The sequence below is a fragment of the Oncorhynchus keta genome, chromosome 23, assembly GCF_023373465.1.
Source record: "Oncorhynchus keta strain PuntledgeMale-10-30-2019 chromosome 23, Oket_V2, whole genome shotgun sequence".
Classification (NCBI taxonomy): Eukaryota; Metazoa; Chordata; class Actinopteri; order Salmoniformes; family Salmonidae; genus Oncorhynchus; species Oncorhynchus keta.
Window position 1 is genome coordinate 12,152,974 of NC_068443.1, and position 116,065 is coordinate 12,269,038.

The window sequence follows — 116,065 nt, forward strand, 5'->3', positions numbered from 1 at the left end:
CTTCACGTATTTCAGAACTTCCTGCCCATCTCTCCCTCTGGTTTCATATACCCTCCGCCTCCCACACTATAGCAGGCTGATAAACATGTCTGCGTTGGTGTTTTGTCTTAGCCTCCAAAGGGTGTAGCATGACTGAGAAGGCTACAAAGAGGGCACAGCTTCAGCGACAGCTGGCCAACCCACTCAAAACAGGGCTGCCAGATTAGCTATTCATTGCGCTATCTATATGAATGTCAACCGTATGCATCATCTCTCATGGCTTTGCGTTTAAAGCAAATTAGCAGTGGCAGAAAAAGTACACAATTGTCATACTTGAGTTAAAGTATAAATACCTTAATAGAAAGTAACAAGTAAAAGTGGAAGTCACCAAGTTAAAGTCAAACTATTTGGTTCTAAATATACTTCTTTATCAAAAGTAGAAATATTTTCAAATGCCTTATATTAAGCAAAGCAGACCGCACAATCTTCCTTGGTTTCACGGATAGCCTGGGGCACACTCCAAAACTCAGACACCGTTTATCAAAAATGCATGTGTTTAGTAAGTCTGGCAGGCCAGAGGCAGTAGGGTGACCAGGGATGTTCTCTTGATTAGTGTGTGAATGGACCATTTTCCTGTCCTGTTAAGCATTACTCATGTAACAAGTACTTCCGCATGTCATGGAAAATGTAGGGAGTTAAAAAGAACATTATTTTCTTTAGGAATCTAGTGAAGTAAGAGTTTCCCCAAAATATAAAATAGTGAAGATTAACTACTTACATACTTTAAAAGTATTTCACACCACTGCAAATTAGTATCCAGTCTTGCTTTTCTGTAATAATTTAAGAAACCAAGTATTTTTCAGACCAATTAGAGTTTAATAGCAAAATAACTTAACCAGACAGGCAAGTTCAGGTCATCGGTTACCTCCCAGACCAAAGACAAAACTACAATAACCAGCGCCATCAGAGGAATTATTTAGCCAATCACGTGTCAGGCAAAAAGTAAATCCATCACTAATGGATCTAATGCAATCAACCATGACTAGACCTCTACTAATTCCACTGAAATGTTAAACATTACCTGTCAGGCATTCATTGTCTACTTTGCTTGTTAAATGTTTGCATTGTCTTAATGTAATATCTTTACTTCTGTGTTAAGGCTGCAACTAGCTTCTACCCCAAGCCATAAGACTGAACAGTTAATGAAATGGCTACACTATTTACATGGACTCCTGCACATTCCCTATCATATGCTGCTGCGTAGGTAATCAAGATACATTAACTTTTACCCCTACACCTTGTACCTGTATATAGTAATTTTATTGGGTTAACATTTCCTTCAACTCCGCATTGTTGGGAAGGGGCTTGTAAGCAAGCACTTCACAGTAAAAGCCACACCTACTGTAGCCATCAAGTGATGGATATTTTGATCTGATCTCCAGGTTAGATAACAGTAGTTCTCCCTTAATTTAGTATGATACATACGTATTAGTTGGTGGATGTCCAGCCCCGTCATACAAAACTAAGAATCTGTAACATGCATGATATTACGAATTCCAACATTAGCTACATGGCTAATGCTGACAAGGTAGCTAACATTAGCTTAACAGTTGGGTTAAGGTTGGCTAACATGTTAAGGAGTTGCAAAGTAGCCGTGATAATTTCCAAAAATTTGGGATGCTTGACAGTTGAGTTACACGTACCCATCCACCTTCCTTTCGCCTCAAGTAAACGTCATTCTTATGCAACCACTGAGTGTATGGATTCATGTTTACTATGACACATCTGGTTTATGAGGAAACTGCATTGAGCCACGGGAAGATAAGCCAATGGGCAGCCTAATAATTCTCCACATCCAATGTTAAGTTCCAAAGATGTGAGCATCTAGTCAATACAGAAAATTGGGGCTAAGTCAGTAGGGTTGCTATATTTAGACACGGGTAATCCACTATATACACATCATTCTCCAATCTGAATGGTGATAATGCTACACCTTCCAGAATTAGTCCCAGCAGGCATCCTCCCCGAAACAAGTTGTTAAAGTAGTAATATTACTCTTGGACAATTACGGGCCCAGGGTAGCTTTACCTTCCCACCGCAAATCTGAGGAGAGTAGACGCACATTACCAGTGATGAGCTAAAACAGTGAAATATGATATAGCTCTGGCTTTAACACCTACCCGAATCACTGTCCAGATGTCCAGCCTTCCTCGCAGCACAGCGGAAGTCACAGCAGCCACAAACCAGGTCACAAACCCCACCTGTAGCCTTCCAGCTACAGATAAATATGAAGGTTAGTTTATATAGCAGCATGTCAAAGGTACTATACCCACAACCCAGCTTATACATACCCATCTGTGAAAGAGCAGGCCTTGTTCTCAGCATCAATGGGGGAAGAGGCTGCAGATGCTTTCAGATGACATGTTATGTAGAGCTGTTGGGAATCATTCTGTGGTTGGAACCTGAAGGACTCCAGCTGAAACTGGATCTTGTCATCCTGGGATCTGGACAGGAACTGGGAGCTGGAGCCGGTCAACTTGGCATCAACCAGACACCTGAAGAGACCAAGGGTCAACGTTAGGCTTCAGGGGTTACATTTAAGGTAATATAAGAGGAGTCAAAGTGACAACTAAACTCACCCATGGTCCTCAATGAAAGAATATCTAGGGACAGTGTGGACATCAGGCGCCAAGGTGGCGACACAGCGGTCCACAAAGACACGGAGGGGAACGTGGTGGTACGGCATGACCGAGGCTTCCATGTTGATCATGTCACCAAGATAGTAATGGTTGGAGGGCCTCTCAAACTGCCAGTCAGCTGGAAAGAGGAGTGGCATGTCAGTGGGGGTTTACACAAAGGAAGAGGCTTCCAGTCAGGTTTACCTACCAGTCATTAACCTCAGGGAGAAGTAGAGGAGTTCCTCCTTCACCATGTTGGAAATGTTGGGGATCCAGGTTGGCTTCAGGGCATTGCTGCTCACATCGTGATTCCTAGAAACAAACATGGACTATGGCATTACTCAAACCTCAGAATGATATGGGTTGTCAAAGTGAAGAACGCAACAATAGTTACCTCAAGTAGTGGCACTCAATATCAACCATAGTTGCACTGGTTTTCACTATAGAAGTGTTAGCAAGAGGTTTTGCTCATAGACAAGAGTGAAGGTGTAGATCAGCACATCCTCAGTCATCTAGGAACAGGATCACAAGTCAAGCATCAGACAAGAATGATGAGTCACATTATTCAGGAAGTTAAACAACAAATGTGACATACCGTGAGATCACTGCCACAGCCATGCAGCTCTGATTCAAAGGTGATCACATGAGCTTCAGTGTCCTCAGTGGCAGGACAACCTCCTTGAGTGATACGCTGTGGCTGAATGAGCCGGACAATCCCCAGCAGATCCTGCTTCACCTTCACATGGACCACATGTCACTACACTGTTGGTCACCACCTGCGGCGGCCACTCAAGCACGGTAGGCTTGCGCTCAGGCTTTTCAACTTTATGATAGTTCAAAGTCAGAGGCTTCTCAAAGGCCTGCTTGGGCTGGGAACCCTCAGGCTCTTCAACAGCCTCGCTTGCGTCCGGCCTTGCAGGCTCTTCTTGCACTGGCTTCTGAGAGTCAAACCTGGCTGGGACTTCATCGTGCAGAAACCCTGATCTCGGATAAAACTGTCTAGAGTCCCACACATCACTAACAACACAGCCAAAGGCTGTGATTACCAGAAACCCATCAGTGGGAATACATCTTTGTTTTTCTTCTGCAGTTTGTCAAACCATTTTATAACCCCTTCAGCAATCAGCTTTATTCTGGCCCAGACCTGACTAACCAAACAGGTGCTGAGGAATGTGAGGTTGAATGTCATTTAGCTACCATTGACCACCTTCCTGCAGACAAAATCAAGTACACCCGGGTCTTTAATTAATTGAGGAGGGCTCAACTTTACAGAACATTGATAGAAATGTATTATGTAGAACAGACATGTCTACATAGTATAAAGAATTATGTCAATTACATATATTGTATTTCTATCAGAAACATTTTAAGTTGCAATTGCAACCTACTGAACCCTCAACTTATTCAGTGGGTACAGGGCAGAACAATCTATAGTCCTGCTCCACTTCAAATACTTGTATGTATCAGTCCCAATAATATATAAACTCAGAAAAAAAATAAACGTCCTTTCTTCAGGACCCTTTCAAAAATAATTTGTACATATAACTTCATTGTAAAGGGTTTAAAACACTGTTTCCCATGCTTGTTCAATGAACCATAAACAATTAATGAACATGCACCTGTGGAACGGTCGTTAAGACTAACAGCTTACAGACTAGAGGTTGACCGATTAATCGGCATAATTAGGGCCGATTTCAAGTTTTAATAACAATAGGTAATTAGCATTTTTGGATGCCGATTACATTGCACTCCACAAGGAAACTGGTAAGTTGCTAGCTAGCATTAAACTTATCTTATAAAAAAACAATCAATCAATCTTAAATCACTAGTTAACTCTACATGGTTGATTATATTACTAGTTTAACTAGCTTGTCCTGAATTGCAAATAATCAATGTGGTGCCTGTTAAATTAGCATCGAATCACAGCCTACTTCGCCAAACAGGTGACGATTTAACATTTACATTACATTTACGTCATTTAGCAGACGCTCTTATCCAGAGCGACTTACAAATTGGTGCAAACACCTATGACACCCAGTGGAACAGCCACTTGCATCTAAATCTTGTTGGGGGGGTGAGAAGGATTACAAGTGCATTCATGAAAAAAAGCACTGTCGTTGCACCATTGTACCTAACCATAACCATCAATGCCTTTATTAAAATCAATACAAGTATATATATTTTTAAACCTGCATATTTGGTTAAACAAAATGTATGTTAGCAGGTAATATTAACTAGGGAAATTGTATCACTTCTGTTGCGTTCCGTGCAAGCAGTCAGGGTCTATACAGCAGTTTGGGCCGCCTGGCTCGTTGCGAACTGTGTGAAGACCATTTCTTCCTAACAAAGACCATAATTAACTTGCCAGAATTGTACATAATTATGACATAACATTGAAGGTTGTGCAATGTAACAGCAATATTTAGACTTATGGATGCCACCCGTTTGATAACATATGTAATGGTTCCGTATTTCACTGAAAAACATTTTGTTTTCGATATGATAGTTTCCAGATTTTTTCCCATATTAATGACCTTAGGCTCGTATTTGTGTGTTATATTATAATTAAGTCTATGATTTGATTGAGCAGTCTGACTGAGCAGTGGTCGGCAGCAGCATGCTCGTAAGCATTCATTCAAACGGCACTTTCCTGAGTTTGCCAGCAATGCTTGAAGCACAGCGCTGTTTATGACTTCAAGCATATCAACTCCCGAGATTAAGCTGGCAATACTATAGTGCCTATAAGAACATCCAATAGTCAAAGGTATATGAAATACAAATGGTATAGAGAGGAATAGTCCTATAATACCTACAACTTCTTAACTGGGAATATTGAAGACTCATGTTAAAAAAGAAACTTAAACGTCAGCTTTTTTACATGGCACATATTGCACTCTTACTTTCTTCTCCAACACTGTTTTTGCATTATTTTAACCAAATTGAACATGTTTCATTATGAGACTAAATAGATTTTTATTAATATATTATATTAAGTAAAAAATAAGTGTTCATTCAGTATTGTTATTGTGATTATTATAAATAAAAATTGGCCGATTTAATGGGTATCGGCTTTTATTTGGTCCTCCAATAAATCGTTATCGGCATAAATCATAATTGGTCGACCTCTTTTACATACAGTAGGAAATTAAGATCACAGTTATGAAAACTTAGGACACTAAAGAGGCCTTTCTACTGACAGCTGATCGTCCTCGCAGAGGCAGACCACGTGTAAAAACACCTGCACAGGATCGGAACATCCGAACATCACACCTGCAGGACAGGTACAGGATGGCAACAACAACTGCCCGAGTTACACCAGGAACGCATAATCCCTCCATCGGTGCTCAGACTGTCCGCAACAGGCTGAGAGGCTGGACTGAGGGCTTGTAGGCCTGTTGTAAGGCAGATCCTCACCAGACATCACCGGCAACAACGTTGCTTATGGTCACAAACGCACCGTTCCTGGACAGGACTGGCAAAAGTGCTCTTCACTGACGAGTCGTGGTTTTGTCTCACCATCATTTGCGTTTATCGTTGGAGGAATGAGTGTTACACCACGGCATGTACTCTGGAGAGGGATCGATTTGGAGGTGAAGGGTCTGTCATAGTCTGGGGCGGTGTGTCACAGCATCATCGGACTGAGCTTGTTGTCAATGCAGGCAATCTCAACGCTATGGTTACAGGGAAGACATCCTCCTCCCTCATGTGGTACCCTTCCTACAGGCTCATCCTGACATGACCTTCCAGCATCACAATGCCACCAGCCACACCAGCCATACTGCTCGTTCTGTGCGTGATTTCCTGCAAGACAGGAATGTCAGTGTTCTGCCATGGCCAGCGACGACCCCGGCTCTCAATCCCATTGAGCACGTCTGGGACCCCCCCACCCCCCCAGAAATGTCTGGGAACTTGGTGGAAGAGTGGGGTAACATCTCAAAGCCAGACCTGGCAAATCATCTGGTGCAGTCCACGAGGGAGATGCACTGCAGTACTTAATGCAGCTGGTGACCACAACATATACTGACTTTTGATTTTGACTCCCCCTGTTCAGTTTGTCTCAGTTGTTGAATCTTATGTTCATACAAATATTTTCACAAGTTTGCTGAAAATAAACGCAGTTGACAGTGAGAGGATGTTTCTTCTTTTGCTAGGTTTACATTATTGAAGGCATAGAACATTAGATCTTACCTACAAGGAGGATAAAAGGCGTGCATAATACAATTATGAATATGCCAGTGTAACGGATGTGAAACGGCTAGCTTAGTTAGCGGTGGTGCGCGCTAAATAGCGTTCAATCAGTGACTTCACTTGCTCTGAGACCTTGAAGTAGTAGTTCCCCTTGCTCTGCAAGGGCCGCGGTTTTTGTGGAGCGATGGGTAACGATGCTTCGTGGATGACTGTTCTTGATGTGTGAAGAGGGTCCCTGGTTCGCGCCCGGGCATGGGCGAGGAGACGGTCTAAAGTTATACTATTACACCAGAGTTAAAACTCGGATTATTACATGTCTACCTGAAGCCTTCTGTTACACTGGTATATCTTAAACTCTCCAATTTCTCTTTGCGACAATATGCTCACGTGGTTAATAGTATGGATCACTAACTACGTTTCCATCCAAAAGCGTCCTTCTGTAGCTCAGTTGGTAGAGCATGGCGCTTGTAACGCCAGGGTAGTGGGTTCGATCCCCGGGACCACCCATACGTAGAATGTATGCACACATGACTGTAAGTCGCTTTGGATAAAAGCGTCTGCTAAATGGCATATATTATTATTATATTATCCAACAATTTCATGCGGATTAATTACATGGCGCATGGCGCATGAGAAGTCACGACCATGAAACATGAAATACCGGTACAATTTTATACATGTCGACATGCAATTTGTTCATTCGACATGGAGGGATCTTTTTGTGTGTAAAATGAATTATGCGAATAGCGGTGTAAGTGAACTTTGAGTCACACATGTTATGTGGTCCTCCCATTACGACTCGGAAAAGCATGCAGTTTACTAGGCTACAGATAAAATAATTTATGAACTTCACAGGGTGGTGAATGTGCAAGGTGATGAGGTTGATGCCCATTTCAAATAAATATCGAGGCTACTATTCTGGTGAAATGATGATCGATGATTGGCTTCCGTTGGACAAAAACATTCACCCTCTTATCCATAATAATCTCATGTAGACTAGTCTTCACACACTGTATCTGCGAGCTGTTGGCTAGAGTGCAGGTGCCAGGCAACACCAGAGTAGGCATAGGTGCAATTTAAAGAAAGAGTTTGTGACAAAACCACTAGTAGAATAAAAAATGCGATGGAAACATATTGAACTTTAGATTTGTATTCAGAACGTGAAAATGTATGCACAAAAAAAATTACCACTGACTTTTATCCACAAAAAGTCAATTTGGTGGTAACGCCACTGGTGGGAAAATGCGCATGATTTCTTTATGCAGATTCTAGAGTATTCGCATAAATCTATCACCAATTGGATGGAAACCTAGCTAATGAGACAAAAAAAGATTGCATAGTTAAACAAACCATAACTATTTTTAACAATTTCTACTCAATTTGACAAACATACCGATGCTAAGTTTAACAGAATGATGGCAAAAACAGCAAAAACGTTCATAATGTTACCAAACTTTTGTGGATAATTGTATGTTATATCTTTGCAATCATTGGCTTATTTGACAGCCCACATTAAGGTAAAAAAAAACAAGTCTCATCTCTTACCATGGAAATGCCCATATATACTGAATCAAAATAAAGTGTTTATTACATGAGATGAAATAAGATGCCAGAAATGTTCCAAATGCAACATTTCCCCAAAATTTGGGCCACACATTTGTTTACATCACTGTTATTGAGCATTTCTCCTTTGCCAGGATAATCCATCCACTTTACAGGTGTGGCATATCAAGATGCTGATTAAACAGCAGGACCATTACACAGGTGCACCTAGTGCTGGGGCCAATAAAAGGCCACTCTAAAATGTGCAATTTTGTCACAACACAATGCCACAGATGAGGGAGCGTGCAATTGGTATCTGACTGCAGGAATGTCCACCAGAGAATTGCATGTTAATTTCTCTACCAAAAACTGCCTCTAACATTGTTTTAGAAAATTTGGCAGAACGTCCAACCAGCCTCAAAATGGCAGACCACACCATCCCATCCAGGTCCAACTTTTTCACCTGCGGGATTGTCTGAGGTGGTGCTGAGGAGTATTTTTGTCAAATAAAGCCCTTTTGTGGGAAAAAAACTCATTCTGATTGGCTGGGCCTGGCTCCTCAGTGGGTGGGCTTATGCTCTCCCAGGCCGCCAAATGGTTGTGTACTTGCCCAGTCATGAGAAATCCATAGATTAGGACATACTTTATTTGAATTGACTGATTTCCTTATATGAACTGTAACACAGTTAAATCTTAAATTGTTTTATATTTTTGTTCAGTATAGAATTTTTTTTTAGACTGTTCTGTGTTTTGGCCTTGAACAGGGCTCTCCTGGAGAGCTACCCTGTAGGTTTTCACGACAACCCCAGTTTCAACAAACCAGGCTCAGTTTATTAAGCAGCTAATTGTTATACTCAGGTGCAGTGAAAACCTACAGGAGGGTAGCACTCCAGGGACAGGGTTGGAGTGGCCTAGAATAGAATGATAGTTCTACACAACCATGACCACTGCTTTCAATGATTCCAGGAATAAGACAATGCCTTCACATAACAAACCTGACCAGATTTACAGATCCTATATCCACATTTATGTAGTAAGAGTAGGTTTTAATATCCACAAATAAGTCAATAATATAATTTGGGGGGTACAACTGTTTATTAGAAACGAATACGTTGCGAAATCAGGAACCCATGTTTTATCATAGCCATGTAAACACGAAATTTAGCGGCAGAGCTAAAGCTTGTGTCTGATGTCATGCCTAAACTGCTGTTTAGCCGTAATCAGGATATTTTAGACAAACCTTTACTTTGCGGTACATTCTTCATTCTCGATTCAGAAGGTTCCAGAGTCTTATAAACTAATTTGTCCAGTTGCAGATGGAACACCAAAAAAACAAGAATATTCAGAAAAATATTAAATCCACTGTTTGTATCTCATTAGAAATGCCTCTTGCATGTGTATAGAACATTGTTTTTGTCGCACTGTGTGATGCGCTGTTGTCTACTTCTACGCGTTGCTGCGCCGTGTCGCATAGAAAAGAGTAGTCCCTGCAATATGTTGGGAAAGGCGAGGGAACTTCTCACTCGGTGCAAAAAGTGGATTTTAATATCTTTCTGAATAGTCTCATTTTTGGAGTACCACCTGCAACTGGACAAGGACGTTTATAAGAGACCGTATTAAGAAATTAGAAACAATCGCCAGGTAAAAGGTTCGTAGAAAAAGTACTGCCAGTGCTTTTCAATACCTACCCTGTAATGGGTATGGAAGGACGGAGTACATCATTTCATATCCTGCTACAAACTGTTGCTAGTATCAGTAGTTTGAAGGCTAGGCTGGCTTTTTGTCAACCAGGACCACTTCTCCACTGGAGACCACAGCAGTTTGCCTCGTCTTCTTCCAAGCAACATATCTTCCTGTAAATCACAACGGAAACTGTTAAGAACAGAACCTGGGTCATATTCACAACCACAAAGCGTCTGAGCCTAGGATTGTTGATTTAGGATCGGCTGTCTTTTAAATCATGCTAATGATTAAGGTTATGGACAGGAAGAATCTGATCCTAGATCAGCACTTGTACTCCGAGACACTTTAAATATGGGCTATAGTGTCCAAACAAGGCCTTTGTAAAGGGAGAATACTACCCACTTTGTTTGTTGCATTTTGGTTCACAGGAGTCCCATGGAGTAGGGTAGCACAAAGATGCACTACAGTGGATGAAAATCTGGCAAGAGTACAGCATAAAATCAGTTGGTGAAAAGCCAATGGCACATCAAGTTGTGTGTATTATATCAAATAGGTATGAATAAAGGTAGCCAATTACTGTATCTTTGCGGGGAGCCAGAGTGTGATCCACAAAGGTAAACATCTTGAGGATGAAGCGTTTGTAGTGGCTGGGGTACAGAAGGCCAGAGGAGAGTTCCACAGGGACCATGGTGGTCTGGTACTTATCATTCTGTTCGGAACATCTGGAGAAAGAGAGAGGAGTAGTAGAAACTTCATGTTGCCAAGCCTCAATTCCAAATACACTAAACAAAAATATAAATGCATTATACAACAATTTCAAAGATTGAACTGAGTTAGTTCATAAAAGGAAGTCAGTCAATTGAAATACATTTATTAGGCCCTAATCTATGGATTGCACATAACTGGGAATACAGATATGCATATGTTTGTCACAAGATACCTTAAAGGTAGGGTGTGGATCAGAAAACCTGTCAGTATCTGGTGTGACCACCATTTGCTTCATGCAGCGCAACACATCTCCTTCGCAGAGAGTTGATCAGGCTGTTGATTGTGGAATGTTGTCCCACTACTTTTCACAGGCTGCTATATACAGTATATTGTCCGGAACTGGAACACCCTGTCATACACGTCAATCCAGAGCATCCCAAACATGCTCAATGGGTGATATGTCTGAGTATGCAGGCCATGGAAGAACTGGGACATTTTCAGCTTCCAGGAAATGTGTACAGATACTTGCAATCTGGGGCTGAGCATTATCATGCTGAAGCATGAAGTGATTATGATGGATGTGTCATGACGTTGCCCTCTTTGGGTATAGCAAGCCCCATCCCCCTCTCCCTCTCCCTGCCTCCCCCTTGCCCTCTTCAACTAGGCTGCTGTGGTCAGAGAGATGTTGTACATTCCTTCCACCTCACAGAACTTGAGGTACGAACAAATTTAATTATCCGGAGAAAGTATAAAAGATCGGTGAAGAATCCAGCTATGAACTGGTCCGTTTGTTACAACTTGGGGAAGCTCATGGGAGATGGTGTGGCCACATTACCATAACGCTGTTTATATAATAGCCTCATGAGGTTTACATCTAAATGTTGTATAAGATGAATGAGTGAGTATGATACTGTTTGTGAAATTGTGTAATATGATTTTGGACTGTTGAATGAAGGAAAATACAATTCCCTTTTGACTTGAACTAAATCAGAGGACCGCCCCTGAGCCCAGTTAGGGTCAGGCATCCTGGGACAGCCCCTTTTCTGCAATTCCGAATAAAACCCAACTTTGGGAAATGATCACCAGACCATGTTTTTCTCCATTAGGAGAGGACAAAGGTTGCGGAATCTTTTAACCATACCACGTGGTTAAACTCTGAGACTATCGATACCGACAGAATAAGAACAAGTCTTTGATATTAATTACTAGTCTGCAGCTAGGAATTCGGTATCATTGAACACGAAGAACGACAATCGCCGAAACATCCAATCTATAACAAATGAATGAATGTCACTCTGAACTATCCCCTCTAACCAAGACAGAGAGAGAGGACGAAACTCTCCAACAGAAACAAACTTTTCACCAGCGATCAAGACGACACACTGAGCGTAAATATATATATTGATTGCAATTGTTTCAAATTCGTGAGCGTTCATGTGCAAAGGATTAGCATTTCAATTGTTATAATTATCACTCGTAGTGACTTCTTAGTCGACCCCCACTTCCCCTTTTGTCTAATAAGCCTCCATGCCTGTTTAGCCCACTAGGGCACATTCTCCTATCATTTCTTATAACCACATTTACCCTTTTTGTTTCTTTATGCATTCCTGTGAATTACTTAGTTAGTAATAAATAAATTATTTAAGACAATTGATGTATGGATGACTCAGTGAAGACTGGGTTCGTGCAGATAACCAACAATTTACGACGTTTGGAATGAGACTAACGTGAGGTAAAGTAAATAATTAATTAATTTGAAGACTATTTGATCAGATAAAATATCTGAAAAGTTATTTTAGGAAATTATAACTTTTTAATCTGAATATTTTTCCTTGGTGCCCCGACTTCCTAGTTAATTACAGTTACATGATTCATCAGTTGATCGCGTAATACTAATTAGAGAATCTTTGATAAAAACTATAAGTCTTCAATTTAATGATAGTAAAAACACGACAGATGAATGGCACAACAATGGGCCTCAGATACTCATCACGGTACTGTATGTCTGTGCATTCAAATTGCCATTGATAAAATGCAATTGTGTTTGTTGTCCGTAGCTCATGCCTGCCATAACCCCACTGCCACCATGGGGCACTCAGTTCACAACGTTGAATTCAGCAAACTGCTCGCCCACTCGATGCCATGCCATCTGCACGGTACAGTTGAAACCGGGATTCATCCGTGAAGAGCACACTTCTCCAGCGTGCCAGTGGCCATCGAAGGTGAGTACTTGCCCACTGCAATCGGTTACAACGTCGAACTGCAGGCAGGTCAAGACCCTGGAGAGGACGATGAGCATGTAGATGAGCTTCCCTGTGATGGTTTTTGACCGTTTGTACGGAAATTCTTTGGTTGTGCAAACCCACAGTTTCATCAGCTCTCCGGGTGGCTGGTCTCAGACGATCCCGCAGGTGAAGAAGCTGGATGTGGTTCCTGGGCTGGCATGGTTACACATGGTCTTCGATTGTGAGGCCGGTTGGACGAACTGACAAATTCTCTAAAACAACATTGGTGGTGGCTTATGGTAGAGAAATGAACATGAAATGCTCTGGTAACAGCTCTGGTGGACATTCCTGCTGTCCGCTCCCTCAAAACCTAAGACATCTGTGGCATTGTGTTTTGTGACAAAACTGCACTTTAGTGTCCTGTTATTGTCCCCAGCACAAGGTGCACCTGTGTAATGATCATGCTTTTTAATCAGCTTCTTGTTATGCCACACTGGTCAGGTGCATGGACTATCTTGGCAAAGGAGAAATGCTCACTAACAGGGATGTAAACAAACATTCTGCATATGGAAGATTTGAGATCTTTTATTTCAGCTCATGAAACATGGGACCAACACTTTACATGTTGCATTCACATTTGTGTTTAGTGTACATAGTAGTAGATGATGCAATCTGAAGTCACATAATGACGAAATGTCAAACATATTGTTCAAAATACATATTTGAAAAAATGAGCAAGACAAGCAAAATCAAGTGGATTAGTACTGTAGTTACTCACTTTTCAATGAGGAGGTCCCACTGGGGCATGCTGACAAGGCTGTGGTCAGAGGTGGTCCAGCAGCGCTGCAGCAATAGGACCAGGTTGGGATCCTTCTTCTCCAGGATGCGCACCTCAACGTATACAGGTTGTCTCAGGACTTTAGTGAGAGGGTAGTCTTCCTCAGTGTAAAACGATGTGAAGGCACTGGACTCTGGAGGTCAGACAGGATTCAAGAAAAAAAATGCATGTAAAAGTCAATTATAAAAAACAATATGTTTGAAGTTCTACAAATTGACACAGAACAAGTCTGAAATGAAATAAACCTTACCATCTTTACATGTCTTGGTGTCACAAGTTCCTTTGGCCAGTCTGAGTTCCAATCTGAGCGGTCCCATAACAGCAACCGGAGCAGGTGCAGGAACACTGTTCACCTCAATAACCAGAGCCTTCACCGCAGTATTGGAGTACTTACACTGGAACAGCAGCCTAGAGAAGGAGACCATGGCAGTGACTGATACAGTAGGATCTTGAAGCATATCAACACTTTGTGGGCTAAATCTGGATGCAGGAAACTAGCTCTTGGGAATCAATAAAATTCAATCTTACAGAGAGAAGACTCACTCAAATTGGCTGTCTCTGGTGATGGCGCCTTGGGGTACGACCCCCACTTCATAGGAAGACACCATCCTGTTCTCATAAACCATATAACCATTTTCCTCCTGCAGGGGAGAGTCCACTGTTAAAGGGCAACTCCACCACCTTTAAATCTCATTTTCAGGATCTCCAGGATAATACCGCACATTTCTAAGTTTGGTATCATCAAAAACTGAAAAACAGTGATTTTCAAACACTATGAGATTCGTGTTGATGTGAGGAGCAAGAAAATACCTTGGGCTCAGGGCTCTAAATGAACATTTTTCAAGATTCTTTTTCATTTTCCCAACATTAAAAATGTACAAATATCTGTCATTGAAATTACAAAGTCATTTTATATAAACACCATTGGTCAATCTGTTAATGGTAAACTTAATCTATATGCAGATGATACTATTATGTATGCTTCTGCCTCTACTGTTGATCTGGCTGTGTCAAAACTAAGCTATCCAGGAATCCTTTGCTGATTTAAAAACTTGAGCTTAATACTGACAAAATGAAATGCATGTTATTTTCAAACTCTTGTAAGAATGTTTCAACTACATGTTCACTCATTAGATGGTTCTCCAATCGAACGCCTTCCCGCATATAAATACTTAGGCATTTGGATTGATATGGATTTGACATTTAAACAATATATAGATGAGTTGTTTAAGAAGCTAAGATTTAAAGTTATTTTTCTACAAAAACAGATTGTGGCTTTCTCTCAGCAAGTAGGAAGCAGATTATTCAGTCAACCTTTTATCTGTTGATTATGGTGATATTATTTATCAAATTGCAGCTGCTACTACTCTTACACCTTTGGATACCATCTACCATAGAGCCCTTCGTTATGTTACAGGTGACAGTTTTGATACTCATCACTGCATCCCATTTCAAAAGGTTGGCTGGACTTCGCTAAAGACCCATAGATCTCTACATTAGTCACTTTTTGTTTACAAGACCCAACTTCATAAATTTACCTCTTATCCATCTTTTTTTGCTGTTGAAGTATAGACAACTGAGTTGCCTAACCCGTTCACAGGATTGGTTAACTCTTGAGGTTCCTTAGGTAAATCTGCTTTTAGTTTTAATTCACAAAATTCAAAATTTGTTTAATCTTGTTGTGCTGGTGCCGTTCAATTTAAAGTATTGATTGAGGTCATATTTGTGGATCAAATCAAATCAAATCAAATTTATTTATATAGCCCTTCGTACATCAGCTGATATCTCAAAGTGCTGTACAGAAACCCAGCCTAAAACCCCAAACAGCAAGCAATGCAGGTGTAGAAGCACGATGAATGTAACTGTTTTTCTGGGTGATTTGATAAGTTTATTTGTGCTTCTAATGACAGTGTTTTTGTATTATAATAACATTTCTATATATATACACACACACACAGTTGATGTCGGAAGTTTACATACACTTATGTTGGAGTCAGAAGTTTACATACACTAAGTTGACTGTGCCTTTAAACAGCTTGGAAAATTCCCGAAAATGATGTCATGGCGTTAGAAGTTTCTGATAAGCTAATTGACATCATTTGAGTCAATTGGAGGTGTACCTGTGTATATATTTCAAGGCCTAACTTCAAACTCAGTGCATCTTTGCTTGACATCATAGAAAAATCAAAAGAAATCAGTCAAGACCTCAGAAAAAAATTGTAGACCTCCACAAGTCTGGTTCATCCTTGGGAACAATTTCCAACACCTGAAGGTACCACATTCATCTGTACAAACAATAGTATGCAAGTATAAACACCATGGGACCACGCAGCCGTCATACCACTCAGGAAGGAGACGTGTTCTGTCTCATAGAGATGAACGTACTTTGGTGTGAAAAGTGCAAATCAAATCCCAGAACAACAGCAAAGGACCTTGTGAAGATGCTAGAGGAAACAGGTACAAAAGTATCTATATCCACAGTAAAACCAGTCCTATCAAGACGTAACCTGAAAGGCCGCTCAGCAAGGAGCCACTGCTCCAAAACCACCACAAAAAATCCAGACTACTGTTTGCAACAGTAAAACCAGTCCTATCAAGACGTAACCTGAAAGGCCGCTCAGCAAGGAGCCACTGCTCCAAAACCACCACAAAAAATCCAGACTACTGTTTGCAACTGCACATGGGGACAAAGATCGTACATTTGAGAAATATCCTCTGGTCTGATGAAACAAATATAGAACTGTTTGGCCATAATGACCATTGTTATGTTTTAGAGGAAAAAGGGGGAGGCTTGCAAGCCGAAGAACACCATCCCAACCGTGACGCACAGGGGTGGCAGCATCATGTTGTGGGGGTGCTTTGCTGTAGGAGGAACCGGTGCACTTCACAAAATAGATGGCATCATGAGGGAGGAATATGATGTGGATATATTGAAGCAACATCTCAAGACATCAGTCAGGAAGTTAAAGCTTGGTCGCAAATGGGTCTTCCAAATGGACAATGATCCCAAGCATACTTCCAAAGTTGTGGCAAAATGGCTTAAGGACAACAAAGTCAAGGTATTGGAGTGGCCATCACAAAGCCTTGACCTCAATCCCATAGAACATTTGTGGGCAGAACTGAAAAAGTGTGTGCGAGCAAGAAGGCCTGGAAATCTGACTCAGTTATACCAGCTCTGTCAGGAGGAATAGGCAAACATTCACTCAACTTATTGTGGGAAGCTTGTGGAAGGCTACCCAAATGTTTGACCCTAGTTAAACAATTTAAAGGCAATGCTACCAAATACTAATTGAGTGTATGTAAACTTCTGACCCACAGGGAATGTGATGAAAGAAATCAAAGCTGAAATAAATAATTCCTTCTACTATTATTTGACATTTCATTCAATGGTATGATTGATCTCCGGAAGAAGCTATCCCTTTTCCTTTCTTTCTGTGTCCCCAAATATTTGGATATACTGGTAAAGTTACTAGGGTGTTAGCTAGCTAGCCAATGATGGAACAATGTGTAAACAAATGTTTGGATATACTGGTAAAGTTACTAGGGTGTTAGCTAGCTAGCCAATGATGGAACAATGTGTAAACAAATGTTTGGATATACTGGTAAAGTTACTAGGGTGTTAGCTAGCTAGCCAATGATGGAACAATGTGTCCCCAAATGTTTGGATATACTGGTAAAGTTACTAGGGTGTTAGCTAGCTAGCCAATGATGGAACAATGTGTCCCCAAATGTTTGGATATACTGGTAAAGTTACTAGGGTGTTAGCTAGCTAGCCAATGATGGAACAATGTGTAAACAAATGTTTGGATATACTGGTAAAGTTACTAGGGTGTTAGCTAGCTAGCCAATGATGGAACAATGTGTCCCCAAATGTTTGGATATACTGGTAAAGTTACTAGGGTGTTAGCTAGCTAGCCAATGATGGAACAATGTGTCCCCAAATGTTTGGATATACTGGTAAAGTTACTAGGGTGTTAGCTAGCTAGCCAATGATGGAAATGGCACATTTCTATACAGTATTGTATAGATCTCTTATTGCTCAAATAAACAGCAAACCTGGTAAAGCAACACCTCGCGGCACAACGCTTCTCCCCTATGTGACCTAGATAGTTTGTATGCATTGATATGTAGGCTACGTGTGCCTTTTTTTAATGTATGTAGTTCTGTCCTTGAGCTGTTCTTGTCTAGTTCTGTTTCATGTTTTGTGTTGGACCCCAGGAAGAGTAACTGCTGCTTTTGCAACAGCTGGTGGGGATCCTAATTAAAATACAAAATGACATGGTTTATGAATATAAATTGCAGTCCTGGCGATCCGCTCTAGGAAGATAAAGCCCTGATTGGGCTAGATGCAAGCCATTTTCGCTGTAGTAATGATGCAACCATGACTCTATCGAATCTGCACTTGGAAACAAAGGTGCAGCGAAGCCTTATCATTACAACAATTATTATTTGGGAGATGAGAGCCCTGCTTGGGCTAGAAACTTGTTGCAGGTTTTGAATATCACAGTTTTTCCTTTTAATTCTACCCTGTGACGTCACAGAAGCACTTTTAAAGGCTCGCTCTTTTTAACCACAGATCATAGAAACGTGCTGTTTTCACATATATAGACACTGGTTTGGTGCTGGAGATTATGAGAATGAAGTTGAAAAGTGGCGGAATTGGCCTTTAAACGTCCAACAATAAAACCATTTTTATCTCTAACAAATAATTTCTGGGTAACAATGATGGGTTTAAATTAAAATGGTCAAAAATAAACTAAAATAGCCTTTAATACTGAGCCAGTGTACACAATTAATATTCTGTCTCTCACCTTCAGAGTGGTTCCACAGGCTGTGACAGGGAACTGGTATATGGCAAAGGCTGAAGTGATGCCAACAGGACTGCAGGGGCCGTTGTTTCCCCCCAGCAGAATGATGGTATCAATGTCTATTTTGGGCCAAGTGGCATTCCTGGCCACCACCACCACAAACTGAGCATCCATGGTACACTGCACAGTCACTGGGGAAAGATACATTTTTTATGTTTTGTTCAAATACAGAGCATTACAAGGAAGAAGATCTATCAGACGCTCACCTGCCTTCCCATAGTAGCACTGCTGTCCATTGAAGCAGCAGTCGATAGCCTCACATTGAGCCAAAGTAATTTTAGAGGTTCCACATTGCACTGTATCCTTAGACTCGACTTGGCATCTCGGATTTTGAGTTTTAGTTACTGCTGGCCACTGGGGAGTTTGTTTATGTGGACCTTGTGGCTCTGGCCCCTGGAGAGTCTGTAGCTGTGGACCTTGGGGCTCTGGCCCCTGGAGAGTCTGCAGCTGTGGCGCCTGGGGAGTCTGTAGCTGTGGACCTTGGGGAGTATGCAGCTGCTGCGCCGGGCCCTGGGGAGTCTGCAGCTGTGGCGCCTGGGGAGTCTGTAGCTGTGGACCTTGGGGAGTCTGCAGCTGTGGCGCCTGGGAAGTCTGTAGCTGTGGCGCCTGGGGAGTCTGTAGCTGTGGCGCCTGGGGAGTCTGTAGCTGTGGTCTCTGGGGCTGTGGCCACTGGGGCTCTGGTCTCTGGGGAGTCTGCAGCTGGGGCTCTGGTCTCTGGGGAGTCTGTAGCTGTGGCGCCTGGGGAGTCTGTAGCTGTGGCCCCTGGGGTGCCGGTGCCTGGGTGGTTTGCTGCTGTGGCCCCTGGAGTTGTAGCCCCTGGAGCTCTGGTCTCTGGGGAGTCTGCAGCTGTGGCCCCTGGGGCTCTGGTCTCTGGGTGGTTTGCTGCTGTGGCCCCTGGAGTTGTAGCCCCTGGAGCTCTGGTCTCTGGGGAGTCTGTAGCTGTGGCCCCTGTGTCTCTGGTCCCTGGGGTGTCAGCAGCTGTGGCCCCTGGGGCTCTGGTCTCTGGGGAGTTTGCAGCTGTGGCCCCTGCAGCTGTAGCCCCTGGAGCTCTGGTCTCTGGGGAGTTTGCAGCTGTGGCCCCTGCAGTTGTAGCCCCTGGAGCTCTGGTCTCTGGGGAGTCTGCAGCTGTGGCCCCTGGGGCTCTGGTCTCTGGGGAGTCTGTAGCTGTGGCCCCTGTGTCGCTGGTCCCTGGGGTGTCAGCAGCTGTGGCCCCTGGGGCTCTGGTCTCTGGGGAGTTTGCAGCTGTGGCCCCTGCAGCTCTGGTCTCTGGGGAGTCTGCAGCTGGGGCTCTGGTCTCTGGGGAGTCTGTAGCTGTGGCACCTGGGGAGTCTGTAGCTGTGGCCCCTGGGGTGCCGGTGCCTGGGGAGCCTGCAGCTGTGGCCCCTGTGTCTCTGGTCCCTGGGGTGTCAGCAGCTGTGGCCCCTGGGGCTCTGGTCTCTGGGGAGTTTGCAGCTGTGGCCCCTGCAGCTGTAGCCCCTGGAGCTCTGGTCTCTGGGGAGTCTGCAGCTGGGGCTCTGGTCTCTGGGGAGTCTGCAGCTGTGGCCCCTGGGGCTCTGGTCTCTGGGGGGTCTGTAGCTGTGGCGCCTGGGGAATCTGTAGCTGTGGCCACTGGGGAGTCTGTAGCTGTGGTCTCTGGAGCTCTGGTCTCTGGGTGGTTTGCTGCTGTGGCCCCTGGGGCTCTGGTCTCTGGGGAGTCTGTTGCTGTGGCCCCTGGGGCGCTGTTCTCTGGGGAGTCTGCAGCTGTGGCGCCTGGGGCACCGGACTCTGGGGAGTCAGCAGCTGTGGCCCCTGGGTCTCTATTCTCTGGGGAGTCTGCAGCTGTGGCCCCTGGGGCGCTGGTCTCTGGGGAGTCTGCAGTTGTGGCCCCTGGGGTGCTGGTTCCTGGGGAGTCTGTAGCTGTGGCCCCTGGGGAGCCTGCAGCCGTGGCCCCTGGGGCTCTGGTCCCTGGGGAGCCTGCAGCTGTGGCCCCTGGGACGCTGGTCTCTGGGGAGTCTGCAGCTGTGGCCCCTGGGGTGCCGGTGCCTGGGGAGTCTGTAGCTGTGGCCCCTGTGTCTCTGGTCCCTGGGGTGTCAGCAGCTGTGGCACCTGGGGCTCTGGTCTCTGGGGAGTTTGCAGCTGTGGCCCCTGGGGAGTCTGCAGCTGTGGCCACTGGGGAGTATTCAACTGTGGTCCATGGGGCTCTGGTCTCTGGGGAGTCTGTAGCTGTGGCCCCTGGGGCTCTGGTCTCTGGGGATTCTGCAGCTGTGGCCACTGAGGAGTCTGCAGCTGGGGCCACTGAGGAGTCTGCAGCTGTGGCCCAAGGGGCGCTGGTCTCTGGGGAGTCTGCAGTTGTGGCCCCTGGGGTGCTGGTTCCTGGGGAGTCTGTAGCTGTGGCCCCTGGTGAGCCTGCAGCTGTGGCCCCTGGGACGCTGGTCTCTGGGGAGTCTGCAGCTGTGGCCCCTGGGGTGCCGGTGCCTGGGGAGTCTGTAGCTGTGGCCCCTGTGTCTCTGGTCCCTGGGGTGTCAGCAGCTGTGGCCCCTGGGGCTCTGGTCTCTGGGGAGTTTGCAGCAGTGGCCCCTGGGGAGTCTGCAGCTGTGGCCACTGGGGAGTCTGCAACTGTGGTCCATGGGGCTCTGGTCTCTGGGGAGTCTGTAGCTGTGGCCCCTGGGGCTCTGGTCTCTGGGGATTCTGCAGCTGTGGCCACTCAGGAGTCTGCAGCTGGGGCCACTGAGGAGTCTGCAGCTGTGGTCCATGGGGCTGTGGCCACTGGGGCGCGGGTCTCTGGGGAGTTTGCTGCTGTGGCCCCTTGGACTCTGGTCTCTGAGGAGTCTGCTGTTGTGGCCCCTGGGGCTCTGGCCTCTGGGGAGTTTGCTGATGTGGCCCCTGGGGCTCTGGCCTCTGGGGAGTTTGCTGATGTGGCTTCTGGGGAGTCTGCAGCTGTGGCCCCTGGGACTCTGGCCTCTGGGGAGTCCGCTGTTGTGGTTTCTGGGGAATTTGCTGCTGTGGCCACTGGGGCTCTGGCCATTGGGGCTGCTTAAGCTTAACTTGAGGTTGGGGGTTGTTGGTTGGAGGAAACCACCAGTTGGGCTGTGCATCAGCATAACATGCAAACACTACCAACATAAAAACCCTATAGGAACACCACCTCACTGCCATACCTGCTCAATAAGATATAAGCTAAGTATCTTTCTTCAATAAGACATGTATCTGCAATACTGTCCTTTACAGCCTGTTCTGCCTAATGCAGATCTATATACCTGATTGAGTATAATAAAATGCTAGAAACTGACCCTGTAATCAAAATCAATCCCTTTCTAACCCTGTGCAATTAAATAGTCAGCACCTTATTGGTTAGACTAATATTGGACCACTAATAGTCCCAGTGGATATAAGAATACAATTCCAGTTGCAAAAATTGATCGCAACAAGGGAACAAAAATCAGCTTCAAAGCAGAAAAGTTGTTCAACCTCCATTAGGAAGAACACAGCTTATATACCCTGAGCTATATGATGTAATACATCGCTGTAATACATCGCTATGTGTGTACGTGTTCCTCTGTGTCCTCGGCCCTTGTACTAGGACCTTCAGCGATTAGCTGACGTCAATTACTATTATCAGCGAACAAGAGACATGTAAAACCATTCCAAATATTCAGTCGACACCTTGAGTGTCTGTCTGGAGACTAGAGTTGATAAGTACTGTATGTGAATCATGTAGGTTACAGTGACTCTGAATATGTTATACATTGTCAGTCACATGCAATTTAAATATGAACATTAGTGATCTTACATTTCTCCATTACACTTCTTATGCCCTTCAGGTACATCTGAATGATTGGATAGGTATAAACAATGATTGCAGCCCTGTTAAGCTTTCACCATATTGCTTTAAACCTATCCAATACTTACATATTCCACAAGTGCTAGGGCTATGAAGGTTCATTGATTGATTGATTTTATTTGAAAGTTAAAAATGCATATACACACATTTCACATATTTTACACAAAGTAAGTGACTTATTTCCATTGTGGTCCCTTAAACCTAGAACCTGCAGTTAGGCATTACCAAGGTAACGGATTTATGCTTTTGACTAAGATTTTCTCTTTAAAATGGATGCCAAACAAAAAAACATTAATTTCAAAGTTTAATTAACCATTACAACTCTACGCACAAGGACTACTTTGAATAACTTACACAGATCATTTCACAAAAACACATTTACTGGAAGAACTGTGCAGATGCAAAGTTTGGCAACAGAACTATGGTAAAATCTCCCTCTGTTATTTATGCGACCCTGTTTTTCAAAATATCTGTTTCACAAGTTTGTGTTGTACTGTAGATGACTGTGCTGTCCAAACTTGTGAAACATCGGCGTCTATGATTGGTTCAGATTTGATCTGGTCCGGCCCAATCAAATTTGGTCTCTTTTGGGGGGCAGAGCTCATTAGAATTAATAGCCAGTGTTTAGAATAATACCCACATGTGCAAAAGAAGGATAGTGCATATTTCTACCTTTGTGGAGGATACATCACCATGAAGAGAATGATATTCATATCCGTAATTATGCATTTCATTAGCTTATTGCAGTGCCAGAATAGGTGCAAAAAAGTTCCTTTCTCGGTCCTACATTTCGGGCAATTTGGTGAAGTGTCCGGGAACGTACAGTTTAATTTAACAGGGGTATTTATGAATTTGTAGTTTAGTCTTCTTAATATTTGGACTAGTAAGTAGGTAGTACCAGATCTTCAGCCATACCGCCTTATCAAATTCTGTACCTAAATCGTTTTCCCACATCCTTTGAAAAGGGATGAAGGCGGATCATGCAATTATTATACTGGACAAAGATATAAACGCAACATGCAACAATTTCAATGATTTTACTGAGTTAAAGTTCATATAAGGAAATCAGTCCATTAGAATAAATAAATTAGGCCCTAATCTATGGACTTCACATGACTGGACAGGGGCGCAGCCATGGGTAGGCCCACCCTCTTAGGAGCCATGCCCACCTACTTGGGAGCCAGGCCCAGCACAAGGTGCACCTGTGTAATGATCATGCTGTTTAATCAGCTTCTTGATATGCCACACCTGTCAGGTGGATGGATTATCTTGACAAAGGAGAAATGCTCACTAACAGGGATGGAAACATTTGTGAGAAATATGCTTTTTGTGCTTTATATGTTGCATTTATATTCTTGTTCAGGATAGATGTTAGCAATTATTCATTTGATAAATATAGATGTGGTTAATTAATTCTTCAACTTCTTATAACTGAAATCTCAGCTTTCCTTCTTCAATAAACATAAAGATAACTTTTTTATTTGAAGATAGATTTGTTTAGGTACCAGGGATGTTGTATTCAGTCCAGATTTCGAGAAATGACTTAATTGCATTCAATCCACTATGGAACAAGTCAACGAACCTCATAAGACCCAGCGAGAGCCACTTATAGAAGTCGACCTTTGAGAACACATTGGCAAGTCAGGGTTAAAAGCGATAGGAGGAAGAATGCCTGTTTGAAATACCCAATTTCTTTCTACAGTCTGCCTATGCCATTCATTTGTTGTACATACTGTATTGAAGGTCTTCCTGTCATCACAAATGTGTTGAAACTGACTCACAAACAAAGAATTCTTCAGAGGTAAAGGATGACTCGAATTGTGCTTTATTCGGAAACCTATAGGAATTCCGGTCTGTCCAAAGTCTAGAACAACAAATTGTGAGTTTGGGCAGACCCAGACCACCCATAGATTTAGGTTTGACCAGAGTAAAGTTGTCAAGTGTGCTCTCTCTCCGGCCTTTAGGTCACCAGGCTGCTCATGATGGCGCACACCTGTCACCATCGTTACGGGCACCTGCGCATCATCACTCACCTGGACTCCTGGTGTTTTATAAATACATTTCATTTAAATTTGATGTAGAAGGAGTCATGCTCATTTAAGTGGTCGATACCAAACAGTAATGTCATTATCCGAGTAGTTTAATCAATTCTGTTTGGTTTAATAAGTGAGGGAAATAGGGTATCTAGTCGTCTGGCTAATCACATTATAAACAAAATTTGGTAATGGAATAGCAAGACAAGGCAATTTTTCTTAAAATTACATACAATATAAACCGAACATGTAAAGTGTTGGTCCCATGTGTCATGAGCTGAAATAAAAGATCCCAGAAATGCTCCAGATGCACAAAAAGCTAATTTCTCTAAAATGTTGTGCACAGATTTGTTTCCATCCCTGTTAGTGAGCATTTCTCCTTTGCCATGATAATCCATCCACCTAACAGGTGTGGCATATCAAGAAGCATGATCATTACACAGGTGCACCTTGTGCTGGGGACAATAAAAGGCCACTCTAAAATTGTGCAGTTCTGTCACAAAACACTGACACGAATGTCTCAAGTTTTGAGGGAGCGTGCCATTGGCATGCTGACTGCAGGAATGTTCACCAGAGCTGTTGCCAAATAATTTAATGTTAAGTTCTCTACCATTTGAAAGAATTTGTCAGTTCGTCCAACCGGCCTCACAACCACAGACCACGTTTATGATATTGTGTGGGCAAGCAGTTTGCTGATGTCAACGTTATGAACAGAGTGCTCCATGGTGGCAGTGGGGTATTAGAATGGGCAGTCATAAGCGACGGACAACGAACACAATTGAATTTTATTGGAGATTTGAATGCACAAAAATACCGTGATGAGATACCAAGGCCCATTTTTTATTAAGGTATCTGAGACCAACATATTCCCAGTCATTTGAAATCCATTGATTAGGGCCTACTGAATTTATTTCAATTGAATGATTTCCTCATATGAACTGTAAGTCATTAAAATCAATAATCATTGCATGTCTTTGCATATACACTAAATCATTGCATATACACTAAATCATTGCATATACACTAAATCATTGCATATACACTAAAACTAACAATGACATTTCAATTCAGACTCATCCTCTCACAGTAGTTGCATCAGTCTTCAAAAGCAGTCAATCAAAACCATCTAACCCATAGCTGAGTGCTTTTGTCACACCCACTCCTTTCCACACGCAAAATACTTTCCTTTTGGCACACCCATCTGCCCTCACCCCGGCCGCCGCCCTCACCCCGGCCGCCATGTTGGGATGCAGCTACCCCCTTCTCCCAGTTATCCCTCTAGCTTCACCTCTTCCATATTTTTTCCAGAGTTCCCAGTTGTCTTGAAAGCACCATAAAGCCTTGTTCACACTGCAGGCCTTAGTGCTCAAATCAGTTTTGTTTTTGAAATCCATTTTGCAATACTGATTGTACAAACAGAAAGTTAGAAGTGAACAAATCGGATTTGTGTGTGTTCAGACAGCAGTAATTTGCTGACATGGTTACGCTAGTTGTCATAGTAACGACGGGTGTGGGCGGAGTGGTGTAGGCTGATTGGTGGTGCTCGTGCTTCCTATCACACAGAAGTTATGTAGCAAGCTAAGGTGACAATGCCTCCAATGGACGTTTCTCAGATACTTTCAATGTTCAAAATCATGGTGCAAGAACACTTAAAGCCTTAAAGGAAAAGATGATCCAACTTTCAAAACGAGTCCTTTTTGGCTAGCCAAGGCAATCAAATAGCTATCTAGGTAGCTGTTTAACTTTCAAGTAAATTTACTAATTTGTTTGTAAACAGTTAACAAGCTAATTAGCTACCACATGTTCTTGTCAAACTGTCAGGGTAGATAGCAAGCAACAATATATGCCAAATAACTAGGATTTGAGTCACACTTGTTTCCCTCCACGATGCTCACGAGGATGTAGGACACATTCGAAAGGACAGTTGCAAAATGTGTGCAAAAGAGCAGAAAAGTAAATAAAAACAATATGGGGATGAGGTAGGTAGATTGGGTGGGCTATTTACAGATGGGCTATGTACAGCTGAAGCAATCGGTTAGCTGCTCAGATAGCTGATGTTTAAAGTTGGTGAGGGAAATATGTCTCCAGCTTCAGCTATTTTTGCAATTTGTTCCAGTTCTTGGCAGCAGAGAACTGGAAGGAAAGGCGGCCTAAGGGGGTGGCTTTGGGGACGACCAGTAAGATATACCTGCTGGAGCGTGTGCTACGAGTGGGTGTTGTTATCGTGACCAGTGAACTGAGATAAGACTGAGCTTTACCTAGCATAGACTTACAGATGACCTGGAGCCAGTGGGTCTGGTGATTAATATGTAGCGAGGGCCAGCTGACTAGAGCATACAGGTTGCAGTGGTGGGTGGTAAAGGGGCTTTGGTGACAAAAAGGATGGCACTGTGATAAACTGCATCCAGTTTGCTGAGTAGAGTATGGGAAGCTATTTTGTAAATGACATCGCCGATGTCAACGATCGGTAGGATAGTCAGTTTTACGAGGGTATGTTTGCTGGCGTGAGCTGCGAAATAGGAAGCCGATTCTAGATTTAATTTTGGATTGGAGATGTTTAATATGAGTCTGGAAGGAGAGTTTACAGTCTAGCCAGAGACCTAGGTAGTTGTCCACATATTCTAAGTCAGAACCGTCCAGAGTAGTGATGCTAGTCGGGCGGGCGGGTGCGGACAGCGATCGGTTGAAAAGCATGCATTTAGTTTTACTAGCATTTAAGAGCAGTTGGAGGCCACGGAAGGAGTGTTGTATGGCATTGAAACTAGTTTGGAGGTTAGTTAACACAGTGTCCAAAGAAGGGCCTGATGTATACAGAATGGTGTCGTCTGCGTAGAGGTGGATCAGGGAGTCACCCGCACCAAGAGCGACATGGTTGATATATACAGAGAAAAGAGTCGGCCCTACTCTGACAGGAATGGGAGTGAAATTCTAGGGTCAAGTTCGGGGCTGGATCAACAGTCTATAGGAACAGGCAATACATTAATAGTTATAAACACAGTTTTTTGAGCAGAAGTATGTAATGTGTGGAGCATATAATTGTGACCTCTATCTCACCAGCAGGTCATAATTCTGACCACTATATTATGTACCCTACTGGTCATAGTTAAGACCTCGTAATGACCACCTGAGTACAGCTTCCGAAATGTTTCTTCGGTTGTCCCCATTGGAGAAGCATTTTTGGTTCCAGGGCGAAGCCTTTTTGGTTCCATGTAGAACCCTTTTGGGTTTCACATAGAACCCTCTGTGGAAAGGGTCCTACATAGGACCACAAGGGGTTCTACCTGAAACCAAAAAGGGTTCTTCAAATGGTTCTCCTATTGGGACAGCGGAATAACCCTTTTAGGTTCTGGATAGCGATTTTTTTTTTCTAAGAGTGTACTGTAAAAAGTATTACAAAGGATAAAGTTGGATATTAAAAACATTGTTAGTTACATTTCTACGTGTTTCCACAGTGACCAATTAAAGATAATCTGCAACATATTCTTACATTTAAAATAGATCAAGTAATGGCAAAAACAAATCTACATCACAAGGTTTCACACATCTACATACAGTAATTGGTTCATAATTCACTCAGACATTAGATGCATAGAAAGACTGGGACAGAGTATATAAAGGCCCATTGTTTTATTTGATTAATGATTAATCAGAGCGGTGTGATGGGGTAGATCCTTATCAAGGAGCTCTGAGCACAGACGGAGATCTGGAGCCTCATGGCCCTCTTGAAGAGTCATGTTATGGGTCAGATCTGCAGTGAATATAATCAGCGCATTACAACTTGATCAATTTGAGAATTTTAAGAGAACTAGAAACGGATGTTCTTTTTGTGGTAGTTATAGCTTAGAGATGTCTTTTAAAAAAAGAGAAACTTGCTCATATACATACTTTGCGTCCTTCTCCACCACGGCAGTCAGGGGCATATTTTAGAACTTTCCAGAGGGCCTGAAAGACACACCAACCTCCCAAGTTTTCTGTCTTTCATGACACTTACTGTAAAAAGAGAAGAAAATAAATGAATGATTTGCATAATGTGGGCATGCAGGACACAAGAGAACAGTAACGCACAGTAAAATATCTTTAACAGTCAGAATCTACGAAAAGTGGAACCAAAGGCATGTTTGCTCCTTTGTCCCTTTTATATTGAAGTGGGACATTAAATGCATTGGTCATCAATCTGAAACATTTTAAGAAAGAGGATATCAAAATTCGATAGAAGTTAGATAATGACCATTTTTAACTAATCTCAGATTGTTGAGGGGAAAAAAATGCATAACCTGGCGGGGGGTCTAGGTGTTCTCCCCCAGAACTTTTTTGGGCATCTAAAGCGTATTTCCTGAAATTTAACACAATCCAATATGCTGTCTATATTTAGAACAAAAAGTAAGCAAAAATGCCCACATTCATCAAACTAGGTAAGAGATCATTATTAAATATGTTTAAGTGATTAATAATACTGAACGAGATCAAAGGTAATTTAATAATAAATCTTGTTGCACCTTTAACCAAAACCTTTAACCTTTATTTAACTAGGCAAGTCAGTTAAGAACATATTCTTATTTACAATGACGGCCCACTCCGGACAAAACCGGACGACGCTGGGCCAATTCTGCGCCTCCCTGTGGGACTCCCAATCACAGCCGGATGTGATACAGCCTGGATTCAAACGAGGGTGATGTAGTGATGCCTCTTGCAATGAGATGCAGTGCCTTAGACCTCTGCACCACTCGGGAGCCCAAATGAACAACTGTTGGAAAAATACACACTTTTGATTGTCTTTGTTAAGACATCCTCTATATCAAATTTCAGCCAGACTGATCAGCCAGACCGATCAGCCAGACCAACCAGCCAGACCAACCAGCCAGACCGATCAGCCAGACCGATCAGCCAGACCGATCAGCCAGACCGACCAGCCAGACCGACCAGCCAGACCGACCAGCCAGGCCGATCAGCCAGACCGATCAGCCAGACCGATCAGCCAGACCGATCAGCCAGCCCGATCAGCCAGACCGATCAGCCAGACCGATCAGCCAGACCGATCAGCCAGCCCGAGCCGCCTGCACACCCGACCCCCAGAAGTCTAGTCAATAACTCAACTCTCTCCCAACTCAATTTCTTTCCGAGGTGACACCTTGATTTGGAAACAAAATTCAAAACAAGAAAACCCCACATACACCTACATTTAACATTTACATTTAAGTCATTTAGCAGACGCTCTTATCCAGAGCGACTTACAAATTGGTGCATACACCTTATGACATCCAGTGGAACAGCCACTTGCATCTAAATCTTTTTTTTTTTTTTTGGGGTGAGAAGGGGGTGAGAAGGATTACTTACCCTTACTTACCCTATCCTAGGTATTCCTTGAAGAGGTGGGGTTTCAGGTGTCTCCGGAAGGTGGTGAGTGACTCCGCTGTCCTGGCGTCGTGAGGAGTTTGTTCCACCATTGGGGGCCAGAGCAGCGAACAGTTTTGACTGGGCTGAGCGGGAACTGTACTTCCTCAGTGGTAGGGAGGCGAGCAGGCCAGAGGTGGATGAACGCAGTGCCCTTGTTTGGGTGTAGGGCCTGATCAGAGCCTGGAGGTACTGAGGTGCCGTTCCCCTCACAGCTCCGTAGGCAAGCACCATGGTCTTGTAGCGGATGCGAGCTTTAACTGGAAGCCAGTGGAGAGAGCGGAGGAGTGGGGTGACGTGAGAGAACTTGGGAAGGTTGAACACCAGACGGGCTGCGGCGTTCTGGATGAGTTGTAGGGGTTTAATGGCACAGGCAGGGAGCCCAGCCAACAGCGAGTTGCAGTAATCAAGACGGGAGATGACAAGTGCCTGGATTAGGACCTGCGCCGCTTCCTGTGTGAGGCAGGGTCGTACTCTGCGGATGTTGTAGAGCATGAACCTACAGGAACGGGACACCGCCTTGATGTTAGTTGAGAAATATACATGAACAAACAGAAACATCTCATAGGACTGATAATACCGTAGAGCACTTTTTTTTACTGGCAATATGGCTGGGTCGCCCCGTCCTGTCCCTAGGGGTCCAACACCCTGCAGCCCCCGAACCCAACACACCACACAAAGCTTTAGGATCTTAGTGAAACATTCTTTATTTGTTTTGGGTGTGTTAGGTCAAAGCCAGAGTGACAACCCACAGGGTGGCAGACCCCCAGGAGCCAGGACCAAGCAGCCCAGCATCTTGGTATTGTTTACGTCCCTTGACGTGGGCATGTTTTCAATACAGACTCCTTTAGTCCTACTGTATTCCATATAAGGCATCTAGACCTTATGGAAGTTGCCCAGTATACCCTTAATCTTGTAATAAATCAAATCTAGTGATACATAACATGACATTGTGGGAGGATAACCAACCTTCCAATTAATGGCAATGCATTTCTTAGCCACTCTAAATGCTTGGTTACACAGTTTCTTCAGATAACAGTCTCCAGTATCAACATTTCCAATCAAACAAAAACAGGGAAATAAAATGCTAAAATAAAAAAAACATACTCATAACATCACAAGACCCTAACATATGCAAACATGTCCCCTTCTGTGTTTTACACCTCCAGCAGAGGAATGACATTTCTGAGTGCATGTAATTCAGTTTCACTGGCATATAGTATGTTCTATGGATGGCCTTAAACTGCAGTAATTTATGTCTGAGATGATATGAACATGACTGGGCCTTCAACAATATCTGTAGGTTAGGCTACTATGGTGAGCGAGCGATGCACCTTTTCATGCACCTTTTCAGTATTGATTACCCATTTATTTGTCTCCGCCTGCAAATCGTCCTCATAAAAGGTAGGTTATATCTTATACAGTGCCTTGCGAAAGTATTCGGCCCCCTTGAACTTTGCGACCTTTTGCCACATTTCAGGCTTCAAACATAAAGATATAAAACTGTATTTTTTTGGGAAGAATCAACAACAAGTGGGACACAATCATGAAGTGGAACGACATTTATTGGATATTTCAAACTTTTTTAACAAATCAAAAACTGAAAAATTGGGCGTGCAAAATTATTCAGCCCCTTTACTTTCAGTGCAGCAAACTTTCTCCAGAAGTTCAGTGAGGATCTCTGAATGATCCAATGTTGACCTAAATGACTAATGATGATAAATACAATCCACCTGTGTGTAATCAAGTCTCCGTATAAATGCACCTGCACTGTGATAGTCTCAGAGGTCCGTTAAAAGCTCAGAGAGCATGCAATGTAACGTTAGAGCTGTTTATTACTGTGTCAGTGTGACAAGTAGGGAATTTGATAGGGAAACGACCAATAATGTTACATTGCCATACTGAATAATAAAACTCACATTGCACTTGTTTTGTAAATTCAACACCAGGGACAACTGAAGTCAATATTATATATTAAATGAATCACTCTTTCCTATCAGCAAGCTGGAGAGGGTACAACAAATTCGGCACACAGTACAGGTCAATCAGAAAAAGCTCCACCGGGGCTTCAGTTCTCTTATATACTGCTTACGCAGAAATACAGTATTTGCATGATTCACATGATTCATTATTCATCATTAACGTTAAGCTCCTGCATGTGACTGACCAATAGCCTCACGAGGCTTCCTCTCTCCAAGTTAAGACCTTGAAACTGAGATACCTTGGTTCCCATAGCAATGTTCTGGGCATACTGCCAAGTTGCTTATCAGTGATAGCGAGGATTCCTCCATACACGATCAGTCAGTCACCTGCATGAACCCATCTAATTGGTTATTAAAAAAGTAGCATTGGTTGAAGATATCCCTCTAGTGGTGTGGGGGCTGTGCTTTGGCAAAGTGGGTGGGGTTATATCCTTCCTGTTTGGCCCTGTCCGGGGGTGTCCTCAGATGGGGCCACAGTGTCTCCTGACCCCTCCTGTCTCAGCCTCCAGTATTTATGCTGCAGTAGTGTGTCGGGGGGCTAGGGTCAGTTTGTTATATCTGGAGTACTTCTCCTGTCCTATTCGGTGTCCTGTGTGAATTTAAGTGTGCTTTCTCTAATTCTCTCTTTCTCTCTTTCTTTCTCTCTCTCTCTCGGAGGACCTGAGCCCTAGGACCATGCCCCAGGACTACCTGACATGATGACTCATTGCTGTCCCCAGTCCACCTGGCCGTGCTGCTGCTCCAGTTTCAACTGACCTGAGCCCTAGGACCATGCCCCAGGACTACCTGACATGATGACTCCTTGCTGTCCCCAGTCCACCTGGCCGTGCTGCTGCTCCAGTTTCAACTGTTCTGCCTTATTATTATTCGACCATGCTGGTCATTTATGAACATTTGAACATCTTGGCCATGTTCTGTTATAATCTCCACCCGGCACAGCCAGAAGAGGACTGGCCACCCCACATAGCCTGGTTCCTCTCTAGGTTTCTTCCTAGGTTTTGGCCTTTCTAGGGCCCCACCCATTGCAAATCAAAATGTGATTGGTTCATTCCACTGTCACTCCAAAATTCTGCTCTAACACAGTGTCCAGCTTCTAAGTACCTAGCTAATGGCTGACTGAGCTAGCTAGATGTTTCTACCAAGAAACGAACAAAGCAAATCCTGATTGGATATGTTTATCTCTTCAGTATTAACCCTTATCTTTCCAACACAAACTGAAGAGATGAACTCAGATCATTAAAATTATTGTAAAGATGAACTAGAAATTTAAAAAACATTTTATTTAAATAATATAACACACCTTGAAAGTAGTGTAAGCAGATAGTGGCCAGCTATGGACATAAACACTCATGAAAATACGAAAGGTATTGTCTATCACAGAATGTCCCTTCGGCCATAACAATTGGTCATTTTTGAAGAGATGTTTAACACATACAGCATGTCTGGAACCAATTATAAATAATATATAATAATATATGCCATTTAGCAGAGGCCTTTAGCCAAAGCAACTTACAGACACCCTGGACCCAAACTGTTACAGACCTATATCCATCCTGCCCTGCCTATCTAAGGTCTTCGAAAGCCAAGTCAACAAACAGGTCACTGACCATCTCGAATCCCACTGTACCTTCTCCGCTGTGCAATCTGGTTTCCGGGCCGGTCACGGGTGCACCTCAGCCACACTCAAGGTACTAAACGATATCATAACCGCCATCGATAAAAGACAGTACTGTGCAGCCGTCTTCATCGACCTTGCCAAGGCTTTCGACTCTGTCAATCACCATATTCTTATCGGCAGACTCAGTAGCCTCAGTTTTTCGGATGACTGCCTTGCCTGGTTCACCAATTACTTTGCAAACAGAGTTCAGTGTCTCAAATCGGAGGGCATGCTGTCCGGTGCTCTGGCAGTCTCTATGGGGGTGCCACAGGGTTCAATTCTCGGGCCGACTCTTTTCTCTGTATATATCAATGATGTTGCTCTTGCTGCGGGCGATTCCCTGATCCACCTCTACGCAGACGACACCATTCTATATACTTCCGGCCCGTCCTTGGACACTGTGCTATCTAACCTCCAAACGAGCTTCAATGCCATACAACACTCCTTCCGTGGCCTCCAACTGCTCTTAAACGCTAGTAAAACCAAATGCATGCTTTTCAACCGATCGCTGCCTGCACCCGCATGCCCGACTAGCATCACCACCCTGGATGGTTCCGACCTTGAATATGTGGACATCTATAAGTACCTAGGTGTCTGGCTAGACTGTAAACTCTCCTTCCAGACTCATATCAAACATCTCCAATCGAAAATCAAATCAATTCTATTCCGCAACAAAGCCTCCTTCACTCACGCCGCCAAACTTACCCTAATAAAACTGACTATCCTACCGATCCTTGACTTCGGCGATGTCATCTACAAAATTGCTTCCAACACTCTACTCAGCAAACTGTATGCAGTTTATCACAGTGCCATCCGTTTTGTCACTAAAGCACCTTATACCACCCACCACTGCGACTTGTATGCTCTAGTCGGCTGGCCCTCGCTACATATTCGTCGCCAGACCCACTGGCTCCAGGTCATCTACAAGTCCATGCTAGGTAAAGCTCCGCCTTATCTCAGTTCACTGGTCACGATGGCAACACCCAACCGTAGCACGCGCTCCAGCAGGTGTATCTCACTGATCATCCCTAAAGCCAACACCTCATTTGGCCGCCTTTCGTTCCAGTACTCTGCTGCCTGTGACTGGAACGAATTGCAAAAATCGCTGAAGTTGGAGACGTTTATCTCCCTCACCAACTTCAAACATCTGCTATCTGAGCAGCTAACCGATCGCTGCAGCTGTACATAGTCTATTGGTAAATAGCCACCCATTTTCACCTACCTCATCCCCATAATGTTTTTATTTATTTACTTTTCTGCTCTTTTGCACACCAATATCTTTACCTGTACATGACCATCTGAGCATTTATCACTCGTGTTAATCTGCAAAATTGTAATTATTCGCCTACCTCCTCATGCCTTTTGCACACAATGTATATAGACTCCCCTTTTTTCTACTGTGTTATTGACTTGTTAATTGTTTACTCCATGTGTAACTGTGTTGTCTGTTCACACTGCTATGCTTTATCTTGGCCAGGTCGCAGTTGCAAATGAGAACTTGTTCTCAACTAGCCTACCTGGTTAAATAAAGGTGAAAATAAATAAATAAAATGCATCCATTTGTTTGTAGGGGTGGCCCAGGAAATCAAACCCACAACCCTGGTGTGGGCCATGCTCTTACCAACTGAGCCATACACGACCACCCAACTGATTGGCCTTCTGGTTAAAGTGTCTGCGCTGAGATTGGAAGGTTGGGGTATCGATCCCCAGTCAAATCGAACCAAAGACTAAAAATTATATATAATAAGACCTGATGCCTCTACTTGGCACTCATAATTAAGGAAATGGATTAGTGGTAAGGCCCTTTAACAGACTAACATCATGTCCAGGGGATGAACTTGTTCAAGTTGCCTCATGTGAAGACTTGCTTGTCCAAGATTTACTTACTTAAAGGAGTAGTTCATGATTTTTCTACTTATTGTAACATGGCTCCTCACCCTGTAAGTATTCTATGGGCCAGGATAAATTGTAATCCATGGTTTGGTTTTCAATTGCGGATTTTAGCTTTAAAGGGCAGCTGAACTAGAAAACCAACTTCTCTGGCTGAAAACAGCCAGTGTTGCATCAATATTAGTCAGAAACATTGATTCTAGTGTAAAAATGTACGACAAAGTATATGCATATGCATGAGGTCTGTAAACAACAGACAGTGTCATCAACCGATGGATGAAAACTTTCTGAGCTAAGGTTATTACTGGTAGCTGGTTAAAAATGTGGCAAACTCCCCCGGGATAGCTGTACGGACCTGAATTTTAAAACATACAATCCATCTGTAGTGAAGCCGCTCAACAATTCCATTACATTCCAATAATTTAGCAGACGTTCCCATCCAGAGCGACCCACAGGTGCAATCAGGGTCAAGCTCCTTGCCCAAGGGCACATACACAGATCCCCCAGCTAGCCGACTCGGGGACCCAAACCAGCGTTATTTCGTCCAGCAGCCCAACCGTCAGGCCACCATCTAAGACTCACACACAGATTGTTAGTAGGAACTAACTGTATTGAGGAAAATAATAAACTAGATAGCTAGCTAACACTAATGTTAGTGTTCCTCAACAGCTCTCTGACAGTCAGCTACCAAGCTACCAATAGCAACTTCATCTGAATAAAAAAATATTGATAAGTGAAAAATTACAACTTTTATGTAGCTGATATTGCATGACCACTAAATGAACGACTGACTTACCTTTCCAAGAAGTTGGAGTTGGTTCTCACTTCTTTTCTCAATTAATTTGAAATACCTTCGCCTTAGAATTCGGTGGTTGACGACAACACCGCTCGTCCAATATTCAACACCCCACATTGAATATTCAAAGCAAGTTCAAATAAGGGTATGTATCCACTAATCCAAAAAGAGGAATTGACAGCTCCCCATTCCAAATTTGTGGGCAACGATCCCCATTGTTAGGGTGGAGACAAGACCATCTCGTCATTATATAGAGTATCTCTGGTAATAGATAGTGAGAAAGTTGTAAGCACAAAATGGCACTGAAACACTTTGCCACTAGCCAGTGACTTAGTTAACGTGGCCTGCATGCCCTGGGACTGAACACCTCCCTTGCAACTGGATACTAGACTTCCTGATGGGCCGCCCCCAGGTGGTGAGGGTAAACAACAACACATCCGCCATGGTGACCCTCAGCCACGGGGGCCCCTCAAGGGTGCGTGCCTAGTCCCCTCCTGCACTCCCTGTTCACCCACGACTGCATGGCCGCTCATGACTCCAACACCATCATTAAATTTGCCGACGTCACGATAGTGGTAGGCCTGATCACTAACGACGATGAGACAGTCTATAGGGAGGAGGTCAGAGATCTGGCAGTGGGGTGCCAGGACAACAACTCTCCCTCAAAGTCAGTAAAATAATGTAACGGATTGTGGACTACAATAAACAGAAGGCCGAGCATGCCCCCATTCACATCGACGGGGCTGTAGTGGAGTGGGTCTAGAGCTTCAAGTTCCTCTGTGTCTACATCACTAAGGATCTATCATGGTCAAAACACACCAACGCAGTTGTGAAGAGGGCACGACATTGCCTCTTCCCACTCAGGAGGCTGAAAAGATTTGGCATGGGCCCTCAAATCCTCAAAAAGTTCAACATCTGCACCATCGAGAGCATCTGGACTGGCTGCATCACGCTTGGTATGGCAACTGCTTGGCATCAGACCGCAAGGCGCGACAAAGGGTAGTGCAAATGGCCGAGTACATCACTGGGGCCGAGCTCCCTGCCATCCAGAACCTCTATAATAGGCATTGTCAAAGGCCCAAAAATTGTCAAAGACTCCAGCCACAGACTGTTTTCTCTGCTACCGCATGGCAAGTGGTAACAATACACCAAGTCTGGAACCAACAGGACCCTGAACAGCTTCTACCTCTAATTCATAAACAAGACTGCTCAATAGCTAATGAAATGGCTACACATACTACCTGCATTGACCCTTTATTGCACTACCCGACTTGCACTGACTCTGTGCACACATACTGGACTCTACCCACACACTCACACATACTTTCACTAACACCCCAACACACCCACACACACAAACATGCCCACACACACATAACATGCACACACATGCATACTGACGCCACACACACACACACACACACACACACACACACACACACACACACACACACACACACACACACACACTGCTGCTACTGTCTATTATTTATACTGTTGCCTAGGTACTTTAGCTCTATGTACAGCACATAGCTACCTCAATTACCTTACATATACTCGGTACTGGTACTCCCTGTAGGTAGCCATATTATTTTGTACTTTTTATTTTTATTTGTTTTTCACTGTGTATTTATTCCTTGTGTCACTATTTCAATTGTTCATGTTAACTTTAGCTCTGCATAAGTAAGATGTGACACATACAATTCCATTTTTTTGATCAATGTGCCTGCTTGCTGTTAGCAAGCTTCATTGACAAACACAGGGATGGAACTTAGCTAGATAGTGATTTTGGGCAGTGGTAAACTGTGTGTAGTTTGTTATTTATTTCTGATAGTTTGACAGCTTGCTGATGAAGTTGGAGACATGTTCTCAGAAATCAGTCCTGCACTGCAGCAGCTGACTAGAATCTGTCTGTAGTGCACTACTGGTTTTCAGGCAACTTTTTGTACTTGAGAAATACTAATCTGATCATTGAATATTGGTCTACCAACCTTTCATTGGAGAGCATATAGTTTGATATGAATTATAATTGAATTCACACGTTCATTCATTCATCACTCCCGTCTCTCAATTCTCCATAATAACATGAATAGCTCCAATAGTAGGTCACTCCTATTAGATTAGCCAGAAGATAAACAATTCAATTCAGACAGGGAATCTGAGCGTACTATAATTCTGACAGGTTTTATGTCCTCCACCCACTGGAGGGAAACTACTATCGCCAACAGTTCAAATGATTACACTGACAGTTCATCTGTTAGTCTTCTACATATCTGCACATCAAGTTCAGGAACGTAAACACCTGCTAGCTGTGCGCCCACTTTCTGGGTCCTTGGATTCATCTGTGAAAAGCGGTAAAAATGCATAAAAACTTCAACCATAGTAATTGTGTATCAGTTTCCCAATATCACTGATGTCTGACAAATCCTTAATTTTCTCTACCAAGGTTAGCTCAACAGGATGTGGGAGTAACATCCACTATAGAAAAGTATGTCTGTCCTACATATTACATTTTTATGAACACTCTCTAAAGTTGAGCCCTCCTCAATAAAGCTCCAGGTGTATGTGATTTTGTGTGCACAAAGGCAACCAATGGACCTGACCGTAAATGACAATCAACTTCACATTTTTCAGCACCTGTTTAATTAATCAGGTCTGGACAATAATCAAGCTGATTTCTAAATGGGGTAGAGCCTTTGTCAGACAATGTGGCTATAAAATGGTTTGACAGACTTTGTGGAAAAATTGACAAGCATAACTTATGTCTATTTGGAGTGATGGGGTTTAGGCAGGTGTTTGCAGTGTCTGCAGTGTCTGCAGTGTCTGCAGTGCTGCTGTTGGTCGTGGTGTTTGGCTGTGTTGGTGATGCTTGGATCTCCAGATGGTTTTATCCGAGATTGGGGTTTCTGCATGACGGAGTTTCAGCCCAGTTTGACACTCAGAAACCAGTGCAAGAAGACCCTGCGGGAGAGGACCCTGTTGGACAAGAACCTAGTGAGCCCATTGTTGAGCCTGTGGGGCAGGAGCCCGTGGGACAGGAAACTAGCCAGGCTGAAGACCCTGAGAGCTTCCAGTCCAAGCAGACATTTGAGAACCCTCTGACTTGGCTCTATCCTTCGATTGAGAAGCATGAGTGCAATTCTACAGTGTTTGAGCGGCTAAAGCAGGTGGCAGCCAACAGTGTGGTGGCCTGGTGTGGGCAAAGTGTGGTCCGTGTGGAGGTGAAACAGGAACTTCTGGGGATTGGCTGGCTCATCCAGCCAGAGCGTATCACTCTAGGAGGCTGTGCTGCCATTGAGGAGGACGCTGAAGCTCTTGTGCTCACCTTTGAATCAGAGCTGCATGGCTGTGGCAGTGAGCTGACGGTATGTCACATTTGTTGTTTAACTTCCTGAAGATGTCATCATTATCTGATGCATGATTTGTGATCTGTTCCTAGATGACTGAGGATGTGCTGATCTACACCTTCAGTCTTGTCTATGAGCCAGAACCTCTTGCTAACATTTCTATATTGAACACCAGTAAAGCTATGGTTGATATTGAGTGCCACTACTTGAGGTAACTATTGTTGCATTCTTCACTTTGACAACATCTATAAAGCTGAAGTTTAAGTAATGGTTTGTTCTGTGTTTCTAGGAATCATGAAGTGCGCAGCAATTCCCTTAAGTATGCCGTAAAACCTAGCAAGCCTGTGGGCCAAGAACCTAGCCAGGTTGTTATAAAGCCTGTGGTAGAGCCTGTTGGCCGGGAACCTAGCGTAGAGCCTGTGGGCCAAGATCCTAGTGAGCGTGTTGGAGAGCAGCCTGTGGGCCATGAACCAAATGAGATTTTGGGTAATGAACTTAGCCAGCCTTTAGGCCAAGAACCTAGTGAGCCTGTTGGAAAGAAGCCTGTGGGCCAGCAACCTGTTGGAGAGCAGCCCGTGGGCCAGGAACCTAGCCATCTGTCTGTTGGCAAGCCTTTGGGTCAGGAACCAAGCGAGCCTTTGGGCCAAGAACCTAGCCAGGTTGTTATAAAGCCTGTGGTAGAGCCTGTGGGCCGGGAACCTAGCGTAGAGCCTGTGGGCCGGGAACCTAGCGTAGAGCCTGTGGGCCGGGAACCTAGCGTAGAGCCTGTGGGCCGGGAACCTAGCGTAGAGCCTGTGGGCCGGGAACCTAGCGTAGAGCCTGTGGGCCGGGAACCTAGCGTAGAGCCTGTGGGCCGGGAACCTAGCGTAGAGCCTGTGGGCCGGGAACCTAGCGTAGAGCCTGTGGGCCGGGAACCTAGCGTAGAGCCTGTGGGCCGGGAACCTAGCGTAGAGCCTGTGGGCCGGGAACCTAGCGTAGAGCCTGTGGGCCGGGAACCTAGCGTAGAGACTGTGGGCCGGGAACCTAGCGTAGAGACTGTGGGCCGGGAACCTAGCGTAGAGACTGTGGGCCGGGAACCTAGCGTAGAGACTGTGGGCCGGGAACCTAGCGTAGAGACTGTGGGCCGGGAACCTAGCGTAGAGACTGTGGGCCGGGAACCTAGCGTAGAGACTGTGGGCCGGGAACCTAGCGTAGAGAACCTGTGGGAGACCAGGAACCTAGCGTAGAGACTGTGGGCCGGGAACCTAGCGTAGAGACTGTGGGCCGGGAACCTAGCGTAGAGACTGTGGGCCGGGAACCTAGCGTAGAGACTGTGGCCCGGGAACCTAGCGTAGAGACTGTGGCCCGGGAACCTAGCGTAGAGACTGTGGCCCGGGAACCTAGCGTAGAGACTGTGGCCCGGGAACCTAGCGTAGAGACTGTGGCCCGGGAACCTAGCGTAGAGCCTGTGGGCCAAGAACCTAGTGAGCCTGTTGGAAAGAAGCCTGTGGGACAGGAACCTAGCCATCTGCCTGTTGGCAAGCCTTTGGGTCAGGAACCAAGCGAGCCTTTGGGCCAAGAACCTAGCCAGGTTGTTATAAAGCCTGTGGTAGAGCCTGTGGGCCGGGAACCTAGCGTAGAACCTGTGGGCCGGGAACCTAGCGTAGAGCCTGTGGGCCAAGATCCTAGTGAGTGTGTTGGAGAGCAGCCTGTGGGCCATGAACCAAATGAGATTTTGGGTAATGAACTTAGCCAGCCTTTAGGCCAAGAACCTAGTGAGCCTGTTGGAAAGAAGCCTGTGGGCCAGCAACCTGTTGGAGAGCAGCCCGTGGGCCAGGAACCTAGCCATCTGTCTGTTGGCAAGCCTTTGGGTCAGGAACCAAGCGAGCCTTTGGGCCAAGAACCTAGTGAGCATGTTAGGGAGCCTGTGGGCCAGGAACCTAGCGAGCCTGTGGGCCAGCAACCTGTTGGAGAGCAGCCTGTGGGCCAGCAACCTGTTGGAGAGCAGCATGTGATCCAAGAGCCTGTGGGCCAGCAACCTGTTGGAGAGCAGCATGTGATCCAAGAGCCTGTGGGCCATGAACCTGGAGAGCAACCTGTGGATTATGAGCCTGTGGGTCAAGAATCTAGTGAGCCTGTGGGTCAAGAACCTAGTGAGCCTGTGGGCCAGGAACCTAGTGAGCCTGTGGGCCAGGAACCTAGTGAGCCTGTGGGCCAGGAACCTAGTGAGCCTGTGGGCCAGGAACCTAGTGAGCCTGTGGGCCAGGAACCTAGTGAGCCTGTGGGCCAAGAACCTAGTGAGCCTGTGGGCCAAGAACCTAGTGAGCAGCCTGTTGGCGAGCCTCTGGGTCAGGATCCTTGCAAGCCTATGGGCCAGGAATCTAGCAAGCAGACTTTGGGTCAGGAACCTAGCGAGCCTTTGTGCCAAGAACCTAGTGAGAATCTTGAAAAGCTTGTGGGCCAGGAACCAAGTGAGATTTTGGGTAATGAACTTATGTTCCTGGCCCACAGGCTCACTATCAAGCAGCCTGTGGGCCAGCAACCTGTTGGAGAGCAGCCTGTGGGCCAGGAACTTAACCAGCAGCCTGAGGGTCAAGAACCTAGTGCGCATGTTGGAGAGCCTGTGGGCCAAGATCCTTGTGAGCCACTGGGCCAAGAACCTAGTGAGCATGTTGGAGAGCCTGTGGGCCAAGATCCTAGTGAGCCTGTGGGCCAGCATCCTGTTGGAGAGCAGCCCGTGGGCCATGACCCTGTGGGTCAGGAACCTAGTGAGCCTGTGGGAGTGCAGCCTGTGGACCAGGAACTTAGGCAGCAGCCTGTTGGCGAGCCTTTGGGCCAAGAACCTAGTGAGCATGTTGGAGAGCCTGTGGGCCAGGAACCTGGAGAGCAGCCTGTTTGGGTCCAAGAACCTGGAGAACACAGCCTGTGGGCCAGAACCTGTTGGAGAGCAGCCTGTGGGCCAGGAACCAAGTCAGTCTGTTGGAGTTTGGGCCAGGAACCAAGTAAGCTTTTGGGTAGCCTGTAGGCCAGGAACCTGCCAGCCTGTGGGCCAGGAACCTGCCATGTCTGGGCCCAGCCTGTGGGCCAGGAACCTGGAGAGCAGCCTGTGGGCCAGGAACCTGTTGGAGAGCAGCCTGTGGGCCAGGAACCTAACCATCAGTCTGTTGGCAGCCTGTGGGCCAAGAACCAAGTGAGCATGTTGGAGAGCCTGTGGGCCAGGAACCTGGAGAGCAGCCTGTGGGCCAGGAACCTGGGTCAAGAACCTAGTGAGCCTGTTGGAGCAGCCTGTGGGCCAGGAACCTGTTGGAGAGCAGCCTGTGGGCCAGGAACCTGTTGCCAGCAGCCTGTGGGCCCTAGGAACAAGAACCTAGTGAGCAGCCTGTTGGTGAGCCTGTGGGCCAGGAACCTAGCAGCCTGTGGGCCATTGGTTAAGAACTAGTGAGCATGTTGGAGAGCAGTGGGCCTGATCCTTAGAGCCTGTGGGCCAGGAACCTGTTGGGTCAGAGCAGCCTGTGTGCCAGCCTGTGGGGTCAGAACCTGTGAGCCTGTGGGAGCAGCCTGTGGGCCAGGAACCTGGAGCAGCCTGTTGGCGAGCCTTGGGCCAAGAACCTAGTGAGCAGCATCCTGTTGGAGAGCAGCCTGTGGGCCAGGAACCTGTAAGTTTTGGGTATTTGGGAGAGCCCTGTGGGCCAGAACCTAGCGAGCAGCCTGTGGGAGCCAGGAACCTAGCGTCTGTGGCCCAGCAGCCTGTGGGCCAGGAACCTGTGAGAGCAGCCTTTGAGCCAGGAGCAGCCTGTTGGGCCTTTGGGCCTAGGGCCCAGCCTTTGGGCCAAGAACCTAGTGAGCATGTTGGAGAGCCTGTGGGCCAGAACCTGAGCGAGCCTGTGGGCCGAACCTAGCAGCCTGTGGGCCAGGAACCTGTTGGAGAGCAGCCTGTGGGTAAGAACCCATGAACCTGGCCAGCCTTTGGGCCAGGACCTAGTGAGCATGTTGGAGAGCCTGTGGGCCAAGATCCTAGTGAGCCTGTGGGCCAGCATCCTGTGGCAGCCTGTTGCCAGGAGGCAGCAGCCTGTGGGCCAGCCTTTGGGCCAAGAACCTGGAGCCAGCCTTTGGGCCATGTTGTGAGAACAGCCTGTGGGCCAGCATCCTGTTGGGGAGCAGCCTGTGGGCCAGGAACAAAGCCAGCAGCCTGTTGGCGAGCCTTTGGGCCAAGAACCTGTGGGCCAGTGAGCAGCCTGTGGGTCATGTTGGGGAGCCTGTGGGCCAGGAACCTAGCAGCAGCCTGTGGGTCAGGAACCTAGCCAGCCATTGGGCCAAGAGCCTGTGGGCCAGGAACCTGTTGGAGAGCAGCCTGTTGGCCAGCCTTTGGGCCAGGAACCTAGTGATCCTTTAGGCCAAGAGTCTAGTGAGCATGTTGGAGAGCCTGTAGGCCAGCAACCTGTTGGAGAGCAGCCTGTGGGCCAGGAACTTAGCCAGCAGCCTGTTGGCGAGCCTTTGGGTCAAGAACCTAGTGAGCATGTTGGAGAGCCTGTTGACCATGACCCTGTGGGCCAAGAACCTAGTGAGCTTGTGGGCCAAGAACCTAGTGAGCCTGTGGGCCAGCAACCTGTTGGAGAGCAGCCTGTGGGTCAGGAACTTGGCCAGCAGCCTGTTGGCGAGCCTGTGGGCCAAGAACCTAATGAGCAGCCTGTTGGTGAGCCTGTGGGCCAGGAACCTAGCAAGCAGACTTTGGGTCAGGAACCTAGCGAGCCTTTGGGCCAAGAATCTAGTGAGCATGTTGGAGAGCCTGTGGGCCAAGATCCTAGTGAGCCTGTGGGCCAGCATCCTGTTGGAGAGCAGCCCGTGGGCCGTGATCCTGTGGGGTCAGGAACCTAGTGAGCCTGTGGGAGCAGCTTGTGGGTCAGGAACCTATCCAGCCTGTGGGTCAGGAACCTAGTGAGCCTGTGGGAGAGCAGCCTGTGGACCAGGAACCTAGGATTTGAGCAGCCTGTGGGCCAGGAACAAAGCCAGCAGCCTGTGGGCAGGAACCTTTGGGCCAAGAACCTAGTGAGCATGTTGGAGAGCTTGTGGGCCAGCAACCTGTTGGAGAGCAGCAGCATGTGGGCCAAGAACCAAGCCAGGGAGCCTGTGGGCCAGGAACCAAGCAGCCTGTTGGCGAGCCTGTGGGCCAGGAACCAGCCTGTGGGCCAGTGAGATTTTGGGTAATGAACTCAGCGAGCCTGTGGGCCAGAATCCTAGCGAGCAGCCTGTGGGTCAGCTGCCTGTGGGCCAAGAGCCTGTGAAACCATGTAGAGCAGCCTGTGAGGAACCTGTTGGAGCAGCCTGTTGGGGCAGAACCAAGCAGCCTGTGGGCGAGCCTGTGGGCCAGAGCCTGTGAGCAGCCTTGGGGAGCCTGTGGGCCAGCAACCTGTTGGGCCAAGAGCAGCCTGTGGGCCAGGAACTTGGCCAGCAGCCTGTTGGTGAGCCTTTGGGCCAAGAACCTAGTGAGCATGTTGGAGAGCAGCCCGTGGAGAGCCTGTGGGCCAGCATCCTGTTGGGGAGCAGCCTGTGGGCCAAGAACCGTCTGGCCAGCATCCTGTTGGGGAGCAGCCTGTGGGCCAAGAACCTCTTGGAGAGCAGCCTGTGGGCCAGGAACCAGCAGCCTGTTGGGCCAGGAACCAAATGAGATTTTGAGCCTGTGGGCCTGAACTCCTAGCGAGCCTGTGGGCCAGCATCCTGTTGCGAGAGCAGCCTGTGGGCCAGACCATGCGGGTCAGCCTGTGGTTGGCCAGAACCTAGTGAGCAGCCTGTTGGGCCTTTGAGGAATCTAGCGAGCCCTGTGGGCCAGAACCTAGCGAAGCAGCCTGTGGGCCAGGAACCAAGTGAGATTTTGGGTAATGAACTTAGCGAGCCTGTAGGTGAGCCTGTGGGCCAGGAACCTGGTGAGCCTGTGGGCCAGGAACCTAGCGAGCCTTTGGGCCAAGAACCTAGTGAGTGTGTTGGAGCACAGCCTGGGGGCCAGCAACCTGTTGGAGAGCAGCCTGTGGGCCATGTTCCTGGCGAGCAGCCTGTGGTCCAGCAACCTACAGGAGAGTCTGTGGGCCAGGAACCTGTTGGTGTGTCTTTGGGTCAGAAACCTATCCAGGATGAAGACCCTGAGCGCTCCCAGTCCAAGCAGACGTCTGAGAACCCTTTGACTTGGAGCTATCCTGAAGTTGCAAAGCCTGAGCACAGGCCTACTGTGTCTGAGCGGCTGAGGCTGGTGGCGGCCAACAGTGTGTCGACTCAGTGTGGGGAGAGTGTGGTCCGGGTGCAGGTGAACCAGGACCTGCTGGGGATTGGCCGGCTCATACAGCCAGAGCATATCACTCTAGGAGGTTGTGCTGCCACTGAGGAGGACGCTGAAGCTCATGTGATCACCTTTGAATCAGAGCTGCATAGCTGTGGCAGTGAGCTGAAGGTATGTCACATTTGCTGTTTAACTTCCTGACTGTGAATCATTATCTTTGTGCTACATCACTTGTGATCCTGTTCCTAGATGACTGAGGATGTGCTGATCTACACCTTCACGCTTGTCTATGAGCCAAAACCTCTTGCTAACACTTCTATAGTGAAAACCAGTGCGGCTATGGTTGATATTGAGTGCCACTACTTGAGGTAACTATTGTTGCGTTCTTCACTTTGACAACCCATATCATTCTGAGGTTTGAGTAATGCCATAGTCCATGTTTGTTTCTAGGAATCACGATGTGAGCAGCAATGCCCTGAAGCCAACCTGGATCCCCAACATTTCCAACATGGTGAAAGAGGAACTCCTCTACTTCTCCCTGAGGTTAATGACTGGTAGGTAAACCTGACTGGAAGCCTCTTCCTTTGTGTGAACCCCCACTGACATGCCACTCCTCTTTCCAGCTGACTGGCAGTTTGAGAGGCCCTCCAACCATTACTATCTTGGTGACATGATCAACATGGAAGCCTCGGTCATGCCGTACCACCACGTTCCCCTCCGTGTCTTTGTGGACCGCTGTGTTGCCACCTTGGCGCCTGATGTCCACACTGTCCCTAGATATTCTTTCATTGAGGACCATGGGTGAGTTTAGTTGTCACTTTGACTCCTCTTATATTACCTTAAATGTAACCCCTGAAGCCTAACGTTGACCCTTGGTCTCCTCAGGTGTCTGGTTGATGCCAAGTTGACCGGCTCCAGCTCCCAGTTCCTGTCCAGATCCCAGGATGACAAGATCCAGTTTCAGCTGGAGTCCTTCAGGTTCCAACCACAGATTGATTCCCAACAGCTCTACATAACATGTCACCTGAAAGCATCTGCAGCCTCTTCCCCCATTGATGCTGAGAACAAGGCCTGCTCTTTCACAGATGGGTATGTATAAGCTGGGTTGTGGGTATAGTACCTTTGACATGCTGCTATATAAACTAACCTTCATATTTATCTGTAGCTGGAAGGCTGCAGGTGGGGATGACCAGATGTGTGTCTGCTGTGACTCCAGCTGTGCTGTGAGCAAGGCTAGAGATCTGGACAGTGATTTAGGTAAGTGTCAATCAAAGCCAGAGCTTTATTACCAGTTTAAAATGTAATGTATTCCATCACTGTTCTCTACTCTCCTCAGATATGCAGAAGGAAGGTGAAGCTACCTTGGGCCCTATCATGGTCCAAGAGTAATATTACAAGAATCTTTCCTATTTTTTACTTTTTGAGGAGAATAAATCTGTTACAATGTTCACATCTGACTGGATTTATTTGGGATGTAAAATTCAGGAATATTATGATATCAAATAGGAAAATGTGTGTAGCTGATCACTCTTTATTCACAGAACTTTGTCATGAGCTACATGTCTCAGGTTTGTAACGTTGCTAATGTACTGAATTGTTTCCAGGAGTGATTTGTCAATTGACTATTTATTTTGAAAGTAACATTTTAAAGTGTTTGGATTCATGTGCGCTCGACTTGGATGACATTTATGTGAGGGCAAGGCCAGTATGTCATTTTAGGCAGGAGGCAATAATGTCTAAACTGACCTCGGAACCATTGCAGCTGTAACAGAAGATCATGGCGTGGACAAGAAGCATGATCAGTAGTGCAGAGAAACGGCCTGTGTTAAATCAATATTAGCCAAACGTTGATGATGAACTTCCTGAGCTAAGATTGTTACTGGTATCCAGCTTCAAATGTGGCATACCTCTACGGACCTGAATGTTAAAGTGCAGTGAAGCTACTCAACGTTTACATGACTTTCTAGTCATTCAACAGACGCTCCCAACCAGAGCGACCCACAGGAGCAATCAGGATCAAGGGCACATCTACAGATTTCCCCACCCAGCTGACTTGGGGATCCAAACCATGACATTTCGGCCAGGCCACCCCTAACCATCCAAGACTCCTGACCCCATACTGTTAGTAGAAAATTATTGTGCATTGGGGAAAATAAGCCAGATAACGGAGTCAGTTATCAAGAATCAAACGGCAACTTAATCTGAAGAAAAATGTGTCATTTACACACCCAACTTTGTTGGTGAATGACCGACTTACTTGCATGAAGTTGGCGTTGGTATTCACTTCCCAATTCGAATGACCTTCATCCTAGAATTCAGGAGGTTGATGACCACACCCCTCTTTGAATATCCAAAGCATTTTCAAATAAGGTTGTATCCAAAAAGACCAATAGGTGAAGCTTGAAGCTCCCATTTCAGAATTTGTTAGGATCGATGCTAACTCTGTTCGGGCAGACGAGACCATCTCATTACATATTCTCTGGCAGTGTACTTAAGTAATGTTTTGGAGTAGCTTTACTTTATTACGATTTGTATTTTTGACTACTTTTACTTCACGACATTCCCACAGAAAATGGAAATACTTTTACTCCATACAATTTCCCTGACACCCAGAAGTTCTAGTTCAAATTTGAATGCTTAGCAGTAATGGATAAAGGTCCAATTCACACCCTTATCAAGAGAAGGTCCCTTGTCTTCCCTACTGCCTCTGATCTAGTGGACCCATTCAACAAATGCTTCCTTTAAATAGTGTTTGAGTGGCTGTCTAAAGGAATATATGAAATTGTGCCATCTGTTTTGCTAAAGATGAGGAATAGGATGTGTAGTGTTGGGGAATAATCAGAATTGGTTGGGAACAAAGGTAAGATGTTTTATATTCATATGTTTTTAAAAAAGTAACTTTTTTATCAGAATGTTGTTTTTGTTGTATTTTAGTGGTGGCCATTGGCAGTATTCTGTTCTAAGTTGCATGGGTCGCAGAGAGGAGAGGTTAAGGTATCATGTGTAAACATATATTTTGCTCCACTGTCTGTGTGCCAGTCACTCCCTACTTTTCCCATTGGGGAGAGGAGGATGGCAGTATCTGGAATCATTCTATGCTCTCCGTGAGTTTGTCCAGGATTGGTTGTATTTAGAATTGGTTGTATTTAGAATTGGTTGTATCTAAATGACAATTTGATATAGGCCTGTTGATATGGAGGATTGGTTTATGGTTCTGGGGTTTGAGTAAGACCAAGCTGAACGATTTATTGTGTCTATGCTGTCTGACTATGTGTTCTTTGCTATTAAAGGAACTCAGCTGCAATGTGTAAGGGGCTCTCAGAGAATTCATTGATAGACACTGAACTGATCTGAGAGTTAAAGGGTTGTGATAAAGCGCATATAATTAAAGATGGACTTTGATAACTAACTCTGACTTGTGTTGTGGTTTGCTCCCATGATTTGGTAAATAGAGAATTTCCACGACAGTAGCTTTTACTTTGTACTTTCACTCAAGTATGACAATGTAAAACTTTTTCCACCTCTGATCTCTGTTTAATTGAAAGTTGCAAGCACAAAATTGCACTGAAACACTTTGCTGCTAGCCAGTGACTTGATATGTTTATTTAGCTAAAGTTGCCAGCCTGCCCTGGGACTGAACACCTCCCCCTGCAACTGGATCCTGGACTTCATGACAGGTTGTGAGGGTAGGCAACAACACATCCGGCACGCTGACCATCAACACGGGGGCACCTCAGGGTGCGTGCTTAGTCCCCTCCTGCACGACTCCAACACCATTAAGTTTGCCAACGTTGGTAGGTCTGATCACCAACGATGACACAGCCTAGCAGTGTGGTGCCAGGACAACCTCTCCCTCAACGTCAGTAAAACAATTGATCTGATTGTGGACTACAGGAAATGGAAGGCCGAGATACGCCCCCATTCATATTGACAGGGCTGTAGTGGAGGGGGTCCAAACACAACACTGTTGTGAAAAGCGCACGGCAATGCTTCTTACCCAAAGATTTTGCATAGGCCCTCAGATACTCAAGTTCTTCAGCAGCACCATCGAGAGCATCTGGACTGGCTGCATCACCGCTTGGTATGGCAACTGCTTGGCATCGGACCGCAAATGCGCTACGGAGGGTCATGCGTATGGCCTAGTACATCACTCCCTGCCATCCAGGACCTCTATAGTAGGCAGTGTTCGGATGGGTTGTTAATTAAGGCCAAAAAACTGTCAGACTCCAGCCACCCAAGCCACAGACTGCGTTCTCTGTTTCCGCATGACAAGCGGTACCAGTGCACCAAGTCTGAACCAACAGGACCCCGAACAGCTTCTACCTCCAAGCCATAAGACTTCTTAACAAGACTGCTATATAGCTAATCAAATGGCTACACATACTGCTGTACCTGCATTGACCCTTTTTTGTACGAACCCATTTGCACTGACTCCATGCCAGGGATCATCAACGAGATTCAGCTGAGGGCCAATTGTTTTGTTGAGTGCATGGTCGGGGGGCCAGAACATAATTAACAAATCATTTGTAGACTGCAAATTGACCTCAAGAAGCCCAAAGAGATATGTTTGACTAAAACATAATCATTTCAAACCTTGCATTTCAAACCTTGCATTTCAAACCGGCCACGTGTCTATTATGTGTGGGAATACCTTGGAACAGAGTTCTTAAATTAAAATCACTTGGAGCTGATATCCTGGTGTTTTTAGTCTTTCATGTTTTGCTCAGAAAACTTGGGAGGGCAGATATGACCATCCGCAGGTCAAATTCTGCCCACGGGCCACCAGTAGGGGAACCCTGCTCTATGCGCACACACTCACACACACTTTCACTAACACCCCAACACACACACACACAAACACACACACATAACATGCACACACATGCATACTGACGCCACACACACACACTGCTGCTACTGTCTATTATTTATACTGTTGCCTAGTTACTTTAGCTCTATGTACAGCACATAGCTACCTCAATTACCTTACATATACTCGGTACTGGTACTCCCTGTAGGTAGCCATATTATTTTTATTTGTTTTTCACTGTGTATTTATTCCTTTTCACAATTTTCATTACTTCAGCTCTGCATTTCTGGAAATGGACCCGTAAGTAAGACATGTGACACATACAATTCCATTTTATTTTTATTTTTTACATTTGCTCAATGTGCCTGCTGATGTTAGCAAGCTTCATTGACAAACACAGGGATGGAACTTAGCTAGATAGTGATTTTGGGCAGTGGTAAACTGTGTGTAGTTTGTCCTTTATTTCTGATAGTTTGACAGCTTGCTGATGAAGTTGGAGACATGTTCTCAGAAATCAGTCCTGCACTGCAGCAGCTGACTAGAATCTGTCTGTAGTGCACTACTGGTTTTCAGGCAACTTTTTGTTCTTGAGAAATACTGCACCAAACACCTTAGCTAGATGTAAAATTGTGTGACTAAGACTTCCTTGGCAAAACCATCCAAATGACAGATTTCTTGATTCATCAGATTAATTCAGACAATTGAATATTGGTCTACCAACCTTTCTTTGGAGAGCATATAAATGCCGGCCCTATAGAAAAGTATGTCTGTCCTACATATTACATTTCTATGAACACTCTCTAAAGTTAAGCCCTCCTCAATAAAGCTCCAGGTGTATGTGATTTTGTGTGCGCAAAGGCAACCAATGACAATCAACTTCACATTCTTCAGCACCTGTTTAAATAATCAGGTCTGGACAATAATCAAGTTGATTTCTGAATGGGGTGGGGCCTTTGTCAGACATCGTGGCTATAAAATGGTTTAACAGACTCTGTGGAAGAATTGACAAGAATAACGTATGTCTATTTGGGGAGATGGGCTTCAGTCAAGTGGCTGCAGTGCTGCTGTTGGTCGTGGTGTTTGGCTGTGTTAGTGATGCTTGGATCTCCAGATGGTTTTATCCAAGATTGGGGTTTCTGCATGACGATGAAGTTTCAGCACAGTTTGACACTCAGAAGCGAGTGCAAGAAGACCCTGTGGGAGAGGACCCTGTGGGACAAGAACCTCGCGAGCCCGTTGTCGTTCCTGTGGGGCAGGAACCCGGCATCGAAACTAGCCAGGCTGAAGACCCTGAGAGCTTCCAGTCCAAGCAGACATTTGAGAACCCTCTGACTTGGCTCTATCCTACGATTGAGAAGCATGTGCGCAATTCTACAGCGTTTCAGCGGCTAAAGCAGGTGGCAGCCAACGGTGTAGTGGCCTGGTGTGGGAAAAGTGTGGTCCGTGTGGAGGTGAAACAGGAACTTCTGGGGATTGGCCGGCTCGTCCAGCCAGAGCGTATCACTCTAGGAGGCTGTGCTGCCATTGAGGAGGATGCTGAAGCTCTTGTGCTCACCTTTGAATCAGAGCTGCATGGCTGTGGCAGTGAGCTGACGGTATGTCATATTTGTTGTTTAACTTCCTGAAGATGTCATCATTATCTGATGCATGATTTGTGATCTGTTCCTAGATGACTGAGGATGTGCTGATCTACACCTTCAGTCTTGTCTATGAGCCAAAACCTCTTGCTAACATTTCTATATTGAACACCAGTAAAGTTATGGTTGATATTGAGTGCCACTACTTGAGGTAACTATTGTTGCATTCTTCACTTTGACAACATCTATAATTCTGAAGTGTAAGTAATGGTATTTTCCGTGTTTCTAGGAATCATGAAGTAAGCAGCAATTCCCTGAAGTATGCTGTAGAACCTAGCAATCCTGTGGGCCAAGAACCTAGCCAGGTTGTTATAAAGCCTTTGTTAGAGCCTGTGGGCCGGGAACCTAGCATAGAGCCTGTGGGCCAGGAACCTAGTGAGCAGCCTGTGGGCCATGATCCGATTGGAAAGCCTGGACAGGAACATAGCAAGCTTTTTGGTGGGCTTTTGGGTCTAGAAACTAGCAAGCCTGTGGGCCAGGCAGCTGGAGGGCAGCCTGTGGGCCAGGCAGCTGGAGGGCAGCCTGTGGGCCAGGCAGCTGGAGGGCAGCCTGTGGGCCAGGCAGCTGGAGGGCAGCCTTTGGGCCAGGCAGCTGGAGGGCAGCCTGTCGTCTGGGAAGCTAGCAGCGAGCCTGTGGGCCGGGAACCTGTTGGAGAGCAGCTTGTAGTCCAGGAGCCTGTGGGCCATGAACCTGGAGATCAGCCTGTGGGCCAAGAACCTAGTGAGCCTGTGGCCCAGAAACCTGTTGGAGAGCAGCTTGTGCTCCAGAAACCTGTGGGCCATGAACCTGGAGAGCAGCCTGTGGGCCAAGAACCTAGTGAGCCTGTGGGAGAGCAGCCTGTGGTCCAGGAACTTAGCCAGCAGCCTGTTGGCGAGCCTTTGGACCAGGAACCTAGCGAGCAGCCTGTGGGCCAAGAACCTCGTGAGCCTGTTGGCCAGGAACCTAGCGAGCAGCCTGTGGGCCAGGAACCTAGCGAGCAGCCTGTGGGCCAGGAACCTAGCGAGCAGCCTGTGGGCCAGGAACCTAGCGAGCAGCCTGTGGGCCAGGAACCTAGCGAGCAGCCTGTGGGCCAGGAACCTAGCGAGCAGCCTGTGGGTCAGGAACCTAGCGAGCAGCCTGTGGGTCAGGAACCTAGCGAGCAGCCTGTGGGTCAGGAACCTAGCGAGCAGCCTGTGGGCCAGGAACCTGTTGGAGAGCAGCCTGTGAGCCAGGAACCTGTTGGAGAGCAGCCTGTGAGCCAGGAACCTGTTGGAGAGCATCCTGTTGGCCAGCCTTTGGGCAAGGAACCTAGCGATCCTTTAGGCCAAGACTCTAGTGAGCATGTTGGAGAGCCTGTTGGCCAAGATTCTAGTGAGCCTGTGGGCCAGCAACCTGTTGGAGAGCAGCCTGTGGGCCAGGAACAAAGCCAGCAGCCTGTTGGTGAGCCTTTGGGCCAAGGCCCTATTGAGCCTGTGGGCCAGTCACCTGGTGAGCAGCCTGTTGGCGAGCCTGTGGGCTATGAACCTGGAGAGCAACCTGTGGACCAAGAACCTAGTGAGCCTGTGGGCCAGCAACCTGTTGGAGAGGAGCCTGTGGGCCATGAGCCTGTGGGCCAAGAACCTAGTGAGCCTGTGGGAGAGCAGCCTGTGGGCGAGCCTTTGGGCCATGAACCTGGAGAGCAGCATGTGGGCCAAGAACCAAGCCAGCAGCCTGTGGGCCAGGAACCTAGTGAGCCTGTGGGCCAGGAACCTAGTGAGCCTGTGGGCCAGGAACCTAGTGAGCCTGTGGGCCAAGAACCTAGTGAGCCTGTGGGCCAAGAACCTAGTGAGCAGCCTGCTGTCGAGCCTGTGGGCAAGGAACCAAGTGAGATTTTAGGTAATGAACCTAGCGAGCAGCCTGTGGGCCAGGATCCTAGTGAGCAGCCTGTGGGCCATGAACCTGTAGAGCAGCCTGTGAGCCAGGAACATGTTGGAGAGCAGCCTGTGGGCCAGCCATTGGGCCAAGAACCAAGTGAGCATGTTGGGGAGCCTGTGGGCCAGGGACCTAGCGAGCCTGTGGGCCAGGGACCTAGCGAGCCTGTGGGCCAGGGACCTAGCGAGCCTGTGGGCCAGGCAGCTGGAGGGCAGCCTGTGGGCCAGGCAGCAGGAGGGCAGCCTGTGGGCCAGGCAGCTGGAGGGCAGCCTGTGGGCCAGGCAGCTGGAGGGCAGCCTGTGGGCCAGGCAGCTGGAGGGCAGCCTGTGGGCCAGGCAGCTGGAGGAGAGCTTTTCGTCTGGGAAGCTAGCAGCGAGCCTGTGGGCCGGGAACCTGGAGAGCAGCCTGTGGGCCGGGAACCTGGAGAGCAGCCTGTGGGCCGGGAACCTGGAGAGCAGCCTGTGGGCCAAGAACCTGGAGAGCAGCCTGTGGGCCAAGAACCTGGAGAGCAGCCTGTGGGCCAAGAACCTAGTGAGCAGCCTGCTGGCGAGCCATTGGGTAAGGAACCAAGTAAGATTTTGGGTAATGAACCTAGCGAGCAGCCTGTGGGCCAGGAACCTAGCGAGCAGCCTGTGGGCCAGGAACCTAGCGAGCAGCCTGTGGGCCAGGAACCTAGCGAGCAGCCTGTGGGTCAGGAACCTAGCGAGCAGCCTGTGGGTCAGGAACCTAGCGAGCAGCCTGTGGGGCAGGAACCTAGCCAGCCTGTGGCCCAAGAGCCTGTGAGCCAGGAACCTGTTGGAGAGCATCCTGTTGTCCAGCCTTTGGGCCAGGAACCTAGTGATCCTTTAGGCCAAGAGTCTAGTGAGCATGTGGGAGCCTGTTGGCCAGCAAACTGTTGGAGAGCAGCCTGTGGGCCAGGAACAAAGCCAGCAGCCTGTTGGCGAGCCTTTGGGCCAAGAACCTAGTGAGCAGCCTGTGGGTCAGGAACCTAGTGAGCAGCCTGTGGGTCAGGAACCTAGCCAGCCATTGGCCCAAGAGCCTGTGAGCCAGGAACCTGTTGGAGAGCATCCTGTTGGCCAGCCTTTGGGCCAGGAACCTAGTGATCCTTTAGGCCAAGAGTCTAGTGAGCATGTAGGAGAGCCTGTGGGCCAGGAACCTGTTGGAGAGCAGCCTGTGGGCCAGCCATTGGGCCAAGAACCAAGTGAGCATGTTGGGGAGCCTGTGGGCCAGGGACCTAGCGAGCCTGTGGGCCAGGGACCTAGCGAGCCTGTGGGCCAGGGACCTAGCGAGCCTGTGGGCCAGGGACCTAGCGAGCCTGTGGGCCAGGGACCTAGCGAGCCTGTGGGCCAGGGACCTAGCGAGCCTGTGGGCCAGGGACCTAGTGCGCAGCCTGCTGGCGAGCCATTGGGTAAGGAACCTAGCGAGCATCCTGTGGGCCAGGAACCTAGCGAGCAGCTTGTGGGTCAGGAACCTATCCAGCCTGTGGGTCAGGAACCTAGTGAGCCTGTGGGAGAGCAGCCTGTGGACCAGGAACCTAGCGAGCAGCCTGTGGGTCAGGAACAAAGCCAGCAGCCTGTTGGCGAGCCTTTGGGCCAAGAACCTAGTGAGCATGTTGGAGAGCTTGTGGGCCATGAACCTGGAGAGCAGCATGTGGGCCAAGAACCAAGCCAGCAGCCTGTGGGCCAGGAACCAAGGAAGCCTGTGGGCCAGGAACCAAGTGAGATTTTGGGTAATGAACTCAGCGAGCCTGTGGGCCAGAATCCTAGCGAGCTGCCTGTGGGCCATGAAACTGTAGAGCAGCCTGTGAGCCAGGAACCTGTTGGAGAGCAGCCTGTGGGCGAGCCTTTGGGCCAAGAGCCTAGTGAGCATGTTGGGGAGCCTGTGGGCCAGCATCCTGTTGGGGAGCAGCCTGTGGGCCAGGAACTTGGCCAGCAGCCTGTTGGTGAGCCTTTGGGCCAAGAACCTAGTGAGCATGTTGGGGAGCCTGTGGGCCAGCATCCTGTTGGGGAGCAGCCTGTGGGCCAAGAACCGGGCCAGCATCCTGTTGGGGAGCAGCCTGTGGGCCAAGAACCAAGCCAGCAGCCTGTGGGCCAGGAACCAAGGAAGCCTGTGGGCCAGGAACCAAATGAGATTTTGGGTAATGAACTCAGCGAGCCTGTGGGCCAGGATCCTAGCGAGCAGCCTGTGGGCCAGGATCCTAGCGAGCAGCCTGTGGGCCAGGATCCTAGCGAGCAGCCTGTGGGCCAGGATCCTAGCGAGCAGCCTGTGGGCCAGGATCCTAGCGAGCAGCCTGTGGGCCAGGAACCTAGCGAGCAGCCTGTGGGCCAGGAACCTAGAGAGCAGCCTGTGGGCCAGGAACCTAGCGAGCAGCCTGTGGGCCAGGATCCTGTTGGATTGCCTTTGGGCCAGAAACCTATCCAGGATGAAGACTCTGAGAGCTCCCAGTCCAAGCAGGCGTCTGAGAACCCTTTGACTTGGAGCTTTCCTGAAGTTGCAAAGCCTGAGCACAGGCCTACTGTGTCTGAGCGGCTGAAGCAGGTGGCGGCCAACAGTGTGTCGGCTCAGTGTGGGGAGAGTGTGGTCCGGGTGCAGGTGAACCAGGACCTGCTGGGGATTGGCCGGCTCATACAGCCAGAGCGTATCACTCTAGGAGGTTGTGCTGCCACTGAGGAGGACGCGGAAGCTCATGTGATCACCTTTGAATCAGAGCTGCATGGCTGTGGCAGTGAGCTGAAGGTATGTCACATTTGCTGTTTAACTTCCTGACTGCGAATCATTATCTTTGTGCTACATCACTTGTGATCCTGTTCCTAGATGACTGAGGATGTGCTGATCTACACCTTCACGCTTGTCTATGAGCCAAAACCTCTTGCTAACACTTCTATAGTGAAAACCAGTGCAGCTATGGTTGATATTGAGTGCCACTACTTGAGGTAACTATTGTTGCGTTCTTCACTTTGACAACCCATATCATTCTGAGGTTTGAGTAATGCCATAGTCCATGTTTGTTTCTAGGAATCACGATGTGAGCAGCAATGCCCTGAAGCCAACCTGGATCCCCAACATTTCCAACATGGTGAAAGAGGAACCCCTCTACTTCTCCCTGAGGTTAATGACTGGTAGGTAAACCTGACTGGAAGCCTCTTCCTTTGTGTGAACCCCCACTGACATGCCACTCCTCTTTCCAGCTGACTGGCAGTTTGAGAGGCCCTCCAACCATTACTATCTTGGTGACATGATCAACATGGAAGCCTCGGTCATGCCGTACCACCACGTTCCCCTCCGTGTCTTTGTGGACCGCTGTGTTGCCACCTTGGCGCCTGATGTCCACACTGTCCCTAGATATTCTTTCATTGAGGACCATGGGTGAGTTTAGTTGTCACTTTGACTCCTCTTATATTACCTTAAATGTAACCCCTGAAGCTTTACGTTGACCCTTGGTCTCCTCAGGTGTCTGGTTGATGCCAAGTTGACTGGCTCCAGCTCCCAGTTCCTGTCCAGATCCCAGGATGACAAGATCCAGTTTCAGCTGGAGTCCTTCAGGTTCCAACCACAGATTGATTCCCAACAGCTCTACATAACATGTCATCTGAAAGCATCTGCAGCCTCTTCCCCCATTGATGCTGAGAACAAGGCCTGCTCTTTCACAGATGGGTATGTATAAGCTGGGTTGTGGGTATAGTACCTTTGACATGCTGCTATATAAACTAACCTTCATATTTATCTGTAGCTGGAAGGCTGCAGGTGGGGATGACCAGATGTGTGGCTGCTGTGACTCCAGCTGTGCTGTGAGCAAGGCTAGAGATCTGGACAGTGATGTAGGTAAGTGTCAATCAAAGCCAGAGCTTTATTACCAGTTTAAAATGTAATGTATTCCATCACTGTTCTCTACTCTCCTCAGATATGCAGAAGGAAGGTGAAGCTACCTTGGGCCCTATCATGGTCCAAGAGTAATATTACAAGAATCTTTCCTATTTTTAACTTTGAGGAGAATAAATCTGTTACAATGTTCACATCTGACTGGATTTATTTAGGATGTAAAATTCAGGAATGCTATGTTATCAATTAGGAAAATGAGTGCAGCTAATCACTCTTTATTCACAGAACTTTGTCATGAGCTACATTTCTCAGGTTCGTAACGTTGCTCCTGTTCTGAATTGTTCCCCTGGGCCCCATCAATTTCCAGGAGTTTGTCAATTTACTACTTGGTTTTTGAAAATATTTTTTTTTAGTGTTTGGATTCATGTGCGCCCAAGGGCAAGACCAACATGTCATTTTAGGCGTCGCAGCTATAACCGATGTTTGGCGTAAACAAGAGACATGATGGCTGATTTGGGGCTGGAAGAGGGCAGCTGAGTGTCGAACCCTCATGTCTCCTATCACCAGCACCGACCGTAGGAACCTTAATTGCCTGAGGACATACTTGTCTGACTTTCTGTATTTATAAGATGGTTGACTCAACAGAAGTGTTCTGTTATTGCTTTAATTTAAATTGTCAAAGTTAAATTGACACTTGTACAAGGAACTGTAAGTATCGCAGCAAACGTCAGTCGCACTGGTAGTGACCGAGCAATGCCTTACACACCTGGGGTTATTAATATAGCAGAATGTTCTTAAATGGGAGGGACTTGTCAATTTGTCCAAGAAACACTAGTTGCAGAACGTTTGGCAACTGTTTACACTCACCCTCACCTCAATTGTCGCAGCAAGGCGTTATCCTGAAAGGTAAGTTGTATTGGATCTGAAGACATGCCCAGGGGGGGACCTGATCCTAGCTCTTCACTAGGAAGCAAACTGTGGGACTTACCTGAATTTGTCAATAGAAACCATTTCTTCATTTCAACACCCCAGGGCTTGCGTTCAGTACAACACATGTACTGCAACATTCAATTAGTGTTCTGAACAACTAAACTGGGAGAGGTTGCAGAACACTCCACTGCACTTTCAAGTCACCTGTCTGTTCAAGTTTTAGAAGTGTCACGCAACGTAGCAAATGTTTAATTGAACTGAACGCACCCCAGCACTCGATACAGGCATTGAGTTGAGGTCTAGGATTGGAGTATTTTGTTAAATGGATGTTAGGAGTATAATTAAAGGAAAATAGGCGAATTGCTGACTTCAGAATTTGTATTTCCTAGGTAAGTCTGCAGAACAATCAATTATTGCTTCAAACTTAAACAGTCTACATGGGTCAAATCAGAACATTATCAATTTTATATTTTACCTGCTTAATGCATCAGAACATATTGTATACAAAGATCACTTCACAACCTTGCAATAAAGCTGTCCGAACAAATGTGCAGAAACTTATCTATTTGACAACCTCAATGCTACATAGTTCTGACAATGTGAATGACAGCAACTGCAGATGTGTCAGATGAGTTTAAAATGGTAGGTACAGTGACTGGTAGACCCTCAAACAGAGTCTGGTTCCAACAGACTCTGGCAAGAGACTGACAGTAAAGTGTCATATGATCCGCAGAAAGCTCAGTCAAGGGAGTGTAAACTATTTACATACAATATACTACGTAAGTTCTGTTTGAATGTCCAGTTTCAAGAAGGGACAGTTGTCTTTATGAAGAGTCCTTGTGCAGTGTGATCGAGTCCCAAAATGGGCAGTTTTTCTCCTACTCAGCCATTCAAAGGACAGCCAATGACAGGTCCAAACTTGTTTTAATCTCATGCTCTCTATGCCATCAAAAGGTCGGTAGGTATCTCCGGTTTCCATTGCAACTCCAGGTCGTCCAGGGAAGAGCTCTCGCTGCTGGACAGGCTGCCGTTGCTATGGCGGCTGGCTTTGTCTCGTCCGGGCGACCAGGGTTGATGGTGGTGAGGAGGGTAGGGGTGTGAGGTGCGTGTGTCCCTGCGAGCCCGCCTGCGCAGGCGTCTCTGGTGCATCAACATCTGAAGGCGCTCCAGTTTACAACGCAACGACTGGTTCTCTTCCTCAGATTGACTGGAACACAGGCCTGCTGAGAGAGGAAGAGAGGATGAGAGGGAATAGAGAAAACAGGAGGTTGGAGGAAGAAGACTAGAAGAGTCATGAGCAGTGGAGGAAAAATTACCCAAATGTCATACTGTAGTAAAAGAAAAGATACCTTAATAAAAAATTACTCAAGTAAAATTTAAAGTCACTCAGTAAAATGCTACTTGGGTAAATGTATTTGGTTTAAAATATACTTAAGTATCAAAAGCAAATGTAATTGCTGAAATATACTTATATCAAAAGTAAAAGTATAAATAATTTCAAATTCCTTCTAAGTAAACCAGATGGCACAATTTTATTTTTTTCTTATAGCCAGCGGCACACTCATTTACAAACGAAGCATTTGTGTTTAGTGAGTCTGCCAGATTAGAGGCAGTAGGGATGACCAGGGATGTTCTCTTGATAAGTGTGTGAATTTGACACTTTTACGTTCAAAATGTAATGAGTACTTTTGGGGTGTCAGTGAGAATTTGTGTAAAAAGTGCATTATTTTCTTTAGACGTGAAGTGAAAGTAAAAGATGTCAAATAAATGGTAAAGTATAGATTCCCAAAAAAAATACGGAAGTAGAACTTTAAAGTATTTTTACTTCAGTACTTTACACCACTGGTCATGAGGAAGAATGTTATAGCAGGAATTAAAGTAGTATATAAACTCAGCAAAAAAGAAACGTCCTCTCACTGTCAACAGTTTATTTTCAGCAAACTTAACATGTGTAAATATTTGTATGAACACAAGATTCAACAACTGAGACAAACTGAACAAGTTCCACAGACATGTGACTAACAGAAATTGAATAATGTGTCCCTGAACAAAGGGGGAGGTCAAAATCAAAGGTAACAGTCAGCATCTGGTGTGGCCACCAGCTGCATCTCCTCCTCATGGACTGCACCAGATTTGCCAGTTCTTGCTGTGAGACGCTACCCCACTCTTGCACCAAGGCACCTGCAAGTTTCCAGACATTTCTGGGGGGGAATGGCCCTAGCCCTCACTCTCTGATCCAACAGGTCCCAGATGTGCACAATGGGATTAAGATACGGGCTCTTCGCTGGCCATGGCAGAACACTGACATTCCTGTCTTGCAGGAAAGCACGCACAGAATGAGCAGTATGGCTGATGGCATTGTCATGCCATGGTCATATCTGGATGAGCCTACAGGAAGGGTACCACATGAGGGAGGAGGATGTCTTCCCTGTAACGCACAGCGTTGAGATTGCCTGCAATGACAACAAGCTCAGTCCGATGATGCTGTGACACACCGCCCCAGACCATGACGGACCCTCCACCTCGGATTCGATCCCGCTCTAGAGTACAGGCCTCTGTGTAATGCTCATTCCTTCGATGATAAACACAAATCTGACCATCACCCCTGGTGAGACAAAATTGCGAGTCGACAGTGAAGAGCACTTTTTGCCAGTCCTGTCTGGTCCACCAACGGTAGGTTTGTGCCCTTATGTGACATTTTTTGCCAGTGATGTCTGGTGAGGCCCTGCCTTACAACAGGCCTACAAGCCCTCAGTCCAGCCTCTCTCAGCCTATTGCTGACAGTTTGAGCACTGATGGAGGGATTATGCGTTCCTGGTGTAACTCAGGCAGTTGTTGTTGCCATCCTGTATCTGTCCCGCAGGTGTGATGTTCGGATGTACTGATCCTGTGCAGGTGTTACACGTGATCTGCAACTGCGAGGACGATCAGCTGTCCGTCCTGTCTCCCTGTAGTGCTGTCTTAGGCGTCTCACAGTGTGGACATTGCAATTTATTGCCCTGGCCACATCTGCAGTCCTCATGCCTCCGTGCAGCATGCCTAAGGCACATTCACGCAGATGAGCAGGGACCCTGGGCATCTTTCTTTGGTGTTTTTCAGAGTCAGTAGAAAGGCCTCTTTAGTGTCCTAAGTTTTCATAACTGTGATCTTAATTGCCTACTGTCTGTAAGCTGTTAGGTGCATGTTCATTAATTGTTTATGGTTCATTGAACAAGCATGGAAACAGAGACCCTTTACAATGAAGATCTGTGAAGTTATTTAGATTTTTATGAATTATCTTTGAAAGACCGGGTCCTGAAAATGGACGTTTCTTTTTTTTTGCTGAGTTTACATATACACCACATGACAAAATGTATGTGGACACCTGCTGGTCAAACATTTCAGTCCAAAATAATGGGGATTAATATGGAGTTGGTCCCACTTTGGCTAATATAATAGCCCCCACTCCTCTGGGAAGCCTTTCCACTAGATGTTTGAAAATTGCTGCGGGGACTTGCTTCCATTCAGCCACGAGAGCATTAGTGAGGTCAGGGACTGATGTTGGGCGATTAGGTCTGGTTCGCAGTTGGCGTTCCAATTCATCCCAAAGGTATTCGATGGGGTTGAGGTCAGAGCTCTGTGCAGGTCCGTCAAGTTCTTCCACACCGGTCTCGACAAATCATTTCTGTATGGAACTCACTTTGTGCACGGTGGAATTGTCATGCTGAAACAGGAAAGGGCCTTCCCCGAACTGTTGCAACAAAGAAGGAAGCACAGAATCGTCTAGAATGTCGTATGCTGTAGGTTTCCCTTCATTGGAACTAAGGGGCCTAGACTGAACCATGAAAAACAGCCCCAGACCATTATTACTCCTCCACCAAATGTTACAGTTGGCACTATGCATTCGGGCAGGTAGCGTTTCTACTGGCATCCGCTAAACCCAGATTAGTCTGTCAGACTGCCAGATGGTGAAGCGTGATTCATCACTCCAGAGAGCTGTAATACCACTCTATCCGAAGCTTGGCATTGCGCATGGTGATCTTAGGTTGTGTGTGGTTGCTTGGCCATGGAAACCCATTTCATGAAGCTCCCGAATAACAGTTATTGTGCTGACGTTGCTTCCAGAGCCAGTTTGGAAATTGTTAGTGAGTTTTGCAACTGAGGACAGATCATTTTTACACACCATGCGCCTTAGGACTCGGCGGTCCTGTTCTGTTATCTGCGAGGCCTACCATTTCGCATCTGATCTATTGTTACTTCACAACAACATCACTTACAGTTGACCGGGGCAGCTCTAGCAGGGCACAAATGTGACAAATTGACTTGTTGGAAAGCTGGCATCCTATGCCGGTGCCACGTTGAAAGTCACTGAGCTCTTCAGTAAGGTCATTCTACTGCCAATGTTTGTCTATGGAGATTGCATGGCTGTGTGCTCGCTTTTACCCTCCTGTCAGCAACGGTGTAGCTGAAATAGCCAAATCCACTAATTTGAAGGGGTGTCCACATACTTTTGTGTATATATAGCGTACAGTACATTGCACCATACTCATGTAATCAGCCTAGCATAGTTTTTGGGCCCATGAACATAATGGAATAAATTCTAATTCCAAGAATGGAGCAGTGCCGTTTCCCTGACAACGTGACCCAGAGCCGCCACTGTCGCCAATGATTATGTGTTCATTAGTATGTTTCCGGCGCTAGGGTGAAAAGGTACGAGTAAGATACAATAGTTCGCACCCTCAGGTTAAAAGGTTAAGGTCCTGTTACTATGTGTGTGTGACGGTGAGTGCATTCCTGTTACTAACTGACCCCTGTGGGCCTTGTAGCTACATGCTCGCTCTGCCCTAAAACACTTATAACCACACATACTTTTCTTATTCATTGCAGACTGGGGAACAAATGAATGCGTAGGCCATCAGCGAACGGATATAAACAACCCTAGTTCATTAATAGGGGGAGCAGAAACCACTTCCTCCTTTCCAACAATACCCTCACAACCAGTGTTCTCTGCTGTACAGCTGCTACTTTCTAAACTTGGACACTAAGCAGAACCAGAACTCAACTATTGTGGACTAGCTTGAGAAGGCTGGACTGGTTTCCAAACATGACGCTAGGGTTTCGGAATGCAGGAGCGAGAACTCGGTGACAGACCACTGACGAGGAATACTTGAATGCTAAACAGTCATTTAATGCACATATGTTTTCAATGAAGACAATAAATAGAATCACTATCGCATTCATTTGGTTCTTTAGTTGTGTTATGAAGAAAAGGAGTCGAATAAAGACAGCATGGTATAACAAAACCTAAACATCCTTTGTCTCAGCATAATGTTGTACTTTGTTTTGCCTATAATCAGCTACACACAGCATTGACAAGTTTTGGTTATTCTGTGGGACCTCAACTCACCAGCAGGTTTACATGAGTGACTTTGTTCCTGGCTGATGTGGTCTGTAAGTGGTCCTGAGGTAGCAGTGCTGACAAGGTCAGGGGTGAGAGGTGAGGGCGGCGGGAAGGGCGAGGTTGGGGTACTCGGAGTGCTGCTGGTTGGGGTGCTGGGAGGGCGGCAGAGGAGCTGGGAGAGGGACAGTGGAGCCCCTTGGTAGTGGCGAGTGGCACTGAGAAGGTCGTTGAGGATCTGGAAGATGGTGTTGATGCCTCGTCTGGATGACTTGACACCGGTACTGGTGCTGTCCTGCCCAGCTGGGGGCAGAGTGCCTGAGAAGGTCCCGGAGAAGACTCCTGGGGCATGGCTCACAAAGCTCTCTATGACAGCACCTGGTTCCCCGGCAGCTGTTTTATTAGAGGTGGGAGTACCAGCCACACTGCAGTCACCCTGTGATAAAGAGGGCGAAAGGGTTGTATTTTTTATTTAACCTTTATTTAACTAGGCGAGTCAGTTAAGAACAAATTCTTATTGGGTTAAACTGCAGAAAGACAGATTCGTACCTTGTCAGCTCGGGGATTCGATCAAGCAACCTTTCGGTTACTAGCCCAAGCTCTAACCACTAGGCTACCTGCCACCCCAAAATTATATAATATATATATATTGTATATAAGATACTCCCTGTCTAGTCAAAATAGAGCCTGTATAATGATAATAGCAGTAGCCTACTTGTCATATATTTCAATAAATAAATATTACAATAAATCTGCAACTACATTAAATGTATTCCTTGCTTTGCAAACAGGATCAGGCTTTGAAGTATTTAACTAACATTAGCATGTGATAATACACACATAATAGTCACATTATAATAATATGAATAATCTGTTAGTCCCACCTCTGGGTAGGTGGTGGCAGGGGTTGGGCTCTGGGGTGCAGGGCTGGAGCAGGTGGGGTTGGTGGAGCAGGGGGGGGCACTAGGTGAGGGAGAGAGGTTGGTGACGTGAGAGGTTGAGGAGGGGGTATGAGGGGAGACAAGGGCAGGGGAGGCTGAGGTGTTGGAGGAGAGCTGGGCTGGGCTGGGCTGGGCTGGGGTGTTGGAGGAGAGCTGGGCTGGGCTGGGCTGGGCTGGGGTGTTGGAGGAGAGCTGGGCTGGGCTGGGCTGGGCTGGGGTGTTGGAGGAGAGCTGGGCTGGGCTGGGCTGGGCTGGGGTGTTGGAGGAGAGCTGGGCTGGGCTGGGGTAAGGGAGCCTAGTGGACCCACACTTTGCAGCATGCACCTGTTCAACCCCAACTCTGCCTGCTCGCTGGGTGATGAGGTGACTCTGCTGCTGCCCAGCGGCACTCTGGGGGGCCAGTTGGAGCTGGACGAACATCATGTGCTCACCGACCCTGAGGGCAAGGGTCAGGGGTGAACGGCCAGACAAGAAGTCACTGACCTGCAGATACAGAAAAGGATGAATAACTTGATTAATATATTTACAGAACTTATTTGTTTGCTGCCTCTCTCCATTACAAGGGTCCTTAATGATCCAAGATGTAATAAGCTTCAACAGACAAGTCATATTGGTACCCTCTCACTCGTGTTATGGCCCCAGACATTCAGAGCTATTTACTGAGAGCTAACTGCTTTCTATGGACACAGAGGCATTACTATTTAGATCTGTTTTGTTATTATCAGTCTGGTGTCTCTATTTAGCCCAGCCCAGTCACGAAGCAGAACACTTCAGTAACAAAGAGGCTATCAGGCCTAAAGACGGCAGAGTCACGACAACAGTCTCGTTGAACTGCTCACCTCTCCATTGTAATATCTGATGTGAGGGTTTGCATTCTGGTACAAAATGGCTTCTGATATTTGGTGTAAATATAATCAATATACTCTATATAGTGGTGATATTTTAATCTTGTGGTGGAGGCTAGGTCACTGCGTGTACGTGTGCGCGTGCATGTGTGAGGTGCAGTCTGGGGCGGGGGCAGTCAGACCATAATGAGAACTACCTAGCCATTTCTTAGAAAACTGTTCTTTGTCAAGTTGAGTCATTCCTTCCCATCTCAACCACAGACACATACATATGCAGAAACAACCACAGACACATACATATGCAGAGACAACCACATACATATGCAGAAACAAACACAGACACATACATATGCAGAAACAACCACAGACACATACATATGCAGAAACAACCACAGACACATACATATGCAGAAACAACCACAGACACATACATATGCATAAACAACCACAGACACATACATATGCAGAAACAACCACAGACACATACATATGCAGAAACAACCACAGACACATACATATGCAGAAACAACCACAGACACATACATATGCAGAAACAACCACAGACACATACATATGCAGAAACAACCACAGACACATACATATGCAGAAACAACCACAGACACATACATATGCAGAAACAACCACATACACATACATATGCAGAAACAACCACAGACATACATATGCAGAAACAACCACAGACACACATATGCAGAAACAACCACAGACACACATATGCAGAAACAACCACAGACACACATATGCAGAAACAACCACAGACACATACATATGCAGAAACAACCACAGACACATACATATGCAGAAACAACCACAGACACATACATATGCAGAAACAACCACAGACACATACATATGCAGAAACAACCACAGACACATACATATGCAGAAACAACCACACACATACATATGCAGAAACAACCACACACATACATATGCAGAAACAACCACAGACACATACATATGCAGAAACAACCACAGACACATACATATGCAGAAACAACCACAGACACATACATATGCAGAAACAACCACACACATACATATGCAGAAACAACCACACACATACATATGCAGAAACAACCACAGACACATACATATGCAGAAACAACCACAGACACATACATATGCAGAAACAACCACAGACACATACATATGCAGAAACAACCACAGACACATACATATGCAGAAACAACCACACACACATACATGTGCAGAAACAACCACACACACATACATATGCAGAAACAACCACAGACACATACATATGCAGAAACAACCACACACACATACATATGCAGAAACAACCACACACACATACATATGCAGAAACAACCACACACACATACATATGCAGAAACAACCACAGACACATACATATGCAGAAACAACCACAGACACATACATATGCAGAAACAACCACAGACACATACATATGCAGAAACAACCACAGACACATACATATGCAGAAACAACCACAGACACATACATATGCAGAAACAACCAGACACATACATATGCAGAAACAACCACACACATATACAGAAACAACCACAGACACATACATATGCAGAAACAACCACAGACACATACATATGCAGAAACAACCACACACACATACATATGCAGAAACAACCAGACACATACATATGCAGAAACAACCACAGACACATACATATGCAGAAACAACCACAGACACATACATATGCAGAAACAACCACAGACACATACATATGCAGAAACAACCACACACACATACATATGCAGAAACAACCACAGACACATACATATGCAGAAACAACCACAGACACATACATATGCAGAAACAACCACAGACACATACATATGCAGAAACAACCACACACACACACATATGCAGAAACAACCACACACACATACATATGCAGAAACAACCACACACACATACAGAAACAGCCACAGACACATACATATGCAGAAACAACCACATACATATGCAGAAACAACCACAGACACATACATATGCAGAAACAACCACAGACACATACATATGCAGAAACAACCACACACACATACATATGCAGAAACAACCACATACACATACAGAAACAACCACAGACACATACAGAAACAACCACAGACACATACATATGCAGAAACAACCACATACATATGCAGAAACAACCACATACATATGCAGAAACAACCATAGACACATACATATTCAGAAACAACCACAGACACATACATATGCAGAAACAACCACAGACACATACATATGCAGAAACAACCACAGACACATACATATGCAGAAACAACCACAGACACATACATATGCAGAAACAACCACAGACACATACATATGCAGAAACAACCACACACACATACATATGCAGAAACAACCACACACACATACAGAAACAGCCACAGACACATACATATGCAGAAACAACCACATACATATGCAGAAACAACCACAGACACATACATATGCAGAAACAACCACAGACACATACATATGCAGAAACAACCACACACACATACATATGCAGAAACAACCACATACACATACAGAAACAACCACAGACACATACAGAAACAACCACAGACACATACATATGCAGAAACAACCACATACATATGCAGAAACAACCACATACATATGCAGAAACAACCATAGACACATACATATGCAGAAACAACCACAGACACATACATATGCAGAAACAACCACACACACATACATATGCAGAAACAACCACAGACACATACATATGCAGAAACAACCACAGACACATACATATGCAGAAACAACCACACACATATACAGAAACAACCACACACACATATACATATGCAGAAACAACCACACACACATACATATGCAGAAACAACCACACACACATACATATGCAGAAACAACCACACACACATACATATGCAGAAACAACCACACACACATATGCAGAAACAACCACACACACATACATATGCAGAAACAACCACAGACACATACATATGCAGAAACAACCACAGACACATACATATGCAGAAACAACCACACACACATACATATGCAGAAACAACCACAGACACATACATATGCAGAAACAACCACACACATACATATGCAGAAACAACCACAGACACATACATATGCAGAAACAACCACATACATATGCAGAAACAACCACAGGCACATACATATGCAGAAACAACCACACACACATACATATGCAGAAACAACCACATACATATGCAGAAACAACCACACACACATACATATGCAGAAACAACCACATACATATGCAGAAACAACCACACACATATGCAGAAACAACCACACACACATACATATGCAGAAACAACCACAGACACATACATATGCAGAAACAACCACACACACATACATATGCAGAAACAACCACATACATATGCAGAAACAACCACACACATATGCAGAAACAACCACACACACATACATATGCAGAAACAACCACACACACATACATATGCAGAAACAACCACAGACACATACATATGCAGAAACAACCACACACATACATATGCAGAAACAACCACAGACACATACATATGCAGAAACAACCACATACATATGCAGAAACAACCACAGGCACATACATATGCAGAAACAACCACACACACATACATATGCAGAAACAACCACATACATATGCAGAAACAACCACACACACATACATATGCAGAAACAACCACATACATATGCAGAAACAACCACACACATATGCAGAAACAACCACACACACATACATATGCAGAAACAACCACAGACACATACATATGCAGAAACAACCACACACACATACATATGCAGAAACAACCACACACACATACATATGCAGAAACAACCACACACACATACATATGCAGAAACAACCACATACATATGCAGAAACAACCACACACATATGCAGAAACAACCACACACACATACATATGCAGAAACAACCACAGACACATACATATGCAGAAACAACCACACACACATACATATGCAGAAACAACCACACACACATACATATGCAGAAACAACCACACACACACACACAACCTTGCTGTTTCATGACACAACCCAGCCGTACTGAGCTGGTATGAACGAAGACAGAAAGAAAATGCTGCTTATTTATTTACATAGGCCTTTAATCCTAGCACATAGAGACAACAGTGTTACAGCCATCTTATGACACAGAAGTCCGGTGAAAGATCAGAGACCAACCTGAGTTTCAGTTAAACTCTCCAAAGCCTGCATGATGGTCTGCTCTCTTCTGGATGGTTGGGACTAAGGAAGCAAAGAAAACAAAAGAGGCATATTATATATATATATATATATATGATAGATCAATGCCGATAGAAGGACCTATGAATAGGGCCACACAGAAGCTGGCAAGTACATCCCCAGTAAATCTGGTGTTGTTTTACACGTGGTTCTGTTGTAAAAGTGGTTCAGGGAGAACTGCCAGAGCACCTAGTAATATCACCTCTGCTATAAAGGTCCAGACCTCTTGGCTGAAGCTTTATAGACTATACTTAACATTACAGACATGTTTCCTTTACTCAATAGCTGGTGTTAACTTTGTTAACCATTTATGGACTGTACAATGTATGACTTACTGATAACAAGCCTGCCTCAATAGTTGGGACCAGTGTCAGCTTACTCCCATCAACTATGCCCAGGTCATGTAGTGTCCCTGTACTCAACCGCCTGTGGGTACATTAGAAGACATGATCATTACTATGTGTATATAGAAACATTTAAGAATTTGTATTAATTCATTATTGGCCTTTTATTCACACATGAGATTAAAACGATGTTTTACAAAGAACACCTGCACATAAATGCATTTCATTTATGAGTTCGGCCTGTTTGACAATGAAGTTATAGGCTCATGCAGAACCAGACTTAAAATCGATTACATGATATTGCATCAAATATGTAATACAAAAGTCTACATCAGAATTGTTATTTGGTCCCCTTGAAATCATACCCAATGTACCGAATCAACGTCGTTTCCACGTCCTTTCAATGAAATTACTTCGAACCAACGTGGAACAGGCGTTGAATTGACGTATGTGCCCAGTGGGGTTAGGCTACTCACGTTTCCTTATGCAGCAAGACGAATCTTTCTTTCGGTACTCTGAGCTTTTGGGAAAGTCGTCTCCTCAGCACCTCCACCGTTTCTCCCCGATGGACAGAGAGCTCGAAGCGGCTGCCTGTGGTCGAGCTGATGGACAAGCGCATGAATGATTCAGTAGGTACCGACGCGCAGACTGGAGCCGCGCGGGGAATGAAGCTACGTGTGCCGGGTTGATGATGGTCCATTCGCTGGGCTGCGCTTTATTTGGCACGTTATTTGGGTCGAAGTATCAAAGAGTAGCTGGTATCCGCTTGTCTAAATGTAGGCTATTTGGAACTGACCCACACAACTCCAATACTCTTCTGCCGTTTTCCAGAAGACGAAATATAAATAATTAGATGTTCTTTGTCTTTATTGATCAATGGAGCCAAGTACAGTAGCCTATGAGTTGAACTGTGTGTTCCAAATATGTAACTGAGTGATAACTGAAGATAGATAATCACAATAGACTGCCCGATAGTGCCTCTTCTTGGCTACCCTGTCTTCCTCAGACTCAAACCTACACATTGAACTGTACAATGCGTAAAAGCGTCTCTATTTGATGACTGTTAAATCCTCCCACTGTCCTCACTAGCCAATCAATTGTAAGTGCCTAGTGTTGGACCGCATGGTCCTATCAGCTCTACTTGCTACCCACGTGTAGACAGGACCCGCCCTCGTTCTTGTAGCCTACCGCCAAGCACCATGCCATTCATAAAGGTGGTGATGTAATCAGAAAAAAACAATGTTGCCTTTAAAAATAAATAATGTTTTGACAGATACAAACTATCATTTATATTGACAGAAGAAGTTATGAGCTCAGTGCTGTTACACTGATTTGATTTGAGAATGGGCTCCTTTAAAATGCTGTGAGTGTAGGATATTTCCTTTCTGCTTTGTCTATTCACATTATGACTTTAATAGAATGTGAATTTCCAAGCATTTCACATATTAGGAATGTAATAAGCAAATGAATCAATAATCACTATTCTATTTTATTATTTTCTGTTCTATTTTATTTGACAGTATATTCAAATCGTTATTGTAAGTTATTGTATCCTGTACAGTCCACAGCATCAGGTCTTTCTCTGCTTCTCTGCTTAGTATTCTAGTCCAGTCTCCTCATTGATAAAGAACAGCGTGCCGTCACCTGTCACATAACGTCCAGAGGGCCAGCGTAGACTCTATGACGTAGACAGGCAGAGAAAAGCAGCCAGAACCTCTCCCATCGGGTGCTAAATATAGCACCGCCCCCCTCCGCCCCCGCTTCATCCAGACTGCGTCAGACCTTTCCCGGCCCACCTGCCTGCCTCCATCCACCTACTCATGCACTCGCTCACTCCATCCTCTGTTCTCTGCAAGTGCAACTATCCTTCCTCCGCCCACTCATTCTATCCCTTCCTTTTCAGCATCTGTCATCCTCTTTCTTCTGCCCTCTTCCTAATAACAAGAGTGATATTTGGGGATAGGGACAACGCTCTCTGTCTGAGTCTCTCTCTCTCTCTCTCTCTCGCGCGCACTCTGTCTTTTGTTTGTGTTCTCTCTCTCTCTCTCTCTCTCTCTCTCTCTCTCTCTCTCTCTCTCTCTCTATCTCTCTCTCTCTCTCTCTCTCTCTCTCTCTCTCTCTCTCTCTCTCTCTCTCTCTCTCTCTCTCTATCTCTCTCTCTCTGTCTTTTGTTTGTGTTCTCTTTGTCTCTCTCTCTCTCTCTCTCTCTCTCTCTCTCTCTCTCTCTCTCTCTCTCTCTCTCTCTCTCTCTCTCTCTCTCTCTCTCTCTCTCTCTCTCTCTCTCTCTCTCTCTCTCTCTCTCTCTCTGTCTCTCTTTTATTCTCTCTCTGTCTTTCTCTCTTGTATTCTCTCTCCCTTTCTCCTCCACCTCTCTTTATCTCTGAAATACTCAAATGGATATCCCAGTGTTTGAGAGAGACAGCAGAGCAGAAGCGAGAGGGTGTTATTGTTGAATGTTGTTGCAGAGAGAATAACCCCCACTCACCACAGTCTCAATCTCAGCACGAATCTCAACCTCCCTCCCTGTGTGTAACTTGGATCTTATTCAGGATTGTATTGTCCTTTGACGGCCATTGCTACGCTTCTTTCTGTATAGAACCTGACCAATCATTCTCTTGAGCTTTGGACCTCATACTGCAGAGAGGTGTAAGAGAGACATCAACAAGGGAAAAGCATGACGCATTTGCAGTTCAAGTTCAAGTTTTTATGAACATTTGTAATACATTGGAAAACTTACCTATAGCTTCACAACGCAATACACAATACAGAAAATACAATTCATAGATGCATAACTGACATACATTTCAGTGGATTGGGGTATTCTTCATTGAAGGCTGAATAAAAAGCCCTGTTGAGATAACCTGAGCCAGATAAGTAGCTGATAATAGGTTCCATTTTTGAAGGTTCTATGTGCAGCCTCATGTACAGGAATCCATGTCCTCCATGGAATCCAGCAAGACACCAACAAGAACAATCCCAATACTCCAAAGTAGCTTCCTCTCCTTCTCTCATTCCTTGCATCTGTACTAATCTAACAACCCAGTATAGATGAAAGTAGACCCCAACAACACATTTTCCCCCTTATACTGTATTGCTTTCATCCACCCAATGTTTCCAGATCAGTGCAGATGAAGTAAAAAAGACGAGGAGACGAGGAGAGGAAGCCAGTTTAGACTGTTGAGATGAACCCTGACCCACAGGATGTCCTGTTCCCTGGAGCATGTCAGCAGGGATGCTGCATTGACGTCAGAAGACATGGAACACACTACAAATTCCTCCTCTCCAAATTTACCCTACGTCCTCACATTCCTCCTCCCTCCTCCGTGGCCTTTCCTGGCTTACCCCCTTCGTGGCCTCTCCCAGCACAGTTTTCCCAACGTCTCACCAGTCTGGAATGTTACACCTCTCTTCTCGGAATTCCAGAATGCTGAGCTGACTTTTCAAGGAATTTTGTTTGTATAAGGCGGGAGGTCAGACAGACAGTATTTCTAACATAAACATTTATGTAGGCTAAATGATTGTTTCCTTTAGTATATTCTGCAATTCCTAGAAAGAGAAGTAGTAACCTGCGATTCAATAGTATTGTTTGTCTCTAGCCAGAACTCTCTGTCTACTCATCCTGTCCTGTAAGTCATTAAACACGTATACGGTGCATTCGGAAAGTATTCAGACCCCTTGACTTTTTTCCAGATTTTGTTACGTTACAGCCTTATTCTAAAATGGATGACATTGTTTCCCCTCCCCCTCATCAATCTACACACAATACCCCATAACGATGAAGCAAAAACAGGTTTTTAGAAATTTTGCAAATTAATGAACATTTTAAAAATGAAATATCACATTTACCTAAGTATTCAGACCCTTTACTCAGTACTTTGTTGAAGCATCTTTGGCAGTGACTACAGCCTCGAGACTTTTTGGGTATGACGCTGCAAGCTTGGCACACCTGTACAGTGCCTTGCGAAAGTATTCGGCCCCCTTGAACATTGCGACCTATTGCCACATTTCAGGCTTCAAACATAAAGATATAAAACTGTATTTTTTTGTGAAGAATCAACAACATGTGGGACACAATCATGAAGTGGAACGACATTTATTGGATATTTCAAACTTTTTTAACAAATCAAAAACTGAAAAATTGGGCATGCAAAATTATTTAGCCCCCTTTAAGTTAATACTTTGTAGCGCCACCTTTTGCTGCGATTACAGCTGTAAGTCGCTTGGGGTATGTCTCTATCAGTTTTGCACATCGAGAGACTGAAATTTTTTCCCATTCCTCCTTGCAAAACATCTCGAGCCCAGTGAGGTTGGATGGAGAGCATTTGTGAACAGCAGTTTCCAGTTCTTTCCACAGATTCTCGATTGGATTCAGGTCTGGACTTTGACTTGGCCATTCTAACACCTGGATATGTTTATTTTTGAACCATTCCATTGTAGATTTTGCTTTATGTTTTGGATCATTGTCTTGTTGGAAGACAAATCTCCGTCCCAGTCTCAGGTTTTTGCAGACTCCATCAGGTTTTCTTCCAGAATTGTCCTGTATTTGGCTCCATCCATCTTCCCATCAATTTTAACCATCTTCCCTGTCCCTGCTGAAGAAAAGCAGGCCCAAACCATGATGCTGCCACCACCATGTTTGACAGTGCGGATGGTGTGTTCAGGTGATGAGCTGTGTTGCTTTTTACGCCAAACATAACTTTTTGCATTGTTGCCAAAAAGTTCAATTTTGGTTTCATCTGACCAGAGCACCTTCTTCCACATGTTTGGTGTGTCTCCCAGGTGGCTTGTGGCAAACTTTAAACAACACTTTTATGGATATCTTTAAGAAATGGCTTTCTTCTTGCCACTCTTCCATAAAGGCCAGATTTGTGCAATATACGACTGATTGTTGTCCTATGGACAGAGTCTCCCACCTCAGCTGTAGATCTCTGCAGTTCATCCAGAGTGATCATGGGCCTCTTGGCTGCATCTCTGATCAGTCTTCTCCTTGTATGAGCTGAAAGTTTAGAGGGACGGCCAGGTCTTGGTAGATTTGCAGTGGTCTGATACTCCTTCCATTTCAATATTATCGCTTGTACAGTGCTCCTTGGGATGTTTAAAGCTTGGGAAATCTTTTTGTATCCAAATCCGGCTTTAAACGTCTTCACAACAGTATCTCAGACCTGCCTGGTGTGTTCCTTGTTCTTCATGATGCTCTCTGCGCTTTTAACGGACCTCTGAGACTATCACAGTGCAGGTGCATTTATACGGAGACTTGATTACACACAGGTGGATTGTATTTATCATCATTAGTCATTTAGGTCAACATTGGATCATTCAGAGATCCTCACTGAACTTCTGGAGAGAGTTTGCTGCACTGAAAGTAAAGGGGCTGAATAATTTTGCACGCCCAATTTTTCAGTTTTTGATTTGTTAAAAAAGTTTGAAATATCCAATAAATGTCGTTCCACTTTATGATTGTGTCCCACTTGTTGTTGATTCTTCACAAAAAAATACAGTTTCATATCTTTATGTTTGAAGCCTGAAATGTGGCAAAAGGTCACAAAGTTCAAGGGGGGCGAATACTTTCGCAAGGCACTGTATTTGGGGAGTTTCTCCCATTCTTCTCTGCAGATCTTCTCATGGTCTGTCAGGTTGGATGGGGAGGGTCGCTGCAAAGCTATTTTCAGGTCTCTCCAGAGATGTTCGATCGGGTTCAAGTCTGGGCTCTGGCTGGGCCACTCAAGGACATTCAGAGACTTGTCCTGAAGCCACTGCTGCGTTGTCTTGGCTGTGTGCTTAGGGTCGTTGTCTTGTTGGAAGGTGAACCTTCGCCCCAGTCTGAGGTCCTGAGCGCTCTAGATGCAGGTTTTCATCAAGGATCTGTCTGTACTTTGCTCCGTTCAGCTTTCTCTCGATCCTGACCAATATCTAAGTCCCTGCTGCTGATAAACATCCCTACAGCATGATGCTGCCACCCCCATGCTTCACCATAGTGATAGTGCCAGGTTTCCTCCAGGTGTGACGCTTGGCATGTAGGCCAAAGAGGTCGATCTTGGTTTCGTAAGGCCAGATAATCTTGTTTCTCATGGTCTGCATCCTTCCGGTGCCTTTTGGAATACTCTAACCGGGCTGTCATGTGCCTTTTATTGAGGAGTGGCTTCTGTCTGGCCACTCTACTATAATGACCTGATTGGTGGAGTGCTGCAGAGATGGTTGTCCTTTTGGAAGATTCTCCACAGAGGAACTCTGAAGCTCTGTCAGAGCGACCATCGGTTTCTTGATCACCTCCTTGACCAAGGCCCTTCTCCCCCAATGGAAGAAGGGAAACAAGATGGAAAAAAATATGCAACTAAGCTCAATTTTCAAGTCTCATAGCAAAGGGTCTGAATACTTATGTATATAAGGTAATTCTCTTTTTTTCAATGTTAGTACATTTGATAAAAACCTGTTTTCACTTCGTCATTAAGGGGTAATGCGTGTAGATCGATGAGGATAATTAAAAAAAAATCAATTTTAGAATAAGACTGTAACATAACAAAATGTGGAAACAGTCAAGGGGTCTGAATACTTTCCGAATGCACTGTAAACTCCTGAAATTCCAATTCTTAAGCCATGTTGAGAAAAGTATATGAGTGAAGGAAGGCATTCTTCCTATGCTAGATCTGAAAGAGAAATTGTTTCAAATGTTTCAAAAGCTTTGCAGCACCTTTGTTGAGTTATAACATCGTTGTTCCAGTTATTTTGGAATGAAAGTCCTTTTTTTTCTTCTTTGTTTTTTTGGGGCGGCTGGGTATATTTTTATACATCGCTTTTGGGTCAACCATCTGTTCTGAGTCACATGATCTACTGGTGAAACAGACGGCATGCCCAAAAATACGACCCAGACAGGCGATCTCTCTCACTTACACACACACACACACATGCACGCATGCATAGACATATACACACACACAGAACGTGGTTATTGCACAGTATCGGAATGTGTAACTTCTGACTGATGATGACTTGACAGGCAAACATCCACAGGAAACTCTGCTGACTGGCAGAAGCCAATTCCCCAGAATGCATTACTGATTGATCAACAACAGGAAGTGAGATGTGACTGCGTGTGCCCAAAGACACCATTCTGAGAGAGGGAGGAAGCTCTTTCCCAATACTCTTACTAAACAGTCCTCTGCCCTTTCTTTATCTCTCCTACATCATATTTCCACATAATGCCCTGGTTTTAGTCACTCATGAAACAGTTCATGTGTAATATGTCAACTGTCATGCATGACATCAAAAGCTAGTTACAAACAATCGCTCAGACATTTTTATGCCTCAGAAGTGGTCTAAAAACTCTCTCATGATCATTGATTTTGGCGATGAACTATCCCTTTAAACCCAGTGTGTAGGCAAAACCGTTCTACTGTGGATGTTTATATCCAGCCTGTGTGAAGCGTAGGAAGCTTTGATTGAATACAAAGTATGAGCTATTTATAGTGAGACAGAGCAGCATGTGAATATTCCACGGTTATTATTGGAAGACATCTGCTATTTGCAGAATCGAGATTCACAGTTGTTGCTATATTTAAACGCATTTCCATACAAAGTCTAAATTGAACATTTTTATTCTTCCAGTGTTTTATGCTGAACAAAAATATAAATGCAACATGCAACAATGTCAACAAATTTACTGAGTTACAGTTCATATAAGGAAATCAGTCAATTACAATTCATGAATTAGTCCCTAATCTATGGAGTTCACATGACTGGATGGGAGCGCAGACATGGGTGTGTTTGGGAGGGCATAGGCCCACCCACGTGGGAGCCAGGTCCACCCACTGGGGAGCCAGGCACAGCCAATCAGAATGCATTTTCCCCCACAAAAGGGCTTTATTACATACAGAAATACTCCTCAGTTTCATCAGCTGTCCGGCTGGCTGGTCTCAGATGATCCCGCAGGTGAAGAAGCTGGATGTGGAGGTCCTGGGCTGGCATGGATACATGGGAGGTGGCTTTTGGTAGAGAAATGAACATTAAATTATATGGCAATAGCTCTGGTGGACATTCCTGCAGTCAGCATGCCAATTGCACGCTCCCTCAAAACTTGAGTCATCTGTGGCATTGTGTTGTGTGACAAAACTGCACATTTTAGAGTATTTTTTATTGTCCCCAGCACAAGGTGCACCTACCTGTACAATGATCATGCTCTCTAATCAGCTTCTTGATATGCCAGACCTGTTAAGTGCATGGATTATCTTTGCGAAGTAGAAATACTCACTAACAGTGATGTAAACAAATGTGTGCACAACATTTAAAGAAATGTAGCTTATGGAACATTTCTGGGATCTTTTATTTCAGTCCATGAAACATGGGACCAACACTTTACATGCTGCGTTTATATTTTTGTTCAGTATATGTTACCGTTGTTCAGGTAAAGGTTTTGGAGAGACACATCCTTCGGCTTCGTCCGGGTTAGCGGAGGTTTTGGCAGGCAGGGATGTCCTTGTCCCATCGCGCACTAGCGACTCCTGTGGCAGACCGGGCGCAGTGCACGCTGACACGGTTGCCAGGTGTACGGTGTTTCCCCCGACACATTGGTGTGGCTGTCTTCTGGGTTAAGTGGGAATTGTGTCAAGAAGTGGCTTGGTTGGGTTGTGTTTCGGAGGACACACGGCTCTCGACCTTCACCTCTCCCGAGTCCGTACGGGAGACAAGACTGTATACCAATTGGATACCATGAAAAAGGGGTGAACAAAAGAGTGAAATGAAATACAAAAACAAAATAGATAATACAAGAAAAATGCATTAAAGAAAGTGCTGTCAGCACTGTGCAATCTGAATAAACCTTGGCCTAGTCTCTTGGAAACCTCATTTCCATTCTGCCTAAATAAAATTGTCAATCCATGACAAAAACATTAATCTGAAGTGCAAGGTGTGATGCTCCCTACTGTAAATTCTAACCTTAACCATTACAGTGAGCATTTTACATTTACGTTTCAACGGGGTGTGGACGTCTCAAGGGTGCCGGATAGCACCGACCCTATCAGGAACCAGTCTGGCCCTTGACTAGTCAACACAGATGTTGAAGTGTCTCAAATTCATCTGAAAATGTTCATTTTTTGTTAATTACAGTTCACATTCATACTGAAATTGTTATGAGGTAAAGACATAGTAATGTTCTGTGTAAGCAAATAACCCATCTTTTTTTTTTTTGCAAGTAAACTGGACCTCAATTCGAGTGTTGTTGTCCGGTCCACAATTGCGCTATGGTGCAACAATACCACCATGTGGGTATAAGACGAAACTGCAAGAGGTGAATATTTGCATCTCAATTGGTTCAGGAACTTTCTATAATGGATATGATATTATCATGGGCATTAATTATCTCCGTAATAGGTGTGTCATGAATTACCAAGACAGGTAATGAAAGTAACTATCAAAAATATTTCACCTGCAAAGCTCACTGACTGTGCTTGCTGATCTGTGTTTTTCGTTTAGCAAAAGGAGAGCAATGATATCAATAAAACAATAATATCAAAATATTTGTTTCACATCTTAGTGCGAGGGCTATTATGAATTATGCAAAATATAAATGGAAGAAATTATTCCCACGCGCTTCGCGTAAACCTGCACGGACCACCAGTGTCTGTTCCATCTCACTTCTTCGCCGTCTTCGTCACGTGGTGTTTTCAGGATCGGGCTGTGGGTGTGTCTTATTCAGTCCGGTTTCATTCATAACTAAGATCGGCATTTAACGCCCAAATTAAACTATGCGGAGAAGACTGACGCTATTTGCGTGTGATGGACAGCGTCAAATGGACCACATGAAGTAACCCAGAATAAGGTAAGTGTGTCTCCATAGTGGGCTTTCGGTTTTATACATACAGTCAATCCATCTGTTGCCTTTGATTTATGATTGAATTCTATATTCTAGTAGAATAGAGGGATAGTGCACATTACAGATTGTAGCCTACTCTGATACAGTTTTACATGTAGTCATTCCAGCACTGCTGGAACATATCTAGTAGGCTAGTTGGGGTAGTAGGGGATGTGATGTGGATAGGATTAGCGATCCATACTGTAGAATACAATTTACCACACATATTGCTGATAAATCTCGCCACACCATTGCGATGAAAATGATACATCGCTGTGAGGAGAGCACACGTCTGATTGTGAAGTTTGCCATAGCCTATGCAGTACAATAAGCACTTTTGTTACATAAAAGGCAACAATAATTGCCGATGATGGTCAAATATATTCGATATTATATTTTGGTAGTAATTCACACCGCTTGGATGTTTACTGTAAGATGTGTGTCAAAAATAAGATGGTGCATGCATGTGCAACGACTTCCTTGATCAGCGGTTTCTCGGAAGAAAGGATGCTGAGATGAGCGCTGTCTCAGCACCAACCCGAGGAGAGAGAGCGCGCGGTTATCATCAAAGGGGAAAGAAACTGGGGGGTTACATCAATGCATGACGAGACATGATGTGACGTTATTTCAAACGTTTCATATGTAGAAAAGAATGTGCTAGAATATCCACTGACTTTCTTTTTGTTGCCGTGCCCATATTTCTGATGCCCAGAAAGCATGATATTATATGGATATTATAGTGAGGAACATTCCATTATTTCGGTCATAATTAAAAAGTTAGACAAAGCCTTTAATTAGGCTTAGTCCAAGGATCTGGATCACATCATTTCACTTTCACCTGCTGTGACACATCAGCCCTCATCTCTGATGTGGCAGGCTTCACTCACAGCAAGTGTACTAGACTTCTGCTGTTTCCTCAAGTACAGGCACATCTCTGATTATTTCAGGGACAATCTATATGCACATTACTCAGCAGCAGATTAAAAATCCCACCCATTGACAGGTCTCCAGACTAACTTTTTCAGTTGGTGGCATCAGCCCATGATTTGGTCGCACCATTTGTTTTCCCCTCAGCATCACAGTGCTGTGTAATCACCTTATAAAATACCTCACAGTGCTGTGTAATCACCTTATAAAATACCTCACAGTGCTGTGTAATCACCTTATAAAATACCTCACAGTGCTGTGTAATCACCTTATAAAATACCTCACAGTGCTGTGTAATCACCTTATAAAATACCTCACAGTGCTGTGTAATCACCTTATAAAATACCTCACAGTGCTGTGTAACCACCTTATAAAATACATCACAGTGCTGTGTAACCACCTTATAAAATACCTCACAGTGATGTGTAACCACCTTATAAAATACCTCACAGTGCTGTGTAATCACCTTATAAAATACCTCACAGTGCTGTGTAACCATCTTATAAAATACCTCACAGTGCTGTGTAACCATCTTATAAAATACCTCACAGTGCTGTGTAACCATCTTATAAAATACCTCACAGTGCTGTGTAACCACCTTATAAAATACCTCACAGTGCTGTGTAACCACCTTATAAAATACCTCACAGTGCTGTGTAACCACCTTATAAAATACCTCACAGTGCTGTGTAACCACCTTATAAAATACCTCACAGTGCTGTGTAACCATCTTATAAAATACCTCACAGTGCTGTGTAACCATCTTATAAAATACCTCACAGTGCTGTGTAACCATCTTATAAAATACCTCACAGTGCTGTGTAACCACCTTATAAAATACCTCACAGTGCTGTGTAACCACCTTATAAAATACCTCACAGTGCTGTGTAACCACCTTATAAAATACCTCACAGTGCTATGTAACCACCTTATAAAATACCTCACAGTGCTGTGTAACCACCTTATAAAATACCTCACAGTGCTGTGTAACCACCTTATAAAATACCTCACAGTGCTGTGTAATCACCTTATAAAATACCTCACAGTGCTGTGTAACCACCTTATAAAATACCTCACAGTGATGTGTAACCACCTTATAAAATACCTCACAGTGCTGTGTAACCACCTTATAAAATACCTCACAGTGATGTGTAACCACCTTATAAAATACCTCACAGTGCTGTGTAACCACCTTATAAAATACCTCACAGTGCTGTGTAACCACCTTATAAAATACCTCACAGTGCTGTGTAACCACCTTATAAAATACCTCACAGTGCTGTGTAACCACCTTATAAAATACCTCACAGTGCTATGTAACCACCTTATAAAATACCTCACAGTGCTGTGTAACCACCTTATAAAATACCTCACAGTGCTGTGTAACCACCTTATAAAATACCTCACAGTGCTATGTAACCACCTTATAAAATACCTCACAGTGCTGTGTAACCACCTTATAAAATACCTCACAGTGCTGTGTAACCACCTTATAAAATACCTCACAGTGCTATGTAACCACCTTATAAAATACCTCACAGTGCTGTGTAACCACCTTATAAAATACCTCACAGTGCTGTGTAACCACCTTATAAAATACCTCACAGTGCTGTGTAATCACCTTATAAAATACCTCACAGTGCTGTGTAACCACCTTATAAAATACCTCACAGTGATGTGTAACCACCTTATAAAATACCTCACAGTGCTGTGTAACCACCTTATAAAATACCTCACAGTGATGTGTAACCACCTTATAAAATACCTCACAGTGCTGTGTAACCACCTTATAAAATACCTCACAGTGCTGTGTAACCACCTTATAAAATACCTCACAGTGCTGTGTAACCACCTTATAAAATACCTCACAGTGCTGTGTAACCACCTTATAAAATACCTCACAGTGCTGTGTAACCACCTTATAAAATACCTCACAGTGCTGTGTAACCACCTTATAAAATACCTCACAGTGCTGTGTAATCACCTTATAAAATACCTCACAGTGCTGTGTAACCACCTTATAAAATACCTCACAGTGATGTGTAACCACCTTATAAAATACCTCACAGTGCTGTGTAACCACCTTATAAAATACCTCACAGTGATGTGTAACCACCTTATAAAATACCTCACAGTGCTGTGTAACCACCTTATAAAATACCTCACAGTGCTGTGTAACCACCTTATAAAATACCTCACAGTGCTGTGTAACCACCTTATAAAATACCTCACAGTGCTGTGTAACCACCTTATAAAATACCTCACAGTGCTGTGTAACCACCTTATAAAATACCTCACAGTGCTGTGTAACCACCTTATAAAATACCTCACAGTGCTGTGTAACCACCTTATAAAATACCTCACAGTGCTGTGTAACCACCTTATAAAATACCTCACAGTGCTGTGTAACCACCTTATAAAATACCTCACAGTGCTGTGTAACCACCTTATAAAATACCTCACAGTGCTGTGTAACCACCTTATAAAATACCTCACAGTGCTGTGTAACCACCTTATAAAATACCTCACAGTGCTGTGTAACCACCTTATAAAATACCTCACAGTGCTGTGTAACCACCTTATAAAATACCTCACAGTGCTGTGTAACCACCTTATAAAATACCTCACAGTGCTGTGTAACCACCTTATAAAATACCTCACAGTGCTGTGTAACCACCTTATAAAATACCTCACAGTGCTGTGTAACCACCTTATAAAATACCTCACAGTGCTGTGTAACCACCTTATAAAATACCTCACAGTGCTGTGTAACCACCTTATAAAATACCTCACAGTGCTGTGTAACCACCTTATAAAATACCTCACAGTGCTGTGTAACCACCTTATAAAATACCTCACAGTGCTGTGTAACCACCTTATAAAATACCTCACAGTGCTGTGTAACCATCTTATAAAATACCTCACAGTGCTGTGTAATCACCTTATAAAATACCTCACAGTGCTGTGTAATCACCTTATAAAATACCTCACAGTGCTGTGTAATCACCTTATAAAATACCTCACAGTGCTGTGTAATCACCTTATAAAATACCTCACAGTGCTGTGTAACCATCTTATAAAATACCTCACAGTGCTGTGTAACCACCTTATAAAATACCTCACAGTGCTGTGTAATCACCTTATAAAATACCTCACAGTGCTGTGTAACCACCTTATAAAATACCTCACAGTGCTGTGTAACCACCTTATAAAATACCTCACAGTGCTGTGTAACCACCTTATAAAATACCTCACAGTGCTGTGTAACCACCTTATAAAATAATAATAATAAAAAGTGTTGCAGTTGTAGCCTGCAACTGTAGCCTGTAGCTATGCGCTCTGACTGCATCGCTTCTTGTTTTTAGTCCAAACATTCATGTGTTGGAAATTCCAAATTGTTTGCATAGTCAACTTACACACAGAACTGACACACACACACTTACCACACCAGACATGCCATCTTTTCACAGTCCCCATTCCAGAATAAGTTCCAGGAAACTTACAGTATTGTACAGAGCCATGATTGCATGGAACTCCCTTCAATCTTATATAGTGCAAGTGAACAATAAACCTGGTTTCAAACAATGAAAAAACAACAACACCTCACTGCACAATGCCTCTCCCCCATGTGACCTACTGGTTGTGTGTATGTACTGACATGTGACCTACTGGTTGTGTGTATGAACTGACATGTGACCTACTGGTTGTGTGTATGTACTGACATGTGACCTACTGGTTGTGTGTATGTACTGACATGTGACCTACTGGTTGTGTGTATGTACTGACATGTGACCTACTGGTTGTGTGTATGAACTGACATGTGACCTACTGGTTGTGTGTATGTACTGACATGTGACCTACTGGTTATGTGTATGTACTGACATGTGACCTACTGGTTGTGTGTATGTACTGACATGTGACCTACTGGTTATGTGTATGTACTGACATGTGACCTACTGGTTGTGTGTATGTACTGACATGTGACCTACTGGTTGTGTGTATGTACTGACATGTGACCTACTGGTTGTGTGTATGTACTGACATGTGACCTACTGGTTGTGTGTATGTACTGACATGTGACCTACTGGTTGTGTGTATGTACTGACATGTGACCTACTGGTTGTGTGTATGTACTGACATGTGACCTACTGGTTGTGTGTATGAACTGACATGTGACCTACTGGATGTGTGTATGTACTGACATGTGACCTACTGGTTGTGTGTATGTACTGACATGTGACCTACTGGTTGTGTGTATGTACTGACATGTGACCTACTGGTTGTGTGTATGTACTGACATGTGACCTACTGGTTGTGTGTATGTACTGACATGTGACCTACTTGCTGTGTATATGTTCTGACATGTGACCTACTGGTTGTGTGTATGTACTGACATGTGACCTACTGGTTATGTGTATGTACTGACATGTGACCTACTGGTTGTGTGTATGTACTGACATGTGACCTACTGGTTATGTGTATGTACTGACATGTGACCTTCTGGTTGTGTGTATGTACTGACATGTGACCTACTGGTTATGTGTATGTACTGACATGTGACCTACTGGTTGTGTGTATGTACTGACATGTGACCTACTGGTTGTGTGTATGTACTGACATGTGACCTACTGGTTGTGTGTATGTACTGACATGTGACCTACTGGTTGTGTGTATGTACTGACATGTGACCTACTGGTTGTGTGTATGTACTGACATGTGACCTACTGGTTGTGTGTATGTACTGACATGTGACCTACTGGTCGTGTGTATGTACTGACATGTGACCTACTGGTTGTGTGTATGAACTGACATGTGACCTACTGGTTGTGTGTATGTACTGACATGTGACCTACTGGTTGTGTGTATGTACTGACATGTGACCTACTGGTTGTGTGTATGTACTGACATGTGACCTACTGGTTGTGTGTATGAACTGACATGTGACCTACTGGTTGTGTGTATGTACTGACATGTGACTTACTGGTTGTGTGTATGTACTGACATGTGACCTACTGGTTGTGTGTATGTACTGACATGTAACCTACTGGTTGTGTGTATGTACTGACATGTGACCTACTGGTTGTGTGTATGAACTGAAATGTGACCTACTGGTTGTGTGTATGTACTGACATGTGACCTACTGGTTGTGTGTATGTACTGACATGTGACCTACTGGTTGTGTGTATGAACTGACATGTGACCTACTAGTTGTGTGTATGTACTGACATGTGACCTACTGGTTGTGTGTATGTACTGACATGTGACCTACTGGTTGTGTGTATGTACTGACATGTGACCTACTGGTTGTGTGTATGTACTGACATGTGACCTACTGGTTGTGTGTATGTACTGACATGTGACCTACTGGTTGTGTGTATGTACTGACATGTGACCTACTGGTTGTGTGTATGTACTGACATGTGACCTACTGGTTGTGTGTATGTACTGACATGTGACCTACTGGTTGTGTATATGTTCTGACATGTGACCTACTTGCTGTGTGTATGTACTGACATGTGACCTACTGGTTGTGTGTATGTACTGACATGTGACCTACTGGTTGTGTGTATGTACTGACATGTGACCTACTGGTTGTGTGTATGTACTGACATGTGACCTACTGGTTGTGTGTATGTACTGACATGTGACCTACTGGTTGTGTGTATGTACTGACATGTGACCTACTGGTTGTGTATATGTTCTGACATGTGACCTACTTGCTGTGTGTATGTACTGACATGTGACCTACTTGCTGTGTGTATGTACTGACATGTGACCTACTGGTTGTGTGTATGTACTGACATGTGACCTACTGGTTGTGTGTATGTACTGACATGTGACCTACTGGTTGTGTGTATGTACTGACATGTGACCTACTGGTTGTGTGTATGTACTGACATGTGACCTACTGGTTGTGTGTATGTACTGACATGTGACCTACTGGTTGTGTGTATGTACTGACATGTGACCTACTGGTTGTGTATATGTTCTGACATGTGACCTACTTGCTGTGTGTATGTACTGACATGTGACCTACTGGTTGTGTGTATTTACTGACATGTGACCTACTGGTTGTGTGTATGTACTGACATGTGACCTACTGGTTGTGTGTATGTACTGATATGTGACCTACTGGTTGTGTGTATGTACTGACATGTGACCTACTAGTTGTGTGTATGTACTGACATGTGACCTACTGGTTGTGTGTATGTACTAACATGTGACCTACTTGTTGTGTGTATGTACTGACATGTGACCTACTGGTTGTGTGTATGTACTGACATGTGACCTACTGGTTGTGTATATGTTCTGACATGTGACCTACTTGCTGTGTATATGTTCTGACATGTGACCTACTGGTTGTGTGTATGTACTGACATGTGACCTACTGGTTGTGTGTATGTACTGACATGTGACCTACTGGTTGTGTGTATGTACTGACATGTGACCTACTGGTTGTGTGTATGTACTGACATGTGACCTACTGGTTGTGTGTATGTACTGACATGTGACCTACTGGTTGTGTGTATGTACTGACATGTGACCTACTGGTTGTGTATATGTTCTGACATGTGACCTACTTGCTGTGTGTATGTACTGACATGTGACCTACTGGTTGTGTGTATGTACTGACATGTGACCTACTGGTTGTGTGTATGTACTGACATGTGACCTACTGGTTGTGTGTATGTACTGACATGTGACCTACTGGTTGTGTGTATGTACTGACATGTGACCTACTGGTTGTGTGTATGTACTGACATGTGACCTACTGGTTGTGTATATGTTCTGACATGTGACCTACTTGCTGTGTGTATGTACTGACATGTGACCTACTTGCTGTGTGTATGTACTGACATGTGACCTACTGGTTGTGTGTATGTACTGACATGTGACCTACTGGTTGTGTGTATGTACTGACATGTGACCTACTGGTTGTGTGTATGTACTGACATGTGACCTACTGGTTGTGTGTATGTACTGACATGTGACCTACTGGTTGTGTGTATGTACTGACATGTGACCTACTGGTTGTGTGTATGTACTGACATGTGACCTACTGGTTGTGTATATGTTCTGACATGTGACCTACTTGCTGTGTGTATGTACTGACATGTGACCTACTGGTTGTGTGTATTTACTGACATGTGACCTACTGGTTGTGTGTATGTAATGACATGTGACCTACTGGTTGTGTGTATGTACTGACATGTGACCTACTGGTTGTGTGTATGTACTGATATGTGACCTACTGGTTGTGTGTATGTACTGACATGTGACCTACTAGTTGTGTGTATGTACTGACATGTGACCTACTGGTTGTGTGTATGTACTAACATGTGACCTACTTGTTGTGTGTATGTACTGACATGTGACCTACTGGTTGTGTGTATGTACTGACATGTGACCTACTGGTTGTGTATATGTTCTGACATGTGACCTACTTGCTGTGTATATGTTCTGACATGTGACCTACTGGTTGTGTGTATGTACTGACATGTGACCTACTGGTTGTGTGTATGTACTGACATGTGACCTACTGGTTGTGTGTATGTACTGACATGTGACCTACTGGTTGTGTGTATGTACTGACATGTGACCTACTGGTTGTGTGTATGTACTGACATGTGACCTACTGGTTGTGTGTATGTACTGACATGTGACCTACTGGTTGTGTATATGTTCTGACATGTGACCTACTTGCTGTGTGTATGTACTGACATGTGACCTACTGGTTGTGTGTGTATGTACTGACATGTGACCTACTGGTTGTGTGTATGTACTGACATGTGACCTACTGGTTGTGTGTATGTACTGACATGTGACCTACTGGTTGTGTGTATGTACTGACATGTGACCTACTGGTTGTGTGTATGTACTGACATGTGACCTACTGGTTGTGTGTATGTACTGACATGTGACCTACTGGTTGTGTATATGTTCTGACATGTGACCTACTTGCTGTGTGTATGTACTGACATGTGACCTACTTGCTGTGTGTATGTACTGACATGTGACCTACTGGTTGTGTGTATGTACTGACATGTGACCTACTGGTTGTGTGTATGTACTGACATGTGACCTACTGGTTGTGTGTATGTACTGACATGTGACCTACTGGTTGTGTGTATGTACTGACATGTGACCTACTGGTTGTGTGTATGTACTGACATGTGACCTACTGGTTGTGTGTATGTACTGACATGTGACCTACTGGTTGTGTATATGTTCTGACATGTGACCTACTTGCTGTGTGTATGTACTGACATGTGACCTACTGGTTGTGTGTATTTACTGACATGTGACCTACTGGTTGTGTGTATGTAATGACATGTGACCTACTGGTTGTGTGTATGTACTGATATGTGACCTACTGGTTGTGTGTATGTACTGACATGTGACCTACTAGTTGTGTGTATGTACTGACATGTGACCTACTGGTTGTGTGTATGTACTAACATGTGACCTACTTGTTGTGTGTATGTACTGATATGTGACCTACTGGTTGTGTGTATGTACTGACATGTGACCTACTGGTTGTGTATATGTTCTGACATGTGACGTACTTGCTGTGTATATGTTCTGACATGTGACCTACTTGCTGTGTGTATGAACTGACATGTGACCTACTTGCTGTGTGTATGAACTGACGTGACCTACTAGTTGTGTGTAGTTACTGACATGTGACCTACTGGTTGTGTGTATGTACTGACATGTGACCTACTTGTTGTGTGTATGTACTGACATGTGACATACTTGCTGTGTATATGTTCTGACATGTGACCTACTTGCTGTGTGTATGTACTGACATGTGACCTACTTGCTGTGTGTATGTACTGACATGTGACCTACTTGCTGTGTATATGTTCTGACATGTGACCTACTTGCTGTGTGTATGTACTGACATGTGACCTACTTGCTGTGTGTATGTACTGACATGTGACCTACTTGCTGTGTGTATGTACTGACATGTATATGTAACTCATAGATACACACACACACACACAAACACACAACATGTTAATGTTTTTCATTTTGTAAAGTATTTTGTCTGGTAATGTGTTTTTCGTTGTGTCTGTCCCCAGTAAGACTAGCTGTCACTATTGGCGTCGGCTAATGGAGATCCTAATCAAATGAACAACAACTAAAAAATCACTCACAATGGCGGATTCGCCCTTTGTATCTTAAAGGCATAGTTGCTATATGAGCTGAATATGACAAATAAAACATATACCCACAGAAAGCTGAAAACAAATGTAGTTGCTTCTAAGGTTTGTATTTCCAGCAATTGGATTATGAAATGTTATAAAATCAGAAGCCTTTTGTCTCTCTCCTGGGAGCGCACATTGATGGAGAGGGAGAGATGTGGCTCGCTCATCACAGTAGCAGGCCCCATCGAAAGATAAGTAAATTGGCTCCAAACGTTGCCCCTTTTTCTACGGGGGGCTTCTACCACCGGAAGATTAAGGTGTGTGCCTAATTTGCAGCAAGGTTGTGTTGCTGTCAGATTGGAAACCCTCCAAAAACTCTTGTCCAGTCCATTTACTAGTCAGATATTAGGGACAGATCAAAATGTACTGGGGGAGGGATGGTTCAAAATAGTGGAGGCTTGTCAAAGTTCTCTTTTTTCTTTGGGGAAGGTTGTTGGTTTTTTGAGGGGGCACAGGGGAGGGTAGTCAAACAATGTCTTAACTTCCTTTTGATATTACCCTAATAAAGTTTAGAAATGTTTGCCAAGGTTTGGTATGGTGTGGCTATTATTAAGCTACAGCTACTGCAGGGCTATCATATGGAGGGAACGTGCCCTGGTGCTCCAACTGTTTCTGACAGTTGGAAGAAGATTGTTTTAGGCCCACTAGAGTTACACCTATAATCTAACAATATATTGCTTATCTTTATACCAAATATTCAGGTAGAAAAAGTACGAATTCTGTACGTCTGTATCTGTAGCCACAGTAGCCATTTGACATAAAGAAATGCATGTTGGTGTTGTAGCATGCCAACAGCATATCTCTCTCATATATCTCTCTCTGGGGTAAGCTATATATATATATATGCACTACCATTCAACAGTTTGGGGTCACTTAGAAATGTCCTTGTTTATGAAAGAAAAGCACATTTGTTTTCCATTAAAATAAAAATGTTGAAAATGACTATTATAGCTGGAAACGGCTGATTTTAAATGGAATATCTACATAGGCGTAGAGGCCCATTATCAGCAACCGTCACTCCTGTGTTCCAATGGCACGTTGTGTTAACTAATCTAAGTTTATCATTAGAAAACCCTTTTTCAATTATGTTAGCACAGCTGAAAACTGTCGTTCTGATTAAAGAAGCAATAAAACTGTCCTTCTTTAGACCATTTGAGTATCTGTAGCATCAGCATTTGTGGGTTAAATTACAGGCTCAAAATGGCCAGAAACAAAGACCTTGCTTCTGAAACTCTTCAATCTATTCTTGTTCTGAGAAATGAAGGCTATTCCATGCGAGAAATTGCCAAGAAACTGAAGATCTGGTACAACGCTGTGTACTACTCCCTTCACAGAACAGAGCAAAAAAGAAAAAGTGGGAGGCCCCGGTGCACAACTGAGCAAGAGGACAAGAACATTAGAGTTTCTGTTTGAGAAACAGATGCCTCACAAGTCCTCAACTGGTAGTTTTATTAAATAGTACCCATAAACACCAGTCTCAACGTCAACAGTAAAGAGGCGACTCCGGGATGCTGGCCTTATAGGCAGAGTTCCTCTGTCCAGTGTCTGTGTTCTTTTGCCCATCTTAATCTTTTCTTTTTATTGGCCAGTCTGAGATGTGGCTTTTTCTTTGCAACCCTGACTAGAAGGCCAGCATCCCAGAGTCGCCTCTTCGCTGTTGATGTTGAGACTGGTGTTTTGCGGGTTCAAAAAGTGTTGTAATTTCTGAACGGTTCACCCAATATGGATGACAATACCCTCAAATTAAAGCTGACAGTCTGCAATTTAACCTCAATCATTATATCATTTAAAATCTAAAGTGCTGGAGTACAGAGCCAAAACAACAACAAAAATAATAATGTCCCAAAACTTTTGGAGCTCACTGTATGTCAAATCAGGTAATGCCAAATTCCAGTCTGAAGGAAGTATGCTTTGAAATAATGTCCCTCATTCATCAACTGCATTTTTTTGTCACCCTCCCTTCTAACAAGTCCTCGTGAGCATAAGAGAGGGAAACGGAAGGCATGTATGTGTTCCTGAGAGTCGTAGCTTTCAAGAATGGGGTCATAATATTTTGTAGAATAAACCGTTCAAACGCTAGAGCCAAATTAATCAACATGCCACATGCGCGCTAAAGACCACAAAAAACACACCAGAAACCACACAATAGACAACCATCATAGTGCTTGTCATTTCAGCACTGAATGCAGATATTTTATTCATGTTCAGAATTGATCAAAGGACCAGTCTAAATGAATAAACGGGCTGGATTTGACCCGTGGGCCACCAGTTGAATAGCCCTGATTTAGTCAGTTATTGTCTCGTGAATTGCCACTGAAAAATAGGTGACTGACTAATATTTTTGTCACTATTTTTGTTGACGAAATTAACACTGCCCTGAGGTCAACATAGAAATGCCATTCACTTTTCTATCCATGATGATATTATCAAGATGATTTATATTTCATAATATGTATGCTGCTCCTTAGGTCTTACATGTTCACAAAAAACATAGTATATATGTGTGTGTAAAACATCATAGGAACTTATTACATATGTGGCTAATGAGGGTTTTATGTGTGTCTAAGGCTAACATGAGCTGGTACAGTACCAATCAAAAGTTTGGACACACCTACTCATTTAAGAGTTTTTATTTATTTTTACTATTTTATACGTTGTAGAATAAAAATCCAAGACTTTTGGAAAAGCATTCCAGGTGAAGCTGGTTCAGAGAATACATCAAAGCAGGGTGGCTACTTTGAAGAATCTCAAATATAAAATATATTTTTATTGTTTAACACTCTTTTGGAACCTACATGATTCCATATGTGTTATTTCATAGTTGTGATGTCTTCACTATTATTATATAATGTAGAATATAGTACAAATAAAGAAAAACCCTTGAATAAATAGGTGTGTCCAAACTTTTGACAGGTACTGTATGTCACGACAATTTACAAGTAATGGGCTTTATGTTTTAACTGTAACATTTGAACTGGGCTGGTGTTTGTAGAAAGCTCTTCGCTCTACCAAAGGACTGAGCAGGTTGGATGAGGTTTTGCGTAAAATAAGGTGCTCATATGGTGTGGGGATGTGTCAAAGTTTTTCTGAGCATGAATCAGAATTTTGCACACACACATTCATGCCAAAGAGATTATGTGGTAGTCTCTGATGAGAGTAGCGTATAGAGCAGATTATTGTATTGTAATACAATCAGAAGAACAAGAGAGACGTGGGATTAGCCATCGCACACACCCGCATGCACACCTGATACACCATTTATACTGTATATGAGGTCAGTGCTGTCGCACTGCTAATGCATTCCACTTAGATGTAATACACTAGTACTTTGGGTGGCAGGTAGCCTAGTGGTTAGAGCATTGGGCCAGTAACTGGAAAGGTTGCTGGATCGAATCCATGAGCTGACGCGGTAAAAATCTGTCATTCTGCCCCTGAGCAAGGCAGTTTCCTAGGTGCTGTGGATGTTGATTTAAGGCAGCCCCTGCAACTCTCTGATTCAGCATAGTTGGGTTAAATGCAGAAGACACATTTCAGTTGAAGGCATTCAGTTGTACAACTGACTAGGTATTTCCCTTCACTTTGTTGTTCTAGGAGATTATTGTGAACATGTAAGACCTAAGGAGCAGCAAGGGGAACTGCCCCCTGCCTACCTTCAGACTGTGCTCAAATCCCACACCCCAACCCGAGCACTCCGTTCTGCCACCTCTGGTCTCTTGGCTGTCCCACCCCTACGGAGGTTCAGCTCCCAACTCAGCCCAGACAAATCTTATATCTGTCCCCGCACTTTGATGGTGGAATGAGCTTCCCCATGCCCATCTTCTGAGTCCATGCTCATCTTCTGAAAACATCTGAAACCCTACCTCTTCAAAGAGTATTTAAATAAGACATTGCAGTCTTACTCCCACCCCATAAAAATAAATACTTGCACTTGTCTATTCCTATTAGCCCTGACTTTGCTGATAACTTCTGTACTGAGGAAAAATGTGCTTACTACGACTGTGGTTTTCTCACCGAGCTATGTTAAGATGAATGCACTGACTGCAAGTCCTTTAGATAAGTGGAGCACATGTGAAATCAGGCTCCAGACAGTATCAGGGCAGCCTGCGCGCAAGAAAGAACTAGACTGGATAGTGTATGAGTATCTAAGCTCTCCTCTCCTCTCCTCTCTTCTGTTTATCGTACTCAGGGTTCACTCTCTCTGACCTGGACCATGAGCAATGACTCGCCTGTACTGACAAGCCTGACGGAGAACTCCACCGTAAGTACTGCAGCTCTCTACCTCCTGTCCTCTCTCCATCCATCTTGTGCTATCCTACTCTCTCAATCATCTCTCCACCTTCTCTCCATCCATCTTGTGCTCTCCTACTCTCTCTATCATCTCTCCACCTTCTCTCCATCCATCTTGTGCTCTCCTACTCTCTCAATCATCTCTCCACCTTCTCTTCATCCATCTCTCTCCATGCTATCTTCATCCTCTCTCCTACCTCTTTTCTCACACTTCTCCCTCTCTCTTTATCTCCCCACAATCTCCCTTCGGTCTCTTCCCTCCATCCTGTTTTTTCTTTTCATTAAGCCCCCAGTCTTTGTGTCCGTAACCCAGAAGCAGACATTGGGTTCAGTGGCTGGCTACAGCCTGTCATTTCAGATGAGCCCATTGGGTTACAGTGGGTTTCAGTGGGTTAGTAATATGGTCTGCAGGTAGCCGGCCAGGGTTTCAGTGGGTTATTAATATGGTCTGCAGGTAGCCGGCCAGGGTTTCAGTGGGTTAGTAATATGGTCTGCAGGTAGCCGGCCAGGGTTTCAGTGGGTTAGTAATATGGTCTGGTGGTAGCCGGCCAGGGTTTCAGTGGGTTAGTAATATGGTCTGCAGGTAGCCGGCCAGGGTTTCAGTGGGTTAGTAATATGGTCTGCAGGTAGCCGGCCAGGGTTTCAGTGGGTTAGTAATATGGTCTGCAGGTAGCCGGACAGGGATTTAGCTGCTCACACTGATTGATTGTGTTGTTCTTACTGTTGAGCTGAGTTTGTAAAAACAGCAGATTGCATTATTACACTACAGTCACTCTGGCAGTGGAGAAGTTGTGTGTGTGATGTTTCCTGTAATGATAACTGAGACCCATCAGGTAATTGTGCTGCCTGTGAGGCTTTCCCTGAAGGAGCCGAGACAGTTAACCCCCAACAACAGATCCCGAGCGCCAATGATGCCGAATTAAGGTAGCCCCAAGCACCTATCTGATTCAGAGGGGTTGGGTCAAATGCAGAAGACACATTTCAGTTGTACAACTGACTAGGTACCCCACTTTCCCTGTTACTACGCCATAACACACTGTACTCCATCCCCACCTCACTTGTCTAGACCTACACACAGTCTTTACATGAGTCCCCCTCCTGCTGAACCTATATACTAATGGATGAACCCTGTGTGATATGTTATTCACTAATACACTTCTGTAGTCCAGTAACAGAAAGAGGATGAAGGCAGAGTAAAATGAATATGCTGATGATCACTTATTTAAATGTGTTCACGCTTTCTAAGGTCAAACAATAGGCACACAATTATTTTTGTTTCATTAGCGAATCTAGCGATGCTTTGATCCGAGGCCTGGTTATGCTAGCAGCTAACCTGACGCCAGCTGTTTTCATTCTCAGAAGGGCATTCAATTGGAAACCATGGCCACCTCTCCCTCCCAGTCATTCCTCGTAAAATATTCTCTCAGTTGCTGGATTGTGTGTGTGATTGGAGTTAACAGGTCGACAATGTTTGATTGATGGGTGGTGTTCTAGAACTTTCCCCAGAAGCTAATTCTGAGGGTTCCAAACTCCTCTGTGGAAAATGTAGAGTTGCAGACTCAGATCATTCCCATATCTCTACATTCTTTCTTTGTCTGTCTCTCACTCTTGTCTCACTCTCTCCATCTCGCTCTCTCTCTCATTCCACCCCCCCCTTCTCTCTCTCTCTCTCTCTCATTCTATCCCCCCCTTCTCTCTCTCAAGGGTGCATTAGTTATTAACACAGTATACAGTAATACTGTGTGGAAGGTTGACCTTGTTGTTCCCTCAGTCAAGGTTATGAATCACTGTAGACTCTTGTGATCTAGAGGGCTTCCCCATCCATAGTATGGAGTGTTCGGTCTGTCACTCAATCACCAATCTTAGCATGACTCATAGGACATTTGATATCACAGCCAATCCCTTACTGTCCTCTCTGTCTTAATCATAGTGTAATTAGAGTAGAGGGGTGTGTTAAATGAAATTCAATATAGAACTGCTTTGTCATTGGCTTTTAATGGCCCTCCATTATCAGAATCAGTCCATAATACAACATCAGCAGAAAAGTCTGGTTCTCACTGCTTACCACGGTCTGACTGTCTCCTCCTGATGATGCCGCCCTGTCGCCCCTCCTCTCTCCTCTTCTCTCTCTCTCCCTCTCCCCCTCTCCCCCTCTCTCCTCCGTCTCTCCCCCTCTCTCCTCCGTCTCTCCCCCTCTCCCCTCTTCTCTCTCTCTCCATCTCCCCCTCTCCCCTCTTCTCTCTCTCTCCATCTCCCCCTCTCCCCCTCTCCCCCGTCTCTCCCTCTCTCCTCTGTCTCTCCCCTCTCTCCCCCTCCTCTCTCTTCTTCTCTCTCTCCATCTCCCCCGTCTCTCCAATAGGCACACTTTCCTCCTCTCTCCATATCCTCCTCTCCCCCTCTCTCTCTCTCCCCCTCCCTCTCTCCTCCTTTCCTCCCCTCTCCATCTCCTCCTCTCCCCCGTCTCTCCCCCCTATCCCCCTCTCCTCCTCTCCCCCTCTCTCCTCCTCTCCCCCTCTCTCCCTCTCTACTCCCTCTCTCCTCCGTCTCTCCCCTCTCTCCCCCTCCTCTCTCTCTCTCCATCTCCCCCTCTCCCCCGTCTCTCCCTCTCTCCTCCTTTCCTCCTCTCTCCATCTCCTCCTCTCCCCCTCTCCCCCTCTCTCCCTCTCTCCTCCTTTCTCCATCTCCTCCTCTCCCCCTCTCTCCCTCTCTCTCCCTCTCTCCTCCTCTCCCCCGTCTCTCCCCGTCTCTCCCTCTCTCCTCCTCTCCCTCTCTCCCTCTCTCCTTCTCTCCCCCTCTCCCCCTCTCTCCCTCTCTCCATCTCCTCCTCTCCCCCGTCTCTCCGTCTCTCCCCCTCTCCCCCTCTCTCCTCCTCTCCCCCTCCCCTCCTCTCTCCCTCTCTCCATCTCCTCCTCTCCCCCGTCTCACCATCTCTCTCCCCCCTCTCCCCCTCTCCCCTCTCCCCTCTCTCTCCCTCTCTCCCCCCTCTCTCCTCATCTCCCTCTCTCCTCCTCTCTCCTCCTCTCTCCCTCTCTCCCTCTCTCCCTCTCTCCCCCTCTCCTCCTCTTCCCCTCTCTCCTCCTCTCTCCCTCTCTCCTCCTTTCCTCCTTTCTCCATCTCCTCCTCTCCCCCGTCTCTCCGTCTCTCCCCCCTCTCCCCCTCTCTCCCTCTCTCTCCCTCTCTCCTCCTCTCTCCCTCTCTCCTCCTCTCTCCCTCTCTCCCTCTCTCCTTCTCTCCCCCTCTCCCCCTCTCTCCTCCTCTCCCCCTCTCTCCCTCTCTCCATCTCCCCCCGTCTCTCCGTCTCTCCCCCTCTCCCCCTCCCTCCCTCCCTCCTCCTCTCTCCTATCCTCTCTCCATCTACTCCTCTCCCCCCTCACCGTCTCTCTCCCTCTCTCCCCCTCTCTCTCCCCCTCTCCCCCCTCTCTCCTCCTCTCCCTCTCTCCTCCTCTCCCCCTCTCTCCCTCTCTCCTCCTCTCTCCCTCTCTCCTCCTCTCTCCCTCTCTCCCCCTCTCTCCTTCTCTCCCCCTCTCCCCCTCTCTCCTCCTCTCCCCCTCTCTCCCTCTCTCCATCTCCCCCCTCTCTCCCTCTCTCCCCCTCTCCCCCTCCCTCCCTCCCTCCTCCTCTCTCCCTCTCTCCATCTCTCCTCTCCCCGTCTCACCCTCTCTCCCTCTCTCCCCCTCTCTCCCCTCTCCTCCCCCTCTCCCCCTCTCTCCCCATCTCCCTCTCTCCTCCTCTCCCCTCTCTCCCTCCCTCCTCCCCCTCTCTCTCCCTCTCTCCCCCTCTCTCTCCATATCCTCCTCTCCCCCTCTCTCTCTCTCCCCCCTCCCTCTCTCCTCCTTTCCTCCCCTCTCCATCTCCTCCTCTCCCCGTCTCTCCCCCCTCTCCCCCTCTCCTCCTCTCCCCCTCTCTCCTCCTCTCCCCCTCTCCCCTCTCTACCCCTCTCTCCCCATCTCTCCCCCTCTCTCCCCCTCCTCTCCCTCTATTCTCTCCTCTCTCCATCTCCCCCTCTCCCCGTCTCTCCCCTCTCTCCCCCTCCTCTCTCCATCTCCTCCTCTCCCCCTCTCCCCTCTCTCCTCCTCCTCCTTTCTCCATCTCCTCCCTCCATCTCCCCCTCTCTCCCTCTCTCTCCCCTCTCCCCTCTCCCCCTCTCTCCCCGTCTCTCCCTCTCTCCTCTCCCTCTCTCCCTCCTCCCTCTCTCCTCTCTCTCCCTCTCTCCCCTCTCCCCCTCTCTCCCCTCTCCATCCCTCCTCCTCCATCTCCTCCGTCTCTCCCCCTCTCCCCCTCTCTCCCCTCTCCCCCTCCCCTCCTCTCCCCTCTCTCCATCTCCTCCTCTCCCCCTCTCACCATCTCTCTCCCCCTCTCCCCTCTCCCCCTCTCTCTCCCTCTCTCCCCCTCTCTCCTCATCTCCCTCTCTCCTCCTCTCTCCTCCTCTCTCCCTCTCTCCCCTCTCTCCCTCTCTCCCCCTCTCCTCCTCTCCCCTCTCTCCCCTCTCTCCCTCTCTCCTCCTTTCCTCCTTTCTCCATCTCCTCCTCTCTCCCCGTCTCTCCCCCTCTCTCCCCCTCTCCCCCTCTCTCCCTCTCTCCCTCTCTCCCCTCTCTCCTCCTCTCTCCCTCTCTCCCCTCTCTCCCTCTCTCCCTCTCTCCTTCTCTCCCCCTCTCCCCCTCTCTCCTCCTCTCCCCCTCTCTCCCTCTCTCCATCTCCCCCGTCTCTCCGTCTCTCCCCCTCTCCCCCTCCCTCCCTCCCTCCTCCTCTCTCCCCCTCTCTCCATCTCTCCTCTCCCCGTCTCACCGTCTCTCTCCCTCTCTCCCCCTCTCCCCCTCTCTCTCCCCTCTCCCCCTCTCTCCTCATCTCCCTCTCTCCTCCTCTCCTCCTCTCTCCCTCTCTCCTCCTCTCCCACTCTCTCCCCTTCTCCCTCTCTCCCCTCTCTCCCTCCCCCTCTCTCTCCCTCTCTCCCCCTCTCTCTCCATCTCCTCCCTCTCTCCCCCCGTCTCTCCCCCTCTCCCCTCTCTCCTCCTCTCCCCCTCTCTCCCTCTCTCCCTCCTCTTCCCCTCTCCCTCCTCCTCCTCCCCCTCTCCCCCTCTCTCCCTCTCTCCTCCTTTCCTCATTTCTCCATCTCCTCCTCTCCCCCCTCTCCCCCTCTCTCCCTCTCTCCTCCTTTCTCCATCTCCCCCTCTCTCCATCTCTCCTCCTCTCCCCCCGTCTCTCCCCCTATCTCCCTCTCTCCTCCTCTCCCTCTCTCTCCCTCTCTCCCTCTCTCCCTCTCTCCTTCTCTCCCCCTCTCCCCCTCTCTCCATCTCCTCCTCTCCCCCGTCTCTCCGTCTCTCCCCCCTCTCCCCTCTCTCCTCCTCTCCCCCTCCCTCCCTCTCTCCTCCTTTCTCCATCTCCTCCTCTCCCCCTCTCTCCCTCTCTCCTCCTCTCCCCCGTCTCTCCCCCTATCTCCCTCTCTCCTCCTCTCCCTCTCTCCCTCTCTCCCCCTCTCCCCCTCTCTCCCTCTCTCCATCTCCTCCTCTCCCCCCGTCTCACCGTCTCTCTCCCTCTCTCCCCCTCTCCCCTCTCCCTCTCTCTCCCTCTCTCCCCCTCTCTCCTCATCTCCCTCTCTCTCTCCCCCTCTCTCCCTCTCTCCTCCTCTCTCCCTCTCTCCTCCTCTCTCCCTCTCTCCTCCTCTCCCCTCTCTCTCCCTCTCTCCCCCTCTCTCCCCTCTCTCCTCCTCTCCCCCTCTCTCCTCCTCTTCCCCTCTCCCCTCCTCCTCTCCCCCCTCTCCCCCCCCCTCTCCTCTCTCCTCCTTTCCTCCTTTCTCCATCTCCTCCTCTCCCCCCGTCTCTCCCCCTCTCCCCCTCTCTCCCTCCTCTCCCTCTCTCTCCCTCTCTCCTCCTCTCTCCCTCTCTCCTCCTCTCCCCCTCTCTCCCTCTCTCCTTCTCTCCCCCTCTCTCCCTCTCTCCCCTCTCCCCCTCTCCCATCTCCCCCTCTCTCCGTCTCTCCCCCTCTCCCTCCCTCCCTCCCTCCCTCCCTCCCTCTCTCCTCCTCTCTCCTCCTCTCTCCATCTCCTCCTCTCTCCCCGTCTCACCATCTCTCTCCCTCTCTCCCCCTCTCCCCCTCTCTCTCCCCCTCTCCCCCTCTCTCCTCATCTCCCTCTCTCCTCCTCTCCTCCTCTCTCCTCCTCTCCCACTCTCTCCCCTCTCTCCCTCCCTCTCTCCCCCTCTCTCTCCATCTCCTCCTCTCCCCCCGTCTCTCCCCCTCTCCCCTCTCCCCTCTCTCCCCCTCTCCCCCTCTCTCCTCCTCTTCCCCTCTCTCCTCCTCCTCTCTCCCCCTCTCCCCCTCTCTCTCCCTCTCTCCTCCTTTCTCCATCTCCTCCTCTCCCCTCTCTCCCCGTCTCTCCCCCTCTCTCCCCCTCTCTCCCTCTCTCTCCTCCTCTCCCCTCTCTCCCTCTCTCCCCCTCTCTCCCTCTCTCCTCCTCTCCCCCTCTCTCCATCTCTTCCTCTCCCCCCGTCTCTCCGTCTCTCCCCCTCTCCCCCTCTCTCCTCCTCTCCCCCCTCCCTCCTCCTCTCTCCCTCTCTCCATCTCCTCCTCTCCCCTCTCTCCCCTCTCTCCTCCTCTCTCCCCCTCTCTCCTCCTCTCCCTCTCTCCTCCTCTCTCCCCCTCTCCCCCTCATCTCCATCTCTCCTCCTCTCCCCCTCTCTCCCTCTCTCCCCTTCTCCCTCTCTCCCCTTCTCTCCCTCCCCCTCTCTCCCTCTCTCTCCATCTCCTCCTCTCCCCCCGTCTCTCCCCCCTCTCCCTCTCTCCTCCTCTTCCCCTCTCTCCCTCTCTCCATCTCCTCCTCTCCCCCCGTCTCACTGTCTCTCCCCCTCTCTCCTCCTCTCCCTCTCCTCCTCTCTCCCCCTCTCTCTCCCTCTCTCCTCTCCCTCTCTCCTCCTCTCTCCCTCTCTCCTCCTCTTCCCCTCCCTCCCCCTCTCTCCCTCTCGCCCCCTCTCCCTCTCTCCCCCCCCTCTCCTCCTCTCTCCCTCTCCCCCTCTCTCCCCCTCTCCTCTACATCTTCCCTCCTTTTCTCCACGCATTTCCATTTTTAGCATGCAGAGTCTTCATTTTCCCCTCAGTCAGATGAGCAGGGAAATTGAATTAAAGGTCTCATTGACGTTTCGATTCTAATCCTGAGGATCACTTAGGGAAGACAGAGCACGTTAATCACAAATTACAGAGAAGAGCAGTTGTGCAACATTACTGTATGTGTGTATGTGTGGCTTACATCTTTCTGTATTAATAAATCCTTATTAAATATTACACTGCTGAGCTGACACAGTAATGGGACAAAAATATTTCTTCTGACTTCAAAAGGAAAATGATCTTTTTCCCAGCAGCACTAGTTATGTAGCTGAGATGTTGGCTCGCCACAGTAGATTCACACACGCATTCACACAAACATGGTGTGAAAACATAATGCATTTCAAAAGAATACTGTACTGCAGGCTATCTATTCAATCATTGATTGACAATACAATACATTATGACGCACAACCGTAATGCAAGGCAAAACCCTTTAATGGGATGCAAAGTATGAAATACAATAGATTTTCTATCATATTTCTGTCACCTATCCAGTCATTTCAGATCTGTGTACACTGAAAGTGTTAGCCATGAGGGTAAGCTGCTAAGCTAAATTAAACCTGAAGAGTCACACCCCGTTTCTCCAGATAGAAGTTCCCTTAACCAAATATCTATTTGGGAAACGTTTACAGACTGCCATTGGTTGAAAGGGGTTGTGTCTAGGGTAAGGTACTATGCCTCTGACCCTTATGGTCCTTCCCACTATACAGGAGGTGCCAGTGTCGGTAGGACGGGTTGAGAACTATGTGATCCTGCTGGTCCTGCTGTGTGTGTTCGCTGGAGGTTCACTGATCCTTCTCTCCGTGCTGTTGCTGTACTGTCACCGCTGCTCTGTGGGCAGCCGCCGTTACTCCAGGTACCACACACTTCTCACCTCTACAGTAACCCAACCTACAGCATTATAGGTCATGTCCCTGGCTCTAACTCTGATTAACCCTAAGTGTATTATGTATTAGCAAAACTGTGGCACGTCTGCACAGAGAGATTAGGAAACACAGTGTTGAAGTGATTAGGATAGAAATGGATTAGTGCTCAGAGTGAAATCAAAATGAGCATTAAATCTCTGATGCCTGGAGACAGTTCTATTTTTGACCGCAAAGGGCAAAGAGACAGTACCAATAACACTCCCTTTCTCCCTCCTTTCTCCCTCTTTTCTCCCTCTTTTCTCCCTCTTTTATCCCTCTTTTCTCCCTCTTTTCTCCTTCCTTTCTCCCTCCTTTCTCCCTCCTTTCTCCCTCTTTTCTCCCTCTTTTCTCCCTATTTTCTCCTTCCTTTCTCCCTCCTTTCTCCCTATTTTCTCCCTCCTTTCTCCCTCTTTTCTCCCTCTTTTCTCCCTCCTTTCTCCCTCTTTTCTCCCTCTTTTCTCCCTATTTTCTCCCTATTTTCTCCTTCCTTTCTCCCTCCTTTCTCCCTCTTTTCTCCCTCCTTTCTCCTTCCTTTCTCCCTCCTTTCTCCCTCTTTTCTCCCTCCTTTCTCCCTCCTTTCTCCCTCTTTTCTCCCTCTTTTTCTGTCCTCTGTATGCAGGGCCAGTGATGATCCAGAGAAGACTAATACCACCTATGTGGAGGATTCACAGCCCACACAAGGTAAGGAAGATGTACATTCTACTTCCGTTTAGACACAGAATATTTTTATTAAAACCATAGAAACTGACACCTTCTCCTTACATTTTTTCTCTCCTCTTGTCTCGTCTCCTCTCCTTTCCTCTCCTCTTCTTACATCTCCTCTCCTCTCCGCTCCCTCTCACATCACCTCTCCTCCCCCTCTCACATCACCTCTCCTCTCCTCCCCTCTCTCCAGACATCACTATAAGGCTAGATGAATCAGATGCTCTCTCACCGTCTACCTGCCATGATGAAGAGACAGACAGGTTCATGTCCACCTGCTCTACTGGCCGCCGTGTCTCCTTCAATGAGTCAGCTCTTTACGAAAAGGAGAGCAAGACTCAGGACAAAGGACGCAGGTACAGGACAATGTTATTTACAAAATGGCTGCCGTGTATCACTCAGGTTGATGTTGCAACACAAGTACAGATTGGTGGTGGAAGTGGAGAGTCGTCTCCATACATTAAGTCTTTTGAAGAAAAAGGTCTTCCTTGGAAAACAATCTCTTTATCTCAATGGAAACTTGGGACTGAATTCAATTTAGATACCATTTCCTTCCTCTCCTCCTACTCAGATACACCCTCACAGAAGGGGACTTCCATCATCTGAAGAAGGCCCGTCTGACCCACCTCCCCCTGGCCCCCCCTCCCTCTACCCTGAAGATACTCACCATCATGGAGTGTGAATCTACAGAGAGCAGCAGCCTCAACGTCAACAAACCGCCCACTCCCAAACCCCCACTGTACCCCCTCTACCAGGTAAACATCCACATTTTACATTTAGCATGATTTACTTTTCCATGGTAAAAAAAAACATAGCATTTATTGGTTAAGGGCATTAGAACTTCAGGTGTCAGGGAAGATAGATAACAATCTAGCTGACTCAATTACTCAACCAGAGGTGGTTGGTAGGATGGTTGGAGGATCTATTGTAATGGCTCGAAGGGAATCGATAGAACAAAGTCAATATGTTTGATGTGTTTGATACGGTTCCATTGATTCCATTCCAACCATGACAATGAGCCCATCCTCCTATTGCTCCTCCCACCAGGATCCTCTGTACTCAACCTACTATACAACCTTGCGATTGCTTTTCCCTGATCATCCTAACTGAACCTCGTGTGTTGTGTAGTCTTCTGAGAGGGCTGGGCCCGCCTGGTTGGGCCAGAGCTCTGGTAGTGCCCTCCCTGGAGACATCCACCACTACATCCTACTGGACTCCAGACTCAGCTACAGTCCACCAATCCTGTGCCCCCCAACCCCCCGCTCCAGAACCGTGAGTATTATACATGACTTTATACATACACCACTACAGACTCATATGAAGAGGTATCACTCTCTATTTCAGAACCCTGCATGCCCCTTGGTGACAGGGGTTCAAGCCCCCACTTGTCTGTCCTTAAAACACTTTCCTTGACCCTCTCTATATGCACATTATCTCTATATCTACGTTATCTACCGATCTACCGATCTCTTGATCTGCTTTGACAGGCGGAGGCCGTAGGGGACGGACCGTGGGTTAGGACAGAAGGAGAGGGGGAGATTACAGGGACGAGAGGAGTGAGGGGAACGTCTCCGGCCCCCGTTCACCGGGGTTCTGTTCTGCACTTCTTCTGCAAACTGAGACGGCATGCCAGCTTGGAGGGGGCCGGGCCTTACTTCAGGAAGTGGAAGTTTGACAGCAGCCATCGTGCCGCCAGTCTAGACACCAAAGGTGAGAGGTCATGTTGCTAGGCTAGAGGCATATGTCTGGTTTTATTAAGTTAAAGTTTTTGGACTAATGTGAAATTTAAAGGTAATTTCCAATTGAGCCAACATACAGTGCATTTGAAAAGTATTCAGACCCCTTGCCTTTTTCCACATTTTGTAACATTACAGCCTTATTATAAAATGTATTAAATTGTTTACCATAAAGGCCTGATTGGTGGAGTGCTGAGTGCAGAGATGGTTGCCTTCTGGAATGTTCTCCCATCTCCACAGAGGAACTCTGGAGCTCTGTCAGAGTGACCATCGGGTTCTTGGTCACCTCCCTGACCAAGGCCCTTCTCCCCGATTGCTCAGTTTGGTCAGGCGGCCAGCTCTAGGAAGAGTCTTGGTGGTTCCAAACTTCTTCCATTTAAGAATGATGGAGGCCACTGTGTTCTCGGGGACCTTCATTGCTGCAGAAATGTTTTTGTACCCTTCCTCAGATCTGTACCTCGACACAATCCTGTCTCAGAGCTCTACGGTCAATTCCTTTGACCTCATGGCTTGGTTTTTGCTCAGACATGCACTGTCAACTGTGGGACCTTATATAGACAGGTGTGTGCCTTTCCAAATCATGTCGAATCAATTGAATTTACCACAGGTGGACTCCAATCAAGTTGTAGAAACATCTCAAGGATGATCAATGGAAACAGGATGCACCTGAGCTCAATTTTGAGTCTCATAGCAAAGGGTTTGAATACTTATGTAAATAAAGTATTTCTTAAAACCTGTTTTTGCTTTGTCACTATGGGGTATTGTGTGTAGATTGATGAGAAAAAATGTTTTATTTAATCGATTTTAGAATAAAGGCTGTAACGTAACAAAATGTGGAAAAAGTCAAGGGGTCTGAATACTTTCTGAATGCACTGAATGCAGTGTTTACCGTGAATGCCGTCTCCGAGAATGCGGAAACAATGTCAGTGGCACCATAACGCAGATTTTCTGCACTACTGATTGAATCGAGTCCTAAACTGCATTGGAATCGATATGAAGATAGAGGAGAGGTGTGTGTGTGTGTTTCCCCCAGGCTCTCCTAAGAGACGTCCGTTCCAGAGACAGAGAGCAGCCAGTGATAACACAGACCCAACTGAAGAGGACTCACCCCCTTCTCCCCCTCTCCGCCGTGACATCATCCAGCCCCTCCCCTCTGCACACAGCCAGAGCAGCGGCCTCCAGCATCTCTCTGCAGGGTCGCTATCGCCCCCCACCTGCCCACCCTCACCCTGTCTCAGCAGGTACCATTCACAGACTCTTACTTCTAACAAACAGTATTGTACTCATATCGGTTATAGGGGTACCCATTGAATCTGAATAAATGATCAATTCCGTAACTTAACGACTTTTGATAAGTGCAGTGTGTTAAGACAGATAAGAGACAGGCAGGTGAGAAATAAAACACGTGGGTGTTGTTTGATGGTGAATCTACCTGATGTCTCTCTGTCTCTCTGCAGGTTAGAGGTGGAGGCGGTGGTAGAGGCTGCAAGCAGCAGCAGGACAGAGAGAAACGCAACTCACCCACCACCAGAGCCCCCTGAGACCCAAGAGAGAGGGCAAGAGCCTGGGGAGGAAGCGACAGGAACAAGGACAGGGTTATGGAGAGAAGCTGGGGCAGTGACAAGAAAAGAAGCAAGAGAGGAGGTCAATGATTGGGTTGGGCCAGGAGAAGAGTCAGATGAAGATGAAGAGGAAGAGACAGATATTTTAGGGACAGAACAAAGGGTGGGTATGGGATCAGAGATAATGGAAGGTCTGTGTGCAGACGAAGCCCAAGAGGGAGGAGAAAGTTGCCAGGCAGAGCTAGGAGCTGAGGCAAGGATAAGGGCAAGAACTGCGGATGGGTTGGGGTCCACTCCAAATACAGAAGCAGGGATGGGGTTAAGAGCCAAGACAGGGGTAGGGGCTGTTCTGGGAACAGAAAGAGAGGTCGAGACAGAAGACAGGTTTGAGTCAACGTTAGAGGTGGGGCCAATAACAGGGGCAGAATTAGAAATTGAGGCAGGGCTAGGGGCATCAGGGGTGAGGATAAAGGCAGATTCTGGATCAGGGTTAGAAGGGGTGCTAAGTGCTGGAGCAGGGCCAGGGTTATGGGAAGATCCAGGGCCTCGATCAAGGTCTGGGTCTGGGGTGTGTATCAGTCGACAGGAGAGCTCTGAGACCCAGCCCTCCCTGTACAGAGACATCTGGAGCCTGCGAGCTTCTCTGGAGCAGTATGCCTCCTCGGACCAGAGCAGCACGGACAGGGAGTCCATACGCAGCGACGCCGACAGCGTGTGTTCACTAGGAGGCGCTGCAGCCCGGTCCGGCTTTGCTGCCTGTCTCTCCCAGGACCTTGGCGACGAACTGGAGGAAGAATGGGAGTATGGGGACACGGGAAGGGAGGGGGGAGACAGAGGACAGAGGGAGACAGAGGGGGAGGGGGAATACAGGGACACTGGAAGAAAGATTGGGCACAGGGGGGTCCAAAGGAGAGATAGTGAGGGTAGAGGAGGAGAAGGGGGAACCCGGGTAGGAGGAGGAGGCGAAGGGGAGGTGTGCAGCCGGAAGCTCCTGCAGATGGACAGTGGGTACACGTCCATTGAGGCTCCGATAAGGGCCCCTGAGGAGCTGAGGCTGTTCGGAGCCCCTGTAGGCCCTCGTGGGAAGACGGCGTCGGAGAGAAGGCTGTTCTTCACCAGCTCTGGGAGGAAGGGCACCGTGTGTGAGAGCTTTGAGGCCAAGGTGTTCCAGGAGGAGTTGGAGGATGAGATGGGAAAGAGTACTGAGGTGGAAGAGAAACCTTTGAAGAGGTCCCCAAGGTCTACTAATGGAGGAAAGACGCTTGTTCTGAAAGATCCGTCACAATCGGTATCACCACTAAAATCGCTACAACTGCAACAACCGCCGCTGCAGTCGCCCCAAGCCCAACCCCAACCCATTCCCTCGCCACGGCCCGTACGCCTCCGTCGGCGTGACTACAGCATAGACGAGAAGACGGACGCACTGTTCAACGAGTTCCTGCGTCACGATCCCCGCTTCGACCAGCAGGAGTCGCCACTGCGCTCCCGGCACCGCTCGCGCATCCACCTTCGCAAGCAGTGGCAGCGCCACAAGCAGTACAGCGACCCGGGGTCTGGTGCTGGGGGGCGCTACTCACCCTCTCTAGAGAGGCAGAGTTTCAGACCCTTACGGAGGGGCGACAGTGCGGGATACCCTCTAGACACACGCTATCACAGCACGCTGTCTCGTATCGCCAGCGCAGCCGACGAGGAGACCAGTGAGGGGGCGGCTAGCGAGGGAGCAACCAATGAGGGTGCGGCCTGTGAGGGTGCGGTGCACGAGAACACAGACGTTAAGGAGTCAACCAATCAGGGCACAGGGAATGAGACTGTAGCCAATCAGGACATAACTAGTCTGTCATCTGACACACTGAGGGCTGAGGCCAGTGGGATGGACCCGAGGGTAGACAATTACAACAACAACAGTAGCCAATCTTTGACACTATCAGAGAGTTACTCCTCTGTCCCCACACAGAACCCTCCTGTGGCTCTCCCTAAGTTCCTGAAAGACTCCCACATCGATCCCCCTATTCTCCACATTGAAGACCCTGAATCCCTAGGCTTAAATCCCCATCCTCAGCCCCAGGCAAGGATGTCTGATAAGCTTTCTGTGACCCTGGAGGACAGGCTCTACACTGGGCTGTGGAGGACAGGGCAGGGTCAGGGAGGACCAGAGTATGTGGTTGGAGCCATCTCCCTCTCCTCTTCCCCTGAGCCCTCCAGCCCTGTGTAGCTGGCTGACTTTTCACGCCTCCAGTTAGGACTCACTTCAGTTCATTCAATGGATGATTTTTTTCTATTTCTACTATATAGCATTAAATAAACAAAAGACCTTCCCACATGTAAGTGACCCCCCCTTTTCTCTGGCTTTGAACACTTCCTCATGGCTTACATCTCTTCCTGTACAGGTATAGGCATCTGCATTGCTTGCTGTTTGGGGTTTTAGGCTGGGATTCTGTACAGCACTTTGTGACATTGGCTGATATAAAAAGGGCTTTATAAATACATTTGATTGATTGATAGTTCGTGCTATCTGGGGTCCTTGGGGTGTCCCAATCCTAAACCTAACCTTAACCTCTACCCTAACCAAAACCCTAACCCTTAACTAACCTTAACCGTTTTAAATTTCAACTTCAATTGGGTGATGTCAGAGTTGACACGTCCCAAGGATATCATTTAGATGTTTAGACTAGGCTCTGATACAGGTTTCTTGACTGATACTTTACCCAATTCATATGATATGACAATATGGCTATTGGCTGCACTCTCTATTCTCTTCCAGTGTGATTCCCTACAGCCTTATGTTACCATGAAACTAGGTGCTGTGGCATCTTTTCTGGTAGACTATGAAAGATAGAAATCTGCGACCTTAGATTTCCATAGTTACTGGTATATTCTTGCTTTAGATAGATATTCATCTCGGTTCACCCACAACTAAAACCTTGCGTAAATTGGTCAACATATTCGAGCAACAGTAGTTGTCACGACGGGATTTCTATGTCAGTAATAAAGTTTTCAAGATATATAACTTTCAAAATGTAGAAATACAGCCGGTGTGATGCATTTTGAAAGTTATATATCTTGAAAACTTGATTACTGACATGCAAAATATGTTTGGACTATATCAACAATGGAATGAAACAAATACCAAAATATCATTTTTGGGTGGAATTGTCCTTTAAGCACTGCCCAATCCTGATGCTCCAAAATACCAGTGATGAAAACCCAAAGACCAGAACTTAGTCCCATGCAGCTCACCACATCGTGACAGATTATATGGTTCTATGAGAGATTAGATAGCTATCCTTGCTAGGAGATTAGATATCCAATTCCTAGCTAGATTGTTGCTAGCATTTAAACACGCCCCTATCCATATTGACGGGACGGCAGTGGAGAAGGTGGAAAGCTTCAAGTTCCTCGGTGTACACATCACTGACAATCTGGAATGGTTCACCCACAGAGACAGTGTTGTGAAGAAGGCGTAACAGCGCCTCTTCAACCTCAGGAGGCTGAAGAAATTTGGCTAGGCCCCTAAAATCCTCACAAACTTTTACAGATGCACAATTGAGGACATCCTGTCAGGCTGTATCACTGCCTGGTATGGAAACTGCTCCGCCCACAACCACAGGGCTCTCCAGAGGGTGGTGCGGTCTGCCCAACACATCACCAGGGGAAACTACCTGTCCTCCAGGACACCTACAGCACCCAATGTCACAGGAAGGCCATAAAGATCATCAAGGACATCAACCACCCGAGCCACGGCCTGTTCACCCCGCTGTCACCCAGAAGTCGAGGTCAGTACAGGTGTATCCAAGCTGGGACCAAGAGACTGAAAAACAGCTTCTATCTCAAGGCCATCAGACTGCTAAATGACCATCACTAGCTGGCTTCCACCCGGTTAAGCAACCCTACACCTTAGAGGCTGCTGCCCTATGTACATAGACTTGAAATCACTGGCCACTTTAATAATGGAACACTAGTCACTTTAATAATGGTTACATACTGCTTTACTCATCTCATATGTATATACTGTATTCTATTCCACTGTATTTTAGTCAATGCCACTCCAACATTGCTCAAGCTATTATTTATTTATTTCTTAATTCCATTCTTTTACTTTTAGATGTGTATGTATTGTTAGATATTACTGCACTGTTGGAGCTAGGAACACAAGCATTTCGCTACACCCGCAATAACATCTGCTAAATATGTGTATGTGACCGATAAAATTTGATTTGACTTCCCTGCTCACATCCTTTTTCTGCCATACTAGTGGAATTTACAGCATGATATGTGTGTAAACAATGTGAAAATGAATACTGTACAGTTTTACATAATAGAAAATGCACTTTGATGGGAAGATAATATGGTATGTTTGTCATTTTCCTCATTCCAAAACGTCTTGTCTTCAAATGTCCTTCTCATCCTGATTATCATTGAGTATGGGTAATATCATCCTGATTATCATTGAGTATGGGTAATGTCATCCCGATTATCATTGAGTATGGGTAATGTCATCCTGATTATCATTGAGTATGGGTAATGTCATCCTGATTATCATTGAGTATGGGTAATGTCATCCTGAGTATCATTGAATATGGGTAATGTCATCCTGAGTATCATTGAGCATGGGTAATGTCATCCTGATTATCATTGAGTATGGGTAATGTCATCCTGAGTCTCATTGAGTATGGGTAATGTCATCATGATTATCATTGAGTATGGGTAATGTCATCCTGAGTCTCATTGAGTATGGGTAATGTCATCCTGATTATCCTTGAGTATGGGTAATGTCATCCTGATTATCATTGAGTATGGGTAATGTCATCCCGATTATCTTTGAGTATGGGTAATGTCATCCTGATTATCATTGAGTATGGGTAATGTCATCCTGAGTATCATTGAGTATGGGTAATGTCATCCTGATTATCATTGAGTATGGGTAATGTCACCCTGATTATCATTGAGTATGGGTAATGTCATCCTGATTATCATTGAGTATGGGTAATGTCATCCTGATTATTATTGAGTATGGGTAATGTCATCCTGATTATCATTGAGTATGGGTAATGTCATCCTGAGTCTCATTGAGTATGGGTAATGTCATCCTGATTATCATTGAGTATGGGTAATGTCATCCTGATTATCATTGAGTATGGGTAATGTCATCCTGATTATCATTGAGTATGGGTAATGTCATCCTGATTATCATTGAGTATGGGTAATGTCATCCTGAGTATCATTGAGTATGGGTAATGTCACCCTGATTATCATTGAGTATGGGTAATGTCACCCTGATTATCATTGAGTATGGGTAATGTCATCCTGATTATCATTGAGTATGGGTAATGTCATCCTGTATGGGTAATGGGTGTCTGTCCATAGAGTTGACTGGATTTGACTGGATTCTAGTCTGGTAGTTTGCTCCATTTATGCATTCAAAACAAATGAGCACCCAGATTACTTGAGTAACACATGATGACAAGATTAGATTCATATTGATTCTCTATTAATTGTTATTTATCTATTTGCTCATTGTATGTGCTCTCCTGTATTGCATCTTCAATGGCATCATATTAAAGTTTTAAAAAACAGTTAATGAAACAACCCCTAGAAAATGGGCATATTTTGTGTAAAGTTCTACCATATCTAGAAAACAAATGGTTGTCTATGCTCTTCCTCTTTTGTCCCCCCTCTCCAATTTCCCAGACCCCTATCAGCACTAGAAACCAGAAGTTATAACTACAACTCATTTCAATTCCATGACTTCGACCTTCCATCCTCTCATGTTGTGTCTGTAAATTGATTATAGTAGGGGAATCCATTTCCCCCTGGAGGCCTGAGCTGAGGGAACAGGGACGTGTCGCTGGCAGCTAGCTGTCTGCTGGATGAAGGGCACTTACCATAAGCCTGACTGACACAATACTCTAAGTCTACGTTTACACAGGCCAATCAAATCAGCTCTGAAAAAGATCTCATGTGAAAAGGTCTGATGAGGGGAGAGAAAGAGGACAGGCAGAATGATAAGAGGGTGAGGGAAGAGAAAGAGGACAGACAGAGCGATAGAGGGTGAGGGGAGAGAAAGAGGACAGGCAGAATGATAGAGGGTGAGGGGAGAGAAAGAGGACAGACAGAGCGATAGAGGGTGAGGGGAGAGAAAGAGGACAGGGAAAGAGGAGAAAGAGAGAGCAGGGGACTGGGAGGGGGAGACCTGGGGGATGTAGCTCTCATAGGACTATGAAATCAGTGTTGCAATTAGGATCATTGACTGACTGATCAAAACGCTAAATGTTAAATGCTTCCAGTACAGTGGTTTGACCCTGCATACGCTGAGTGACTTCTCAGCACCCAATACCACTGGAAGGGATATTTAATAACCCCTAGACCCCACTGGAAGGGCTGACCCCTAACCCCACTGGAAGGAGAGAAGGGAGGACACTGGAAGGGAATGTAATGACCCCTAACCTCCCTGGAAGGGAAAGACCCCTAACCCCACTGGAAGGGATATGTAATGACCCTAGGGGACTGGGAAGGGGTAATGACCCTAACCCCCTGGAAGGGATATGTAGCCCCTCCCCACTGGAAGGACTATAAAATCCCCTAGTATGTAATGACCCTAACCTCCCTGGAAGGATCCCCCTAACCCCACTGGAAGGGATATGTAATGACCCTAACCCCCCTGGAAGGGATATGTATTGACCCTAACCCCACTGGAAGGGATAAATGACTTCCCTGTAGTACAGTGGTTTGACCCTGCCCCACTGGAAGACTTCTCAGCACCCCCTGGAATACCACTGGAAGGGATATTTAATAAACCCCACTGGAAGGGATATGTAATGACCCCTAACCCCACTGGAAGGGATATGTAATGACCCCTAACCCCCCTGGAAGGGATATGTAATGACCCCTAACCCCACTGGAAGGGATATGTAATGACCCCTAACCTCCCTGGAAGGGATATGTAATGACCCCTAACCCCACTGGAAGGGATATGTATTGACCAACCCCCCTGGAAGGGATATTTAATGACCCTTAATGACCCTTTTGCTTAAGCAATGTTGTACCTTCTGAAAACTTGAGTTAAACCTTGAAACACTGAGTACTTGTACATATCACATTGTTCACTTCATCATTCTCAAAAACAGTGTAAATCCATTGGTACCCCTACTGGAACCAGGGGGCGAGTTGTGTTGTACCTTGAATAAAGGGTCCCTGTCTATGTATCTGGTCATTTAGTGGAGAGGAAAAAGATCTGTACACTTTCAAAATCCCAGATGTTTTGTAATGCCTTGATACCTACTGTAGATGTCGAGGGACCAACCAATGTATATATTCATTTAGGATTTTTCCTAAAAAAATCAAATGAGGCAAAGAGGCAAAGAAAGAAGAAACGAGATGTGTTCACTTCACTTCCTGAACAGTAGAATAAAATAACCATGATGACAGAGATGACTAGGGAACAACAGAGGATGCAATGCAGACATCCACATCACACAACAGTCAGTATCATCACCAGAATGGTGGAGAAATAGGGGTGGGCTAATTACAACAGCTAAGAAAAGAGACTTTGGGTCCAATCTACAGTAGGTATCAAGGCATTACAAAACATCTGGGATTTTGAAAGTGTACAGACCTTTAAAAAGAAAAAAAATACCAGTATGATGTATTATTGTAAAGAAATAAAGATTTCTTAACATGGTATTTATTTAATAAGAATAAGGTCAGAAAAGCTGGAATTCTTCATTAATCAATGCATAGATTCTCTCAGTGCCTGGCTGACGTGGGCAGCATTCGTCTCCATTTTATGCAACCCCACCACTCCATCAGCCCAGCACTGAGAATAGATCACAGAGCGAGTGAGTCAGAGCATAGGGAGGGAGGGGAGCAGATGAGTCAGAGCATAGAGACAGGAAGGGGAAGGAGGGGATAGAGAGCGGGGGAAAGAGAGAGGGCAGGACAACAGAGGAGAGAGTAGGTGAGTCAGACCAGAGAGCGAGTGAGAGAAATGAAAAGGTGAAAGAGGGAGATAAGTGAGTGACAGGGTGAAAAAAGGCTACCGGTGTATCTTCAATCATACAGATGCCTGACGCCATATTATCCCGGTTTTCCTGAGGGCTGATTGAAACCCATTTCACGTTTTCTGAGCCCCTCATTTCAGTTTCATAGTCAAGAATCCCCCTCAATCCCCCGTCCCACTCAGGGGCAAGTGTTTACTCCAACGCCAGTGTAGGTGTGAAATAAACTGCAAAAGCGCATGGTCGTTAAACACCTGCAGTTTAATAACCATACACGATGTACACAACGTTAGGAACACCTTCCTAATATTGAGTTGCACCCCCTTTCGCCCCCAGAATAGCCTCAATTCATCAGTGCATGGACTCTACAAGGTGTGGAAAGCATTCCACAGGGATGCTGGCCCATACTGACTCCAATGCTTCCCACAGCATTTCAATAGTACTTTAAAGTATTTTTACTTAAGTAGTTGCTTTGGGTATCTGTACATTACTATTCATATATTTGACTACTTTTACTTTACTATATTCCTTAAAGATAATGTATTTTTCTCACCAGTGTCCCTGACACCTAAAAGTATTCATTACATTTGAAATGCTTAGCAGGACAGGAAAATAGTCCAATTCACACTTATCAAGAGAACATCCCTGGTCACCCTGCTGCCTAAACACACATGCTTCGTTAGTAAATAATGTCCGAGTGTTGGTGTACCCCTGGCTCTCCATACATTTAAAAACAAGAAAATCATGCCATGTGGTTTCCTTAATATATGGAATATGAAATTATTTTTACTCTAATCTTTGATACTTAGGTATATTTTAATCCAAATACTTGGACTTTTAAGTAGTATTTTACTGGGTGACTTCCACCTGAGTCATTTTCTATTAAAAGTATCTTTACTTAAGTACAACAATTAGATACTTTTTCCACCACTGCAGTTGTGCCAAGTTGGCTTGATGTCCTTTGGGAGGTGGACCATTCTTGATACAAGCGGGAAACTGCTGAGTGTGGAAAAACTCTGTT

General features: G+C 45.8%; 5 protein-coding genes and 1 pseudogene across 8 annotated transcripts; 3 read left to right on the forward strand and 3 right to left on the reverse strand.

Moving 5' to 3' along the window:
• Positions 1-2,130: 2,130 nt before the first annotated feature.
• On the reverse strand, positions 2,131-3,751 carry LOC118402486 (zona pellucida sperm-binding protein 3-like; annotated as a pseudogene).
• Positions 3,752-10,041: 6,290 nt separating this feature from the next.
• Positions 10,042-25,803, reverse strand: LOC127911140 (proteoglycan 4-like). The gene is made up of 9 exons (XM_052477403.1): positions 25,774-25,803; positions 18,916-21,775; positions 18,653-18,840; positions 14,385-14,482; positions 14,092-14,249; positions 13,782-13,974; positions 10,648-10,792; positions 10,473-10,548; positions 10,042-10,240 (listed from the first exon to the last, which is right to left on the reverse strand). The coding sequence occupies exons 1-9, from the start codon at positions 25,801-25,803 to the stop codon at positions 10,155-10,157; spliced, it is 3,834 nt and encodes a 1,277-aa protein (XP_052333363.1). The 3' UTR covers positions 10,042-10,154.
• A 13,209-nt stretch (positions 25,804-39,012) lies between these two features.
• Positions 39,013-44,488, forward strand: LOC127911141 (histone-lysine N-methyltransferase 2D-like). The gene is made up of 5 exons (XM_052477404.1): positions 39,013-39,643; positions 39,718-39,836; positions 39,915-40,826; positions 40,874-41,745; positions 44,034-44,488. Exons 1-5 carry the CDS (start codon positions 39,056-39,058, stop codon positions 44,477-44,479), a joined length of 2,937 nt encoding a protein of 978 aa, XP_052333364.1. The 5' UTR covers positions 39,013-39,055; the 3' UTR covers positions 44,480-44,488.
• A 168-nt stretch (positions 44,489-44,656) lies between these two features.
• LOC127911142 (zona pellucida sperm-binding protein 3-like) lies at positions 44,657-47,322 on the forward strand. Its single transcript, XM_052477405.1, has 9 exons — positions 44,657-44,793; positions 45,008-45,248; positions 45,300-46,043; positions 46,122-46,240; positions 46,323-46,426; positions 46,496-46,673; positions 46,758-46,961; positions 47,038-47,129; positions 47,209-47,322. Exons 1-9 carry the CDS (start codon positions 44,657-44,659, stop codon positions 47,259-47,261), a joined length of 1,872 nt encoding a protein of 623 aa, XP_052333365.1. The 3' UTR covers positions 47,262-47,322.
• A 7,754-nt stretch (positions 47,323-55,076) lies between these two features.
• Positions 55,077-58,222, forward strand: LOC118402487 (uncharacterized). The gene is made up of 7 exons (XM_052476367.1): positions 55,077-56,945; positions 57,024-57,142; positions 57,225-57,328; positions 57,398-57,575; positions 57,660-57,863; positions 57,940-58,031; positions 58,111-58,222. The coding sequence occupies exons 1-7, from the start codon at positions 55,077-55,079 to the stop codon at positions 58,161-58,163; spliced, it is 2,619 nt and encodes an 872-aa protein (XP_052332327.1). The 3' UTR covers positions 58,164-58,222.
• Positions 58,223-59,322: 1,100 nt separating this feature from the next.
• Positions 59,323-72,140, reverse strand: LOC118401801 (midnolin-like). Of its 4 annotated transcripts, none has more exons than XM_035799402.2 (6): positions 71,257-72,140; positions 70,772-70,862; positions 70,377-70,439; positions 65,220-65,759; positions 64,345-64,771; positions 59,323-60,178 (listed from the first exon to the last, which is right to left on the reverse strand). In XM_035799402.2, exons 1-6 carry the CDS (start codon positions 71,478-71,480, stop codon positions 59,898-59,900), a joined length of 1,626 nt encoding a protein of 541 aa, XP_035655295.2. In that variant the 5' UTR covers positions 71,481-72,140; the 3' UTR covers positions 59,323-59,897. The 4 variants fall into 4 exon arrangements, with proteins under 4 accessions (XP_035655295.2, XP_035655294.2, XP_052332329.1 ...); XM_035799401.2 differs by having other exon boundaries at positions 59,323-60,181; positions 71,257-72,133; XM_052476369.1 differs by having other exon boundaries at positions 65,601-65,759; positions 71,257-72,131.
• Positions 72,141-116,065: the final 43,925 nt, after the last annotated feature.

Bases quoted from the DNA above. Each gene is read 5' to 3' on its own strand.
- LOC127911140 (XM_052477403.1), bottom strand. From the start codon at position 25,803: ATGGCGGCCGGGGTGAGGGCGGCGGCCGGG. The intron at 14,250-14,384 runs GTGAGTCTTCTC...CTCCTTCTCTAG, and splicing joins ACCAGAGACAGCCAATTTGA to GCTGCTGTTCCAGTGTAAGT. The intron at 13,975-14,091 runs GTAAGGTTTATT...TCTGACCTCCAG, and splicing joins CACCAAGACATGTAAAGATG to AGTCCAGTGCCTTCACATCG.
- LOC127911141 (XM_052477404.1), top strand. From the start codon at position 39,056: ATGGGGTTTAGGCAGGTGTTTGCAGTGTCTGCAGTGTCTGCAGTGTCT. The intron at 40,827-40,873 runs GTGGGAGACCAG...CCGGGAACCTAG, and splicing joins GAACCTAGCGTAGAGAACCT to CGTAGAGACTGTGGGCCGGG. The intron at 41,746-44,033 runs GTCAAGAACCTA...GAGAGCCTGTAG, and splicing joins AGAATCTAGTGAGCCTGTGG to GCCAGCAACCTGTTGGAGAG.
- LOC127911142 (XM_052477405.1), top strand. From the start codon at position 44,657: ATGTTGGAGAGCTTGTGGGCCAGCAACCTGTTGGAGAGCAGCAGCATG. The intron at 45,249-45,299 runs GTTGGGCCAGGA...CTGAACTCCTAG, and splicing joins GGGCCAGGAACCAGCAGCCT to CGAGCCTGTGGGCCAGCATC. The intron at 47,130-47,208 runs GTAAGTGTCAAT...TACTCTCCTCAG, and splicing joins AGATCTGGACAGTGATTTAG to ATATGCAGAAGGAAGGTGAA.
- LOC118402487 (XM_052476367.1), top strand. From the start codon at position 55,077: ATGTGGGAGCCTGTTGGCCAGCAAACTGTTGGAGAGCAGCCTGTGGGC. The intron at 56,946-57,023 runs GTATGTCACATT...TCCTGTTCCTAG, and splicing joins GCTGTGGCAGTGAGCTGAAG to ATGACTGAGGATGTGCTGAT. The intron at 57,576-57,659 runs GTGAGTTTAGTT...TGGTCTCCTCAG, and splicing joins TCTTTCATTGAGGACCATGG to GTGTCTGGTTGATGCCAAGT.
- LOC118401801 (XM_035799401.2), bottom strand. From the start codon at position 71,480: ATGGACCATCATCAACCCGGCACACGTAGCTTCATTCCCCGCGCGGCT. The intron at 70,863-71,256 runs GTGAGTAGCCTA...ATGTACCCACAG, and splicing joins GTCTTGCTGCATAAGGAAAC to GCGGTTGAGTACAGGGACAC. The intron at 70,440-70,771 runs GTAAGTCATACA...TTGCTTCCTTAG, and splicing joins TTGAGGCAGGCTTGTTATCA to TCCCAACCATCCAGAAGAGA.